This window comes from Delphinapterus leucas, chromosome 12, assembly GCF_059928025.1.
Source record: "Delphinapterus leucas isolate spDelLeu-1000000601 "Yukka" chromosome 12, BTC_Dleu_Yukka2, whole genome shotgun sequence".
Taxonomy (NCBI): Eukaryota; Metazoa; Chordata; class Mammalia; order Artiodactyla; family Monodontidae; genus Delphinapterus; species Delphinapterus leucas.
Genome location: NC_143140.1, coordinates 20,714,622 through 20,858,800, shown reverse-complemented (window position 1 = coordinate 20,858,800; position 144,179 = coordinate 20,714,622). Strand labels below are relative to the sequence as shown.

General features: G+C 39.7%; 1 protein-coding gene across 4 annotated transcripts; it reads left to right on the top strand.

Moving 5' to 3' along the window:
- Positions 1 to 73,145: 73,145 nt before the first annotated feature.
- Positions 73,146 to 142,569, top strand: HMGN3 (high mobility group nucleosomal binding domain 3). 4 transcript variants are annotated; one of them, XR_016395127.1, is made up of 7 exons: positions 73,247 to 73,319; positions 93,056 to 93,106; positions 99,108 to 99,137; positions 102,255 to 102,305; positions 103,588 to 103,701; positions 104,239 to 106,090; positions 106,228 to 106,315. XR_016395127.1 is itself a non-coding variant. In XM_089921760.1 (6 exons), the coding sequence occupies exons 1-6, from the start codon at positions 73,305 to 73,307 to the stop codon at positions 106,420 to 106,422; spliced, it is 456 nt and encodes a 151-aa protein (XP_089777886.1). In that variant the 5' UTR covers positions 73,146 to 73,304; the 3' UTR covers positions 106,423 to 142,569. The 4 variants fall into 4 exon arrangements, 2 of the variants coding, with proteins under 2 accessions (XP_089777886.1, XP_022446046.1); XR_016395128.1 differs by having other exon boundaries at positions 104,239 to 105,424; positions 106,228 to 106,314; XM_089921760.1 differs by lacking the exon at positions 104,239 to 106,090 and having other exon boundaries at positions 73,146 to 73,319; positions 106,228 to 142,569.
- The last annotated feature ends 1,610 nt before the right edge of the window (positions 142,570 to 144,179 follow it).

The window sequence follows — 144,179 nt, the reverse complement described above, 5'->3', positions numbered from 1 at the left end:
CTCAGTGGACAAGGTATAAAAAGGAATTTCTTTAACCTAAGCAAGAGTACATATAGAAATATTATAGAAACCTTACAGTCAACGGTGAACCATTAGTTATTCCCAATGTAACTATTTCTATTCAACATTGGATTAGATATAATAATCTGTGCAATAAGAAAAAGAAAAGCTATAAGGATTGGAAGAAAAGTAAATTGCTATTATCCAGAGATAACACGGTTGTCCACAAAATGGAAGACCCAAAGGAATCTACCTAAATTATTATAATTAATCATAGATTTTAGAAAAGTTAGCAGATACAAGATCAATAACCAAAAGTCAGTGGCATTTTTGTATATCAGCAACAAAGAGCTAGAAAATGAAAATTTAAGAATATACCATTTATAACAGTAAAAAAATTTAAAGTACCCAGGAAAATATTCTAAAGTATGTAAAAAACATATTTTTGTTTCTTGTTTTGATCATTTGAGGTTTATTCCTTAAACCAAACAAAAACCTAAGCTGTCATTTAAGTGGGGTTTCCGAAGGGCGAGGAGGTAAGTACTTCTTAAATAGACTGTCAACGATTCCTTGTTTAGACCCATCTGTATCTCACATCCAGAACCGTGAGGGTCATGAAGCCTTGAACCTTTGCTGATTCTGCAATGCAAATTACTGTGCTTCTAGCCTTTCCCATTGATGGTTTATTATTCAGCTTTCTTGGATCTGCGAAATCAGTTGCCACACATCCAGCTACCATCCAGATTCCGCTAGCTTCTCCTGTTTTGTTCTTTGTCCTGGAGGGTTTATACTCCCTCCCCACCCAACCCCATCCCTAAATCCCTTTACTGTGGTTTGAGAGAAGTTCCAGAAGAACACTGAGGTGAGGGTGTGGGTACTCAATTCACCATTTTTTTTTTTTTTTAACCAGAGGCCCACTCTAACTTTCTATAAGCGTATCCCTAGGGGAAATAGGTAGTCACTTGGAAATCAGATAAATCGAATACTCATTTGGTAACTGAGGAAAGAACATGCTCTGTTTTTGCAGCAGAGCAGATGTCCCTAGAAACTCTAACCAGTGGACAGCAATCCCAATTACTGGCTTGGTCGATAGGCCAAAGTTATTTAACATAGGTTGAAGGTATTACCAGTGACTGAGTGGGATCAGTTCTAACAAATGGGCTGTAGGGGGTACCACAGTGTTGCTCTTTGGGGCCTGGTTAAGTGTGACCTTCACTGTCTCGGGGGTACAGTGAAAGAAACCAAGGCACTCTACCAATAACCTCAAAAAGAAGGTTGACCAGTACCTCTCGATGCTTCTGTAAGGCACGTCAATAAGGGCTGACGCGGTGATTTGCCACTTCCTTTTCCCCCCCGAGTCTGAGAAGGTATAATGCAATGACATGCCTTTGAGATTTCCCTCTTTGCAACTGATGTCTAATATGCACTGTTTGCTGTTTTTTTCGGCTTTTTCCTATTAACATATGTAACTAACGGTGACTGCTCACAATTAACACAGTTTTAGAAATACTTTTTAATGATGATTTTAAAAGATAATAGTTATAAGTACTTTACTAATTTAGGTTGTGGTTGCTTATCTAGAGCTGCACAAAATTACACTCAAATTTCCTCCAAAACTTGTAATTCAGCACAGAATCAAATCTTTCCTTTCATCTTCAGATCCTCTGCCTAGTTTCTAAATCCCCTGATATCAATCTAATCCATTAAGATTTTCTTCCCTTTAACTCCTTCCTTCTCAGGATCTCAAATCATGAACCTTTTTCTCAGAACCTGTCGGTGAAGGGCCCGCAACAAAACCTGGGCAACATTTTAACTGTTAAGCAACTGATCTAATGACCACTGATCTGGGAGGTTAGGTGTTTGTTTCTAAATTTATCACAACGTGCCCTGTGTCCTTGGAAAATACCTTAACCCCAGTTTTTCTTCTCTTGTAAATGAAAAGAATAGTATTTATAATCAGTACCCTTTTCTTTGCAAATAAGGTGTATGTGGAAAAATATAAAGATACCAGTATGTATTATTGGTCCCACTTCTTGATACCTGAGTACTGAAATATTATGAAAAAGAATAGGATAAACATGAAAGGGGAAAAAAGACAGATCAATGTGAATTATATAAAAGAATATAAATTTGACTCTTCTACAGGAAAATGTAGAGACTTTTTCAAGAAGTTTCTATCCAAATAAGTGCTGTAGGAAAAGTCGTCATGAACTACACAAAATAGGCTTAACAGAAAGACGAACAAAACAGAAAATAACAGTCGGAGGAAGGCATTCTTATCTCAGGTGGAGAAATAAGAGTTGGAAAGTTTTTTCATAAACAAAATTATTTTAAACATGCTTAATAAAAGATCTTTTTCAATGTTCAGGGGAAAAAAAGAAATGTCATGCTGCTGTATTGTACCTTTAGAAACCATCTGCTTGAAAATTTTTACTGAACTTGCACTTGTCTCAAACATCATACCCTCTTTGATGCCTTTCCCAGCTTCTAAAACAAAATTAATTATTCTCCCCTTAAGGTCTCAGAGGACTTGGAACTTAATTTTCTTGTAGCATTTACAGTTAATGTTTTTGGTGTTGTTCTTTCCGCCCTAGGCTGGGAGCTTCTCTGGGAAAAAAAAAATTGTGACTTATTCTTTTAACCTTGGTGCCAAAATACATAATATGAATAAAAGAATATTTTCCTTTTTATCCTTTTCCATTAGTCATTGGCTTTTTAAGGTAAACATTTAGCTGGACATTTAACTTGTGTAATTTATAATGTCTATTCACCTTCATTTAAAAGTGTATTTATCACTTCTTTCATTTAATTAAGATATAATCTCTTTCTAAAATTCTAGCTCTATTGCACCAAGGGCCATAAAATAACATGGCAATGATACCTATTTTCATTTACTGAACTTCCTCATAAACAGAGACTTTTTCATTAGTATATTGCCACAGCAAAGCTAAATGTCCCAGTGTAATAATTCAAAAGTCACCTCTACCTTACTACAAATTGCTTCCACATAGGACTTAGCCAATGACAATGGCCTGTTTCATTGTCAGTTTTCTAAATTTGAGGTGTATCTGGTCAGAAAGCATCAGAGAAAAATCTATGCCAAACTTTCAAGACACAGTTGACTCTTATACCTCAAAAATTGTCTAAATGGGGGAGTAAGAATAGTAATAGTTTTTCTTTTTTTAAACTGCCTTCTATTCAAGAGAAAGAAGAAAGCGGGTAACATATAACTCCATTAACCCAGTGTTAGACTATTGATCTAAAAGTTTCCAGTCTGGTTCCAGTTTCAACACCTCTGGCATTAACTGTGTGCGTTTATTCATGACATTTTAATCTCTCTTAGACCAAAAAAAAAAAAGATGTAGGACTAGACGACTGCCAACTTAGATTTCCAATACTTCTGCAGGGTTGCTACCTTGAAACAAAGCCTTTTCCTATTTCTGTAAACGAAGTGCTTTGGATGGGGTTCAGTCCTTCCCCACCCCATGTAGAATTCCAGTCTACACCACATATAGGTGTAGTATTATAGGGAAGGTTGATCGAGCCTGCATACATAACCACACTCCATGGCCACGGGGTTGCAAACGCAGTTATATCTGACGCTATAAAGCCACTTCCAGCTGGTGATAGGTTAACATTAAAAGGATTAAGACTTGCTTTGACAAGGGCTGACATCCAAAAGTTAGATTTAACGTTAACAGCTGGAATGCTCAAGAAAATAAAAAGTTAAGGGAGACATAAATGGAGTTAAATTAAAGCAAGTGGGTGTTAAAGGTATGTTGGAGTTATTTTCATCTCAGTTTAGAAATGTTTCATTCAATGGCTAAAAAAAGGCACAGTTGGCATAAATTCTCCTCTATGATTACAAAACACAGAAAAAATGCTTTAGGTGGAAACGTTCATCTTTCAAGGTAAGTATTGTGCCACTGGAAACTTTTTTTTAGAGAAATGACTAATCCTGGAGTTTTTTTTTTCTCCTCTCTTTAGCACATTTCAACTTCTCAGCACTTGAAAAACATGCTAATACTTAAAAATCAAGACCTGTTAAGTCTCAGGAGGCAGGTTTATTTTTCTCTCAGCATATTTGCCAGAAAATTAACTTATAGGTCTGAGCAGCACAGGTTAAGGCTGGTTAAATAGCTTTTTGATGGCTGACAGGGGGTGCACCTCAAGGTATATTCAGTGAGCTGCCGGTAGTTGATAAGGACCCGGATAGAAGTATCCACCGAGTATGCATGAATTTCTTTCCACTCTCATCTCTGTGCTCTGAGGACCACCTATGCTGGAGTCCTGATGGGGTTGGGAGTTGGGGGTAGGGCTTATTGAAAATGCAAATTTCTGGCCCCCCACTCCAGACCTACTGAAGCAGGAAGTTGGTGAGCCTGGTGCCCACGAACAAGCACCCAGTGATTCTTATGCTTACCGCCGTTTGAGAAGTGCTGACCCAATTCTCATTATTCTCTAGACTAGCTCACTCGTTGTTACTGAAAAAATGCTTGCTAAACACTATCCTACACTCATTTGGGTGGTAGGTATTACCAGAGCTTGAGGTCTTCACTCTGGAAGAGCTCATAGGTAAAACAAACATGAAAACAAATGCAGGTGTGCTCGTGTTCACTCCGCTTGAAATGCCTCTGTTACCCCCTCACTGTGTAGCCCTGCTAAATTCCTTTCTTTTCATTCTCAAGACCAACTTGCCATATCTTCTCCTCCTAAGCCCCCTTTGAGTTAATTGTATCCTCCTTTGGGCCAGTATTTGGACCCGTTATTAAATATAGAACCTGTAGAAGTGTTGTTACAGCACGACTGAAACTGTCTCCCCTCTAAGACTGCTCACTTGAGATGGCCAGGAGAAGTCCTTATCATTTTATCCCCTCTTCCTAGTAGGGTGCCTGGCACGGAGTAAATGCTCAATAATTCCCGTGTGCTCATAGAGGTTTGGTGAGGTGGTGAAATTTTGAAAACAACATGAACTGCGAAGAAATAATGAAATTAAAACACAAATATGATATCATTCCAAAGTTACAAAGACCCACTTCGCCTAGAGCAGTCACAGCACTAGATGCACTGGTAAATCTGTCCCTTCTATGACGTATTAAAGGGTGAACCTAGGAAACTCAAGAACTATAACAGATAGAGGCTTGACTTCCTTCTTTTTAGTGGTTCTGAGGGCTCAGTAAAGGCAGCTAAATATCAGCTAGTTAACTCAATGCCTTTAAGAATGTTTACTTTCATTTTTAGTCATTATCATCTTGAAACCTCGATAATTATAAGTATAAAGATTGTGAATTTCCTTAATAATCCTCTGGTGCACATTAGCTATGTGCAAACATAAACCTATTTCCTGTTGTCCAGATTTGAAAGACTCTACTATCTTTAATTCTGGAATCTAAATCCCTAGTTTTACATATAGGGAGGTTTTACAATCTATAGCTTATATTTTACAGTAGTAATTGTCATTCAAAATTCTGCTAAATTATATTTGAATGGTTCTAAGATGCACATTTCCCACCTCCATTTTCACATGGCAGAAATTCAGGATTATCTTAAAACTGATGTTTTATTTTTAATGAAATATAGTAGCTTTATTCTTATCAGTAGTAACCCCTAAACAATTACAAAGGATCTCAAAAACTCTAAAGCTTACCAAATATATATCAAAATATATATTTAGCACACAAAGCATTTGCTTGTAAGAGAGATGGAGAAAAAATTCAACAAATTTCTGTATTTGAATCTACCATGGACACTATAGGAAATACAGTTTATTTCATAAGTGATTCTATGAAACAGATCACAAAGTTTAATGTATATCTTTATCTTTTCCCCTCATACCTGAAGCTATGACTTTGTGAATTGTATATTTTCAGAAATTAAAGAATTACTGGAAGTTTTTTTCCAAATTACATACAGAGGCAACGTCTCTTTGGGCCAAGGAATGTGGCCCATGTTATAAGTACTTGAAAGAGACAGGGGTCACCAAGAACTAGGAAATGAGATGAGCCTTGTTAGTTAAACTAGTTTAAATTAACACATAATGAATGAAAGTCATCTGTTGAAGTCACCCATACTAAGAGATGGTTGAACTCATCCTGGCTGGAAAATTCTGGCAATAAACAAATTCAATCAAGGTGACTATGGAATAATCACACAGAGGTAGGACCAGAGTAGAGATGGTCAAAACCAAAGGTTTCCATAACTGGAGGTGAGATGAGAGGATTCTAGAATAGGGAGGCCCCAAAGGCAAAAATTTGGAGAGTTTATTTCTCATGAAATTGACACTCTGAGTCTAGGAGACTCAAATATTTCAATCCTGAAAATGTTATCCCCTTTTTGGGGGCAGGAATAATTCACAAGGCTTTACCATATTCTACAAAACTCACTGTGCTCTGATTTTATTCTCACCAAGAAAATTGATATCATTACCATGTTTTTTAAAAAAAAATCAATAAGACATTCTATCAGTTTAATCATGGGTTTTCAGGAAAAAATAATGTACACATCAATGTTAGTACAATGCATCTGATTTAAGAAGCATTGAAATGTGAAAGAGACAACTAGAGTGAGAGAGAAATGGTGAGCAGAGATTGCTACCTGCTTTCTGCAGCATCCATTTTCCCCCTTCTGCTTAGTAGCAAAATACTGATATAATTCAGGACAGTAATGCATGCATGCATTTAAAGATTAAAAATTTAAGACTCTTGCACCAGTTATGATCATAAATTTTAGTAAGTGTGATATAAGTGAAATCCAGTGAAGATTTGTTTCTCTTTTGCTCTCCTTCCTCTCCCTTTTGTGTGCCCTGGAATATGGAAGTAACGGCTAGAGTTTTAGCATCTTGGGATTTCAAACGATTTTGAAGTTGGGAGCTACATACAAAAGAGGAGGTCCCTGATGACCCTACAGGCCATACCAGTGCTGGACTATGTTCTCAGATTTCTTTACTGTGAGAGAAACATAAATTCCTATCTTGTTAAAGCCACTGTTAACTGCTATATGCCCCCAAACCCATCCTAACTGGTGATGGTTTTACTTCCCTCGTACCAGGAAGGGGTATCTAAGAAAGTGGACATATGTATTACAGTTACTAGAAGGGAGTATCTCTCACAGTAGAAAAAGAAATTGTTCTCTGGTTTGTGCATTAGTTTCTTCTGAGTCCGTTATGGTGTATCAGTTCCTAAGAGACTCATCAATTCTTAGGTGCCCTGAAAAAATAGATTTGGGAGTTCTGCAAAACTGAGGGGACCTACGAGGTCTTGCCTAATCGGTTAACTGGCCTCTCTTTCTCTTTCATCTTTGTATTACCAAACTCTCTAAACTTGCATAGCTGCTATTATATTCATATGTAGAATTCTATATATGTTCAATATGTAAATTCTTATTCTTAAAGACTGAAACAGCTTATAACTTATTTTTTACCATACGAAGCCCAAAACCTACAGAATTCTAAAATAAGAGGTCATCCACTTATTAAAAGAGTGCTTGGCACATAGGTTGAATCAGTTTATGCTGTGTAACAATCCATACTCAAACTCAGTGGCTTTCAAAAACAAGTGTTTATTTCTTCATGCATTGGTGGGTTGGCTGGGTGTCAGTTGATTTCAGCTGTGCTTGGCTCAAAGCTGCAGGTTGGGTCTAGGTCTGCTCTGAGTGCCTCTCATCCTTGGATCAAACACTAATACTGAACTGTTTTTACTCACACTTCTGACACCAAATGTGTGGGATTTTTCTACATCAACTACCAGTTCTCCAACTCTCCAACTGGGCATCCTACAATTCAGTTCAATTCTGACAGTAACCACCTACAGTTAGCACAGAACCCACAAGTTAAGGGCTCAGCCCCATAAGACTGTCCCCACCTCAGACATCAGTCTCAAGTCTAAGGTGGCCACATGTATGACTGAGCAACAGGCAATAAATGGGAGGTTCCCACAACTCCATCTTCAGGTTTACTAGTTGTCTAGAATAGCTCACAAAACTCAGGGAACCACTTTACTTACTTGGGGGATACAAGTTGTATCTTGAGGATACAACTCAAGAAGAACCAAATGGAAGAGTTGAATAGGGTATAGGGCAAGGTATGGGGGGCAGTGTGGAGCTTCCATGTCCTCTCCAAGTGTGACACCTTTCCAGCACCTCAGTGTATTCATCAACTCAAAAGCTCACTGAACCCCATCATTTGGGGGTTTCATGGAGGTTTCATTAGTCATTGATTAAATCATTGGTCACTGATGATTAACTCAATCTCTAGCCCCTCTTCCCTCCCTAGTGGTCAAGGGGTAAGGCTGAAAGTTTCAACTTTCTAATCATGCCTTGCTTTGTTCTTTAGCCCCCATTCTAGAGATATCTGACTCTTAGACTCAGCTAAGCATCACCTTATTATAATGCGTAAACTCATGATGGTGGAAAGGAGATTGTTATGAACAATAAAAGATGTTCCTATCACTCAGGAAATTCCAAGGATTTAGAAGCTCTGTGTCAGGAACTGGGGACAAAGACCAAATGGATATTTATGACACCACCCAAAGCAGTTTTCTCCTAACAAAGTCAGGAATAGAAGCCCATATCAGGTGTTTGTTTGTGTCACATCTACCATTGGTTAAAGCAAGTCATATGGCCAAGCCCACAATCACGAAGCAGGAAGTACAGCACACTCTGCCCACCCCAGCCCACACCAAGCATGTGGATGTGCAATACTAGTACAGGAGGTGAAGAACTGAGCAGAATTATTCAATCCACCACAGTTCTCAATAAAAATGTGTTAGACAAATGGATGAATATGGTGGCAATTATAGTTGAAGTGTGCAGTAGCAGTCCAACTGAATCAGGCATTGCAAATGCCAGAGAAATCCCAGGCAATGGGTATGAAAATTCTGAGAACTGTAAATGTGGAGTTTATCCAAACAGCCAGCCATGTTCAGGTATTTATGGGGTATAAACCAGGACCCAGCAGGAATGATGAGGTGAGCAACTGGAGCCAAAGACATCCTAGAATCAACAGGGTACTACAAAGAAAAAGTATATCACCACCTCAAGACAGTAACTAAGGAATGATGTGTTGGTCCCAAATGAACCTGGGACCACCTCCCTCTTATCAAAACTTTATCATTACTTCTTGAGAAATATTTTTCCTTAGGTAAACACATCTCTGATTTTTATGATACTCAAAAACTTGATTCACTTTATGGAAATTCACGTTGACAGAAAGCATCTACTTCCCTTTGAAACAGTTAAAAATGAACCAGACAGAAAACTGAGTCTCCCCAAGTGGCTTAAGTAACATCCAGCTCTAAGAATAATCACCACTTGCAGAGAGGAAATATAGCATTGTGATGGAGAACACAGACCCTGGACCATTTATCTTGGGTTCAAGTCCCAGCCCAATCATTTTACAAATAAGAGCGTGATAATACCTACTTCATAAGCTGTTAATGAGAACTTGATAAATTACATGGAAGGGGATTAGAAATAATAAGCACTTAATGAACATTAGCTATTATGATAAGCAGGCGGGTCTATCTTCTCAGCCTTTGGTAGACCAGAGGAGCAGGTAACACTTAAGAATCAATGTCTCATACAGAGAAAGACAAATACCCAATGTTATCACTTACATGTGGAACCTAAAAAATAACCCAAACAAATGTATATAACAAAACAGCAACAGACTCACAGATATAGAGAACAAACTAGTGGTTACAGTGGGGAAGGGGTAAAGAAGATAGGGGTAGGGGATTAAGAGATACTAACTATTATGTAGAAAATAAAAAAGCAACAAGGATATATTGTACAGCACAGGGAAATATAGCCATTATTTTGTAATAACTTTAAATGATGTATAATCTATAAAAATATTGAATCACTGTGCTGTACACTTGAAACTAAGATTGTAAATCAACTCTATTTCAATTAAAAAAAATTAATGCCTCATATTGGTTGAAATGCTTCTCTAGTGGCGAGGTCAGCTTTGGCAAAGATGCATGTGTAAACACACACACACACACACACACACATATACACACACAATATACATATAATACAACTATACACATATATGTCTATCTGTATAACTGTCTAGAAATATTTTCAGAATGAACAAAAATATACATCTTAAAATACTTCTGGTTTTCTCTTTTGGGAAGGAACATTCCAAAGGTAATCAACTTGGCAGTTTTACAAAGTAACTTAGAAAATAATTCTTTGTTCCTCTTGATTGGGTACATTTAAAAACTGATATTGATGAAGTGGTATGAAAGCAAGTAAATGGGAAAAAAAAAAAACACTGAGAGTATCAGCATACCTTTTTACTGTGATTTCTATAAAATAGACTGTATTTTACCTCTAAGAAGCCCTTCCAAATTTTTCTAAATAAATTAACTTTGTTCTCCCTCATAATTCCTGTAAAATTTGGCTGTACACTCATTCTAGCCTTCTCAGTATTAATTTTTTAGAAACCTATACCCCCCATTAGATTATGAGTTGTGGGACATAGGACATCTGTTTAATAATATTATAACTGACGTTTAAATATTCTTGTATTGTTTACAAACAGCCCCTACATACATTTTCTCATTTTTTCTTTTTTCTCTCACAAAATCCCTGTTATAGCTTTGCGGTTTTGTCAGCACCACAGAGTATAATACTTTGCATATAATAGGCTTTCAAAAATATTTGGGGGTTTTGTTAAAATTAAAACTGGATTGCATGGGTTAAATTAAAATATTGCCATTTCCCAGAACGTTTACTTCCTCTAAAGCAATTAAGAGAGGGAAAGATTTTGAATGCTTTCACTTTTTCACTTTTGTACAACCGATACATTCCTAAGATAAAAAAGTAAGAAAGTATTGATTCGACCATTAAAATTGTATACAATGACAACACCTAAACGAAGCAGGATTGATTGATTCATTCATTGATTCATTGATTTCGTCAGAACATCTCTCCTTTTCCCTGCTCCTTTTTGATTGCTTACTCGAGTCCTGGTCAGCACTGCATAAGCTCCACATCCCATGGGTACATTAGGAAAGAAATGAAGAATTAACCAGGCTTCAAGAAAATAATTCTGCAGTAACCCAGGACCAGGTCAGTTTTCCCCATTCAATACTTTTTCTCTTAGAAGACACAGCCTCCTACAGCCCTTTGGGGCCCTTTTGAATTCAGACATTTCTCTATTGGAAAATGAACTAAAGCTATTAACCCGCATTTCACTACACAGATATTCTTCAGTCACTAGTAAGGACAGCTGAATTATAATCTCATAAGACAACTATCCCACACGACAAACGTTCTCTCACCCATTATCCCCTTGCTCGAAGTCATCTGGTCTCCCTGCCAAGACTCTTCTATTTTCATGAGCAATTTAAAAATCACAACTCAGAAAATAGCATACCTCTTATTTAGTTCTTGAAGTCAGCTGTAAGCAGATTCCATGCTATGTCAAAAACCATTTCTTACTTTCACCGGACTCGAATTACCGGTGCCTCTCTGGACATGAAAACCGTTCAGAATGGGATGGAATGACAGGGAGGCTAATATCCAGAGTTCAATTTTTTTTTCTTATTAAAAACAAAATTTGAGAAGAAGAGCCCTAGAAGCTAAGTGTTAGAAGGAGAGGCAAGAGTTCTGGAAACAGAATATAGAGTTGAGTAGCAGAAAGGGAAGCAATGAATTAAGAAATGAGGCACGGTGTTTGCATGTAGAGTACACGCAAGAAGAAAAAGAAAAGAAGTGGTCTTGGAATTCCATTTGCAGCTCAGACTTTTTTCCTGTGGGCTCTGAGGATATATTAAAGAAAAGTCAAACTCTGCCAAGAGTAGTGGCTGTGTTCCCAGAGGCCCCTGAAGGGCCAGACCCCGGGTTCAAGGATGAAGATATAACGATGAAAGGACACAGTCGTGCTCACAGCCTATGGTGGGGACAAGTGTATACATGACACAGTGTTATAGAAACCAGAATGACAGAAATGCTCACACTGAGGAAATAGAAACATTTGCTAAACGTTAAAGTGCCATGGGAACACAGAAGTGGGAACGATTCCTTGAAATTAGAGGGGATTTGGAAAACCATCACATAAGAGGTAAAATTACATTTGGGCCTTGAAATGAGTAGGAATTCATTTGGTAGAAACAGGAGGGAAAGTGCATCCCAGTCTGAGGGAACGGTAAGGAGGCATGAAAATGAGAGCACATTCAGGAAGCAGGTGGCCGCACATGGCTGGGAAGGGTGGCCAGGAGAAGGGTGGGCGATGATACCGAAGAGGAGGTCGGGTTGAACCAGCAAAAGTTCCTGTGCAGATAGGGACACGATCATATCTGTGTTCTAGAAATGCCTAGTCCAGCAGCGTTGTTGAGGAGAGGAAGGCACTGAGGCAGGGATTGAGGCCACTGCTATATTCTGGAGTCTAACAGTGACACTGGGATACAAGGAGGCATACACACTACTATATACAAAATAGATAATTAACAAGGACCTACGGTACAGCACAGGGAACTCTACTCAGTACTCTGTAATAACCTAAATGGAAAAAGAACTTGCAAAAGAATAGGTATATGTACATGCAGAGCTGAATCACTTTGCTGTACACCTGAAACGAACACAACATTGTAAATCAACTATACTCCAATATAAAATAAAAATGTTTTTTAAAAAAAAGGAAAAAAGAAAAGATGTTAGCAGATAAATTCAGCAGGGGCTTAATAACTCCTGGGCTATGGGAGGTAAAGAGGAAGGAGAAAGTGGAGCTAGGAAGATAGTTTAGACTTTTCCAGAGCCCTTGGATGGACAGTAGAGTCGCTATTACAGTCATTCATTGGGAAATGGGAAAATAGGAAGAAAGGAACACCTTGAAAAGAAGAGCACAGTAGATAGGGCTGACTCCCATGCACTCACTGGAAAATGTCACATCATTAGCACAAAGGCAACAGGTGAAATCACAAGAGTGACCCTAACGTATTAGAAAGGGTAGCATTTTAAAACTTGGCGGAGGCGCATTTATACTAATAGATTACTGTTACAATAGTTTAAGTGATTTCCATTATTCATGAAGTACCTTGTTTACTGCAGAGGACTGAGAGGGAAGATATCATGCACAGGTGTGTCCTGCTTTACCAGTTTAGAGCACAGGAAACTTCTAATATTCAAAATAATATGAGTGAGCACGTCCCACCCTCCTTGGGACACCAGCTCCAGCATTTTCTCATCCAGAAGGTTTTTTCAGAGTCCCCGCAGTTCTTACTGCCAACTGGTCTTAGGCTCTAGTGCCCAGTAATCAGATATGTCATGGTGACTTTGAGGCTCAGAGTGTCGGGGTCTCCTTCCCACTGCTCTCAAAAGGCTCCTTGGCCACTATGCAAATTTGACCAACTCCTTTTTCCTCAGAAACCTTCAAGCATAACATTTTTATTTTATTTTATTTATTTATGGCTGCGTTGGGTCTTCCTGGCTGCGCACAGGCTTTCTCTAGTTGCGGTGAGCGGGGGCTACTCTTGGTTGCGGTGCACGGGCTTCTCCTTGCAGTGGCTTCTCTTGTTGCAGAGCAGGGGCTCCAGGCGTGCGGGCTTCAGTAGTCGCAGCACATAGGCTCAGTAGTCGTGGTACACGGGCTTAGTTGCTCTGCAGCATGTGGGATCTTCCCGGACCAGGGCTCGAACCCATGTCCCCTGCACTGGCAGGTGGATTCTTACCCACTATGCCACCAGGGAAGTCAGCATAACAGTTTTGAAGGGCAGACAGCCAGAAGCTCTCTGCCTTCAGCGCTAAAGTTCCATGCCTTACACGCCTAAGGAGGAGAATCATCTACTTATGCCTCTCCTTCATGAAAATCGATGGCTGTTCATCTTACAACAACATGATGAAATGGGCCATTAAAATGTCTTTTCTTCCCCCTGAACAAAGGCAGGGAGCTTTAATAATATATCTTCCTAGAAACAAGTACATATGTTACAACCTTTCAACAGCCTGATCTCATTCCTTCTTCCTATTTCCCTCTTACACACACTCACACCTTGCACCATTAAAATTCTTCACTGGAGGGACCTTCCTGGTGGTCCAGTGATTAAGACTCCGCACTTGCAATGCAGGGGGCGTGGGTTCGATCCCTGGTCGGGGAACTAAGATCCCGAGTGGCGTGGCCATAATTCTTCACTGGATTCCTTTCAAAATGATTACAGGGACATTAGTAAATTTAACAGAAACTTCATCTGATACAAACTAGGGCTACCCACTACCAAGGGCAAGCCTAGATGGTGCTGGGGCCTGAACTTCCCAGATACTGCCCTGATTTTACCAGAGCGGAAACCAATTGTGACTACCCTGGACAGAGCCCTTTTGTCACTGCCATGCACCTAATTCAACCTTAACTTGAACCTGAACGGGAAGTGACCACCTGGATTCAAACTTTAGGAGAAACGTGAGGCATTAAGGATTTTCCTTTATTTCAGAAGGATAAAGATCTCACATGTTAACTTGCCTTCAAATTCAATGAACACAAATGATGTAAGAGGTCATATTTCAGTGAAATATGATTTTTTTCACTCTTTTGATTTTTCTGGAAAAAATCCAAAATCTTACAACAGTTGATTTTTAAAAAAATGTTTCCAGGAGCAATTTTGCCTTCTCTTTTTCACTTAAAAAGCCAAGTTGGGGCTTCCCTGGTGGCGCAGTGGTTAAGAATCCACCTGCCAATGCAGGGGACACGGGTTCAAGCCCTGGTCCGAGAAGATCCCACATGCCGCGGAGCAACTAAGCCCGTGCACCACAACTACTGAGACCGCGCTCTAGAGCCCATGAGCCACAACTACTGAGCCTGCGCTCTAGAGCCCGCGAGCCACAACTACTGAGCCCATGTGCCACAACTACTGAAGCCCACATACCTAGAGCCCGTGCTCCGCAATGAGAAGCCTCCGCAATGAGAAGCCCGCGCACTGCAACAAAGAGTAGCCCCCGCTCACCACAACTAGAGAAAGCCTGCGTGCAGCAACAAAGACCCAATGCAGCCAAAAATAAATAAATAGAATAAATTTATTTTTTTTAAAAAAGCCAAGTTGGAATTGACTTTATGCACTATTTTTAAAATTGGGGGGATAAGGAAACTCTTAAATAAGGTATGGAAATGACAAAGAGCAAAAATCTCTAAGAAAGTTTTAAAAATGAGTGGTGAGGGGGAGACTAACTCCACAAACCATTAAGCATGTTATAAGGTTAAAGTAAACAAATCAGTGTGGCACTGATAAAAAATATCATTAATTAAATACTTTTAGCTACTATGGCCAATGATAACGTTATGTCAGGGACTCTCCACGCCCACCCGTCTGCCGCGACGCAGCCGTTAGTAACTTGAGGTTTCTGAGTCCCCTGAGTCAGCACCTGTGCTTTTAGCCAAGAGCAGAAGTTGAACGGCTGGTCCTGAGTCAGGTCTGCAGCTCAATCTCCATAGGCTGGTCATCCTGCCAGTCTACTGCCGCTGGTAGAGATTATCCTGCAGTTTTCCGGGGGAAATTCTCTTTTTGGAGGACCCCCTCTGGCCTCTCTAGCAGTCCCTCAGCTCTGTGGTCTCATGACTGATCTGTTTGCCTCTGCCTTACGTGTCCTAGAGACTCTTGCTGCCCTGGCCTTCTGATGAGGTTCTCCTGGATTTCCAGAGTTGCTATGTATTTTCTTTTTAAAATACAGACTGTCCTTTCAGTGGGATCTAGGATGAAGGAGAGGCTTTAAAATGTGGATTCAGTCCACTATTTTTTTTTAAGAGCTCTCTTATATTATGGAGTCAAATCAAACTGTTAATTGGAGAGTGGAAATGGGAGGAAATCAGAGGGGAGAGAAGAATTTCCCTGGAGAATAATCTCAAGCCCAGAGGCATCGTGAACTAAGGGATGCAGCAGCCTATAGAGATGGTTGGCAGAAGAAGGGCTGGGATCAGCTGACTCCAGCATTTGACTCCAGACTCAAACATAAAACCATAAGCACACATGTTCCCAAATTGAATATTACTACAAAACAATAGCTAACATGCATTGAAATCTTACTATACGTCAGGAACCATTTTAAGAGCTTTAAATGTACTGACATTTAATCCTCATAACAACTCTAGAAGGTAGGTACCACTCTTTTCACAATGTTAGAAAGAGGGAACCTAAGGCACAGAGCAGTTAGGTAAATTTTCCAAAGTCACACAGCTGTCCATGGCAGAGCCAGGATTTGTCCCCAGATGGTCTGGTATTAGAGCCCAGCCTTAACACCTGTGCTCTACTGCACAGCCTAGAAGACCATCTCCCCAGCCTGCAGCCTCTCTTCCACCTTTCTTACAACCACCAGCACTCTTGAAAGCAGAACTTTTATTCTAATAGTAAAAATGAAAAGTCTTGCTTCGAGGGGAAAAACCCATCCAAAACGTTTAGGTACTATGTTGTCTAAACATTCATCTAAAAGTATAATCTGAAAATGACTCATCAAATATATGAGAAAAACCTACAGCAGAGAAAGCATAAACTCCAACTAAAAGAAGGATTAACTCCCAAGAGTTAATATAGAAAATAAAATAAAATATTAAAATGCAGTATTATTAACTACCCTCTTTATTGCCCTAGTGCTCTGTCTGGTTCTTGGTATTTGTTCTTTCTATTTTTGGACTTTCAGTGGCTCTTGTCTCTGTGTTTTTTTCCATGTATATATTTCGGATTTCCTCAATCTAATCCATTCAAGCCCATTGATTTCTTTCTTCTGGGTGTGTCTTGCAATTTCAGGTCTGGTGGTGACTTTTCTTGCTTGCCAGTGCTGATATGACTATACTTACATTCTGTAAATTTAAGGGCTTTGGGATGGGTGTTTAGATAGACACTGAGTTCAGTCTCCCAGTTTATCTTCCTTGAGGCCATTTAAACTAATCAATGGCTGGGATAGTTTTAATCTCTTGCTTCAAGCCACAGTGTTATTGGCCTGCTCTGAAAATGACCTTTTTAATATATTTTAAACTGTATTTACATTTTAATTAACCAGTTAACATATGAATTTCTTGTTGTAAAAATCCAGCTAATACTAGCAATACAAAGTCCTTCTTGACCTCCCACTCCAATCCTGGAGATAATCACTATTATCGGCTTTCAGTGTTTGCTTGCAGAACTTTTTCTATATATTTGTAAAGCTATATAAGATCACATAGAAACACTCAGTTTTAAAACATAAGTGGCATCATAATGTTAATTTTGTTTTGCAATTGCTTTTTTAAAAAAAATAATGTCTTAGAGCTTTACCTATGATAAGTATATATATCTACCTTATTCCTTTTAATTGCTACATAGTTTGGACTATATTTAACCTTAAGTATTAGTTTTACTATTGTAACAGTGCTGCAACAAATATTCTTGGACACTTCTACTTGAACATATATGTGAGTATTTAACTGGTCAAGAATGGACATCGTGGGCTTCCCTGGCGGCGCAGTGGTTGAGAGTCTGCCTGCCGATGCAGGGGACACGGGTTCGTGCCCCGGTCCAGGAAGATCCCACATGCAGCGGAGCGGCTGAGCCCGTGAGCCATGGCCGCTGAGCCTGCGCGTCCGGAGCCTGTGCTCCGCAGCGGGAGGGGCCGCAAAAGTGAGAGGCCCGTGTACCGCAAAAAAAGAATGAACATCGCTGGTTATACGGGCACGCATATTGGGTAAAATGGGTGAGGTTTTTTTTAGTTTAATTGAATAATTTAGGAAAAAATAAAGAAATGTAAACTATAAAAACTAGAAAATATTAAATGATAGATGAAGCGGGAATGACAAGTGGTTGAACTAAGTGGTGCTGAGCTATAAAGACTAAATTTATTCTGAGCATCCAAGCATTTCATTACTTTCTCTATATTTAGTAAAAAATGATTTGGGATGTTAAAAAAAAAACATCCCCACACAGATTTTTAGATCTACAGGAGAAGTTTATCTTTGAAGGAGAAATAATTATAGTCTCATAGATGTAAAAGTCTTTCAGGAGGATACATAAATATGATACCATTTTAATTTAGTATAAAAATATATAAAATACTATGTATGTTTGGGGGGACCATATATAATATCGCATTCAAAAATAAGAACAATGGTCATCTCTGAGGGGGGAAAGAAGGGGATGGAATAAGGAGGGATTTATGGGAGCTATGATCTATGTTTATTTTCTCACGGTGGTGGGTAGGTTTGTGGGTTTTCTCTATACTTTTTGTCATCAAAATAAAACTAAACACAAGTAGGTTGATTAGATTTGTTCTACTTCATTCCAGTGTGGAAAGACTGGGGATCCCCATCAGCCTAGAAAATACCCAATGAGGGCGGAAGACTCAGGAGGAGATAAAAAGTTTGACAAAAACTGGAAACTTGTTACAGTATAGGCACCTTCATAAGTCACATAAGAAGTCAGTAGATGATCCCTATTGAGGGAGCTATGATATTTCCCAGAGAACACAGCATTGCCCTACGTTCTATTTGCCACGTGTAATTAATAACCCGCTGATGTCAAAGTCCATGATGTCCAACTTGTTACACTCTAAGAACAAAGGTGTCCTTACCACGAGACTGAATATTTTAGCTTTTCCTGGTAGCACTTTGGGTCCACAGACTCTTGAGTCAGCAATCGCTGTTTCTTCAACGTTATAGCCTTCAACCTACTAAACGAACGCCTACCACCCGCTGACTGCATTTCTTATTTTAACTTTTGGAAAGACCCATCCTGGTAGAAAAGGGTCTTTTGCTTAACAGACAAAAGCTCCACTTTCTGCCCAGTGGAGCTTATTCTACTAGTCAGTTCTTAAAAGAGGAACTGACTGGAACAGTAGTAGCACAAATGCCCCAGAGCTCAAAGGCCTCCCCAGCAGAGAGAAGGCTGACATCACTTCGGGATTGCCCTCTGGCTTCAATTTCACAGCCATGGGATACTTCAGGGAGTTTTACAGGATGCACAGGAGAACTGCATCCCTCAACATTTGACCTCAGAGGCTCATATTGTGACATATTATATACATTTTTCTAATATGTGTACTAGAAGTAAAAAAAAAATCTCAAAAAGGAAATGTGGGAACTTGCTGGTGTTACCCAAACAGAAAAACTGTGGTAGGTCCTGGTATGGAATTGAGTAATAAAGAAATTGCCTCTTCCAAGTTTCAGAGAAGTGATGGCATTTTTATGTGGGTGATTTTTAAGTACCAGCAAATCACTAACTTAGAAGACTGGACACCCAAATGCCCAATCTTAAGAATATATTAGGAGTATAATTTTAAGATTAAAATGTAAGTCCACAGATAGGTAGCTAAGAACACGAGCTTCTAAGGTGAGACAAGAGAAAAAAATGACTGAGGTTTGACTCAGCTAGCTATTCTTTCTGACAGGAGATTAAAGCCGCCTGTGAGATTTCTTTGACTGTGGCTCGCTTAATTCATTTCGACACTGCCAGCAGGGCAAGCTACAACAAAGCAGATCCATCTTAACAAGCTCAGTCCCGGCTGCTCTAATAAAGAAAAATAATTGAATTGCTGATTTTGATTTTTTTTAATGCACTCAGCATTTGCGTATTTGGCTTCACACACGAAATAAACAGAAATATTTATTACATCACCTGCTTCCCCATAGTGAACGGGGGGGGAATAAAACCCCACAGAATCAGTGCTAGGTACCTTTTAGGGCAGGGTAACACTGGGGGATCTTCCCTGTGTTTAGTTGATTAGAATTGCCCTTTTAAAATAACATCTTCGTGTCTTCTTTGGAGCCAGCCCCGGTTCAGAGCACACAGATCTACACGAATAAGTGAATACGCTGATGTTATCACATACGCAGTCCAAGGATTTCTCAAGAGGCAACTGCCGCAGCCAAGAGTGAGTCCCCATCAAAGTGGGCGGCGTGGGGAGCTGAGGCAGCAAACTGGCAGCCACAGACATGTTTTATTCAACCCAAACACTGTTTTTATTTTTGTTGTTGTTTTGTTTTTTAAATGAACCAACATTTTAAAAACAAGAGATTCCACATAAAAAAATCAGACTTGCAATTCCCTTGAAAATGTCTAAGAACTAGCGACAGGGAGCCGCATCCCAGGTCTGCGGGAGCTGAGTGGCTGCTGCCTCCTCCATCTGTCTCCACGCGTGGATTCACCAAGAGAGCCTCCTTTCAATTCCCTGCCCGATCCCTGTAACACTTGAGTAGGGGACCACTAATTCAGAGAGTGAAGCAGAAAATTTAGGATTAGAAGACATATACTCATCCCACAGTTGGCACCAAGACGATCTTTGTTTAGATAAACCGATTAGCTAGATCACACCCAAATCTACTGATAGGACAGGCTGTGTATCCTCCATTAAATGGCAGCTCTACACAGCTATGTCCAATGCTTAGTAAACTTGTTTAGGTAATGAATTATCCTTGACTACAGAGTGGATGGTCCCTGTATCTTGACCAGGCTGGAGTGGAGGGAGAAGGTTATCATTAAAGCTGTACCTATGACTTGGAACTTTAAATAGTATCTAATCTGAACCTCATAGTAAGGTCCGGAGGTAGATATTTTACAGATTAGGAAAGAAAAGTTGAGGGAACTAAAGCAACTGAATGTTAAACAATCGCTAAGTGGTAGTAATTCAAAGCCAAGTCTTTGTGACCAAAAAAAAAGCTCTATTTTATCAATGTCATCACATTTTCTTAAAGACATATCCCCCCCTCTCTACAAAATGAGAAAAAGATTATTACTCATTTGGCTCTCAGAGGTATGCACTAAACTAATGATATTTTTATAATCTTCGTGATTCTATGGGAGAATATTGGCTCATCATACAAATATTTCAGGCTTTAAAATGCAGAACTTTAAGCAGAGCGTTTTTTTTTTTTTTTTTTTTAACCAACCTCCCAGTGAGCAGTCATCCTGCCTGGTATTAGTTTGGCGACAGCTGTAGCACAGACCCAAATTAACAGTGGTTCAAACACATTAGAAATGTATTTCTCTTCACATAATAGTCTAGGAATAAGTCTACAGCTGGTGTTGTGGTCCAAGTGGTCAGGTCCCGGGCTCTTTTTATCTCGTCCCACTGCCCTCGAGTGATGCTTTCATCCCCATAGTGTAAGACGGTTTGCAGCCACTGCTACAATCCAGGCAGAGGAGGGGAAGGGAGGAAGGAAAACTTACCCTTCCCTTGAAGGCTATGATCCTAAAGTAGCACTCATGATTTTTCACTCATATCTCATTAAAAAGCACACCAAATAGGCACGCCTAGGTGTAAGGGAGTCTAGGGGGCCATGTGGCCAGCTAGATTGTTTTCAGGAAAGGAGGAGGAAACCTATACTGTGAGACGAATATGCATATCAGGCACCTCCGATGAAACCTACATAAGGTACCACCACACTGCATTTCTCCCTTCTGAGGTGGACATACCTCGGCTTCTTAGGCCCTGACTTTGCCTGTCCTTCCATTTTTGTTTCACTGTCAATGTCGTGGACCTATTGAAAAGTCCCCCCTAGGTTAGATCTTATGTCCACACTTACCCACATGAAATTTCTTACCATTCTCTTTTTCAGTGTTTCCCTCTCCCAACTCTGTATATTTTCCTATATTGCTCTCACTTGGGAATTACTATTCTTCCCCTACGGTCCACAAGTGTCAATCTTCCTCCAGATGAATCCAAAGTACAAATTTCTAATACACTTGTGTGGAGGTAGGCTAATAATCTTAGGCGCATTTTTTTTATATTCAGTGGTGTATACTTTTGACTGAAAAAAGGCAAGACGGTACAGGTTTACATTTCTTGGTTAGCATCAGATACATGGATATATTTTAAGCATTCAGTGACAGCAGTGATCTTCACACTTCAATAGAATCATTGGGCATCCGTTAGGCAGGCATCACCAACAATTAATACTCATTTTGCAGATTCATCTGTAGAATCAATGCAGTCCTGATCAAAATCTCAGCTGCCTTTTTGTAGACAGGGACAAGCTGATTGTAAAATTCCTGTGGAAATGCAAAGGACCCGTAATAGCCAAGACAAAATGAAAAAGAAGAGCCAAGTCGAAGGACAACAACTCCCTGATGTCAAGTCTCATTATCAAGCTACAGTAATCAAGACAGCATGGTGTCAAAAGAGACAAATGCAACCCTGGAACTGAATAGAGAATCCAGAAATAGACCCACACATATATGGACAACTGATTTTTGACAAAGGTGTAAAGGCAATTGAGTGGAGAAAGGATAGTCTTTTAATAAGTGGTGCTAAAACCTATTCAGGAAAGTGAACTTTGATCAATCCCTCACAGCATATAAAAAATTAACTCAAAATGGATTATAGACCTAAATGATCAAAAGCACCATTCATAAAAGGACAAATTGCCTAACTGAACTTCATCAAAATTAAAAATTTTCTGCTCTTCGAAAGACACTGTTAAAAGAATGAAGAGACAAGGCAGATTGAGAGAAAATATTTGCAAATTGTATATCTGGTAAAGCACTTACATCCAGAATGTATAAAGAATCCTCAAAACTCAATAACAACCCAATTTAAAAGGGCGGGGGGGAGGTTTAAAAAAGATTTGAACAGACGCCTCATCAACCAAGATGGTAAACTAGCAAGTGAAAAATTACTCAACACCATTAGATATTAGGGACATGCAAATTAAAAACATGATGTGATATCATCATAAACTGATGAGAATGGTGAGAATTTGAAAGACTGGCCATGCTAAGTCTTAGTGACGGTGTGGAGTAAGCACATTTTATGTAGGCATGTCAAATGGTGCAGCCACTTTGGCAATAGCTGGTCAATTTCTTTAAAAGTTAAACATACACCTCCCATATGATCCAGCCTTTCCGCTCTTCTTTTCCGAAAGAAGTAAAAGCATATATCCATAGGAAGTCTTATACATAAGTGTTCATAGCAGCTTTATTCATAATAACCCCAAACTGCAAACAACTCAAATGTCCTTCAACAGATGAGTAAACAAATCGTAGTATATCCATACAATGGAAAACTGCTCAGCAATAAAAAAGAATGAGCTATCGATACATGCAACAACTTTGATGAATTTCAAAATAATTATGCTGAGTTAAGGCAGCCAGACCAAAAGAGCACATATTATGAATCCATTTATATAAAACCCTAGAAAATGCAAACTCATTCATAGTGATAGAAATCAGGTCAGTGGCTGCCTGGGGTGGAGTCATGGGGAGGGGCTTCAGGCAGAAAAGACAGGGCCATGCCCAAGGATAGCGTCCTCATGCATAGGCATTAGGGAGAGGGCAAAGCCACCTCCTTGTTTTGCACTTAATGAGGCCATGACGCACAGAGGAATGGCATGTAAGGCAGAAACTTTGTAGCATGGAAGCAGGAAACTCTGACCATGAAAACCGTGGAGCATGCGCTTTGAGGTAGGAGATAAGACAGGCTTTGGGTTGACCCGCTGCAACTGGTTTCATGCTGACCCTCTGAAATAAACTACTATCAGGATGATGAGCCTTAATTGGGTGAAAGATGAAGCAACCCACCACAGTCCCCTCGTTTTTGTGGTCCAGAGGGTTTCCCACACATGCACAGAAGGGGTCTCAACTTGTCCTCTGACACATGCACAGAACAGGTCTCAACTTGTCCTCTAGTAACCTTGGCCGCATTGTAATATCATTATAATATCATTTGTATTGTGGTTTTGATTCTCCCCACCCCCTGTGGGTTTTGCTTAGGTGCTCACGGGAAAGATTCAAAATGGTACCTGGTGGAAGCTCAAATAAGGAATTGCAGGTGACATGATCATAGGGGAGGGAAAGGGGAGTCACCCTCATCTAAACTATGTAAGGTTAACCCCATAGTAACAACCTAAGCTGCCCCTGTTGTGCCCAACTCACTCTGCAAGGTTGCCCATGTGCTCTCCCACCTGTACTGTGCTTCTAATAAACGCTGTGCCTGTTTTAGTCTTGGTTTCTCTGTGGAATTCTTTTTTCAAAAAAGACAAGAACTGAGGTTCTGTCACTCGCTGAAAACAGGCTGACTACACAGGGACAATAAGACGAAATTTTTTGGAGTGGTGGAACCGTTCCGTATCTTGATCATTGTGGGGATATCACATACTGTATTTGTCAAAACTCACAGAACTGGATTGCCTCTATGATAGTACGGCTTACAATAAGTTTTCAATAAATGAATTGATAGCCCCTCTGTATATACCAGAAATGAAAATCAATTTTTAATGAAAAAAATCTAAAATATCAATTTTCCTCACTTTTTTTCAATGCTGGCCTATAACATGATACCAAAGTATAATTCAGGAGAGGTGAAATTCAGGAGTTAAAAAAGATGAGATTCAAGGATAATGATAATCCTACTTGTTCTAAAGAGAATTTCTAACACCTAAAATAATGAGTAGACTCCTTATCCCTAGCCAATTCCTCAACAAATACTATTTCTTACAACAATGCGTGTGATAAGCATTAAACAGCTGAGAGTTCAATGCAAGCATCTAGAAGGCAGATTGTATATATGACCTTATGCAAGGTAAGAAGCCTAACCAGGACACATCCAATCTCCAACAGAGTTTCCTCAGAACATAATGGTCTACACCAAAAAACAAATGGATGAGCAAGTTCTATCTTATAGAACAGTAGTTTTGAAACTCTTAGCAAATTCTCCTCATGATGGGCTTCCCTGGTGGTGCAGTGGTTGAGAGTCCGCCTTCCGATGCAGGAGACACGGGTTCGTGCCCCGGTCCGGGAGGATCCCACATGCCGCGGAGCAGCTGGGCCCGTGAGCCGTGGCTGCTGAGCCTGCGCGTCTGGAGCCTGTGCTCCGCAACGGGAGAGGCCACAGCAGTGAGAGGCCCGCGTACCGCAAAAAAAAAAAAAAAAATTATCCCCATGATGAAATATCAATAAACAAACAGATAAAAATGATGGATAGGTGCTTTGGTTAAGTTTAAATTGTCACATTTTAGTAGAATATGTATATTATTGCTTATATTTGAGTTACCATCTGGGCTCTAGGATTCAGAAAAAGCTGGAGAAAACATTCACTGAAAACAGCTTGTGTCAAGCATTATGATAAATTATAAAGTTACATCAGTGAGCAAGAGAGTTTCACACCTTCATGTGGTTTACCCGTAGCGTAGAGTTTCTGTCAAAAAGCAAGGCCACAGTGATTTTAGCCTTGAAAATTTTCAAGGCAAGAATAACCAATTAGCAGTCTTCATCTCTCTCTCACACACAATCTCTATTTACATATATATGTATAATACTTTGGGGTTAACAGATAAAATACAGGACTTCTACTGCAATTTAAATTTTAGATAAACGATGAATAAAATTTCAGTATAAGTATGTTTACTGCCTGGGACATACCGATACTAAAATTTTAATTTATTGTTTATCTGAAATTCAATTTTAACTGAATGTCTTGGTTGTTTTTGCTGCTTTGGGCTAACTCTGGCAATCCCAATGTATATATTAGGGTTACCAGATATATCTACATCTATAGCTAAGATGTATGTCATGTCTTTTTTTGAGCAATTTAACTTCTTGGAGAAATTTCCAAAATGAACCGTGTGTAAACTATTATCCTAGGTAATTAAACATAATGATCATCGATTTCAAGTTATTTTACTACTCACCTTTTTTTTTTTTTTTTTTTTTCCGGTACGCGGGCCTCTCACTGTTGTGGCCTCTCCCGTTGCGGAGCACAGGCTCCAGACGCGCAGGCCCAGCGGCCACGGCTCATGGGCCCAGCCGCTCCACGGCATGTGGGATCTTCCCGGACTGGGACACGAACCCGTGTCCCCTGCATCGGCAGGCGGACTCTCAACCACTGCGCCACCAGGGAAGCCCCTCAAGTTATTTTATATAAACCAATTAAGTGCTGTAGGCCAACTACCAAAAACGAGGAATTTCATTTCAAGTAGTTAAATTAAACCATTATGATTGGAAATGGTGGGCTATCAGATTGGTTTTCTCTGGGGCCACTGATAGTTCCAGAAAATAGAACGTCATTTGCATTTGTCACAGAGGGGTTCATACAAAAGTGGATAAAATCACTAAGCTACTGGGTAAAAAAGAGGAGGGATTAGCAGAGAAATATTTCTGTTTATCCTGCTATAATATATGTCTTTTATACCAAGAGAAGATTCTAGGAAATGATTACTGCTACCACTTCTCTACTCCCAAATCCAGCCTAGATGCCTATTTTGATCATGGGCTTAGACCAATGCAGAGTTGGATGTTAGCATGGCTTTGGGCCCTGAGGGCATCCAGGTGAGAGACCCTTCGTGAGGCGCTCCCTGGGTCTGGGCGACAGCGTCAGACCTGCATCAGACTGCCCTGGACTAGAATCAGAGCAGAAATTTTGGAAAGCTCTTGTTTCCCCAAATATGCCCCACATCAAGGTGTCAGATCCTGTCCCCTAAGTAAGCCAAGCAAGTGCTGAATGGGTGTGTTATGTCCTCCCACTCCCGAGGGTGCAGGTGAGGAAAGACTGGGAGCCAACCTGGAGACTGGCAACCCGCTGGCCGCTGCATCGCCAGCCTACGCAGGACGGCCACCACCCATCATCCACCACACCGCCATAACGCGGGCTGTCTGATCAACCAGCCCAGAAAAAGCCAGTGACGTAAAAACCCAGCGAGGACCTAGCAGCCAGAAAGAGGAAGATCAGGCAGGACAAATACACATTATTCCTTGTGAAACAGAACCGCTGTGAGAGAAAGACGACGGAAAGACATTCAAAAGAGTCAAAGGAAGCACACAGTCATCTGCACACACAAATTTTTCTGGAGCGAAAGCAAAAGCCACAATTTCCCTATGAAACAAGTCAGCACACGAACTGAAGAGGATGATCGTTAAAGAGGCCAGAAAGAACGGACCAGGAGGCAAAGAAACTACGAAGGATTCAGTAAAAGAAAAGCTAAAATGAATAAGCTAGAAAACAAAAACAAAAACCCAAATAAAGCAGAACGGATAAATAAATCCAAAAGTTAAAAATATTTACGATCAACAAAGCAGATCAACACTCTGTGGATTTGATTAGAGCAGAGCGTGCACGTGGCAAAGCACACACATAAGTGGAATCTGGGAAAAATGCACAGGATTAAAGACGAGGAGGCAAACCACAGTTACAGGAGTGATTAAAAGAATTGTAAGACATGACTGCTCGCAATCCTAGGGCTACAAATTTGAAAACGCGGAGGAAGTGAATGATTTCCTAACAAAATATAAATTACTTTAATTGCCAATCACTGTAGAAGATGTTGGGCTGGTGATTAAGAATCTATCATGAAAAAAGGCACAAAGACCAGATGGGTTTAATCTTTAAATACCAGATGACTCCAATGTTGTTTAAACATTTCCAGGCCAGGGAAAAAAGGAAAAAAAATTCTAATACTTTTTATGAAGCCAGATTAATTTTAATTCCGAAGCCTGATACTATATATATTTTTTAATGCCAGACTCATCTTACTTAAAATTGCAGATACAAACATTTTTAACGAACATATTAGCAAATAAAATGCAACTTGCTTCTGCCGTAGGTCAGGTTCCCTGGGTAGACTCTGAGGTGGAAATATGCATACCAAAGGTTTTGGGGGGAGAACACTCAGGAACAACATCTTTAAGAACATGAGAGGCGGGGATTGGGGCAGGGAGAGAGACTGAGCTGCAATTCAGTTACAACAGAGAGGTGAACCATCCATGGGAGGTGGGCTGCTCGCTGAGAAACTCAGCTGTAAGCCATCAGCCTCCACAACACGCAGTACAACTGGGGGAATAAGTACCACCTGCCGATGGCGGCATCAGAGAAGCACACCACCGCATCCATTAGACCCAAAGGGGTTCAAAGGGTACAATATGAACACAGAATTTATTCCTGATTGCAAGTGAGAGACCAAGATATCTATCTTTATAATTCTTTGCATCAACAAACTTTTAAAAAGTAAGAACGCATAGTTGTTGGATGCTAAAGAGGCATTCGGAAAAGTTGTTAATTTATCAGCCATTTCTGACACATCTTTAGTTTTACATATTGCGGGTGTATGGATATATCATTCTGATTTGTGTGCGTGTGTAGTCTTTTTTTTTTCCTGTCTTGGCTTTCCCTCTACCTCTCCACCCGTATCGACCCCAGTACAGTACACAGAAAAGAAATAACTATAATGTATAGGCTCTGATGGATAGAGATTGAAATGTGTCCCAGATTTGTTTCAGGAACAAGCATTCTGCACTACCAGGTTCCATAGACATGTGTTGGAGAATTTTTAGTTTAATTAAATACATCTATCTCCAGAGCCATTCTCTAGCTCTCCATCAAGCACACCACAAATATTCCCTGGAGATAATTAACACTGCCAGGATATAAATAAAAATAAGTAAAAGCTAGAAAAATCTTCAAACTGTGGCCATATGTCCAAACAGAAAGCACACATCTTAGTAGGAGAACTATAGGTGTAGAGATAAAGCATCACCTATTTGTCAGGGAATTGAATCAGATCCATTTAGAAATTGCCAGCCAGTCCACCTTAATTAATGGCAAACATTCCTCCAGCGAACATCCCCTCCCCTGCCATTAATAAGACACAAAAGTGTAAAATCTGAAATCTGAAAAACATGTATAGAATCTAGGTCTCTTGCAGATATACAACACACATCAGAAATTAATGGGGATCCCTACCTTTGCAGATTCAATCTGGTGGCTTCAGGGATGGAGAATCTCAGTCACTGGGAGGGCTTATAAGACTGAAAAGCCTCCAAGGTTGCTGAAAACATGGCTCATCATCCATAGGATTCACCAACAACTCTGGTGACTCACCCACTCCGGGGGCATCTCAGAGGCACAGCCTCCGAAAGAGACTGAACGGCCAGGGTAGAGTTCGGTATCTGGCTTCCTGAAACCTGTTTGCGCATGCCTGGCCCAGGTGTGGCTCTTTAGGACCACCGCTTGCAGGTAGAGAGTGGAATTGACTTCACCTTTTTTCCTACGTACAAGCCACGGCCAACCTCAAACCGAAAGAATTTCTAGAGGCTGCTCTCTCCCAGAGTAAGGTTTTAGATAGGACTCCGATTATAAGCGTTTTATGGTCTGTCCAAGGCAAAGTTACTTTCTCTTTGTAGGCAGAGCTTCATGAAAATCCAAATGATAATAAAAGTTTTTCTGATAAGTATTGAATCAGGAACCAATTGAACTTCAAGTCTAATGTCTGCAAGCTCTGTCATCCTGATACATTGATCTCAAAATAGATACGCGATGCTCAATGTGATCTGAATACTTTAGGTCTGGTGAACTAACGCTGCCTTTCCACTGGATGGTGGCTGAATGAGCACCGCTAAGATTATCATCTTTCACAATTTTCCTTTTTCAGTGCTTTTAATTCTAACTAATCCCCCTTTAAATCGGCCATTCTTTTTTTATACATGTAAAGCTAAATTAATACCTGTTGGGAAAATGTTAGTGCATTGCTGATTACTCGATCGTTTTCTTAGTATTGTTATTACGTGAAATAAGAAAAAAAAAAAAAACAGACTTAAAGCCGAGTCTGAAATATGTAACATTTGGGATAAACTTTTCTTCGAAGAAATTTTAAGAATCAAGATAAAAACAGATCTTCCTTTTTTGTTTGGTTGTCTGCTTTTACATAAAAGAAAGACCTAGCAAAAGTAGATGGTAACCACTGATTTCAAGCAGTTGGAGCAGCCATCTGATTGGACACAGAGGACTGGACCGGATGAGCTCTTTGGACACTTTCCCAGCTCTATACTACAAGGCTCACGTGACAAGATTCTTCTTTACATTGTTCTTCCACTGACAGTGAGAATATTTCTGAAAAAAAAAAAAGTAAATAACTCTGAAGTTCAACAGATCTCCAGTTCTTTATAAGAAACAGATTTTTTTGGCACTGAGATAATTAATTTCACATTTTCTATCCATTTGGTGCTACTTTCCAAAGCCTTTATTTCTTCTCATTTTCATTCTCCACAAATTCTTCTGCTGGAAAACTGCAATTACATTTAACTACAGAGAAGTAGTTAGCCAGTGCGTGCATAAATTTTATGTTTTAATGATTCTTTCATTCCTTTGTTAAATTAGAGTAATACATCTCTATTCAACTGGTCTAATAACTAAGGTCAATTTAGTTAAGTTGTAATGTTAAAACAACCCAAAGTACATTATATTTAGTACTTCTTGCTAGCAACATGACTGCCTTTTGTCTTTATTCCTTTAAAAAAAAAGGCCTCACATTGCCAATTAGAATCATGTTAAGTGGCACTGAATTAAGGGAGAAGAATCTACAGGGAGGTTTAGCAATAGGGATCTGCAAGCTTCTCAAATGCAATTTAGCACTAAAGAGAAGCATTAGTATCTGTACTGGCTTCACCTGCAGTCCTGCCCTGGAAGGGATTCTGTGGCTCTACCTGCAAAAACCACAGTGAACCAGGGACTGGGACCATTTTACCAGTCCTGGTCACTCCAAACTCACCACAGGTTGAGCTTTATTTCTTTGCCCCAATTGACTACTTTTCTTTACACTTGTGCAGACGTTTGTTCTTTTCACTGAACACACTGCTTTCACTTACCCTGTAAGTATTGAGGATTTTTTCTCCTCGGCAGCACTAGAATTTGTAAATAGGAGGAATTTACAGAAGTCTGCTTGGAACTGGGAGTGGGGCAAGGCAAGCACGCTGTTTGACTTAGTTGTATGTTAACTGGGGGTGGTTTTGTGGGAGTGCTTGAGATTATAGCGGAGGTGCTGAAATAAGAGAGGCCTTACCCAGACTAATAGATGAGCCAGAAGTCAAGATTCTTAGTAAGGAATCATGTCACACCTGAAGTGAGACAACCAGGGTAGAATAGAACTAAAGTCCAGGGTCATAACCAAGTAAAGGAAAAAGGAGCACATGGAGTGTTGTTGATGGGAACCACAGGCTTCCATTAAATACCTTTGAGAAAGGTGCATCCCTTTGGCAAATACTGATTGCCACTAATGCTACAGCTGAGTACCACACAGGGGCACTGTCATAAATAAGGAGTCCTACCCACACACCTACGGTCACCTAATGTATGACAAAGAAGGCAGGAATATACAGTGGAGAAAAGACAGTCTATTCAATAAGTGGTGCTGGGAAAACTGGACAGCTACATACATGTAAAAGAATGAAATTAGAACACTCCCTAACTCCATACACAAAAATAAACTCAAAGTGGATTAACAACCTAAATGTAAGGCCGGATACTATAAAACTCTTAGAGGAAAACATAGGCAGAACACTCTATGACATAAATCACAGCAAGATCTTTTTTGACCCACCTAGAGCAATGAAAATAAAAACAAAAATAAACAAATGGGGCCTAATTAAATTCAAAAGCTTTTGCACAGCAAAGGAAACCATAAACAAAACGAAAAGACAACACACAGAATGGGAGAAAATATTTGCAAACAATGTGACCGACAAGGGATTAATCTCCAAAATATACAAACAGCTCGTGCAGCTCAATAAACAAAAAAACAAACAACCCCATGAAAAAACGGGTGGTAGATCTAAATAGACATTTCTCCAAAGAAGACATTCAGATGGCCAGGAAGCACATGAAAAGATGCTCAACATCACTAATTATTAGAGAAACGCACATCAAAACTAAAATGAACTATCACCTCACACCAGTCAGAATGGCCATCATCAAAAAATCTACAAACAATAAATGCTAGAGAGGGTGTGGAGAAAAGGGAACCTTCCTACACTGTTGGTGGGAATGTAAACTGGTACAGGCACTATGGAGAACAATATGGAGGTTCCTTAAAAAACTAAAAATAAAGCTACCATATGACTCTGCAATCCCACTCCTGGGCATATATCCAGAGGAAAACATGGTCCAAAAGGATACATGCACCCCAGTGTTCATCACAGCACTGTTTACAATAGCCAAGACATGGAAGCAACCTAAATGTCCATACATATATACACACACACACACATATTTTATATATATATATAAAATGGACTATTACTCAGCCATAAAAAAAATGAAATAATGTCATTTGCAGCAACATGGATGGGTGGGCCTAGAGACTGTCATACTGAGTGAAGTAAATCAGACAGAGAAGGACAAATATTGTACGATATCACTTACATATAGAATCTAAAAAAATGTTACAAATGAACTTATTTACAAAACAGAAATAGAGTTACAGATGTAGAAAACAATCTTACAGTTACCAGAGGGGAAGGGTGGGGAGGGATAAATTGGGAGATTGGGATTGACACGTACACACAACCATATATAAAATAGATATCTAATAAGGACCTACAGTACAGCACAGGGAACTCTACTCAATACACTGTAATGACCTATAAGGGGAAAGAATCTAAAAAAGAGTGGATATACGTATATGTATAACTGATTCACTTTTCTGTACAGCAGAAAGTAATACAACATTGTAAATCAAGTGTACTCCAATAAAAATTTTTAAAAATATTCATAAATAAATAAATAAATGAGTCTTAAGTCTCAATAGTGAGAAATATACCCACCTTAGTTTCTCTGTAACATAATCCAGAGGATCTGTTATGAAACTAATGTTTTATAGGGTCCTTCCCCCATTTCTAGTTATGACATACTTTGTATGGTTTCTAACGTGCCTTCTCCCAGGTCAAGTCACTTAATTGGCAATACGATAGAAAGCTTCCAATGGAAGAGAGAAACGAAGCTAAAACATGCCCTTCTGTGTCCCTTTTTTATATGGTTTTCCTTCAAGATGATGACTCCACTATTAAGATGCTTCCCTTTACTTTGCTGGAAGATTTCTCTTGCAATGTGTTCACAGCCGTGTCCTGGAAAGTGTGTTATGTTTTCCTACCTGCCTTTCCCTGCCTTTTATGGGGCAACATAATATAGGGGACCACGTCCATGGACTGAAAATCAGAACTAATTACTAGTCCTAGTTCTATTATTTTTTTAAATGTGTAACTTCAAACAAGTTTACCACTCTAAGTTCCATGTATAAAATGCAAGTGTTACTAATTCTCTGGTTTTCCACTTTTTTAGTACTAGAATCCTTATTTGCAAGTAGAATTTTATTCAAAAGCCCCAACATATAAAACAGATAAAAGCGGTATCCTTTAATTTGAAGTGGGGAAACAGCGGGTGGAGGTGGAGCCTCATCCATTTGATTTCACCTGAGTTACTTCACTCAGGAGACTGAGAAGTCATCTTAAAAAGCCCAAATCTAGATGAGCCTTTCCAGATGTAAATCTATGATTTAATAAATTACCTCATTCTTCTCCACTCGGATGCAGAATGTTGGCTGAATTTCAATTTGTGTGTAGAATGTCAGAGAAAGGGAAAGTCAAGAAGTGAAAACCTTGCAAAATACAAAAAAAGAAAGACTTTTTTTCCTAACAGACAGCAGAAAATAGACTTCAAATCTCCATAGGAAGTTTTGTTAAATAGCCTTCATTTCCACTGTGACATCTGCTGGTTTCACTTTCCAGGTCTGGCTTCCTGAGGCTAGCTTTATGGACTGTTGGATCTCCCTCAATGCTGATGACAAGGATGACCTCAATCCCCAAGCCCTCCTCAATGGAGGAGGCACCCAGACCCATAAACATAGCCTCACCCCGACCTGCCACTCCATCATGCAGCACCAGGAACTGTCACCCAAGAATCCAGTGACCCAGCCAACTCTGCAGCGCCCCTACATCTCCATAGGTCCTCTCGATGGCCAAATAAAGGGCCAGGAGGAGTATAAGAAAGATCTGGTGCAAAGAATATAATTTAAAAAATAATAATTCACAGGGAGCTCTACCTAACGCACTGTGGTAACCTAAACGGGAGGGAAGTCCAAAAGGGAGGGGATCCCCATATGTGTATGGCTGATTCATCTAACACAACATTGTAAAGCAACCATACTCCAATAAAAATTAACAATCAAAGAAAAATTATGAACTGACTCCAAAAAATAATAATTATAATTACTCTCATTCTGTGAGTATTAACTATACGCCGGGTATTATGCTAAGAGCTATTACTATGCATATAGAGGCAACAATCCTGCAAGGCAGGTTTTACTATTCCCTCCTCACAGGGGAAGAAACTGAGACTCAGAGTTTTTCAAGACATAAAGACAATACCTGGCACACCAGCCACGAGCCCAAGTACCTGCAGAGTCTCCTTTCCCGGCTTCCAATGGAGTATACTTAGCTAGGACCCAGAGATCCTGACAGACCCTTGCAGCCCTGGATGACTGGTCTTCTGATCGCTTCCTTTGGTGCAGCTGACGAATTGGTCACAGGGAGACCATCAACCAAATACAAGCCATTTAAAATACCGCTAGATGTTTAGAAAATATTTTAAATCACTGACTATGGTGGAAAGTAATTTACATTATGGAAGCAATCATTTAATCACTGCAATTAGCCAAATTATTACCTATTTAGCTAATTATCTTTTAATTACGTAATTAAAAAATTAAACATTACATTATTCTGGCCAATGCCAAATTCTTTTTCCATAATTTCCCCGTGAAAAGTGTAATTTACTATACAGTGCAACATAATTTTCTACAGAAATTAAGTTTCATTTTATTCCTAATTACAGGATAACTCTTCCCACAACTACCATGACCTGTACATAACCAATGAGAGAACTTGGCCTTTTAGGAAAATGTAGTTGTAGAGGCTAGAACAAAGGCAGTCAGTTAGGTTTTTTTCAGAAATGTTAAGTGCTGATTTTCCATACAAAAAGATGATGCCATCAACACAGCAGCGGTTCTCAACTAGCTACATATTAGAATTCCTGTGGAGCTTAAAAAAAGAAAAACCTCATGTGGAGTGGTCACCCCCTAGGGATTCTGATTTAATTGGTTTGAGGTGGGAACCATCATGCTTTTACAATCTCTCCAGGTGACTATATTTCCTATGCTGTACAATATATCCTTGTAACTTATTTATTTTATACCTCTTCATCCTCTACCTCTATCTTGCCCCTCCCCCCTTCCCTCTTCCCTCTGGTAAACACTAGTTTGCTCTCTATATCCGTGAGTCTGTTTCTTTTTTGTTATAGTCACTAGTTTGTTGTATTTTTTAGGTTCCACATATAAGTGCTCTCACACTCTAAAAGGAGTATAATTTTTAAAAATTGTGAATCACTATGTTGTACACCTGAAACATATAGTATTGTACATCAATTATACCTGAATAAAAAAAATTTTTTTTTTAAAGTAGGAGAGGGTGGGGTAGGAGGAATCTTCAAATTTGTCAATTAAAGGGAATACCCTGGTGGTCCAATGGTTAGGACTCCACGCCTTCACTGCTGGGGGCCTGGGTTTGATCCCTTGTTGGGAAACTAAGATCCCACAAGCCCGCATGGCATGGTCAAAAAATAATAATAATGAAATAAAATAAAATAGAGGTGATACAAAGATCATGCCTCATTTAAAAAATTTCATCAATTTAAGGTATCTCTCTCTCTTAAAAAAGTCTCTTCAGATGATCCTGATGGGCAACCAGAGTTAAGGACCACTGAGAAGGTAATTTTAGTCTGTTCTGCCTTTAGTCGTGTTTTGTTTGTTTTGGTAGGAGTTACTGGTGGACAGAGTCAAAAACCATCATGCTGGGGCTGTGGGAGCAGTGATGCAGGGTTACAAAGATTGATGCGAAAGATCCAGACAACCAACCTGACCATAGGTTCATAACCTAGGGAGTTAGGAGTTTGCAGTTATAGGAAGGTGGGACAGACTGTAGACCAAGATTCTAGATTGTCATGCTCAGTTGCCAAATACTCCAGTATCATTGTCAAGGACTTGCAAAAAGTCAGGAATTTGAGTAGATAATTTATCTGCTATGGGACTGTGCCCCTTGGATCCAAAAGCAAAAGTTACCTGAGTTAACAAGCTTCTTATAAAATTCTGGGCCAAAGTATACCTAGGAGTAGATGCAATAACCATAGTTAAGAACACCGTGATTCCACACAGTTCCTTTCAGTTTTCAAATACATACTTGACACCAGGCCCAGGGTAAGATGCTTCGATGATGCCAAACTTGAATGACAGGTGGTTTCTGCCCCCGAATTTATTCTCATGGAGCAGCCTTGGCTGTACTGGCTCCTGAGTGAGAGAGCAAGCATGGTTGGGAGGCTGTCTTCAGCCCCTGAAGATGTTTCCGTGAGGGACGCTCACTGATCACGGTTTTTCCACATGCTGATCAGAGAACAAACCCCAGCAGCCCCCAAAGCGTGTGTGTATAAAACCTGGGCACGGAGATCAAAGGAGGCATACATGAGTTTGTTCTTTTTTTAAAACAATTTTACTGAGGCGTGATTTGGTTGACTCACATATCTGAAGTGTACAATTTGATAAGTTTGATACTCTTGTGAAACCATCACCACATTCAAGATAATGAACATATCCATCATCCTCCCCCCAATTTTTTCCTGTGCCTTTGTAATCCCTCCCCCTCCCCCTCCCCCTCTCCATTCTGAAACAATCACTTATCTGCTTTTTATCACTATAGATTAGTTTGTACTTTTTAGAATTTCATGTAAATGGAATCATACAGTATATACACCTTTTTTGTCTGGGATTTTCAGTTAGCATAATTATTTTGAGATTTACCAACCTTGATGGGTGGATCAGTAGTTCCTTTTTATTGCTGAATAGTAGTTCATTGTCTACATAGACCATGATTTGTTTATCCATTCATCTACTGATGGATACTTTGGATATTATAAATAAATCTACTATGAACATTCATGTACACATCTTTGTACGGACATATGCTTTCTTTTATCTTGGATAAGTAAGAGAAAAATGACTAGATCAGTGGGAGGTATGAGTTTAACTTTTCAAGGAACTGCTAAACTGTTTTCCGAAGTGGTTATACGTTTTGCATTCCCATCTGTAGTCTATGAGAGTTCCAGTTTCTCTACACTGGATATGATCAGTCTTTTTAGCTTTAGCCATCTTAATAGGTGTGTAGTATTTCACTGTGGTTTTAATGAGCATTTCCCTAATGACTAATGATGTTGAGTATTTTTTCAAGCCCTTAGTAGCCATCACCTATCTTCTTCGATGGAATGTCTATTCAAATCTTTCACCCATTTTTTATTACGTTGTTGTTTGCTTATTATTGAGTTTTGAGAGTTCTACATATATAATCTGGACACAAGTCCTTTATCAGGAATATGATTTACAAAGATTTTCTCCCAGCTTGTGGATTATCTTCTCATTTTCTTCATGGTGTATTTTGAAGAGCAAGAGTTTTTTACTTTGATGAAGCCTAATTTAACAATTTTTTATTTCAATGGATCATTATTTTGGTGTCCCATCACAGTTTTGATTATGTGGCTTTAGAATAAGTTGTAATCAGGTAGTATTAATCCTCCACCTTTGCTCTTTTTAAAAAAAAACACTGTTTTGGCAATTCTAGATCCTTAACATTGATTTGAGACCTTTCTTCTTTTTAACATAGATGTTTAGTTCTATAAATTTTCCCCTTACATATTGCTTTAAAGGCATCCCACAGATTTTGACGTGTTGTGTTTTCATTTTCAATCAGTTCAAAATAGTTTCTCCTGTCCCTTTTGATTTCTTCAACCGATGGATGATTGATGTCAGGCAAATGTCTACAGATATTTCACACATCTTCCTGTTGATTTCTAATTTAATTCCATTGTGGTCAGACAGCATCCTTTATGTCAGGGGTCCCCCAACGGCCTGTACCGGACCACGGCCTGTTAGGAACCGGGCCGCACAGCAGGAGGTGAGCTACGGGCGAGCGAGTGAAGCTTCACCTGCCGCTGCCCATCGCTCGCATCACCGCCTGAGCCATCTGCCCTCCCCCAACTCCCCAGTCCATGGAAAAACTGTCTTCCATGAAACCAGTCCTCGCTGCTTTACGTGACCTGAATACTTTAAAATTTGAGACATTTTTATTACCCAGAATATGGTCTACCATGGTAAATGTTCTGTGTGCAACTTAAAAACAATATGTATTCTGCTTTTGTTGGATGCAGTGATCTAAAAATTTCCCTGCGTAAGGTTTTTTTCCTTTTTTTTGGTTTTTTTTTGCGCCACCAGGGAAGCCCAATCTATAGCGTTTTTAAAGAGAGGCAGCCAGAACAAACTCAGGACATTAGGTGTGGTCTGAGCAGGACAGAGGAGAGTTAGTCTAGACCCATGTTCTCAACTCAGGTGGAGCTGGGTGGTACATTAGAACTCCAACCCCAAAGGCTTATCAGAACCTTAGGAAGAAGAGGGTCTGTCACATGTATTTTGAAAAAAACACCACCCCCAGGTGATTCTAATGTCTCCTGCTCCCAGGTAAAAACCATTATTCTATTTTCTGTTCTCAAGTCTATCCACTTGTTCTCAAATTTGGCTTGCCTTTGGAATCCCCTGGGGAGTTTTAAAAAAAATACTGACGCCTACACCCCGCCCCCTCCCAGAGATTCTGATTTAATTGGTACCTAGTGTAGCTTGAGCTCAAGGCGTTGTAAAGGTTCCCCAGCTGACTCTCATGGGTACTAAAGTTTGAGAACCACTGTTTTAGACGCTATGCTCCAATTCCATTGGTCGGACTCATCTTACCTCTTCTTGACAGTTACTTCATGCTCTTGATTCATACTGAGTTAATTATCAACTAGTTCCTATAAGTTTTTTCTTTCTACAATCAATTGCTAAGTCACATTTTCCCATCCTGTACTTTGCTACTGAACCTTTAATCCTTTTGAAATTTTATTTTATTAGATGGGGCCTGTGGTTCTAGTCAGTCAAGATTTTCTCACATCCTAATTCTTTTATCGAATATATATTTTATTCCCTCGGCTTACCATAGTCTAGACATTTAAGGAGGTGTCTTCTGTCTAAGACGTTGATTGAAATGCTGACTCTAATAGTCTCGCTTCTCTGTACTAAGGTCCTCTATCTAGGCTGACATTGGGCATGAATCAGTGCATTGAGACATAGTTTCAATTTGCCTGATTTTACTGTTATACAGAGCATATTTATCCATTTTTCGTAAGTTATTTATGGAAAATGAGCCCCCTTCCTGACTTTCAACAGTTCCTTCTTGGTCTCTTGTATAGGTTACTCCTGCTCTGCTTGTCACTCAAAAACAGATTTCTTGATGATTCCACTTGGATCCATGCTTTTCTAATCTACCTGCTCTTCTACTATATTTTAAGCCACTACGTGAACACTGATGGCTGGCTGGCCCCATCTTCCCTCTAAGTTTCAGGATCACATATACAACTGCTTGCTGCAAATCTCCAAATAGATAACTTTCAAGTTCATCACATCAACGTGTTCAGAGCCAAACTCATCATCTCTCACATGCCCAGACCTGATTCTCCATCTGATTCCCCATATCAGCTACCATCATTTATCTAGGCACCATGCTGGAAATCTATGAGTTAGTCTTGATTTATCACACTCTTCCTTTACCAAATTAAATGCCCTACATTATGCCTGTCTTACATCCTATATTTCTCAAATCTGTTCCTGCTTTCAACCCACACCATCACTACCCTAGTCCAGTCACTAACCTCTTCTTGATTTGTTTCTATCAATAACACCTAAGCCAGGCTCCGGGATTCCTGCTTTGACTCACATCATTGCCAAAGGGGCTCATCTAATTTGCAAATCTGACAGTTTTCCTCCAGCAATGAAAACACTTCAGTCGTGTTTTGTTTGCTGCTATAATAAAGTTGAAGTTCATCAACTTGGCAAAACATTTCTTCTCTGAACCTGGTCTCATCCTGCATCTCCTGCCATTTGCCACTTTGCACTTTCTAACAATATCACACTGAGTTTTATTCGCCCACTAAACATGCTACCCCATGCCCTGCACAACTGCTGAAGCAGATGTCTCTGTTTGGAATACCCTGCTTCATCAAGGGCCCAATTCCAGCTCATTCTTCCATACTCAACTTTCACCTTATCTTCTTCAGGTGGGTAAACTCCCCCTCAGAACTCTCTCACCATTCTGGACATATTCCTCTCATAGCAGGTACTACTCTATTTAAAATTGTCCCTTTCTGTATGTGTCTCCTCTACCAGACAATTATCCATCTTCACATTCCTAGTGATTGGTTGGCATATAGTAAATACTTTAGAAATGATGGTCGAATTTTTAGTGAAGACCGTGGGCTCAGTGTGAATAACATTTCCCTGACCTATGTATCTATTAAACCTGACATATACATACATAAAATATATGTATCTATATAATATATATGTATCTATATACATAGGTGTATGTGTGTGTGTGTGTGTGTGTGTGTGTGTGTATTGTTTCATTGGATGTACCTGTTCTTAGCAAACTCAAGTCCTAGTTCCCAATGCTTCTTTCTTAGAACAGGGGTCAGCATAGTAAATACGGTTTTACACTTAGTAAATTTTACACTTAGTAAAAGTAGGCTTTTGCAGGCCATATGGTCTCTGTTGCAACTTCTCCAAAATGCTGCCATATCACAAAAGCAGTCATAAACAAATGGGCATGGCTACATTGCAATAAAACTTTATTTACAAAAATAAGCAACAGGCCAGATTTGACCCATGGATCACAGTTTGTCTGCTCCTGACCTAGAGGCTTCCAAACAAACTCTTTAAAAATACAACATCTGTCTTCCAGAGGAGGCCTACATACCACCACCATATCCCTAGTGATCCCCGAGAAGTTCCAGCTCGTTTTGTGAGTTCTCAACACCAACACTCTTGGGCTGCAGAAAACAGCCTTTGCCATCACTGCCAGGAAGGCGGTGGGGCAACAGTATACTCACTTGGTGCTGAGGAAAATAAACATTGACTCCCAAAGAGAGGTCCCTGAGGATGAAGTGGAACTTGTGATCACCATCATGCAAAATCCAGGCCAACACAAGATCACAGACTGGTTCTGGAACAGACAGAAGGACGTGAAGGATGGGAATCACATCCAGGTTCTGGCCAGTGATCTGGATGACAAGCTCCATAAAGAGTAGGAAAACCCAAGAAGGATTCAGGTGCTACTTCTGGTGCCTTTATTCCAAGGCCACACCGTGGGTGTGACCAAGAAGAAACAAGTCTACAGGCCTGTTTATACACCTAAATAGTTTATACACATGAAACGAATCTAACCTCAAGCCACTGGTCTTTATTATGTAAAATTTCCCTTCTCACACTTTGTGAAACTAGGGGCAGTACTTACCCGTCTCTGGCAAACTGGCACTTCCACCATTCTGTATAATTCTACTTCTTTATAAACTGGATCTGCCATATGAGTTGCACCTTTTTCATAGCACGTTGGGATGCCATTTATTAGAGCTGGGAGACTGTTCACAGTAACTGGGTCCTCCCACCTTGGGCTTCTCTTTCTCTTGCTGGCGTGCCTCTCCTCCCCTCCCCTCCTTACTCTCCTCCGGAAGAAGACAGAAGTAAACTTGAGCTTCAATCGCATCCTCTTTCCTAACTAGATCACAGCCAACTCGACTCTACCCAATGGGCCTGCTGCTTCTTTGTTCCTCTTTTTAAGTCACACTTTAGAAGTTGTGTTTATTGTCCCCTGTGTATTTGCCAACCTAACTCCTTTTGACCTCCGGATTTATGCTGCTTCTATGTACTTGCTCGTGGACAGGTGCCCTTTCTTCATATAACACTTTTATCTTATAAGAGGAGGGTTCACTGCAGTGGGACAGCAGACTGTAGAGAACTGGGGGCTGGAAAAGGATGTTCAGGTATAGGGAAAGTATTCAGCTGTGGCAGATGAGGCAGGAACCCAGTTGAGCAGGCTTTGATATCTATTAGAATACTCCATGAAGACAGGGTTTGTTGTTTTGTTTTGTTTTCTATTTTGTTCACTATTATATTTCCAGGTCCTAGAAGAATGCCTGGCACTCAATAAATATTTGTTGAACGGATGAACATGGTTATCAATGGACAGTGCAGCATTCAGGTGAAAGATCAGCCAAGCAGAGTATTCAGAACCATATAACCAGGGATCCTAATCGGTAGGTAGACCCTGATTACAGATGATCCAGGACAGGTGACTTGAGCAAAAAGCACCAGGCAAGTCTGCTGGCCGGTAGCAGAGCTTCAGCACTGCCAAGGCATTAGGGAGAGAAACACAGACTGGGAAAGAAACATCCTACAAAGTAAGGGAGGGCTCTTGTCTTACAAGCACACTGCACCCAGCATTTTATTCACCATGGGCTTCAGGCCCACGGGCAGTGGCAAACTTAAGTTTTATATATGAGCCACATCACTGGGAATAGCAGCAAAGCTGTCTTGATGCTGATTTCCAGTTAGGGCTTCTTAAATTCCCCCTGTCTAACCTAGCTCCTGATTCTAACCTAAAAATTTGAAATAAGATCTCCTAAAAATCTATTAGTCAGATTTTTTGTTTAGAATCAAAAGCAGAAGTAAAGGCTCTTTGAGAATGTGCCCTGTAATCCCCCTGGCACCCAAAGAGAGCACCCATACTGTAGGGTGCCAAACTGGATTCAAAGATGGAGCTAGCAGCTATGGTATCTATCCCTGTGGAGTGACCCACAGCCAGTGATATTTTAGAAGCTTGGGGAGCAGGCAAGTTGGGACTTGATGATTCTTGAGAGTGAAATTCTAACTTATCTATATTTCTTAAGTTTTACATTTGCTAAGTGAATTTCTTTTAAGTGAGGATGTATAAAATATAAATATAAAAAACAAAGAAGGAGTTTTACAGGTAAAATAACTAGGCAGGTGTCATTTTTTTTTTTTTTTTTTTTTGCAATTGGCCAGGACCGTGTCTAGGCTATGTCTCTAGTTCCTAACTCAATGTCTGCTGGGAGCCAATAAAAATTTGTTGAATAAACGAATATGTGAATAAAGGAATGAAAATAGCCAACTGATTAAAATCATTTCACCTTATTTTGTTTATTTCAATGTATTTGTGTCAGGATTGACAATTTTGATGTAATTCCAGGTCTTAATTGAGCAGTGTCTCAGTGCTCATTCGAGTCAAGGGGACATAAATTAGGGCTCCCTGCCTAAGGCACATCAGGATGTGTTAAAAGAGCAGGTAAAAGTGTGATGTACTACCAACTTACAAAGGCATTTTTCTCTATTTTTTAAAGGCTTTGAGCAAGATTCTTGAAAAAAGCTCTTAAAAAATACTGTATCATGTACCAAGCACATGATACTTGAGGCAGTTTCAGTGTAGAAAAATAATGAAAAGACAAAAATAACACAAATCTATAAATTATAAAATACTTTGAAGTCTGTAATTTTTCAATAAAAACACATATAGATATTTGTAAAAAAGTAATTACACATATTTAAGAGACATACTTACATCATGATTAAGACCATACATAAACTTTGAGATTAAATGGCCTGGATTTGAGTATATTTATCCACTTGCTAGCTTTGTGATCTTGAGCAATTTTTTCCCTCTCTCTGAGGCTGAGTTTCCTCACCTGTAACATGGGGGTGATCATTAAACCTACCTCATAGCATTTTTGTGAGAATTAAATGAGATACTGTATGCAATGGGCACACTGCAAGATATATAGCACAATAACAATATTATTTATTCAGCTTACAGACATACTTGATGTAGATATTGAGTCACACATTCTCGCAGTAATTCAATGGCTTCTCAGAAATATGAAGGCAACAGGTTGGAGACTAAGAGTAAGCAGGAACTTCCCACCAAGAAAGCTAAAGGCCAGAAACTTGATGAGGATTCAAGTCAATTTAGAGGTTTGATCTAGAATCTGGTCCTTTCATCATTCATCTACAGTGGATACCAGAGTTTCCTTTCCAAATGCTCAGTAAAAATAGTAATGTTGCTGTTGCTCATTTTTATTCCTTTTATGTGCATCCATGGCATCCCTTTAATTATAATTGCACCTTAGCAATAACTAATGAGAACATACTAAGTGATGTTAAATAATATAAATTTTTTTCCCAAGACTGGTAACAAGATATCCCAATTCAAATCCCACTTCTGCCACCATATAGCTTTTCTCTGAGGCTCAGTTTTGTCATCTGAAAATGAGGCAGTAGAGCAGAGGTTTTCAAGGCCATTTCTAGCTCTAACACTCTGACTACACCATGCTATGAAAAGATCACAGGTGTGGAAGCCGGGGCTAGCCCTCCCTGTTTTTCCTTTTATGACTTTGGAATCTCTTCTCTTTCATCTCATTGTGTTTCCTCCATGACATATTTTAACTAACAGTGCCCATCACCAGAGGTCTGATTAAAGTGCCTTGGGCAGTTCACAATTCATGATAGTTTCTTATTTTAAAAACTACGCTGTAGGGCTTCCTTGGTGGCGCAGTGGTTGAGAGTCCACCTGCCGATGCAATGGACACGGGTTCGTGCCCCGGTCCAGGAAGATCCCACATGCCGCGGAGCGGCTGGGCCCGTGAGCCATGGCCACTGAGCCTGCGCGTCCAGAGCCTGTGCTCCGCAACGAGAGAGGCCACAACAGTGAGAGGTCCGCGTACCGCAAAAAAAAATAAAATAAAATAAAAATAAAAACTGTGCTATAAAATTTCAGCTTCTTAGATATGTCCCCTCTAAATGATAAAAAAAAAAAGCTTTAAACAGGTTACTCAGTTAATCTATACCATTAAAATTAGTGTGTCTCCTAGACATTAAAATAGTAGACTGACCTTCCTAATATGTAAATAACATAAAATTTGAAATAGAACTAAAATATACAAAACTGTACAAACATTAAATGAAAGCACCAAGAGTCAATATTCTCATCAATTCCTCCATGAAGCACAAGGGATCACCAAAAGCCTATGTGGAATTTTTGACAGTTAATTTTTCCGACCTCCAAACATGGCAGTTTCACATGGTCCAACCTGATACAAAATGGAAATATGAGCAGCAGGTGAATGATTTCAACTAGCTGCTCAGAGTACATTTTTCCAGTTGGAAGAGAATCATCATAGGATTGGACACAGCTTCTAGATGCATGAGTTTTTCAGTTTATGACCAAAAGAGAAAAAAAAATAGAGTTTGAAAGAAATGATGGTTTGAGGATCCCCTGGGATGGGCAGAAGAAGGATCAGCTAAGTGATGAGAGCTGAGCCGGAACAGCTGGCCACTCTGATGTGGACAGTAATCCTAGGATACAGTTTTCAGGAGAAGGAGGGATAGACCCTAAAAGCAGTGTTCAGGTAAATCATGACGGCCAATGGTCGAAAGCTTTTCAAAATCATAAGCAAGAGAAATGAAAGGTCTTCCTAAGGCTATAAAATCAAAGCAAAGTGATAATAGTTGAGATTAGTAAAATTGCTACTTAACTTACACCTCACTTTTGTCAGTACTTCAAATCTTAAGCCCAAATAATAAGTTATTAAACGATTTTTGTAGGAATTAAATGAAATCGTGTGTATAAAGGACTTTGCACCTGATAACTGCTGGAGAGTGTCAGTTCACTTGGCCTCTCTCCTGGCTTCTCAGGGTTTGATCACGGATCTTGCTAATGAGGGGAAAGTCTTGAAATAGAGCCTAGAATGATTACCCGAATAGCCGCTGGCAAGTGTGTGTCAGAGGGCGCTACGTCAACGCAAAGGTTGCTACATTTTTCTTTATAATACCAGGAAAATACTTATGTTTGCTCTCCCTCCTTCCTCAGCCTGAATGGCTTCTCAGCGATGGCAACTTGGCTTCCTCGGGCACTGTTCTAAGCTGATTTGATGAATGTCAACAATGGCCCCCTTGGTTCCAGTTCAACACAGACTCTGAGTGCCGTGCTGCACTGGATACTTATTGATGCTTTCTCTTCCCTCCCTGCCTATGGCTTCTCTTTCCTGGTTTACCTCTACTTCCTTGCATCTATTCTTCTCTGGTTCCCTTTTTAAGTGTCAGTGCTCTATGCAGCTCTTCACTCATTTTCAAGTGTTTCTCCACGACTTTCTCCAAACCCATGACTTCCTCTACCACCTATATAGGCTCCTATACCTGTATCACCATTCACATTGTCTGCTCCAGTCTCTGGCCTGTAAATCCAACTACCAAACGCATAGATCCACTTGAGTGTCCCCAGAACATCTCAGATTAAACACAACTCTAAACTCCCCAAGCCTCTGATCTCTCATGATTTTTTGCTGACGATTTATACTAGCATGTATCACACTATACAGCTGGGGGTTTAAATATATATTATCATTTTTTTTTGAAGACAGGGATTGTTTCCTATTCAACTTAGAATTGGACAATTCTGGCAAAGCACCGGCACACAGTAGGCATCCACTAAATATGAGTGAGAAAGTAAGTACAAGTCTTGTGACGCTGCTGACTTGAATCTGACACAGAGCATCTCTGCTCTGCCTAAGGGTTTCCTTCTTCCCTTAGTATGTCTGGGTTATGTTTTGGTTACGGGGTTGCTTTGTTTTCAACTTTTTGATTGTTACTGGGTGATTCCCTTGCAACTCTCTCCTTGCTATGCTTCAAAGACTCTGAGATTTCCATTTGTAGTTAAATGGTCACATTTTTATCAGTCTCTGGAATGGAACAGGGTCTCGGAGAAGTTCAATTGCAACCACATTCATATTTGTGGACTGTAACAGGCAGGGAAGGAATTTGGCAGGAGTCTCCTTATCTCTTCCCAGAGTCATCCCTCGTGTCTTATTCATCGTCTGCTTCCTCCAAAAGGACCTTGTTTTCTCACTATTCCACACTCCAGTTTGAATGTTTATTCTATTGGTAATGGATCTACAAACCTTAAAAATGAGGGGGTTTATTACCCTTGAAATAAAAATGAGAGGGTTGAAGATTATTTTTCTTTTAGCTCTTGTGGGATGTCTTTTTGTTATTGTTTTCCTTTCAAACTTTAAAACAGATACTCTAAATGCAGTAAGAGAATGATAATATATTTGCAATTCCCATGCTATGTTATTAGGTCAAAATTTGGCCTTTCTTTTCTTTATTCCATGTCTGTGTCTGCCTGAATGTAGAATGACCAAATAAAAATTAAAAAGTAAAAATAAGAAAATAAATTATAAACACTAAAAAAAAATTCCAGATACTCTATAACTGTTTTTTTATTAATGGAAGTCTTCTACTAAAATCAGGATTTGGGAGAGAAATACAAATTATTTGCCTTTTACAACCACGTTATAATAAACTTCCTTTATCTAGAAATGTTGGGAACTGAGACATTCTGATTAATTGAACATTCTAGTTAATCAATCCAAAAATATTTCTTAAATGCTTTCTGAACACTGTCCTTGACATTGAGAATAAATCAGAATAATTTTACTGTACAACTGAGGGTAAGGAGAAGTTTAAGACACATGCAAAAATGTATGAACAACTTAAGACCATAGTAGCAAACCGGATAAATCCTTAAATAGGCCCCTGAAACTGACAAAAATCCTCCTATAGCCCTCTGGTCAATTTATTCTCCCATCCTCCAAAATGAGTAGTCAAGCCTTCTCCACTCTCCTCAAGCTTCTGATTCAATATGGTGGCTGCCACGGCCACAACCACTGACTTCAGGTATACTCCTGGCACCTCTCCCACTCTGTGTGACCTTGACTCCTACCTCATAAGACAGAAGAACACATAGAAGCCCTCAGGAACTTCCTCATCCTCCTGATGCCGAATGTATTAACCCACCCCCATCCCTTTCACTCCACTCTGATATAATAAAAGATCTACCCCTTCTATGTAAGACCAATCCTTCCATGGTATGATGGGCTCCTCCCACACCCTTCCTTCTCAGAATTCTTAAATAGAGATGCTTATTCTTTCTCACTTCTTTCACCTTTTTATCACTCCCTCCATTCAGAATCTCCCATCAGAATAAAAAGATGTTTTTAAACAATTAAAAGTTTTAAACATTTAAAAACTTCTCTCAATGCAAATCAAAACTACAATGAGGTATCACCTCACACCAGTCAGAATGATCATTAAAACGTCTACAAATTACAAATGCTGGAAAGGGTGTAGAGCAAAGGGAACCCTCCTACACTGTTGGTGGGAATGCAAACTGGTGCAGCCACTATGGAGAACAGTATGGAGGTTCCTTAAAAAACTAAAAATAGACTTGCCATACGATCCTGCAATCCCACTTCTGGGCATATATCCAGACAAAACTATAATTCAGAAAGGTACATGCACCCCTCTGTTCATAGCAGCACTATATACAATAGGCAAGACATGGAAGCAACCTACGTGTCTGTCGACAGATGAATGGATAAAGAAGATGTGGTATGTATTTCAATGGAATATTATTCAGCCATAAAATAGAATGAAATAATGCCATCTGCAGAAACATGGATGGACCTAGAGATTATCATTCTAAGTGAAATAAGTCAGAAAGAGAAAGATGAATACCATATGGTATCACTTATATGTGGAACCTACGAAACAGAAACAGACTCACAGACATACAGAACAGACTTGTGGTTGCCAAGGGGGAGGGGGGTGCGGGAGGGATGAAGTGGAAGTTTGGGGTTAGCAGATGCAAACTATTATGTATAGAATGGATAAACAGCAAGGTCCTACTGTACAGCACAGGGAGGATTCAATGTTCTATGATAAACTATAATGGAAAAGAATATGAAAAAGAACGTATGTATATGTATAACTGAATCACTGTGCTGTATAGCAGAAACTAACACAACATTGTAAATCAACTATACTTCAATAAAATTAATGTTTTTGAAAAACTACTTCTCTCAACTCCCACTGCCCCCCGCGGAGACCGTGCTGTCCTCTCCCCCTTCACCGGCACGTTTTGTAAAAGAGTAGTCTACACCTGCAGTCTCTACTTCCTCGACTCTCATTCACTCATCAACCCAATTTGGCTTCTGCTCCATCATTCCTCCAGAAGAGCTCTTGCAAATGTGACCAATGTGCTCCGTGTTGATAAATTCGATGGGTGTTTTCAGAGAGCTTCAATGATCACTTACATGATACTAATTCATAGACCTATCTGTGAGAGGTGACCCCAACCCTGAGGCCAAATCATAGCTCTGCCATTTAATGCTTCTATACCCCAGAGAAGTTACTGAACCTCTTGATGCCATGATTTCCTCATATAAAAAATGTAGCTAAGTAATAACTAAACTCAAAGGCCCGTAGGAATTAAATGCATTAATCCTCTCACACACATATATAAACTAGTCAGATTAGAGCCTAGAAATCATCTTTCTTCTGAACCCTGGACTCACATATTGAACTGCATCCTGGACATTTCCACTCGGATGTCTCAAAGGTACTACATCAGTCTTCTATTTTTGCTGTAATAAAGTACCACAAACAGTGGTTTAAAACAAATTTATTATCCTATACTTCTGAAGGTTAGAAGTTTGACATGGGTCTCTATAGGCTAAAATCAAGGTGAAGGTAGGGCTTCCTTTCTGGAAGCTCAAGAGGGGATTCTGTCTCCTGCCTTTTCCATCTTCTAGAGGCCACCTGCATTTCTCGGGTCAAGGTCTCCTCTCCATCTGCAAAGCCAGCAACATTGTATCTCTTTCTCTGACTCTCTTCTGCCTCCCTCTTCACTTTAAAAAAAAATTGAGATGTTACTCACACACCATAAAATTCACTATTTTAAAGTATAAAATTCAGTGGTTGTTAGTATATTTACAAAGTTGTATAAGTATCACCACTAATTCCTGAATTTCTCCATCACCCCAAAAAGACATCCTACACCTCTTAGCAGTGACTCCACATTCCTCTCCTCCCCAACCGCTGACAACCACTAATCTACTTTGTGTCTCTATGGGTTGCCTATTATAAATGCTTTGTATGCATGGAAAAATGTCAATACAATACATGGCTTTTTGTTTCTGGCTTCCTTCACTTAGTTCATCCATGCGGTGGCACGTATCAGTACTTTATCTTTTTATGGCTGAAAATACTCCATTGTAGAGGTATACCACATATTGTTTACCCATTCATTAGTTGATGGATATTTGGGTCGTTTCTACCTTTTGGCTTTATGAATAATGCTGTTATGAACACGCATGTACAAGTTTTTGTGTGAACATGTGTTTTCAATTGTCTTGGGTATAGATCTAGGAGTAGAATCATATTGTAACACTATATTTAACCTTTACGGGAACTGCCAAACTGTTTTCCAAAGTGGCCGAGCCACTTCACATTCCCATCAGCAGTGTACAAGGAGTCCGATTTCTCCAAATCCTCACTAACGCTTGTTATTTTTTTTCCTTTTCTTTTCTTTTTTTAAAAAAAAATGTCTATAGCCATCCTATTGACTATGAAATGGTATCTCATTGTGGTTTTGATTTGCATTTTCCTAATGACTAATGATGTTGAATATCTTTGTATATGCTTATTGGCCATTTATGTATCTTCTTTGGAGAAATGTCTAATGAAATCTTTTGCCTCTTTCTAATTGAGTTTTCATCTTTCTATCATTGAGTTGTAAAAGTTCTTTCTATAATCTGGATACCAGACTCTTCTTCTCAGATATATGATATGAAACAACTTTCTCCCATGCTGTGGGTTGTCTCCTCACTTTTTTGATACTATGCTCTGATGCATGGAAGTTTTTAATTTTGATGAAGTCCAATATATTTATTTTTTCTTTGGTTGCGTGTGCTTTTGGTATTATATCTAAGAAGACATTGCCTAGTCAAATGTAATGAAGATTTACACCTATGTTTTCTTCTGTTTTACAGTTTTAGCTCTTACATTTAGGTCTTTGATCCATTTTGTTAATTTTTGTATATCATGTGAGGAAAAGATCCAAATTCTTTCTTTTGCATGTGGATATCAAATTGTCCTGGCACTGTATGTTGAAAAGACTACTTTTCCCCCCCATTGAATGGTCTTGGCACGCTTTCAAAAATCGACTGACCATAAATATACGAGTTAATTTCTGGACTCCGATTTGTATTCCACTAATTTATATATTTATGCTTATGCCAGTGCCACGCATCTTTGACTACTGTTTCTTTGAAGTAGGGTAATTTAAGAACAGAAAGTGTGAGTCCTCTAACTTTGTTCTTTTTCAAGATTGTTTTGACTATTTGGGGTGCCTTGTAATTCTAAATGAATTTTAGGATCAGCTTGTCCATTTCTGTTAAAAAGGCATTTGGAATTTTGATAGGGATTACATTGTATCTGTAGATTAATTTGGGTGTTATTGACATCTTAATAGTAAGTCTTCCAATTCAAGAACACAGAATGTCTCTCCATTTATACAGGCATTCTTTAATTTCTTTCAGCAATGTCTTGTATTTTTCAGTGTATAAGTCATATGCCTCCTTGGTTAAATTTATTCCTATTTTGCATATTAATCTTGTATCCTGCAAATTTGCTGAACTAATTAATCATAATAGCTTTTTCATGGATTTTTTAGGGGTTTCCCTATATAAGATCATGTCATCTGGAAATAGAGATAGTTTTACTTTTTCCTCTTCAATCTGGATTCCCCCCCCCACCCCCGTTGAATAGAAGTGGTAAAAACTGACATCATTTGCTTGTTCCTGATCTTAGGGGAAAATCTTTAAGTCTTTTACGATTAAGTATAATATTAGCTGTGGCTTTTTCATAGATGCCTTTTACTAGTTTGAGGAAATTCCTTTCTGCCCCTAGTTTGTTTTGTATTTTTTCCATGAAAAAGTATTTTGGTCAAATGGGGTGTTTTTGGGCTTCTATTGAAATGATAATGTGGAAGTTTTGTTCTTTTCTTCTATGTACATTTCATTGATTCATTTTTGTACATTGAAACAACCTTGGATTCCTGGAATAAACCCCCCTGGGTCATGGTATATATTCCTTTGTATATGTTGTTGGCTTGGTTTACTAGTATTTTGTTGAAGATTCATAAGGAATATTGGTCTGTAATTTTCTTATGATGTTCTTATTTGGCTTTGGTATCAAGGTAATATTGGTCTCATAGAATGAGTTAGAAAGTGTTCCTCTCTCTTCTGTTTTTGGGAAAGATTTGTGAAGGATTGGCGCTAATTATTCTTAAATACTTGGTAGAATTCACTAGTGAAGCCATCTGGTCCTGGGCTTTTCTTTGATGGAAGCTTTACTGATTCAATCTCCTTACTTGTTATAAATCAATACATATTTTCTATTTCTTATTGAGTCATTTTTGGTAATTTGCGCCTTCATTTGTGTCTTCATTTCACACAATGAAATGTATCCATTTCATCTAGGTAATCAAATTTGTGTCATATTGTTATTTATAGTATTTCATCATAAGTCTTTTTATTTCTATAAGGTTGGTAGTAATGTCCCCTTTTTCATTCCTGATGTTAGTAATTGAATCTTCTTTCTTTTTATCATGGTCAACCTATACTTAAAAGTCTGTCAATTTTTTTTTTTAACGTCTTTATTGGAGTGTAATTGCTTTACAATGGTGTGTTAGTTTCTGCTTTATAACAAAGTGAGTCAGCTATACATATACATATATCCCCATATCTCCTCCCTCTTGCGTCTTCCTCCCACCCTCCCTAGGTGGTCACAAAGCACCGAGCTGATCTCCCTGTGATATGCCGCTGCTTGCCATCCCACTAGCTATCTATTTTACATTTGGTAGTATCTATAAGTCCATGCCACTCTCTCAAAAATTCTGTCAATTTTGTTGATCTCTTCAAAGAACCAATTTTTGGTCTGTTTCATTTCCTGTATTATTTTTCTATTCTCTATTTTGTTTATTTCAGCTGTAAGCTTTATTACTTCCACCCTTCTGATTGCTTTGGGTTTAGTTTGCTCTTTTTTTTATTTTCTTTTATATCTCAAAGTAGAAGTTTAGGTTATTGATTTGAGATATTCCTTCTTTTGTCAATGTAGATACTTACAGCTATAAATTTCCCTCTGATCGCTACGTTTTTCTGTATCCCATAAGTTTTGGTATGTTGTGTTTTCACTTTTATTCATCTCAAAGTATTTTCTAATTTCCTTTGTGCTTTCTTCTTTGAATCATTGGTTCTTCAGATGTGTGTTGTTTAATTCCCTGATATGTGTGAATTTTCAAATTTTCCTTTTGTTTTTTATTTCCTTCCATTGTGGTGGAAATGACATATTTTATATGACTTCAGTCCTTTTAAATTTATTGAGACTTGTCTAATGGCTTAACATATGGTCTCTCCTGGTGAACATTTCGTGAGTACTTGAGAAGAATGTGTATTCTGCTGTTTTCGGGTGGAGTGCTCCACAACTGTCTCTTAGGTCTAACTGGTTTATAGTGTCATTGAAATCTATTTCCTTGCTGACCTTCTGCCTACTTACCTATTCATTACGGCAAGTGGGACACTAAAGTCTTATTATTAAAGTGTTATTAAATTATGAAAGTATTATTGTGTTGGCTATTTCTCTGTTAAACCTTGTCAGCTTTTGCTTCATAGGTACTGGGTTTCTGTTAGGTACATATATGTCTATATTTACTGTATCTTCCTGGTTGATTGACTTCTTATCACTGTAAGATATCCATCTTTGTATCTAGTAATAATTTTTGTCTTTGAGTCTATTTTGTCTAGTATTAGTCTCTGTTGGTTACTGTTTGCAGGTATCTCTTGTCTACCCTTTTACTTTCGACCTATTTGAGTCTTTGGATCTAAACATTGTTGCATCATGTCTTTTAAAAATTTATCTACCAACCTCTGTCTTTTAACTAAAGTATTTAATTCATTTATATTAATGTAAGTATTGATAAGATAGAATTTATCTGTAGATATCTATTATTCTATACATAGTAAAATCTATTCTCTTCTGCTATTTTGTTATTTGTTTTCTATATGTCTTATGTCTTTTGTGTTCCTCAGTTCCTCCATTACTGCCTTCTTTTGTATTAAATAGATATTTTCTAGTGTAGCATTTCAACTCCCTTGTAGTATTTATCTTTTACTATATATTTCTGAGTTATTTGCTTAGTGGTTTCCCTGGGGATTACCATTACTATCTCAAGGTCAACTAATTAACAACCTTAATTCTACCTGTAACCTTAATTCCTCTTTGCCATGTAATATAATTTACTCACAGGTTCCAGAGATTTGGATGTGGAAATTTTGAGAGGACCATTATTCTGTCTACCACAAGTACCTAAAAGTCAGTATGTCCAAGACCTTTTCATTAAATGTGTGCCCACAAACACACACATTAATAGACTCCACAAAATAAACAAGCAGATGACAAATTCCTGGTGCTCTGCCAGTACTTCCCAGTCTCAGCAGCTAGCTGAATCATCTATGCTGTTGTGTATACTAGACCTAGGAGTAATCTCTAAAACCTTCTCCCCCTCTCTCTCTCTAAATCCCATTTATCATTAAATGCTAGTGATTTACCTCCCCCAAAATTTCTGTATTTCTACTTCCATCACCCTAATCTAAACCACTTTTATTAACCTTTTTTTTTCATTATTATGCCCCCAGGAAGACCTTTTAGACATTTTTTCCTAATTGCCCCACCCATGAAATATAAATACCACAAATATACTTGAGAGCTGTGATTTACATATAAGAAGAGTAATTATAAAGCTTACTCTTTTTGTTCAATAGAGGATTAAGAATGGCTAAGTAAAATTTCCAAGTTAAAAGGTCAGAATGGCCACCATCAAAAAGTCAATAAATCAAAAATCTACAAATAATAAATGCTGAAGAAGGTGTGAAGAAAAGGGAACCCTCCTATGCTACTGGTGGGAATGTAAACTAGTACAGCTACTATGGAGAAAAGTATAAGGTTCCTTAAAAAACTAAAAATAGGGTTACCATATGATCCTGCAACCCCACTCTTGGGCATATATCTGGAAAAGATGAAAACTTTAATTTGAAAAGATACATGCACCCCAGTGTTCATAGTAGCACTATTTACAATAGCCAAGACACGGAAGCAACCTAAATATCCATCGACAGATGAATGGATAAAGAAGATGTGGTACATATATACACTGGAATATTACTCAGCCATAAAAAAGAATGAAATAATGCCATTTGCAGCAACATGGACAGACCTAGAGATTATCATACTAAGTGAAGTCAGACAGAGAAAGACAAAATATCCTATGATATCACTTATATGTGGAATCTAAAAAAGTGAGACAAAATGAACTTATTTACAAAACAGAAATAAACTCACAGACACAGAAAACAAACTTATGGTTGCCAAAGGGGAAAGGGATAAATTGGGAATTTTGGATTAACAGATACACACTACTATATATAAAACAGGTAAACAACAAGGACCTATTGCATAGCACAGGGAACTATAGTCAATATCTTGTAATAACCTATAATGTAATAAACTATATATATATATATATATACATAAAACAGAATCACTTGGCTGTACACTTGAAACATTGTAAATCAACTATACTTCAATAAAATAAAAAACAAAAAAAAGTTTTAAAACGCTGTTAGAAAGCTATCAACACTTAACTTTAAAACTCTGTACGCTGAGTAACTTTTAATGTAATTTCTAGGCTTATATAAATTGTAATGTATCAAAAATATGCATATAAGCAAATGAGCAATTTATATAAATACATAATAATAGCCATGGAATCAAGTTCTTAAAATCATTAAATTGTAATTTCCAGCAAAAGTAAAATTATTAAAGAACTAATTTCTTAAAAATTATTTTTAGTGAACTTAACTTTTGACTTTTGCTTGATATGAGAAAATAATTTTTTTGTGTGTGTGTGCGGTATGCAGGCCTCTCACTGTCGTGGCCTCTCCCGTTGCGGAGCACAGGCTCCAGACGCACAGGCCCAGTGGCCGCGGCTCACGGTCCCAGCTGCTCCGCGGCATGCGAGATCCTCCCGGACCGGGGCACGAACCCGTGTCCCCTGCATCGGCAGGTGGACTCTCAACCACTGCGCCACCAGGGAAGCCATAGAAAATAAATTTTAACTTAATTAGCTGCTAGATAGCCATTCAGATATTGCTGCCATTTTTTCTCTTTAGCATTTGATAAATGAATGATCAGTCCATTAACTTGTCAAATTAAATATCAGTAAATATAAACTATATTCATTTAATTCTCAAAGCTCAACTCACACACAAAAGCATGATCAAACATAGACAACATCTACAAGGTGGCCAATAGCAGCCCATACCCATCCTCAGGCCATCTCTTGCAATATGAATTCAAGATTGAATAATCACGCAAGAGAATGTCCTTCGTCACAGCTACGGATTTCCCATAGTTGCGGAGCACTGATCTCGTGTACATTTTGTGTATCTTCCATGAATTCAACACCAGTGCTGCTCATGCGATACCTCAACACAACACCAAAACTCAATAAGAGAAATTAAATACTAAGGAATAAGATTTTATCTGCTAGGCTTGGGCTTTGGAAGTTAACAAACCATTGTAATAGCTAAGAATTTTTGCTCTCAATGTACCAATTTTGTCCTGTTGAGGAAGATATCACCCCTGTTGAGAGTTCATGGTCTAAGCAATCATCACATAATATTTGTATTCCTAAACTAATTTCCTAGTAGACCTCAATTCAGTAGTCCCTTATTTGGGATTTCACTTTCTATGTTTTTAGTTACCCACAGTCTGAAAATTTTAAATGGAAAATTCTAGAAATAAACAATTCATAAGTTTTAAATTGCTCATCATTCTGAGTAGCGTGATGAAATTTCATGCCATCCTGCTCTGTCCAGTCCAGGCCATGAATCATCCCACCGTATCTCTCCCATTAGTCCCTTAGTAATCCTCTCGGTTATTGGCTGTCCCTGGTGTTGCAGTGCTTGTGTTCAAGTCAAACTTATTTTACTTAATACCAAAGCACAAGAGTAGTGATGCTGACAATTCAGATACACCAAAGAGAAGCAATAAACTGCTTCCTCTAAGTGAAAAGGTGAAAGTTCTCAACGTATTAAGAAAAAAATTGTATGCTGAGGTTGCTAAGATCTACCATAATAAGAACGAATCTTCTACCCATAAAATTGTGAAGAAAAAGAAATGCGTGCTAGTTTTGCTGTGGTACCTCCAACTGCAAAAGTTATAGCCACAGTGTGTGGTAAGTGCTTAGCTAAGATAGAAAAGGCATCAAATTTGTACAGTAAGACATTCTGAGAGAGACAGACCACATTCACATAACTTTTACTACAGTATATTGTTATAATTGTTCTATTTTAATATTAGTTATTGATCATCTCTTACTGTGCCTAATTTATAAATTAAACTTTATCATAGGTATGTATGTATAGGGAAAAACTTAGTATATATAGGGCTCAGTACTATCTGAGATTTCAGGCATCCACTGGGGGTCTTGGAAGGTAGTCCCCATTCATAAGGGGGGGGTGTCTACCTCCTTCTTGCCTCTCTGATCTGTTCCTCACAATGCTGTCAGAATGATTTTCTAAAACATAAATCTTGATCACCCCACCTCGTTCAATGCTTTCAACAGCCCTCAGAATAAAGCCCAAATGCCTAACACTGTCTACAAATCATTCATGACCTGGTCCTAGTTGCCATCACCTCAAATAACAACTTTCAACTCTGTCTGCACTTCAGCAATACTGGCCTTCATGTCACTGACCCACCCTCTCATCACAGGGACTTTGCACATGCCGTTCTGCCTGGAAGCCTCTTCTCTGCCTCTTTGCTTGTTTAAATGCTATTTCTTCAGACTTTTGTTTAGTCATTCCTTCCTCAAAGAATCCTTTTCTGTTATCCCCAATTTCATTACATCTGCCTTTACTAAACTGTGATCTCACCATACCCTCCCTTCAATGGCACTCATCACAGTGGTAATTTTATATTTATTTGTGCTATAAGTTCTATAGTCTCTAAGCTTTATGTCTATTTTTTCACCAGTGTCTCCCAAGTACCTAGTATAAATCTGGCCCATAGTAAGCGCTCAATGAACATATTAAATGAATGCATAATTGATGAATTAATTATTTTAAAGAACTCAAAAGATAGAGTAGTTCAAAGAAGTAAAAAAAAAAAATCAGTGAGAGCCATACCATAATAGTGGGCAAAGGCTTGATGAGGCAAAATTATAAGACTCCTATAACAAGTATAAACTATAAAAACAATCATTATGACTCAAGACCTTGAGTTTTCTATTAAATTGTATTCCAGTGATCTTATTATAAAGTCCAATTAAACAACGGTGTTTGCTTCAGAGTTGCCATATTGTGGCTTTAGAGTGCTATCATGTGTAGTAAGTGCCACAACTGTTCCAACTATAGTAACACTTCGGTACTATGCATTGCATCCTAGGGACCTGCAGTGCCTTGGGGACATCATTGCGAACCACAATCATCACAGCACAACTCAGCGATCACGGACATGAGCTTGCTTTCAGGGATCTGTGAAAAACGTTGCAGCAGTATTTTGCCTCCCAGCCTTCTGCTGTGTCTGGGCTGACGACAGAGCCCTGTCGTACAAGCAGGCATGCAGAAGTAGCTCTCACAAGCCTTAGGGGGTGAAGGCAGCCACTAACCTCCACCCACATAAAACGGCTTTCGCGGCACTTACAGCACAAGCGTTTAACGCTGTCCACTCTGAGGTCAGCACTAATGTCATGAAAAGCATGACAGGTTTTAGTCAGAAGTTTGAGACTTCATCGTGTCTCTGTCATTAACCAGTTGCATGACCTTGGAAAATGAATTTGACCTCTTTAGACCTCTGTAGAATGTTAAACGAGATAAGTAGTTGAACAATTTTCACTACTAAGCTCTCCTGCTAATAATTTTTAACCATGGACCTTGTGCTCCAAAATATTCTGTCTAGAAAAATCATTTAGTGAGCAATAATTAAGCATTTCATTGTTTTGTTTTTTTAAACATTCCGACAAACCTCTAAAGGGGATTAGAAACTGTGGTAACACAAATGCATGAAGGAGTGGAAGGCAGAGGGCAAGGTAGGTGATTGGGCTAGAAGGACACATCAGTTTCATCAGATAGTTAAGCGACAATTTGATGCCCTGTTTTCATGGAACAAAGACCTATAAAACTGTGTACATTAGCAGGAAAAAAGCCCAGCAAGAGTATGATTTCGTCCAGGTAGTTTGAAGTATTGAAAATAGCTCATGACACCCATAACTACTTTTCTAATTATTTAAAAATCCCAGGCTGGACCTCACTGCACAGGGTGATCTCTGAAGTCCCTAGGAAAAGTGTGCTTCAAAATGAATTTTTACTAAATGAGATTTGGGATCGCTGACTTCTGTAATCAACTTAGGGAAATTTTTTTTAGAGGGGGACATTTATCCCTTGTACATATACTATTACATATAAGAAGTCAAAATATTTTAAATCATACAGTTCAAGGGGAAGTATGTCTTTCTTGCAAATATTCATTTTATAAATATTTTCTATCAGCGGTGTAAATTCGTTTACATTATGCATTCTCAGTGGGAGCACTATTGCACCAAACAGGACAAAACTCGTTCCTTGGGGAATATTAAAAAAAAATCTTAATATTAAAATGGCATGTGGCCCTCCAAAGCTCAGTCCTACCTAACAAAACCTTATTCTTAGTATTTAATTCCTCTTGTTGCGTTTTTGGTTTTTAGGAGTATCACATAAGCAGCATTGACATTGAACTCATGGAAGGTATACAAAATGTATGATGGATCAGTGCTACAAAACTATGGCTAACAGAAGGCTGTGAATGGAGGACTTTCTCTTGTTCCGCTGTTCAGTCTCACATTATGAGAGGCGGTCTCTGCATGACCATGGGCTGCTGATGGCATGGTGAATGTCATTTACGTTTGTTCCTCATGGTTTTGTATGCGAGTTGGACTTTGAGAATTAAATAAAAATAGTCTCTCTTTTATTATTTAACTTGACAAAAATTATATGATACACTTTTAGTTATGTCAAGTGCTAGAAAGAAAAATATGAACAATATTGGATGAATATCTAACAGCTAAAATTAAAAGTTATATTCTCTTATCAATCGTCTGAAGTTAATTTTACACAGCACAAGAAAGATAGCCAGTATTTTATAATAACTTTGAATGGAGTATAATCTATAAAAATGTTGGATCACTATGTTATACACCTGAAATTAATACAATATTGTAAATCAACTATACTACCATTTAAAAAACCTTAAATATAAAAAAATATAAAGTTTACTAGATAAGAAATTAATTTTTTCCATAGTTTTACCTCTGCTGGAAAATAACACTTTTGAGTGATTTTTTAAAATATTCAGCTACATTGTTATTATTATATATATAATATATTATGTATATATATTTATTTATATACTTAAGTAAAATTTTTATATTTATTTATCTATTTATATACATATTTAGGATTTGCCCCCTCTCTGGAATTTAGTTCCTTTAGACGTCTTTGCACTCAGCAACCATTTGTCTTTTTAAAATGATTTTCTTGGCTTATCTAATTTTTTTCTATTTAAAGATGGAAGTGATTGTCACAACTTTCTACATCCTCTCTGGAGCAGAATGCCATTTATTTTAATTTTGCCATTTTGATAAAGGGAAAGAACCAATAGTATCCAGGGATTTTATGTTCGCTTTAAACCTTTAAGGCAGGAGGGGCATGCCAGCATCTGACATGACGATTACTTCTCCAGCCTAAAGATGGAGACACACTAGTCAGGTTACTCTGAAGGGGGTCTCAGGACATGGAAGTAGCCAAAATAAATGCTTAGAAATGGGTCACAACACTGGGGACAATGCTAGTGCTCAGACTGTGGACCAAAAGCTCTTCAAATCCTTCTTATGTAAAGTCACTTGATCCTCACCTTCTAACTAAAATTTCTCATGGTTTCCTTTAAGGGTCAAAAGCAGATGTGAAGCCTCTTTAGAGCCTTTTCTCTTTGGTCTAGCAAGAGATGTTAATCAAAATAGTATAAAATGCCACACTAGATTAAAGATCTAGAAAGGGGTTTCTAATGTCCTTGTAGGGAGGCCCCGTGTAGAGCACAGGTAATAAAGGCCCAGATTTAGAGGAGTTATCTTTCTGAAGTTGTGGGTTCTGATATGTGATCATTTACCTGAAGTGAGGAGTTCTTGTACAAGTAAAGAAAGTGACAAGTTAGCCAAAAACTGAGTTAAAAAAATCTGAATAGAAAAAAATATGTAATAATTTTGCCATATAAATAAGATTTGATTTATTTATAACCTCATTCATCCTAACTCTTTAAAATACTTCTTTGGAAACCACTGATCATTGCTCAAAGCTTCCCTTCAAGTACAAAAGCATAAGTAAATCTCTCTAAGCTCCTTTCCCTTGTCTTTTGGGAAACAGAAGCCAAATGAAACACAATTTGTTCAGGGTCTGAAATACAAAAAGTGTTTCTGAACTTAACCAAAATGTTCAAGGCTTTCCCCATCATTAAGAGAAGCCTAAAAGCTTGTTTTACTGTATCTAGTATTATATGGTTGGACCTGAGATTAAGGAACTGTCCTGGCATCTTGTCCCCCGACAGCCAAAGTGATGTATTGTGTGTGACAGCTGGCCATGGTGAAGGTCACTCTGGCTCTGGTACCTCAGTTTTGCAGAACTTTGTAAATTAGGATGCACACTATCCAGTTTTCATGAGGTAGACAGTTAAAGCAAAACCCATTGGGGTCTTTGGGAAGCTGCCAGGCATAGCCCAACACCTCTATGTTTCAATTTGCCCATTAATTAATAATCTCAAGGCTTAACGAATACTCTTAAGGCTTAATAATTATATCTAGACAACATCTGGCTATTGTTAATTGCCAATGGAATTAACTGAAAGTAAATAAATGGGAAGCCTACCAAGCATTTGGGAGAAGTATGTTGTCAAAGAAACTGCAAACTGTTTAATCTCCAAAGCAATCCTTGGGCACTCCAACCCATACCAGGAAGAAGCGGGATATCAAAGTTTAGCAGCTTCCAAACAGTATGAACTCTTCAGTGCCACTTCATACTGGCCCTGGAGGACGTAGCACAAGGAAGACCATTCCAGAGGGCAGAGTACGGGAGTAGCTGGGGAAAGTGGGCATGGGAGATCGTTCTGGAGGAGACCCTGCTATCCAGGCTGCCAGATGAGCCCATCAAGGAACTTAGTGCTAGAGAATGAGTCTTGTCTACACAGTCTCAGTATATCAGGTTTTTGGGGAGCAGGTAACTTGGCTACATCAGGACCTGATGGAGAGGACTGAATAGCTCCTGGAGGTCCTGGACTTTCAGCTGGACAATGTAAATGGAAGAGGTGGATGGGATTTGAGAAGTTTCTCCCTTGGCCAGAAGGTGAATCTGTTCTATGTATGAAAAAAAAGATTGGGCATGGATATTTGGGTGGCCAAAGGAGGGCACTGTGGCTGAGAAGCCAGTGTATTAGCTTTCTTTTTTTATTAATTTTTATTGGAATATAGTTGCTTTACAATATTGTGTTAGTTTCTGCTGTACAGCAAAGTGAATCAGTTACATGTATACATATATCTACTCTTTTTTAGATTTCCTTCCCATTTGGGTCACCACAGATCATTGAGTAGAGTTCCCTGTGTTATACAGTAGTTTCTCATTAGTTATCTATTTTATACATAGTAGTGTATATATGTCAATCCCAATCTACCAATTCGTCCCACCCTGCCCCCCTCCCCCCCTACTACCCTTGGTAACCATACGTTTGTTTTCTACATCTGTGACTCAATTTCTGGTTTGCCAATAAGTTCATCTGTACCATTTTTCTAGATTCCACGTATAAACAACATTATATATTTGTTTTTCTCCTTCTGACTTACTTCACTCTGTATGACAATCTCTAGGTCCATCCGCATCTCTGCAAATGGCACTATTTCGTTCCTTTTTATGGCTGCTGTAACAAATTACCATAAGTTTGGGGGCTTAAGACAACAGGAAATTATGATCTTATATTTCTACAGGTCAGAAGTTGAACATGTCTCGCTACTGGGCTAAGGTGTTCCTTTCTGGAGGCTCTGGGGGAGAATCTGTCCCCTTGCCTTTTCCAGTTTCTAGAAGCCAACTGCATTCCTTGGTTCATGGTACCCTTCTTCTTCAAAGCCAGAAGTGGTGGGTTGAGTCTTTTTTTATATGGAATCCCTCTGACCTGCCTTCTGACCACAGCCAGGAAAAGTCCTCTGCTTTTAAGAGTCAATGTGATTAGATTGGGCCCACTTGGATACTCCAGGAGAATCTCCCCAACTCAAGGTTCTTACTGCAAAGTCTTTTTTCCATGAAGAATAACATATGCACAGGAAGACTCAGAGTTAGGACGTGCATATGTCTGGGGGACAATTATCCTGCCTGCCTCAGTATCTGTCTTCCACTTCTTCAGAAGCAGGACCTCCATGTTATTTACTGAAAGCAGGGGACACCAGTGGCCAGAATGAAGACCACGCCGCCCAGTTTCCTCTGATATGTTTGATGTGACTGAATCTACCATGGGATGGAAGTGGAAGTGGTATATGTTGCTTCCTGCAGTTGTCATAAAGAAAGAGGGCATGTCTTTCCCTTTCTCTTTTTCCTTCCTGCTGGGCAAAATGCACACATGAGGAGTGAAGCTGGATCAGGTATCTTGAAACGTGACAGAGAAGCTGCATAATGAGGATGACAGAGTCATGGGGTAGGAGACTGTGTCCCCAGGGGTCATAAGCTACCATATCAACCCTGTGCTATTAATGCAAGGGGGAAATTAACTTCTATCTTCTTAGCTTCTGTTATCAGGGGGTTTGGATGCTGGGTCAAGCCTGCTCCTAACAAATAAACAGTGTGTAAAGACATTGCCAATCCAAAGTATAGAAAACAAGATAAATGGATAGGAAATGAGAAGAAGGGGTTTGAAATTTCTCCAGGTTCTGGCCAGCTAAAGAAGAAGTCATGAGTATGACAAAAACAAAGCAAAACAAAACCTCAAGAAAAAAGTGTAACTAAAGGAACACAACAGAAGTACAGGGTTCAAATGCAGCTACACTGTGGGAGTCTCTGATCAGTGTCTTTCTCTGCAAACTTTGAAAGAGTTAAATTTTAGCTTTAAAAGTTAAAACCTTACCAGTTTTCACTGGGGGATAAAAGGACCCCCAAATCTCAATGGTTTAAAACAACAAAGGCTTATTTCTCACTCACTGTACATGTTCAATGTGGGACAGCAGGAAGCACCACTCATTTTAATAATTCAGGGACTCAGGCTGAGAGAGACTCATCTTAACATGTGCTTCTTTGCTTGTGGCAGCAGGAAAAAGGGAGTATGGTGAACCATATACTGGTTCTTAAAAATGGTGCTCAGCAAAGCAGCACTATTCACGGTAGCCAGGAGGTGGAAGCAACCTGAATGTCCATTGATGGATGAATGAATAACAAAATGTAGGATACTCAGAGGGTGGAATACTCTTCAGCCTCTTAAAGGAAGGCTATCCTATTACATGCTACAACGTGGATGAACCTTGAGGACATTATGCTAAGTAAAAGAGGCAGTCACAAAAGACAGATACTGTAGGCTGGATTCCACTTCCATGAGTTAGCTAGAGAAGTCAAATTTATAGAGACAGAAAGTAGAATGGTGGTTGCCAGGGGTTGGGGGGAGGGGAGGATGAGGGGTTGCTGTTTAATGTGTAGAGTTTCAGTTCCGCAAGATGAAAAAGTTCTGGAGACCTGTTTCACAGACACATTCATGTGAATATGCTTAACTCTATAGAATTAATTGTACACTTAAAAATGGCTACAATGGGGCTTCCCTGGTGGCACTGTGGTTGAGAGTCCGCCTGCCGATGCAGGGGACGCGGGTTCGTGTCCCGGTCCGGGAAGATCCCACATGCCGCAGACCAGCTGGGCCCGTGAGCCATGGCCGCTGAGCCTGCGCATCCGGAGCCTGTGCTCCGCAACGGGAGAGGCAACAATGGTGAGAGGCCCATGTACGGCAAAAAAAAAAAAAGAAAAAATGGCTACAGTGGTAAATTGTATGCTATGTGGGTTTTGCCACAATTAAAACAATGGTGCTTAGGAAAGATAAATGTCACTTCTGTTCACATTTAATTAGCAAAGTAAGTTACAGTAGCTCAGCCTGACTTTAAAAGTGTGGGGAGGGGAGGTATAATCCTTGCATGGGTCCATTAGCAGTAAAGCAAATCTGTTTGGTGAACAGTATTAAGTATTATCACAATCTCTTCCCCCTGGCCATGAAATATTTCTTTCACCCTCCTTCCTGCATATAAAATGCATTCATTCATTCCCTTTCCAGGAAAGACAACTCAGAAGTCCCAGAGATAGCATCAAGCTCAAAGCCCAGGATCCCTGGGGGCTGCACGGTAGTCTTTATATCAGAAGGGAACGTGCAAGCGGCCTCTCCCACAGGTCCAAGTGCACTTCCTCTTGATCCAGAGACCCACCCCTCCTCCAACACACACACACACGCACGCACACTGTCCAGTGGTAGAGCAGCATCAGGATAACTTAAATAAATGCTCACATTAAAAATAAGAATGGGAAACACAAGGTAGTCACTGGCCTATTACAATTCTGTTATTAGCCTAGGCTGAAGGTTTAGGCCCCCCCACCCCAAGGGTGAGGAATTTTCCCTGAAGAGGCTCCATCTGGGTTTCCTAGGAGGGGGGTCTCCATGGGCCTTGGATTTTCCCTTTAGGAGACTCCTTTTCCGTTATTATCCTTCTTGGCCTTGTCTGAAGTAGGCACTGAAAAATACAGAGTCAGCCTTCCGTATCTGTGGCTTCCACATCCGTGGATATGGACAACCATAGGTCCTACACCATTTAATACAAGGGACTTGAGCATCCGTGGAGTTCGATGCCTGTGGAGGTCCTGGAACCAATCACCCAGTGGATACCCAGGAAAGATCTTACCTGCCTTAGAGGTTGAGCCACCTTCTCAGCTTATTTCTTGCTCATCTCTGGTAGGGAATCCAAGGGTCATTTTAAGTCTCAAATAGCCAGGATCACATTTAATCCAAGTTGGTGCCTCTTTTAACCGTAAAACAGTTTTTAAACTTAAACTTGTTTGACTTCTTACCTACACCCATGTTTCCTTTCTAGACATATTTCTCTGCCATATTTCTCTGCTCTGTTGCCCCAGTGCCTGTCTCTCTCTCTCTTTCCCTGCCCCCCTCCCTAATTGTAGTTTCCTTGATCCTAGCAGTGAGAGCAACGTCTCTTCACCTGAATGGTGTTTAAGTCATTTTGAGCCATTTGGTCCAATTGAAGGGAATTTCAGGCCACCACACCCTAATCCATGTTCAGTGATCTGATCTTCACTGCAAAGCTGGGTTTTTAATAGGCTTCGTTGCTCAAAGTATCGATTTTATCTTTTTTTATTTTTTAAATTTTTGGCTGCATTGGGTCTTCGTTGCTGTGCGCAGGCTTTCTCTAGTTGTGGCGGGCGGGGGCTACTCTTCATTGTGGAGCACAGGCTCTAGGCACACGGGCGTCAGTAGTTGTGGCTCACAGGCTCTAGAGCTGCCAGGCTCAGTAGTTGTGGCACATGTGCTTAGCTGCTCCACGGCATGTGGGATCTTCCTGGACCAGGGCTCAAACCCATGTCCCCTGCATTGGCAGGTGGATTCTTAACCACTGCGCCACCAGGGAAGTCCCCAAAGTATCAGTTTTATCTTTTATTGTTTGGGTTGAGAAGCAGTTGCCTTTCCAACCTTGTAAGTCCCTGAATTTGTAAACTTTCTCATCTCTTTTACTCATCCTTACCAACTGAGCAATCTTCTCCCAACATATCTCTTTCTTGTAATATCTTGCCAAATAGCAACCAAGTAAACAGTAATAATAATAATTTGTTTTCAATCTCTTCCCTAAAGTTAGGTGTGCCTCTTACCTTCCAGCTTACTGTCAGCAACACTTTCAAATGTTTCCCCACTAGAAAACATGGATTTCCAGTCCTCCCATCTTCAGGAATAGTTTCCTTGACTCCCTCTGACCAGCTGTTAAGCCAGTGCCACATATTTTGGGGTTTATTTTATTATTAAAGCAGCGGCTCACGCTTAGGGTCCAAGTTCTGTGTCATTTCAGGATAAGATAGATAATCTTGTGGTGACAAAATTTCCCCCAAATATCAACAGCTTGAATAAGAGGTTTCTTTTCTCTTGTACCCCGTGTCCATTGGAAGGGTCTTCAGATGACTTTGTTAACAGTGCTAACTCTGGGACACACATGGCCAGTCTCTGTCTCAACATCTGTTGCCATAAGCAGAGCTCCAGGGGGAAGAGAAGGTGCCTCTCAGAGCTGGAAATATTTGGTTAGAAGCAAGAATAGAAGCTCTATAGCTCTGAGTTCAAATGCAAGGAACAGAGCCCACTGATCTAATTTAAGGAGAAAGAGAGAGATTCAATGATTCAATGGCTCATGGATAGTCGGGAGGACTAAAGAAATAGACTGTAGGTTGAACTTCCAGAAAACCCTCCCAAAGTCTCACCCCAGAACCGGCTCATCAAAGGAGCTGTGCTTCTCCTGCAATCAGGGATCCACTAGCGTTAGGACCCCTGGAGAATGAAAACTCTCTCTCAATCAGGAAGCCACCACTGCCACCAGTTCCAGACCAGGCTACACCTGCCACAGTCTATGTCCACAGGATGGATGCAGGGAAGCCTGCCCCTCAAAACCCACAAAGCTGGTGCCTGGCATCTCTGCTGATATTGTCACAGGAAAACGAAAAGCAGCAGACATGACAGACAGAGCTAAGTGTGGCCTTCTCCTAGTCTCCACTTTCTAAATCTCTTGCTAGTGCATCTGATTGGCCAAATCCAAATCCCACCCGGAACCCAGGCTGCAGTGGGCTCTAGGTATGGTTTTCAGACTCTAGCATCTACAGTCCAGGGAGCCACACCACAGCAAAGACGAAGCTGAGCAACAAGACAACACATCCATCCCTTAACACACGGCAGCAAGCCACAGTGTAGGGTGGCACATGCCACACCAACAATAAAACTTGTTTATAATTTTTACCCCTGCCTACTTTAAAGTTATGTTAAGAGGTTTACACTAAACATCCAAAATCAGGCCCCTAGGGATTCAGGAAAAGTTAAATTTTTTCTGTGCTCTCCTTTACAATCCATGGGGGAAGATATATACTTTCAACAAACAAAATATGTTAAGGACTGTGCTTCAGGCTTTTGTGCATCCCCATAGTTCATTGTCTCCAGTTCTCACACCAATTCTTTCAGGTCGTGTATCAGTGAGGGACTGTATCCAGCTTCATGTCACAGACACCCAGCTCCAGTGGCTTGAACAAGCAAGGTGCTTATTTTCCATATGTAATAAGCAGTCTGGGAGGGAGCAATCCAGGGCCAGGACAGGGACCTGGATGTCTGTCTCTCTGCTCTTCTGTCCTAAACTTGTGGCCTTCAACCTCACAGACATAAGATAGCTGTCTTACTTCCAGACATTACCAGCAACTTCCAGAATGGAAAGGGGAGGAACGAAGGCAGAAGGCAGCTGCGGGGCTGGGTCCACCCTGTTATAGGTGAAGTTTACACTACAACCTCATGACTCCCGCACACATCTCGTTTCCAAAACAGTGTCACGTGGCTACCTCTCCCTCTGCCAGGGAACTGGAGGATGAAAGGTTCTGTTTTGTTTTGGCCAGAGCTATTACCACAATCAGAATTCTGTTAATAGGGAAGAAAACCAGAGTGAATATTAGGCAGGTAACTAGCAGCGTCTGCCTCAGATAAACATTATTCTCTTCGTTGTACAACAAGGAAACCAGGGTTCAAAGAGGCTGAGTAATGTGATCATAGCTTGGGATTTGAATTCAGGCCTTATGATTGCAAAATCAGGGCTTTTTGATAAGAATTTATTTATGGGGGGCAGGAATTTTTTATGGGAGCACAGTTGATTTACAATATTGTGTTAGTTTCAAGTGTACAGCAAAGTGATTCAGTTATACATATGTATATATATGTACACACACACTTTTTCAGGTTCTTTTCCATTATAGGTTATTACAAGATATTGAGTATAGTTCCCTGCGCTATTCAGTAGGTCCTTGTTGGTTTTCTATTCTATATATAATACTATGTATCTATTAATACCAAACTCCTGACTTATCTCTCCCCTCCCCCATCTCCCCTTTTGTAACCATAAGTTTGTTTTCTGTGTCTGTGAAAGAATTTATTTTTAAACTAGTTAAAACAACAAAAAATTTTGACCTCTTACCTTTATTCAGAAAACAAACAAACAAACAGAAACCATTTGCTAAAGATTCTGGACAGCAGAAGTGGGAGTAGGAATCAGAAGGGGGGAAAGGACGAGATTTTCTGTGGGAACAGCACAATCTCATGCTTAAACAATGACAAAAAAAACCCCTCCATGCTTGAAAGCAGTCTTAAAGGTTATGGAACATTTTCAGGCTAGTTTCCCACTGCTGGGTAAAAATTCATTGCCTTGTGGTTAGAATTCATTCTGACCTGGCAAAGTCATTTTATTGCTTCTATTAACTCTTACCTAGTGCTTGAGAATTAAAGCAGCTCTTAACAAACCTAATCTGAAAATCATCTCCAATTGCTATATGGTGTTTTCCAGAATGATTCATTTGATTCTCATTTCCCTAAACCTGGCTAGTTTTGCTGTTGTTGTTGTTGTTTGGTGTTTTTTTGCTATCATTGAGAAAAGGAAATGGTTTGATCTGCCCTGAAAGGCAGGTCCCCTGTGAATAGTGACAGGGATGGGGCTATGGGATATTTCCTACCAGCTCCCAGGGATTCTGAGGTTTGAAGGAAATGCAGAAGACATCAGACATGGGTGCCAAGATCCCAGCTGAGAGGGGAGGGGTGGGCCTGCTTGACAGTGCATCGCCCTGGCCGTAGTGTGCAAGAACGTACAACCCCAACTGGTCTTGGGAACCTGACAGCCTGTGGCTTTTCCCTTAAGGGGATGGGGTGTGTCCTTACTTTGCTGTGTCCTTGCCTTGAACCTTGGGGATTCCCCTCCCTTAACTTTCACCACCTTGAACCTAGTTGGCTCTTGGTGCTGGACATGCGGACAATCTGGCCAAAAAGCATGGCCGAACAAATGTAGCCCAATCCCTGGTTCTAGCTACTGAGCATGGCTAATTCCCGCCCAAATAGTCATCTGGCAACTACAAAGAGCAAATTAATTACACTCCTGTGAGTTTAAGCAGCAGCAACAAGAAGAAGGTGAAGTAAATAACACAGAGATTGGGTCTGAAAAGGACCAGGGGTGGGAAAACTGTGTAAAACACACTTGGGGTAAAGAATCTGCACACAGATTAGATGTGATTGAAGGCTGGGAAAAACAAAAAGGGGGTTCCTGTTGGAAGATCACAGAACGCCCTGGCCCTCCTTGCTAATGCAGTTACAAGGTGTGCTTGTCCAATCACTGAAATAATAGAGCCTTCAAAGGATGTGGCTTGTGGGGTTTTGCTCAGCTTGGGTTCCCTTTGAGGATGGGGGGGCCAGGGAATTCTTGCCAAGGGCTGAGGAGCTGTCTAGCGCTGCCTGGGAAGCTGGGAGGAGGTGCTTTTCTAAGGATCTTGGGGTGGGACGTTTTTAATCTTGCAACTAGTGAAGAAGGTGGGTAGTGCCTGGCAAAACTGGAATTGGGGAAAGAAGGAGCCCAAGCAAATTCTAGTATAAAAATCACATGAGAAGCTTGTTTGAAACGCAGATTCCCAAGGCCAGCCATAAAAGATTCTGATTCAGTAAGTTGGGGTTAGGATCTGGGAATCACAGGCAGTGTCTATGATTTGGGACCAGCGGCTCTCTGTCCCAGTTACTTTGCAAAAACTAAATGTGGTCTCTTCAAAAGTTAGCACTCAATCCAATTAGAGACTTGACTGATAAAAATACAAAAAAAAAAAAAAGACTATTCTTTTGCCACCTCTCGTTCATTCACCTTTGGAGTTCTTTGGCCTGTTCACTGAAGAATAGTAACTTACCAGGAATTACAGAACTATCAGAGGCAACAAAATATAATTCTAGTATCGATTTCTCCACAACTGCCATTACTTAGAGCAAAAGCCTGCCTTTGCCTGCCTGAAAGAGGGAAGGAGGGACAGATCAAGAAGGAGGTGATCCCTTCCTTTCAAGATTTCCTTTCGAGATCTGAAGACTAAACACCTTTCTTCCAGAGGAAGAAAGTGCTGGGACCCCCAGAGACCCACAAGATTCATTAGGGCTGTGCAGTAGCTTTAAGGTTTTTTCACCAAGACCCATCCTAAAAATACTTTTCAAGACACAACCTACGACACACACACACACTCCACATACATGTACCTATGTGTGGTATGTGTTTACGTGGACACGTATGGGAAATGGAAACGCTTTATAAAACACGACTTGCCTTTACCGTGTGAAATGCACTCATATTTTCTATGCTCTGCCCTTTTTCCTTTTCCCTTCTCCCTCCCCCATCTTCCTTAATGATAGTCATGGTACCATAAAATGGTTTCATCTTGCTGTTTGAAAAGTGCTGGGGTCAGTGTAAGATTCCAACTGTTCTGAGTAGGAAAGAAGGGGAGAGGAGCTGGAATTGGAAAAGAGGTTTGTTTACTCACTTTTTCCTTCTTCCTTCTTCAGGAAGTAACTCTCTTCATTTATCCATTGTCTAAATTGGCTAAGACAGCATCCACATCCTGCAGAGAAGACTTTACAGTTTTAGAGGTTGGTACATCAAAACAAGAGAAACGCTCCTCAGAATTTACTGATAAACAAAGAAGTCTTTTGGAGCAATATGAGTATCAAAAAAAGTAATAATGGCAATAGATTGAAGCATGCCAAATATATAAACATCCGTGAGTTCCTAAAGATATTACAAAAAAGAAAGTCATTGACCACTTCTGGAGTTTTCTAGGATACTAATTCATTACTCTGAAAATTAATAAAGAAAAATGTCAAGCATTAAAATTAATTACCTGATAATGTTATTTAATACCTATTTGTAGCCTCTGCGTGACCAAAGTGGATTTGGCCATATTTGTAGCATAAGGTTTCATTAGTGTTTTCCTATAATGTGAACTTTTGCCTTCTAATATGATTATAAAACTAACATGCCTAATTTTGCTTTTTTAAAAAAATAATTTCATATGAGTGGAATTATTCAGTATGGTCTTTTGTATTTGCCTTCTTTCACATAGCATTTTGTTTTTGACATTCATCCATTCAGGAATATTTTATTCCTCTTTATTAAGCTGAGTAGTATTCTACTGTATGTAGTTACCATAATTTGCTTAACCATTCACTAGTGCTTTTCCTGTATCTATTGAACTGATGGGTTTTTTTTTTCCCTTTATTCCAGCAATACGGTGATTTACATCGACAGATTTTCAGGTTAAACCAATTTTGCATTCCCAGGATAAACTTAACTGGTCATTCTCTTAAATGTTGTTGGATTTGATTTACTAAAAAGAACTTTTTTAATTGAAGTATACCTGATGTACAATATTATATAGATTCCAGGTATACAACATAGAGGAGATTCACAATTTTTAAAAGTTATATTTCATTTATAGCTACTTGATTTACTAAAATTTTGTTCAAGGTTTTTGTGTCTATGTTTATGAGGGATATTGGTCTGTAGCTCTCTTTACTTTTGTGGTTTTTCACTGGTTTTGGTATCAGGGTAAGCATGATTTCATAAATTCAGAAGTGTTTGCAATGCCTGTTAAATGCCTTGCAGAACTTTGAGAAACATTAAATTATGCATATTTAAATTGTCATTTAAATATGTTTCAAAAATAAAATAATCTGTTCTGACCTTCTTCAGTCTTCTCTAATTTCCATAACAAATATGGAAGGTGAACTCTGTTCACCTTCAAGCCTGGTTTGAAGGTGGCTGAATTAGTGAGTGATTTGTAATCAGATTTCAGGAAACTATTCCTAAGTAATTTTAGGGATTATTGTCACTAGAAACCTAGAAGGGGAAACCGAGACCCTTAAAGGTTGACAGACTCTTCCAGATCAGAGTACCTTCCCACTTTCACAGCGCTCCATCACACAGCATTCATTACAAGCTTTTACAGGAAACTATATAAAGTGCCTGCTGTGTATACATTTACCTTATAAAATTAATGTGTCCATCCTTACTCTTTTTCTTCCTTATGAAGGCCTACACTTCCTACTGACACAATCCAAAAAGGGAGCGGCAAAACAATGAAACTACAGGATCCTGTGGCTTGGGGGTTACTAGTTGAACTGGGCATGCTCAGTCGCCAGGCAGATTTTTTTTTTTTTTTTCGGTGAAGTGGAAACTACAACAGAGCGTACCGTGCGCACGGAGGTGGGCGTGCCCTCGTGGAGTTTAGAACGTTGCCGCAGCCAATGGGGCCTCGCGGCCGGCTGCCGGGGCTCCTCATTGGAGGAGCGGGGAGGCAAGCGAGTAGAGGGCCCCTGGAGGGAGCCGCGGAGGTTCAGGTCCCGGAGGCCGGGCTACGCCGAGGCTTGCGCGTGAACAGCTGCGGCGGGGGCAGCCTCCAGCGGCGGTGCCAGCATCCAGCGGCGGTGCCAGCAGTTCCAGCCCGTTGCTTTACTTTTTAGCTCCACCAACGTCATTATGCCGAAGAGAAAGGTAAGTCTTACCAAAAAACATTTCAAAGGCCTTCAAATTGTGGTAACAGCAAATCTTGTCATTGCAATGGATGGCGTGCAGTGCACTCGGTAGTAACTCGGGGGTTGCGAGTCTCTTTGCTTCTTCAGTGCTTGTTTTCAGTTGCCTGTTGCAGACATTGCGCCCTCCCTCTGTCCCCATCGATCTCTGAATGTTACTTTCTTTCCGGCGACCCGGCTTCCCTTCTTTTTGAACTCATTCTAGCCGGAATGGTTTCCACCTCGAACAAGAAGCAAAAGCGCTTTTCACCCCCGCTTCCAGGAGGGGAGTTTCCTCTTTACAAACTGCTAGGTTGCGGTTACTGTGGAGGAAAAGCAGCACGGGGTGGGGAACAAGTCCACGCATAGGGAGATAGAAAATGAATCCAATAAGTCGGGCAGATGTCGGGGTTATTCCCATGTGGGCCGTGCCCACGCCGGTGCGCAGCGATGGCTCTGAGGCTACAGGAGAGGGAAAGCCATGTTTAAAATAGCGCTCACTCCCCTGCTCGCCTGCGCTGCAGACCCGTATGTACCAACTCCAGTGTCAGGCAGGGCTGGGGACGGCGCAGGCGGGGCCGGGGTGGCTGGACTTGCCCGCAGTTGGCGGCGGCAGCCGCGGAGTTGGCCACACGCAGGACGGGACGCCGCCGGGGGCGCGCGCACCGTGGCTGCAAAGGGCAGGGGCCACCGGGTCCGATGCGAGGACCCAAACTCACACTCGGTCCCGGAAGGCGGGGTCCGCGTGCTCCCGGGCCCCTGGGTGTGTAGGGGGCACTGGGGTCACTCCTGGCGGACTATTATGTCCCCTTCCGCACAGGCCCCGGACACCAAGTAACTCGCATGGGGACGCACGTTTCCCTCGGAGTCCGGCTGCGACTTGTCATTGTCCCAGGGAGGAAGGGAAGGCTTTCCTCCCACCCCGAGGCAAAACCGCTGTGTAGCGGCTGTGTCTAAGAAAATGCCTTGCTCTCGTGTTTCCAACGCTGTTAACCAGTGAGGGTGTTAAATCTGAAGCAAAAGGGCAAATAATATTCTGCTTTATCCGTTAAAGATGGTGGAATGATTTGTGTGTGTGTAAATGACTGAATTATTTTTAAAATATTGAAGCTTTAAAAATACAGAAGCTTTTGCCATTTTATCTGTCTTTACTAAGAATTTGGTGGAAACTTGTCTCCTCCATTTTTAAAAAAACATTATTATTAAAAGTTTAAAAAAAATCTTAGAGTTTATTGTGCGCATACTATGTGCCTCATAGTGTGGGCAGAGTTTGATTTAACATCTAGTTTAATCCTCTCGTTTAACCTTGACAGGGGTATTCCATGGAACTGGGGCTTAGAGACAGGAATTACCCAAGGGTCTCAACAACCAATGGCTAGTACCAGAGATTTAATTAGATGCTGCAGGTCTAGAGGCTTTATTTTCAGACATTATTTACTCATTCTCTTCATTTAGTGGTGGGTGTGTCAAGAGGAGTTTGAAATGCAAAGAGACTCCCAGCCTAAGAAGATGGATGGCATATTGAGTACTAATAAATTAGGTTCATTATTTAAACTGAATTTTTATGAAAGTATTGTTTTTGCATTACTAGAACGAGGATATTAGAATGAGACCACAATTTTCAGCATTTTATCTTTGGTTTAATGACGAGGCTGGGAATTCTAGTAGAGTCACCAAGAAATGGGTTGCTGAGTGAGTTGATGCCATCTCCTTTCTTGGGGATTATTAACAAATTTAGACAAATAGTAGGTTAGAGGTGCACAAATTCTTTATTATAGTGGACCCTGATGTGCCGGAATCCTTGTTGTCCAAGGGTCAGAGTTGGTGAAACCATTACTCTTACTTTTCCTCATTGCCCACCTCTCTTAGGGAAATAGAAGGGAAGAAAAGAAGAGCAGTAGAGGAACTGGCGTTTTAACTATTGTTTTATTTCCCTAGAAGGCAGGGAAGAAGCTAGCCATAAAGAAGCTAGCCAGGCATCCTGGGACTAGGGGAAGACCTGTGTGCAGGCACCTGTGTGGCATCCTAGGGACATCAGAGTGTTTTCAGAGGTGGGAAAGCTCTCCTTGATTAATAGAAATGCTCTTCATTTATACCCATGGCCAAAAGACCTGGACTGGTACCTGGACAGGAGCAGCCACACATTAAACATGGCTTCCATGGCCATCCCATCTACAAGGCAAACCTTGGAGCTGCCTCACGGAACCCTGGAGTTCACGGAAACTTACATAGGAACCAATAGTCATTAGGTAAAGGCTGCCTAGACGCAAAGAAGAGAACTGGAGACAATCTGTGTGTTGCTCTGCAGGATCTGTGAAGCTGGGGTATCATGTACATATTGCTCCACGATATTTTTCTTGGCTGCAGCACTGCCTGTTGTACATTATAAGTTTCGAAAGTGTCCCCACAATGTTTTTTTTCTTTTTTTAACCGTCTTGGCCCCTTGTTTTCAACTTTTCCCAGAAATCAAGAAAGGTTATTTAATGAGCACTGTTGAGGCTGCAGAGTAAGAAACAGCACTAATAAAGTCAGTAGAAACATCTGGAATCCTAGCACTGCTTGCGTGCCATAGGGATATAAAGTTTACCCTCATGGAGCTTCTGTTTAATTCAATGAGGTGATACGGGTAGTGGCCACAAAACAGTTGAATAATATTAAGCCTGTATATATGTCCCAGAATACATAGTATAGATTCTATAAGCTGTAAGATAGATAAAGAAAGAAGGTTGAACTGGGGCCAGTCTTGAAAGTGTGTGTTGGCGGGGGGCGGTTTCAAATATACAAAGAGAAAAGCAGGCATTTTCTATTTTCAGGCATTTAGATGCCTCTTCTGATTGTATCTCAACATGACCAGGCCTCAGGTATATACTGTACCTCGAAGGCCACAGTATCCACGTTAATATAAAACATTCTTATGAAATTTCTTTTCTTTAAATATATATATATATATATATATTTTTTTTTTTTTCCGGTACGCAGGCCTCTCACTGTTGTGGCCTCCCCCATTGCGGAGCACAGGCTCCGGACGCGCAGGCTCAGCGGCCATGGCTCACGGACCCAGTCGCTCCGTGGCACGTGGGACCTTCCCGGACCGGGGCACAAACCCATGTCCCTTGCATAGGCAGGCAGACTCAACCACTGCGCCACCAGGGAAGCCCTATACAATTTTTAAAGGTTACTTTCCATTTACAGTTATTACAAAAAAAAATTGGCTATATTCTCCATGTTGTACAATACATCCTTGAGTCTGTCTTACCTTTGTGAGTTTTATCTATATCTTCGTGTGTGATAGTCATAACTACACGAAACCAAATGGTTTTTATAACTGCGGGAGTATTTTTTGAAGCAGTATAGCCCTCAGTGGTGACGAGTTCTTCAGTTAGCGTTCCATCCTTTCCCAAGTTGGTGAGATTTAAATAAAGTTGAGTTTCCTCTATTCATTACCTAATGGGTGGTGGGTCACCACCCACTAATTCCTAGACTCAGGTGGTGGTGGGACAGTGAATGACTGAGTTCTAGACTGTTCTGGTCAGACATCCACGAATGCTTAACAGTGATCACGCTGTTATGTGATGACCTGATGGTCTACACAGAGACCTCAGCCAGCAAGTCCTAGAGCCATGGTCCTGGCATGAGTAGCAAACACATTTTCACATCCTTCTTTTTATTTTTCCAGTTCTTCATCACTGGAACTATTGGAAATGTCTAGTGTATCACATCAGAAATTTTCTCTAATGAGGCAGTTTTCCAGGAATTTGCGATGTAAACACTAGTCTCTCTTTACAGTTAAAATAAAGGTTTAGGGAAGAAAAGTCTGTCTGCCTCTAGCTTTGAGATTTGAAATTACGTTTTATCTCTTTTCATAAAGTAGAAAGGCCCTGGGCTTGGCACGTGGGATGCTTAACTAACAATACTTAAGGTTTCTGATTAATCTTTCAAAGGAGTATCACATATTATAACACCAGAGACAGATTCTGTAAATGAAAATAGAGATAACTTTGACTACATAAAAATGAATATGTCAGTATGGCAAAGAAAAGAAAACTCTGTTAACAAAATTTTAAAATTTATGAACAACTGGGGAAAAAGTATTTGTACCACGTATCACTGAAAAAAGTGTGCTATTTTAGAAAGATAAGGAGGCTCACATGTCCTTATGGAAAAGATGTATATCCTTATAAGAAAATAACAGACTCAATAGATGAAAATGTTTAGTTTTACTAAAAGTCAGAGAATAGTATATTATTAAGAATAATGAGATGTGAGTTTTTAAAACCAGTCTGGTTTAAAGAAAAGATTGGAAGTGTTACTGCCCAGTGCTTAGTGACACTGACACTTCAGCAACTCTCAAGCAATGTGGATGGGGGTATAATTTCGTTAAAAAAAAAAAAAAGCTTTATTGAGGTGTGATGTACTTACCATAAAATCTGTTCATCTATTCAAAGTATACAAATCAGTGATTTTTAATAAATTTATAGAGTTGTGTATCATTACTATAATCCAGTTTTAAACCACTTCTATCACTCCAGAAAGGTCTCTCCCATTGTTGGCAGACAGTCCCTACTCCTACCCCAGTCCTAGACAACCACTAACCTACTGTCTCTATAGATTTGCTTTTTCTGGAAATTTTATGTAAAAGGAATCACACGGTATGTAGTCCGTTACGTCTGGTTTCTTTCACTCAGCGTAGTGTTTTTGAGGTCCACTCATGGGGTAGCATGTATCTGTACCTCATTCCTTTATAGTGCCCAATAATAGTCCACTGTGTGGGTATTCGACTTTTTGTTTATCCTTTCACAAGTTGGTGGACATTTGGATTGTTTCAATTTGGGGTTATTATAAATAATGCTGTTGTGAATATTTGTATGTAAGTCTTTGCACGGACATATTTTCATTCCTCTTGGGAAGTTTCCTAAGGGTGGAACTGGTGGGTGGTATGAAAGTCTGTCTTTAAGAAACTTCCAAACTGTTTTCCAAAGTAATTGTATCATCAGTGAATGAGGGTTCCAGTTTTTCCACATCTGTGCTCATAGCTGGTGTTGTCAGGGTTTTTTGCTTATAGCCTTCTAATTAGTCTAATTTACCATAATAAGTAATGATGATGAGCATCTTTTCATGTGTTTACTAGCATAATGGATATCCTAGGTGAAACATCTATTCAAATATTTTGCCCATTTTGAAATTGGATTGTTCATCTTATTATTGAGTTGTAAGTGTTCTTTATATATTCTGGACACAAGTCCTTTATCAGATATATGATTTATAGATCTTTTCCTTCAGTCTGTGGCTTTTAAAGAAATTTTGTCTTAATGTCTTGCAAAGAACAGAAGCTTTTTAATTTTGATGGAATCCATGTAGTGTCCTGTCTAATACATCTTTGCCTAATCTAAGGCCACAGATACTTACTTTTAGAAGTTTTATAATTTTAGCTCTTATATTTAGGCTTATGATCCATTTTGAATTAAATTTGTGTATAGTATGAGATAAGGGTTTCAATTCTTTTGTGTGTGTGTGTGTGCACGTGCGTGCGCAATGTGGATACCTACCTGTCTCAGCACCAACTGTTAAAAAGACCATCTTTTTTCCACTGAATTGCCTAGGCACCTTCGTTGAAAATCAATTCATCATAATGTAAGTCGATTTCTATCCTCTGAGTTGTGTTGCATTATCTATAGATTTGTCCATATGTCAATACCACATTATCTTGATTACTGTGGTTTTATAGTAAGATTTGGTACTGGTAATGTCAGTTCCTCACTTTGTTCTTCCTTTTCAAAATTGTTTTGGCTATTACATCCTTTGCACTTCCATATAAATTTTCAAATCAACTTGTAAATTTCTACAATATGCCTGCCATGATTTTGATAGGGATCGGATTGAATCTGTAAGTCAGTTTGGAGGGAACTGCCTTCTTAGCCATATTGAGTTACCCAGTCTGAATGTGAAAGGGCCTGATATGTAGTATGCCATCCATAAATACTTGCTGAATTTAATTGCGCCAATATTGATATGAAACCTGTATTTGAGTAAAGGCTCCAAAATGCCAGGGTTATACATCTTATTCATTCCTTCACTCACTTCATGTTAAATAAACATTTATCAAGCATCACCTTTATGCAAAGTACCATCACCTTGGGAAAGTAAGCGAATTATTGTTTTTTTCCAACCCTTTTGGAAGTGAATGAGTAAAGGCCCTTATTTTTAAGGATCTTTCAGTCTTACAGGGTACGTAATATACATATGTCAGTGTTCATAATTCAGGGCAAGAAGTGATAATGAGCCACAAGAAAAACTATGAGCTCTGAGCATTCAAAAGTTTGGTCAGACTCTGTGTCCAAAGAAAAAACACTGGCAGAAAGTTGTTTGGTTAAAAGGGTTGGGGAGGGCTTCCCTGGCGGCGCAGTGGTTGAGAGTCCGCCTGCCGATGCAGGGGACACGGGTTCGTGCCCCGGTCCGGGAAGATCCCACATACCGCGGAGCAGCTGGGCCCCTGAGCCATGGCCGCTGGGCCTGCGCATCTGGAGCCTGTGCTCCACAACGGGAGAGGCCACAACAGTGAGAGGCCCGCGTACCGCAAAAAAAAAAAGGGTTGGAGATTATACCTTCTTTTTTTAAAATCACAAGAGGATCAGCGCTAGTTTGTTAATAAAGGTGATCTCTGAAGTCTTGCTTTCTTTGAAGTAGAAGGAAGTTAAATTCAAGGCCGGTTACAACATTTGGGGTTAGATTGTGTACGGTAGCTACCCTCACTCATTAGTAAAGATTCAATGATTTCTTGGTCCCTATGCTTTTCTGTAACCAACCTCTTATGTTTAAAAGGTGGTTGTCTGGGACCATGTTTCTAAGTTGACACATGTTATTTGATTGATTACCTAATTTTGAATTAACTTTGTAATCCTTCTAATTCCACTTGACCACGAAGTCTTGGGTGGCTCTGGTCTTTTTTTAATCCCCCTACATCTCCTCGCACAGGTACTGTAACTGTTTGCTGAACGAGTGCATGAATGAATTGTTTTCAAGGGAAGAAGGTAGTAACTTTAATTATTTCATATCCTTGTTGGGGAGATAGTCCAATATAGCCTGGCTTTACTGTTTACTAGCTGTGTAATTTAGGGCAGGTTACTTAACTCCTCCCTAAGCTTCTGAGTTCCTAATTTTCTGAGACTCGGTTTTCTCATCTGCAAAACTGGGCTAAAAATATGTTCTACCTCGTTGGGTCGTTGGAGGCATTAAATGAGATGGTGAATGCACAGTTCTTAGCACAGGGCCTGGTGTGTGTGAGACGGTCAATGGATGCTCATTATTGTGGTGCTGATATATTTTTAATTATTAAGAGAACTACAGTGAAATGACAGGCTTCTGATAAGCCAAGCTTCCATTTTGTAGGACCAGTGGTGCACAGATCTCACCCTGTATGGCCAGTTAACTGCAATTATAGGAGTAGGTAGTGTTTTTGAAAGAACGTAAGCTTTCATCTGGTGCATTTTTACATGGTTGATTTTTCTCAGAGAAAAAATTATGCTTAAGAATATTGCCACATAACATTAAAATTCCCTTGGCAAATCAGTTATCAAGTGATCCTCTTTTCCTATATTTTTTCCCCTAAAGCACTGCCTTTGTTTACACCAAAGTTAAATAGATTCCACTTTCCTGCAGGGTACAATTTGGAAATGGCGACTGAAGTAAACACCGTTTAATCTGTCTGCTTTCACAGTACCTAGTATGTTGAAATACGATGTTAGTCTCCTGAGTAATTTAAAAATCAGTGTTGATGATAACGAACCAAATCAAAATGTTGAATATTTTCTCCCACTGGCTGCTTATTTATTGTACATTTAACTGCATTCTTGGAAGAGTTCAGCGGAATCATGTGTGGGTTCCTGGTCAAGGTATTTATTGAGTCCAGTATTTTTACATCTTGTGAGCATGTCCAGAAACAGGGCCATTTATATATGCCCAAGGCAAATGCATGTTCAGTCCCAGTAAGTAAATGATATGCATAATCAGAAGTAGGGAGATATAGAAAAAGGTTTTAAATCTCAAAATTGGTTCCAAAATTTAATATTTTAAGAAGAACTTATATCCGTAACAATATATACACATATTTATTCCCATTAAAATTTAAATAGCTACCACTTATTGAATACCTGGCTGTACCGGACGTGAGCTTTGTGCTTTATAGTCGTTAGAATAAAATAAAAATATGTGAAGTTGTTAGAAATAAACCTGTGTGGCAAGTATTATGGTGCAATTTCATATTATTTCATTCTATTCTCCCCGCAGTCCTGCGAGGCTGTTGTCATCTCACAGTAAATAACATGTAGGTGGCTTTCTGTGACTCAGTCACTGTCCCCAACACTTTGCGTTAATGAGCTGAATCGTCCAACCACCCGGTCAGGTGTGTGCTCTCCACACTGACATCTTCAGAGGTAGCGGGTGGCCGAGCCGGGAGTGCAGTCCTGGCTGTCTGGCTCCAGAGCCTGTGCTCTGAGCCACCGAGCCCTGTGGCCGGTCCCATCCACATCCACAGTGAGAAGACTGGGATTTAGTGCAATGAAGGCATTTCCCCTGGGTCACACAGCTGGGAAGGGACAGAGCCAGGAATTCTACCCCAGCCCTCTTTTACTCAAGCTTTTTCTCCTAACCATGACACCACAGTACTTCCCGTAAATATTTGTTTCTATTGGCCTCGTGTATTTTTATTTAAATCAAGGTGCCCAACGAATGAAACAGGGAAGATTCAGGAGTTATGTAAATATGTGAGTGTCCATCTGTTTAAAATGTTGTCTTTATTAAGATATAGGCTGATGCCGTTGTTTCTAGGTACCAGTCATAGGAAGGTACCCCACAAGTCATTATTATCTGTGATCATGCCCTAAGGCTGCGCTCAGGGTCCAGGCCTCTGGCTTCTGAAAGATGTACATTATCATGAAGCCTTCTGGGTGTTTCAGGATCCAATGGACTGTAGGGTCATATACAAGGTATATATATGATGTTTCCTCATCCAAGCCTTGGTATCTGAGTATTGAGGGTCTAAAACTTCATATTTTCTCAAATTCTACCATGAAACTGCTGGATTTACTATTTCTAAGATGTATTGTCTTCGTTAATTTGTTATATTTCAAATAATAGGGATATTCCCCTGTGACCAGAAACATGTAAATACACTTGCATATTATACAATATATTGAGAGGTTATAATGTAAATGTTAAGCCACCATTGCTTACGCACTGGATTTTAAAAATGAGCAGGTGTTTTGTTTTAGCAGGTGCTAAAAGCCTCATAGTTTAGCAAAGCTTTTGGACCTAGAACTGGATGGATTTTTATTTCACAGTCCTGGATTACCAAATGATCATGTTTAATTACAAAAGTTATTTTTAAAAGATATAAAGTGATATTATTTCAAAATTATATCTTTATTATTCTGACCCCATACAAAGGTAAATACAAAGTTTACCCCAAGAGATTTTATTTTTTTCTTTCTTTCTCTCTCTTTGTTTTTTCTTAATTGGGTACAAGCTATGGCTTTTTACAGTACAGTACTGGACAGAATTTGTTAAATTCTACTTCGCGGGAAGTTGTGAGTCTTGGGCCTGGTGTATGTAGGAGGTAAACATACCAAAGGCTTGAGGTGATCAACGTGTGAAGCTTTGAAGACTTCTTCTGAAGTTACATATATATGCCACATGATACAGTTTTTAACTGTATCTTTTCTATCCACTTCTCATTGCTTTCCTTTATCGCTTCTCTTAATTAAAATTTTTAATTTTACTGTTCCCCCTTTGAGTGGTCATATGTCCATCACATCAGAGCTAGCTGATTCATTTTGCAAAAATATAAGAAACATCATAACTGTGTTTATCATTTAGTAGAAATAAACTCATGTCTGAGCAAATAGGAAAATAAAGTAACTATCTGATAACATCCCTTTAAAATCCCTGGTGTAAAAGTTGGAAGACTGGGGTCTAGTGTGGTCTCCACAACTCTTTATTGGGGGAAAGTCACTTGACCTCTTCGAGTCTCTATTCTTCATCTGTAAAATGGGAATATTAAGACAGTCCCTGTGTATCTCAGTGCTACTGAGAGGATCAAATACAGCAACAAGGTGAAAGTATACAGAGAAATGTAAAGTACTGTTAAAAATGATAGAACTGATTTGGTGTGTTGCCTTTACTTTTTTTTTTTTCTGTGGTACGCGGGCCTCTCACTGTTGCGGCCTCTCCCGTTGCGCCGCTTCGCGGCATGTGGGATCTTCCCGGACCGGGGCACGAACCCGTGTCCCCCGCATCGGCAGGTGGACTCTCCACCACTGCGCCACCAGGGAAGCCCCTGCCTTTACTTTTAATAGATAAAAATACTTGTGTCTGTGTGTGTGACCATTTAAAAACCCAGAACAGTACATTTATGTGCATCTCAACATGTAATTTTTTTCCTTTTTTTGTCAACATGCAATATTATTTATTTTATTTTTTAACTTTTTTTAGAATTATCTGACAAAAATTTATTTTTCTAAGTTTAATCTTTTCTTATTTTTATTTTATATTGGAGTATAGCTGATTTACAATGTTGTGTTAGTTTCAGGTATGTACAGCAAGGTGATTCAGTTATACATATATCTATTCTTTTTCAGATTCTTTTCCCATATAGGTTATTACAGAATATTGAGTAGAGTTCCCTATTCTGTACCGTAGGTCCTTGTGGATTATCTGTTTTATACATAGTAATGTGTATATGGTAATCCCAAGCTCCTAATTTATCTACCCCCTCACCTTCCCCCTTTGGTAACTGTAAGTTTGTTTTCTAAGTTTATGAGTCTGTTTCTGTTTTGTAAATAAGTTCATATGTATCATTTTTTTAGATTCTGTATTATAAGTGATATCATATGATATTTGTCTTTCTCTGACTTACTTCACTTAGTATGATAATCTCTAGGTCCATCCATGTTGCTGCAAGTAGCATTATTTCATTCTTTTTTATAGCTGAGTAATATTCCATTGTATATATGTACCACATCTTCTTTATCCATTCATCTGTCGATGGACATTTAGTTCCTTAAGAAACTAAAAGTAGACCTACCATATGATCCAGCAATCCCACTCCTGGGCATATACCCAGAGAAAATCATAATTCAAAAAGATACATGCACCCCACTGTTCATTGCAGCACTATTTACAATAGCCAGGACATGGAAGCAATCAACATGTAATATTTTTAATGGGAAATTGTGTCTTGCTATTCCAAGAGGCTCACAAATGAGGGGGAGTAGGAAACACTCCATTACATATTATGTGTTGCTTGGCTGGGTCTACAGGTTAAGATATTTCCCACCCTGGAAGCACTTTGCTCTCCTAGCATCCCAGATCTGCACACAGTTTTGAAATTGGGAAAGCCAGCAGAAACGACTTAGAGTGGTGTAGTGGATGAGTCGTGAACCTGAGCCAGCCTCCCTGGCTCTGAAGCACAGCTCTCCCACTGACCAGCAAGATTACCAGCTGGGTCATCTTGGGCAAGATGCTAGGTTAGCTTGCAAGATGCAAGATTACCTAACCTCTCTGGCTTCAATTCCGCATTTATACAATAGACATGATACTGTTTACCAACCTCACAGGATTGTAATGAGGAGATTAACTCATTCAGATCATTGCCTTGCACATGAATGCAGTACAGAATCCATGTTTACTGAGATTATGGTTGTTCCTTTGGGTCTGTTCTCGTGTCCTTTTCTAAGACTCCCATACCTGGCATCTCTGTCCTAGACACTTACATAATGTGATTAGTATGTACACGAGCATCTCACAAAGTCAGGCAAGTGAGAGCTTCGGGTCTATCCTCTTCGTTCTCCTCATGAAGAAACTCAGGCCCAGGGACATAAGATACAAGCCAGACTGGGGTCAGGCTTCGGACCTCAGCTGGGACCTTCGCCCACGATGCCATTCACACAACAGGGAGGAAGAGATAGCTCTCATGAAAGAGGCAGCTCAGACCAAAGAGACGTGTGAAATATTTTAAATTATTTCATATTAATGATATAATTCCATTATTAAATTATGTGTATTTATACTAAGAAAAGTTCACTGAACATACTTGAAGAGGGCTTTTTCTTTGCTTCCAGTTATCTTTTGTAATGGAGTACAGTGTGAGATAGTTTCCCTAAAAGTATCTCTCAGAAAAGAAGAGTTGCTGTTTACATCGGTTCAGCCAAAGTCTTCTAAAGCAGAGTTCTTACTCAACTACTTTTATCTTGAACAACAAAATTTTATTTGGGGAAGACATACTAGCCTCATGGCCTTAATAAGCTCTTTGGGTTTATAAAAGTTGATGAAATTAATAGGCATAAGCAAGGAAGGAGGTAAGAATGAAATTTGACATCAGTTTGATTATTAATCCTTTGCATGTGATCTCTCAATCCTAAATGCTGGATTTTTAAGGGTTATTTTAAAGAAAGCAAGGCAGTATTGGAGGGTCCCAAACATATACTTACAGCATGAATGAAAAGCAGCCATGCTGATGTTAAACAATGGTCCTTGTGGCTTTGAATAAAATTTTCAGTGTCTGTTTCATATGTCAAATTCAAATATGTGAATATTTGAGTTTAAGGGAAGTACCTGTTATTTGGAAAACTTCATAAGAATTTCCTGGACAGTGCCCCCATTTGTGGAGGGGAATTAATCAAGTAGTTGTGTTTATGTGTTAACTTTAGCAGAAAAGTAAAGAGTTAGTTATGGACACATTTCAGTCTTTCTCGGGGTGGGTTGTTTGGATTTTCGTCCTAGAATGGTTTCTCCTCGTCTAACCAGCTTACTAGTGGACTGCCTTCTTTTCTCCAGCCTTAGGTTTATAACAGAAAATGTAAATTGATTTTAAAAGAAAATGTAAAGAAAAATAATAATAATTTAAACATATTGACCAGCAAGTTAGAGAAAAGTCCCCTCAAAGTAATACATTCCCCAGGTGAAAAGAAGTGGTTGTTGGTTGTTTTGCAGGGTTACGTCTGCTCCCAGCTTTCGTGCATCAGCATGGATAACCCAGGAGTTGAGACTGGATTTGTTCTATGGCTGCTGGTAGATGGTTACTTGAATTTCATAGATACTCTAGGCTCTCAACAAATTCACTTAAGGTATAAGCAGTAGCCCTTGTCACTTAAAATCTTAGAAGGAAAACTCTGAGAGCCTACACTTCAGTAAAGACTATTTGGAACTTTAATACAAGGTCCAGTACTCTTTGCTGAGAACCCTGAGCCCTCCTCTTTCTCCTGTGGCTGAGAAATATGGCACCAGGAGGTACTAGCCTTTTGTTCCTAGCTTCCTGCCACACCCTCAATGTTTTTCTCTGTAGTGACAAATTTGGAGGCTAAGGCCATGTAGTGCTTGCTGTTCCCAAGCAACTGTTGAAGGCTATAAGGATTTTCTCATCTTCTCTGATACCTTCCTGAGTTTGGAGCGAGAAAACTGGGTTCACGACCCCCACAAGAGCCCCTGTGTAAGGTGGTAACCACTGTTACCAGGGGAAGGAGAAGCAGGAGAAGCTCAACCGTTGGCAATTTGTCCTGTTGGTTCCTGTGGATGGTCTACAGAATGAAAATTCCAATTTTCTTTTCTTGGTTGCCTGAGAAGGGCTGCTGCTACAGTTATCTTAAGGAAACACCGTTGTGTCCCCTTCAGTGCATTTTCGTGTCTTCGGATGCAGGACCCAGGCATCTTTGTGCGATGGGAGAATGGAGACGGTGCAGTTGGTCAGCTGCTGAAGGAAGCCGGGCTCCCTCTGCCCGGCTCTCATCCTACACTCAGCCAAGAGGGACAGTTCTGAATTCGCGTTTGTAATGCTCTTGGCTTCCTGTTTTACCCAGCTCCAGATTCCTTCATATCAGCACAAATGAAATGACTATGAATTGTATGTCTTGAACAGAAAAGGAAGAGGCAGTGTGTGGGCCAGACTTACAAGCCATTTAAGAAATACAGAAAACACTGGGACTCTCTGGCGGTCCAGTGGTTAAGGCTCCACACTTCCATTGCAGAGGGCATGGATTTGATCCCTGGTTGGGGAACTAAGATCCTGCATGCCGCATGGCTTAGCCAAAAAATATAATAAAAATAAAAATAAATAAAATAACTGTTTTAAAAAAAAGGAATACAGAAAGCACTAATAGTCATGGAATTTGTGTTGGGAGTAGATGTGGCACTGCCGACTGGGCTTTGCTTCCACTCCCCTACCCCCTTAATATTGGTAATCTTTTTAGGGGGTTTTAAGTACAGAAAAATTCAGGAAATAATATAACATACCTATTGACCCATCACTCAGAATTCACACATTTGAACCTTTTTTATCCTATTTGCTTCAGATCTTTCTAAAAATAAAATGTTACAGATAAAGTTCAAGTTCGGAACACCCCCTTGGTTCCCTTCCCTTGTCAGCCTCCCTGGAGAGAAGCATGATCATGAATTTGGTGTGTATCCTTCCAGTCCATGATTTTATACGTTTATGATGTATATGTCACATATAAATCCATAATATTGATTGGTTTTAAAATTTGTAAAAGTGGAATCATATACCTGTATTGTTCTATGTCTTCTGTTACTTGACATTATAATGAATTCATACAATTTCTTTAGGTATATTATGATAACTAATATATTTGGACTTTTTTAATGACTTATTTTGTGGTTTCTATTTATTATGTGTTTCCCTTTGGTTTGCTCTTTTCTCCCCTGCCTTTGATTGTAAAATTTGCCTTATTCCACTTCTCCTGATTTTTAAGTTTATAGATCTTCTTTATTTTCTTAAAATGTTTAATGCCTGTCTTTAAATTTTGTTTTAACAGAGTCTAAAATGACTCTGTGTCAGTATCATTCTCCAGAACAAAAGCAGGGCCCTCCCACGCTGGGGGTGAGGATGATCTGTTCCCCCTCCTCTCATCTTTTGCAGTTGTTATTGTCTAGAATTGTGCCATCCAATATGGCAGCCATTAACTGCATGAGTCTATTAGCCAATGAGAAAGAATGAGCTGAATTTTTAAAATTTTAGTTTTAATCAATTTAAATTTAAGAACTGGTATTAGATTCAGTTATGGAAAATTTTAAATATGTTTGCAACAACCTGGATATGTGAAACTACTATAAACTTTATGATCTCTAACATATTTAGAGGGTCAGGTACTCCTGGTGAAAACTTAACATTTGAATGGAGGTGTGCTGTAAGTGTAAAATACATGCCAGGTTTTGAAGATTTAGTGCCAAGAAGATTTGTGAAATATCTCATTAATAATTTGGATATTGATAACATGTTGAAATGATAAAACTTTAGATATGTTCAGTCAAATAAAATATATTATTACAATTAATTTCACCCATGCCTTTTAACTTTCTTCATGTGGCTGTTAGAAAATCTAAAATTACGTGTTATAATTCTATAGGGCAGCACTAATCTAGGATTTCTACTGAAATATTTTTAAACACACAAAAAATACATATTAGTATCTACAGGTAATAATTAGATTTGCCAATATCTTTTATACATTTTTTCTTACATATTTTCCTTCCATCTTAATTCACTTTTCTTATCGCTGAATTTGATTATTTAGTTCTGGATCCTTGTTGAAAGAAAGGCTCTGTTGGTAGTAAACTCTCTTAGTATTTGTATTCTGACATGTCTTGATTTTGCCTTCACTCTAGAATGATAGCTGGGTGCAGGATTCTAGGCTGACAGTTTTCCTCAACTCCTTGAACATTGCTCCTCAACTCCTTGAACATTGCTTTGTAGTTTCTTATAATTTATAGATGCTTGAGAAGTAATTCTTTGAAACTAATTCATCTTTTAATTCTGATAACTTTTAAAGATTTTTCTCATTTTCCTTGACCTTCTGTAGTTTTATTATGTCTCATTGTATTTGTTTGCTTTGTTTTGTTTCCAGTTTGTTCCTTGGTGTGAGTTTTCCATCTGGAGACTCATGACTTCAGTTTAGGAAAGCTCTCACCCATTATGCCTTTGTTAGTATCTCTGCTCTCTGCTTCTGAATGTCTATGAGATACGGGTGGAACCTCGCAGTTAGCCACCATGTCTCCTGACCTCTCTTTCATATTATCTCTTTATTGCTCTTTCTTACATTCTGGGCTAATTCCTCAGCAGTCCGTGACAATTCATTATGTCTTCTACTGTCCCTGGTCTAGAGTTTATGTTTTGAGGTTTTTTATTTCAATGAGCCTACTTTAATTTTCAGAACTTGTTATTTTAAAAAGTTCAACTACCTGTTGATTTTGGCCAAATTTCATGCTCTTGGCTGATTTGGGGTCTCCACTGGGTCACCAGGTGTTCAGTGATCCACCTGCCTGCCAACTTGCCCTCATATCATCTCTCAGTGGTGCTTCTGACTCCCCCAGAATCCCTGCTCTGCCTTCCATCAGGCCACCACGTGTGTCCCCCACCCCTTGCTGGCTCTCAGCTCGGTCCCCATCTACTTGGGTGCTGAAGGAGCCTCAGATATGTGAATGAGATCTTTTTGTTAGACCATGGTTCTCTGCCCTTTTGACCATTGTGGGTTCCAACTGGATTAGCATAAGCCTACCCTGTCTGGGGGAGTGGGGCAAGACCCCTCTGCCTTGGAATTCCCCACATCCCGTCTAACTCACTTACCTTCCCGTCAGCCCACAAGGTGGTTGAAGTACATCTGAGATCATCTATGTACACCCCCAAGCCTCATTTCTCCCTTTTCTTTGTTTTTATTCCTCAAGATCCCTTGGGACAAAACCTTCGGGCTTCTCTTTTAATCCCTTCATACCATGATCTCCTGCTCTCTCCAGCCTCATGGCTAAGTGTTAACGGTGGACAGAGTGTGTGATAAGACAGCCGGAAACGGTAGGTCTTTCCGAAATCGTGTACCTGTTACTTTGTGTAACAAAAACAGACGACAAGGTTGCAGGGACTCTGGTTGTAAGGAAATGTGCTCAACCTCAAGGCCCTGTTCAATATGATATATCATATTTGATAATTCAGGAGACTTATATATTTTGTTGTATAACATCTGTATAGAGATTCAGTCTGAAATGCTCTCCCCAACATCTGGCTTGAACGTAAACATGACCCTCTGAGTTAGATGTCATTATCATCTATCAGATGAAGAGACTGAGCCACAGTGATGAACTCACTGCCCCAGATCACACATCTCCTAGGTAGAGAGCCACGACTGAAGCCAGTGTCTTGACCTGCATGTGTGCCACAGTACCCCACTGATCCCAGGGTGAAGGTCACTTGGGTCGTTCCTGACTTGCAATTTTCTATGTGCCTGTTCATAGAATGCTCTTATGGAGAGGTTGAGCTTTGCTGGAGTTGTATCTCTTCCCCTCTCCAGTCTTAGGTTCATTCGTTCATGCATCTGAAAGTATTAACATTTTCAGTTACACCTGCTTTTTTGGTGGGGTCTTTCCAAGTTTCTCTTTCTCAATAATTTGCATCCAATACAAACACTGTTAGGTCAGTGTTTAGAGAGTGATCTTTCAGTCATATTGCTGTCACAAATCCACTGCCTAGAAGAATATTGAACATAATGTCACTAGCATCAGTTTAAGCAAATTTTTAATGTCATGTAACATCAGTAGTAGCTGTGCGGTGCTTCTTTAAAAGCCTATCAGTTACAGCTGGAGGGTACCCCAGATTGAATCTACTGAGTGGCCTGATAAGTGAGAATGAGAGCCCAGCACTTTAGACAACAGAGGATCTGGTTTGTGGCCAGAAGGGTCAAGTTTGTAACCGTGGAAATGAGCAAAGCCAAATGGCTCACCTAGGGATTCGATTTTCTAAGATTTTTCTGTCTCTAACTCAGCTGGCTGATATAGCATGAGATCTGTGAGCCAGACATTCTTTGCAAGAGAGTGGGGACAGAAAAGAGAAGTTCTGGGACTCCACCCCGTGCCCCCCCCCCACACCCCACACCAGTCCAGTGGTTAAGACTCTGAGCTTCCACTGCAGGGGGCATGGGTTTGATCTCTGGCTGGGGAACTAGGATCCTGCATGCCACGCAGCATGGCCAAAAAATAATAAATAAATAAATAGAAATTTGCACCAAGAATTTAACACAATTAAAAAAAAAAAAGAAAGAAAAGAGAAGCTTTGTTTTCCTTGATTATAGAGAAGATTCCATGGATGAAGGAAAAATAATTGGTTGATTTGGGAAACAGGAGAGAGCTCCATGGATCTGGGAGGTTCTGAAGAGAGATGAATCGGTAGACGGTGGGTAACAGTGGGTAACAGGCAGCCCCAGGGAAGGAGAGAAGGTTTACTTTGTCTTGAAGAAAAGCTTTTGTCTTTCTCAAAGTCTTTATCTACTTCTGACCTATGTTTTACATATTACTTTATAATCTAAGTGTTTATTTTCTTTGGCTGTGCTGTGTGACTTGTGGGATCTTAGTTCCCTGACCAGGGATCGAACCCGGGCCCTTGGCAGTGAAAGCACAGAGTCCTAACCACTGGACCACCAGGGATTTACCTATAATCTAAGTGTTTAAATTTAACCTTAACTTTATGTGGACTTTCCATGTATTCACATAGCCTAACTATTTTTAATCGCATTGCGTTAGTAATTACATCATTTATTTAAATATTTCTCTGTTATTTACTGATCATGTGAGTTGTTTCTAGTTATTTCATATTAGAAACAGTACAAACAAAACCGTATTTTTACGAAGTCTCTTTCTTTGAGTCTTCGTGCCAAAATTGGAATTACTGGGTCATTATATGATTAGTCCTAAGTGTCTTTTTCATATTGCCAGGATGTTCTCTGAAAATATTATATTAATTTACAGTGTCACCAACCCCAGCAAACAGTGGGTTTTAGGAGCTTTGAATGTTTCTCTCATTTTATCAGATGAGGCGTTACAGCATAGCTGCTTTATTTTCCTAAGCCAAACATTTGTGCCAAATGTCATTTGCTCTTTGTATGTTTTCACCCTGGGAACTCCGTTCCTATCTTGTGTTAAATAGTTTTAATTTTCTAATTAGTTGAATAGTTTTTATGTTATTTATTGTCTTTATCCAATAAAAATATATTGGGATAATTGATATGTCTCATAAATGTAAGTGTATTTCCCCCGTTGGGAGTCAGGTTTGAGCTGTCGCGAGAGTGGGAGGGTGCCTTCCCGCCCCCCCCCCCCCCCGCCCCCCGCCCGGGGCGGGGATGGATCAAAATCAGGAAAGAAATCGGCTGGCGTGGCCGGGCGCTGGGCCATCCTACCAAGGCTGGGAGTGTGGGAGAGAGCCTGGAGCTGACGATGGAAAAATAGGAACTCACGATAAATGTATCAAGTCGTATCAAGAAATGGACTAGAAATCAAAGCTAGGCGAGTATGGGGTGAAAGTACGCTTTTGCGCTTGGCTTAGGTTTTCCCTGCTCTCACCTTAGGGAAACAAAGTGACTGGAACATGTGTTGGGTCCCAGGCACCCCTGCTGCCGACTACTGGGTCGCTGTTCTTTACCGGGCAGCAAGAGATCAATGAAAATTCCTTAGAGTGAATGTGCATTGAGAACAGGGGCTCAGATCAGTTCTTGCAATACTTCCTGGTATAATCTTAGAGCAGTTATGCAGATAAATGCAGTGTGTGTGTGTGTGTGTGTGTGTGAAACATATCCTCTTACAAACTTATTTTTCCCTGCAGAATATCATTGGCTTATGTGGTCTTTTAATATGCATTTTCCAATTTAAATACAATTCACCGAAATTCTTTCTTTCTAGTCTCCAGAAAATCCAGAGGGCAAGGATGGTTCCAAAGTAACTAAACAGGAGGTAAGTGTATCTTTGACATCCTGTATTTAATTATTAACTGGAATTTTTAATATCGTTATGATGGTCTACATCTGAATGAATACCCTTCGAAACCAGATTGTTGAGACGACATAAACCGGAGATAAAAGTGTGGCTGTGTAGCCTCCCTTAGCCTGGATAGATTTCAGTTAGGGGCACTCATGAGGCATTTTCCACTTGCTATGTTGTTTATGTTTCTACCTGTTGGCGCTGCTGTCTGTTAAAAGGGATACTGAGAATTCCTTCTGGGCAAGGAGCGAGATAATAGGTAAATTCATCAAGGAGAACAAAGTCGGCCTTTCACAGCAAGGAAATGAAAGACTTGATTTAGTAAATTCTCTGCTCCGGTGAGTGAACTATAGATTACTTTTTGGGTTCTGAATATTTGCCTAAAAGGAGTCATCTCTAAAGTCAAAAATTATGAAGGATACATAAAATGTCAAAATATTAAATTTTTTTTTTTAATCAGGAAAATTCTTAGGGTTTGGGATAGTTAGACAATAAGTCAAAGAAGCTCTGTATAAAATACAGAAATCTCCAGAAAGCTAGGAAGAGATGCTTGCATTTGACCTTCCGTGGTCCTATCATGAACTTCTAAAAGGAGATGAGCTAAAAAAGCAGCCAGTGAGATGGTAACTGTGATGACAGCCATTCCCTTTTGCACAGAGCTTTACAGTGTGTGGAATCCTTGAACTTATAACCTAAAAGAGGTCATGGGAGAGACAAAAACAATATCTAGTTACGGATTCTTTGATTGGGTGACTCATACTGTGTTAATAATTCAGAGGTTGTCATGATAACAAAACCCCTACACACTATTTGTACAAGGAAGTTCGTTCTGCCGAATGGAAAATCTTTAACGGAATCTGTAAAGAAATCATTTAAAAGCAAAACAAACAGAACTGCTGATAGCCAAGTCCCCACCATCCATTTACCCAGTATTCAGTGTCTAACATAGAGTTTGGGAGGTGAAGTTGGTGATCCAAAGTCAGGTCACTAAACAAATGCTTAGAACCAACTGAAAAATGTTATCATACCAAAGTTCAAGTGCTTGAACTTTCTTGAAAATGGCAAAATACAATTTGTAGGACAGTTGGCTAAGTGTAATACCCCCTTAATGTTTTTAGATTTGGGCACAGAATGCATTTGGGTTTCTCCTCGGGGACCGCTATTTAAGTTGATTTGACAGTCAGAAAACCTAGAAACCATTACACACAGCAGGTCTTGGGTAGTGAAAACAGCCTTTCCCTCCCTTCCACACTAAAAACCATCAAGCTGGTTGGAATATATGTAAAAGATTTTTGCTTACACACCTGTCTTATGCATATTCTTTTACCCCAGAATTTTTATTACTTATATTTTTACATTATTACTTCTAATATTTTATCTGATTCCATGTATTACCTTATTGCTAACAAAAGTCTTTCCTAGAAAAGACTCTTTTCCTGTCCGTTAAGCCAACACCAGATTAAAACTTGTGATTTGCCTTCAGGACACCAAGGCAAATTTGTTTGAAAAGGGAAGAGGTCAGTTAGTTGGTGGTGCTTTGGGGTAAGAACTGTCTGACCGTATATTGATTGATTTTTTTCCCCCCAGTGAATTGACTGAATTTTCTAGTTATGTCATGAGTGTGCACAGCCTAGGCTACAGCCAATAGATAGCAGTTACAAAGGGGGATCCCCTTTTGAAAATCATCTTCCACTCCATGATATTTGAAGGGCATAGTGCAGAGTATAATATCCAGACGATAAATGACCAAAACAGTATGCTACAGTCATTACGCTGGGCAGCTTTCAAAGCCCTTTCACCTCCATTGTTTGATCTGATCCTTAAAATCACCCTGGAATGAGGGCAGAGAGCCTTTCAGCATTTTCAGAGAGACATTCCAACCAAAGCAAACAAAAAATGCAGGGAGCGCTTGAATGCACCTGGCTGCACAGATTCCACAGTGAGCAAAAGGAGCAAAAATCTCTGCCTTCATGGAGCTTCCATTGTAGTAGGGGGAAAGAGACAGTAAATAAAAAGTAACTGAAAATTTGCTATGAAGGAAAAGAAAGCAATGAGAGGGAGTAATTTATGTCAGAGAAGCGCTGTTTTGGTCAACACATGGGAGTTATTATCCCCATTTGAAGAGAGCAAACAAGGTACGCAGAGAAATACGTGATTTTCCCCAGGTGTCACAACTTGTAAATTGCAGAATCAGGAAAGACGTCTGCGTCTTCTGACTCAAAATCCCCTATCCTCAAGCCCCTTTTGGGGTCATCATAAAAAGCTGGTCATGGGACTTCCCTGGCGTTCCAGTGGTTAAGACTCCGCACTCCCGATGCAGGGGGCATGAGTTCAATCCCTGGTCGGGGAAGTAAGATCCCGCGTGCCGCGGGACACAGCCAAAAAAAAAAAAAAAAAAAAAATCTGATCATCCAGTGCCTTTTCTCTGTCTTCATTCTCCAGCCAAGGCCCTGATACACATCTTGCCTCACTTCCCAGTTTTGCAAAGAAGGGAAATTCTAATTAGCTCTTCATTTGTTTTTGAAAGTTAAAAGCAACTTGACTTGTGGGCTTTGCTTGGTACATGGTGAAGATCAGAAGCATTAAGAAATCTCATAAAAATAAATATGCTTCTGAATTCCAGTGGAATGGCCCATATGTTTCAAGCAGTATTCAGCAAAGTCCAGTGACTCTACTTGGATCTAGCTCTCCCAGGGAATTTTGTCTTATTGAGATTAGACTTCTATGTTGCTTTTGCAACCAGGACATTAAAGTGAAAGACTTCACGTCTTTCATAGTAGCCTTCACTGTACTTTTCTCCAACCCGGGGAATTACCAGGTAATCAATAAATGCTTACTGAATAATACCATAGTGCCCAGCACCTGTGTACCACAGTGACAAACCCTCACATTGTTTCTGTAACTTTTAGTGATCTGTCATTCTAAAAACCTTCCTCTTTTCCCTTAGAACTGCTCTTTTGGCCACTTTTCCTGAGGACTCACAGTCAACAGATGGAGAGAAATTCTCTCTTTTTTTTTAAAAAATTGAAGCATAGTTGATTTACAGTATTGTGTTAGTTTCAGGTGCATACAAAGTGATTCGGTTATACACATATATGTATATATCTGTATTCTTTTTTGAAATTCATTTCCATTGTAGTTTATTACAAAATATTGAATATAGTTCCCTGTGCGCTACAGTAAATCCTTGTTGTTTCTCAGGAGAAATTCTTCTTATCTTTTTTTTCATAGTAGTTCTGCCCCACAGCCTGAGTCTTAAATGAATACTTTGAATTCTAGTGTTTGAAAGAGGGAAAGAGAGCAGTCTGGTCTGTTTTATATCTGGTATATATGGGCCAATCATTTATAGAATTGAAGGCTTGTGAAAGCTGATGAAATGTCCCAGGAAGGTGTATACACTTGGTGCATAATCAGTACTGCTGACTGTGAGTGAAGGTTCGTTTCAGCCTCCTGTGTCTGCAGTGAAAAAGAAAATCTCTTAGGATGGTTCCCGAAAAGGAACGTTTAAGAGAAGTCTCTTTTTTTTTAGCATAGAAAGAAGAGCTGGTAAATTTTAGCAGGAAGTCATAAAATCATTTTACAGTAAAACGTGGTTTTTAGAGACCGCTTGGTTTAGACAGCCTAGAAAGGCAAACTCTGTTTTTGCATTAATTTCCTAGACTTTTTATTTTGAAACTCTTGTACTCGACCTGAATTATGAAAAGGTAGCGAGTCTTTTGGATCGGAACAGCTTGCAGGCCCTGCAGAGCAGGGCTTGGTTGGAAGTCTCTCTGGAAATCCCCGGGAGGGGAGGGGGAGGATGGGGGATGGAGACCGGGGTTGGGGGCGGGAGATTTTTCAGAGGATTTGGCTTCGCTTCAATGAGATCTTATTCAGGACAGCTCGTTGGTGGATAGGGAAGCCCTTGTAAGTAATGGTTAACCTGTTGGCCGCTTTTTCGGCTCCAAACTGGATGGTAAGTGAGGAGTGGTCTTGGCATTGCACCCTACAGGCTCACACTTGCATGTCTGGCGTGTCTTACCACTCCATTCACCTCCACGTTTTACTGAGGGCTCCCGCTACAGAAGTGCAAGAGAAGGGGGTTCTGTGCAGATGGGGTACAGACAGGAGACAGGGGAGGGAAGGCCAACCGGGCACACACAGCGCGACACCAAGTGGGGGCGGGGGGATTCAGACAAGACCTGTTGAACCCCCTTTAGCAGAGAGGCCGCCGATTTTCCTCTCAGAGGGCATCTTTCTGAGCCCTCCTCTGCCGGCTGCACTTTCCTCTTGAGGCAGTGTGGGCGGTTCTTGAAGCCACACAGAAGCGTTAAGCTGAGCTCTGGTTGGTAATTGGAGGATGCTCTCCAGCATGCCCGGAAAGCATACTGAAGAAGCACAGGTTACCCACTTGCTGCCCGGTTTAAGTGATAATGCTGCCTCTTCTTCGGGGATACCCAGCACCTGCAATGAACCAGCCTGGGAAAGGCACTACAGGATTTGGGTTCTGGTTCCCAGCATGGTTATTGCTTCCAATCATCCCATGATAATCCAGCAGATGCCGCGGTGATTCCCATGGAGCATCTAGTCCAGGCCCCGCCTCCCATACTGTGCACCCCTTACCCCTGCAGTGACGCGTCACAGCCGACACGTAGCCTGCACAGTCTCCCCGACTCGGCACGTTCTGCCTACCAGCCTGAAGTCCAGCTCAGCTTTGCACACGACCCCAAGGTTAAAATTATTCCAGAGGGCTCTGGCCCTTCATTTCCTTCTGTAGTTTAAAGAAAGATGACTTTAGCTTCCTCTAGCTATTTTCAGCGAGAAAGTTCTTCGATGTGGAGATGGCAAGAAGCATTTCTTTGACTTTGGCCTTGACCAGCTGACCTAGACTGACAAGAGAATTCCATGATTCCTTGCAATCCTGAGCCAGGCTCCTGCTGACCCCCTTAAAAGATTATTTGAGACATTTCAGCTATTGTAATGAGGCAAAGTCTGCCTAAGGCAGCAAATTAGGGAAAAGCTTGAGTTTATTTTTTTCAGCCAGTATTCTTGCATATCCACTGTATGTTAGGTGGTACACTATTCTACTGGAGATAGAGCAGTGAACAAAACAGACAAAGTGTGGAGTATTTGCTTCCGGAACACTTTTAAAGAAAGGCAGTTGTACTTTTAGAAAGTGAAATCCCTCGGGGAGCCATCTTTTGCTTGTGGGAAGTAGAATATCAATTCTATACGCGTGTTTCTGAAATGCCTAGAACGGTTCTGCTCTTAGAAATTTTCTTTGCCATGTCGTTTGCTGTTAACTTGCACCATCCTTGAAGAAAAGATTTCCTTGAAAAATACCAACCTCAACGCAATTTCTCTAAATTTGTAAACTTCTAAATGAAAAGATGAGATTATTAAAATGATTATTTACATCTTTCAACGTGTGCATTTCGTAGATAAATAAATGTGTTTATTTTGTTACAGGTAAAAGGAAGTCTTGCTTGTTAACTGCCTAAGATTTGGAGTCATTCTCTTTTCTAATGTAGTAACCAGGGAGGGGACTCCTGCTATTTCGGTTTCTGCACAATTATATAAGTCTCGTTTAGTATTAATTTATAAGCTTTAGTTCCATTTGTAAGGAACAAGAGTCAGACTGGACTGGTTCTTAAATAGCACCTCTGTGCTCCTTGCCAGTTTTATCACAAAAGTTTGGGTCGGAGCCTAAATGTGTCTTCTTTGCCTTTTCCTTGTCCACCCCACCCTCTACTGCAAAAGGCCATTTCTTTGAACCGTGAGCCTACACCTCTTTAGGAACACGTCCTCTGGAATATTCCAGTGCCCAGGGCACTTGGGGGTATGTTTCACTGTGCTCACCTGGGGAGGGTAACGGGACTCCTGCATTCTATTCTTTCAACAAAGTAAGACAGTAAGAATGAATTTTTAAAACTCAACTTGGTTGTGTATAATCACCAAAACATATGGTTTTTTTTTGTTTTCGTTTCCTTTGTAGCCCACCAGACGGTCTGCCAGGTTGTCAGCGGTGAGTACTTTGGACCCCTTTGTTGTTAGCTCTTATGAATACACGTTCCCTCGGTCCAGAGCAAAGCAGCAAAAGGAAGATGAAGGTGGTGTTTCCCTTGAGCTTTTTTTATTTCCTTTTTAGAAATAACCTGGGTCAGAATTTCTAGCAACTTTGACCGGTGTTGCCAGCAGCTCACTTGATCAGACACGTTGGTGAAAAACAGTGGCCAGTCCGTTTAGCAAGCGTTCAAAGCCCAGGAAGCTGTTTGATATCACTGGATCCCTGAGATGGAGAATTAGGCTAGCAAAGTCCTAGCCTTCCATTCTACACCTGATCTGCTAAAGGAGTCAAGAATTCCAGTTCTCCCTCCATGACTCATACCTTAGTCAGGACGTTCTGAAGGTTGTCTGAATCCATAGGCCCTAGCCTCACTTCAGAACTAGAGAATCTGAAAAAGTAACGATTTCTACTCTGCCACCTGGGGTCTCCCTCTGTGGGCCAGGCCCAGGGAAAGGACAAGGGTTAAGATCGTTAAAGCTGGGACCGGCTGGTGTGAGCGAGCCTTGGCCAGGAGTGTGCCTCAGCCCTTGTCACCATGCTGTGCTCCCGACTGGCTCCAGTACTCATCCCTGCCACCCTGCTCATGCACCAGTACTCCTTCTGCCAAGACAGGGCAGCCTGCCTCTCTGGTGGAGGACTTGGGTTACTTTATGTGCACTGCCCACTGACACACAGAGGGAAAGGCATTGACCTCTTGGCTGACGGCACGTATCCCGATACTAGATAGCCCGGGAGCTGCAAGCTACTGTGACCTTCAGGGAAGCATGGATTCCCTCCTCAGCCCACACCTGTGCCTGGCACAGTGTAGGGAATCCAAGCGGAAATGGATATTGGAAACTTGTTTCTGAATTTCAAAAAAAATACTAGTTTCTGGCTTTTCTTCTCAATATATTTTTGCTAAACTTGTTTCACAAATTAAAATATATATATAGCAGTTTCTGGCTTTTCTTCTCAATATATTTTTGCTAAACTTGTTTCACACATTGAAAGAAAAAAAAAAAAAAGAAGCAGGTATTGGGACCATTCACAAGTTCAGAAGTATAGCCAGGTTTGGGTTGGCTGAGCCAGTGTTTCACATGAGTCCCAACGTAGGAAGAAATGTCAGAGTTACCAGGAAGGTTAAGACGTGGGAGGTGTGGTCGTGTGTGTACCCAGTTAATCCAGATTCTGCCAGAACCCCTCAAAGGTGGTATGCTTGTCCAGTGGTATAATTTTCACTGTGGTTGAGAAGTTAAGTTTTAACTCTTTCACTGTAGATTATACTGAAAGCCATTGTATTCCATGGATATCTAGCCTTTCAAGGGGGTAGATCATGTAAGTCAAAAGCCAAATTTTAAAATAAGGCGTTTCCTGAGCACCAGGGACCAGCAATATAATACCTTCCACTGACATCGTTGCCCATGGTGCTGACGCAGAGCCTCCTTGGAAGCCAGTGGGATTACAGACTACAAAACCTCATCATTTCCTGTCCCATCAAAACACGAATGCTGAGTTTGGGGGAAAGGTCTGTCTTAACAGAAAATAATATGAAAGGACATCATTTGCTGTAAATTGAGAAAACAAGGGCATGTTAATACACTATATCAAAGCCCAAAATAAAATTTTTTTAATCCTGAAAACTTAGGAGCCATGCAAGCTGATAGATGTGGGGAGCAAGGTACAAATATACAGTGGTCAGAAGGTTAAGGAAAATAGTCCCTACTTTTCAAGCTCCACTTTCTTTTTTTTTTTTTGCGGTACGCGGGCCTCTCACTGTTGTGGCCTCTCCCGTTCGGAGCACAGGCTCCGGATGCGCAGGCTCAGCCGCCATGGCTCACGGGCCCAGCCGCTCCGCGGCATGTGGGATCTTCCCGGACCGGGGCACGAACCCGTGTCCCCTGCATCGGCAGGCAGACTCTCAGCCACTGAGCCACCAGGGAAGCCCTCCACTTTCTTATTTTATTTGAGAGGTCGTGTCCAATGGTCAATCTTCCAGAACTGAACTGACTACAATTTCAGTTTATGCCCTTGGTGGAAAGGGCCAGGTTCTGTATGATCCTGAACATCTGGAGGTATTGGGGAGGAACATGTGTTTTTTCTCCACGGTGGGTCAGAGAGGGACTCTGGGCAGTGTTCTCTATTAAAAAACCATTCTCCCTGGTGCCAGGAAAGAAGTGTAATTTTTTCCTAACTCAACAAGAGAAATATTTGCCCTAAGGTAGCTGTAGAAAACCAGAGGTTTACACTTCCGCAGTATCTCCATGTGCCCATCTCAGACCCCTAGGAAGCAGCCAGGCTGAAGCCCTGCGTGAAGGGGCCTGGGGCCACGGGACAGGTGGGCAGTGCTCCCAGGAGTGGGGAGAGCCACACGAGGCAAGAGAAAAAGAGTTGCCCGCTTGGCTTTTTGGCTAATAGGGCCTGTGAAAGATCTTGAACTTTGGGAGCTAACAGTGGACATTGTATCATTATAATTGTGTTCTTAATAACAAGCTCTAGGGACAAATGAGCCCAGGGTCTGGATGGGCAGGAGAGTCTCCTCACCTTGAGCTGGCCTTGGAAGAGGAAAGTAGGAAGAAGCTCAACCTTCAACAAGCGCTTGAAACCTGCATCGGAGGTGGGAGGATTTGAAACTGGCTTTGGAACACTTCACGGGCAGCTCTCTTATTCCCAATGGGCTTTTGCCTGTGATGGTGCTAGGATTTCTAGACTGTTCGGGAGGCCGGTGTCACTGAATTCACCGAGTCATTTGGCCAAGGGCCTGAGTCGTTCCTCTTGCTGCTGTGTTGTGATAAAAGGAAGTACAGAGACATGGGACACAGAAGCTTAAATCTGTTCCCAGAGAGCTGTTCTGGCCCGGGGAATAGTGAGTTGGCCTTCAGATCTCACCTGCCATTCACTTGAGAACCCAGGATGAAAATAGTTATGAAATGCGGAGGTCTTTTTGCTGCTACCTGATGCTGAAAATAGGATGACATATTTTTTTTGAAATGAACATCATAGTCAAAATGGACTGTCTTTAGCAGTCTTGTCGCTGTTCCTTTTGGTGCTGAGGGTTGTCTTTTTTCAGTATTTGTGTAACTTAATTTGTCTTTGCAGAAACCAGCTCCACCAAAACCTGAACCTAAACCAAGAAAAACATCTGCTAAGGTAAGAGGTGGTCCCCCGCCCCGCTTTGGCTTTTTCAGCAGTGAATAAATTATAATCCCATATCCCAGAGTCATCCGAGGCACGATCACATTTTATGATCCAAGCTCAATGTACAGACTGGAAAACTTCCCCCAGCTACAGACAGGCTTTCTCCGAAGGCAGAGAGCACAACTTTATGTTTCACTGGGAGTGGTGTGTTTTCCGTTTGGTCTGTAAAGCCAAGGAGGTCAGAGCGTGTTGGTGTGAGAAGCCTCATGTCCAAGGCGGGGTTTGGTAGCTGCCTCGAGAACACGCCGTTCAGATGGGGCTCAGAAGGGGTGAGCCCGGGCCGGGGCGACACTGCTGCCAACAGCTGGAGGCGTGGGGAGGGGCTTCAGACTTCACGTAACTGATCTGAGGAGGTCAGTCTGAGGACTAATAATAATCCTATAATAGTTAATACCAGCAAATAATTAATACCGGCAAACAGTTACATGGTGCTTATCCTATGCATAGATCCTTACGTCGGCCCTACTGAGGTAGGTACACGTATCCCGTTTGGCAGATGAGGAAACTGCGGCACAGGACTATTAAGAAATTTACCCCCAAATGGCTTTTCTGTACCCTGCCCTTCAGAGCGTCATCCCTTGCTGTGAATTTTTTGAAACGATGTGTATGTATCATGGTATGAGTAGGCAGTTCGGAAGCGGAACTCATTTCTGTGGCTTGGTTATTTTTATTTTTTTACTTTTTGGCCGCGCCGCACAGCTTGTGGGATCTTAGTTCCCCGACCAGGGATCGAACCCGTGCCCCCTGCAGTGGAAGCGCAGAGCCTTAACCACTGGACCGCCAGGGAAGTCCCAGCTTGGTCTTAAAATCAGGAATTTTTCTTCCTCTGGGCCTTCCTTTTAAGCGCTTTCTCAGCTTTCTTGTCACTTAAGCCCCAGGTCCCCACACGCAGTGTTCCTCTTGCTGGGTCTGCCCTGGCTTCACCACGTCCCCCCTGCTGCTACTTCCCCACGGCAGAGCCACTTCTCACTTTAGCAAGAGGCGGTGCTCTCCAAAGACACACACGAGGGGAAATCAAAGTCCAGTGGATTTTCTAAGCTGCCTGTTACATGTTCGTGGAGCCTCAGTGGAACTCACTCAAAGCTCAGGGGAACCGGGTTTCCATTTTCCCCTGAAAGCCACCACATTGGCCTTGCTTGTGTTTCCCCCTGTGCTTGGACGGAAGCTGGCTGAGTTTACACAACGTCACACCGTGTCTAACACACTGTTTCCCTGTGCTTTGATCCCCTGTTAGAAAGAACTGGCGACAAAGGTTAACAAAGGTGCGAAAGGGGAGAAGGAGGAAAAGCAAGAAGCTGGAAAGGAAGGTACTGCACCATCTGAAAACGGTGACACTAAAGCTGAAGAGGTACTTTCCCGCAATACCTCCCGCTGATTGAATCAGTGTCTTGAAAGCAATTGCTCGATCCTTCAGCCGGCGACCGCATGTTCATAACGTCTCTCTTTATTGCCTGTAATGTTATTGCAGATCCACATCTCTCGCTCAACTGTTAATGTCTCAGCCTCCAGAGGTACCCCACCCAGCACACTGTCAGTAAAGGGGCAGATTGAAACAGTGAGAGTTAAGGGTACAGTAGAAAATTCCGCACGTTTGCAGTGACTAGCATCAGATAGTGTGGTGTTCTTTTTATCGTGAACCGAGGGAGCTCACAGGTAAAGCTTCCGTGGTCGTTTGCAAGGCAGAAAGCAATAAAGGCAGCCAAGTGTTTGTGTCCTATTTTCCTGCCTTGTCTGTAATACACCCAGAGTTGAAGTCGGTTTTGCAGTAGAGCTGCTAAAAAACAGATGTGCCGAAGTGTGTGTGTCGGTGGGGTAGAATCTTCTTTGGCTTATAGTTGTTTTAATAGTAACTCTGTCTTTTTTGTCTTCCGTTCTTTTTCCACAGGCACAGAAAACTGAATCTGTAAACGAGGGAGAATGAATTGTCATGAAAATTGGGGTTGATTTTATGTACCTCTTGGGACAACTTTTAAAAGCTATTTTTACCGAGTATTTTGTAAATGCTAATTTTTTAGGACTCTACTAGTGGGCATACAAAAATATATAAGGATGGACATTTTACCTTCTCGTAGTCATGCTTTTTGGAAATTTCCATCATCCTTGAGTAAAATAAATACCAATTTAATATGGGAAGCTGTCTGTAAAATTGATTCAGCATTCCATGCACTTGCTTTAAAAATTTAGTCCTGTGCGTACTGTGGTGTTTTTACTGTGCGTATTTGAATTTTTTCATGCAGTTTTTCTAGAGCAATAATCAGTGGTGCTTTTGTACCTAGGTTTTATGTGATTTTAATGAAACATGGATAGTTGTGGCCACCTGCTGACTATTTGTGGTTTAAAATAAAAGGTTTTCCTGCCTGCAAAATACCTGCCTCTTAGTAGTGTCTTTGCTAAATTTAGGCAGTGTTTCATTTTATTATTGCAGAAGATGTAAAGAATTTCTACAGTCTGTTCTGTGATGGTCTCTCTAATAAGTCAAATGGGATTGTTTCTTAATTTTCTGCCCTTTAAAAATGTGATTTTAATAAAATCGTCTATGAGTGCCGGCGTAGAAGAATTACGTCTAATATCCTTTATACCAGAAGTGGCCCGCAGCGGTCACCATATAATAAAACTTAATACAACCCTATTTTATTGAAGTCCTTATCAATAGGATAGCATTCTGCTAAACCGGAACAGTGGAAAACCATAAACTTGGACTCATCCTTGAAAATGTTCCCACCTTCAAAATAATACGAAGTTACACATTCGTATTAAAATATTTTCCCATTGGTTGAGGACTTCACAGTTTTGAAAGCACTTTATACCCATGTGACCACATTTCAGCCTTGTGTCAACATAGGAAAGGACTTGGCCTAGGTATTGTCAGAAAGAAATAGGAGAGTATGTGACTTACTTCAGGCCCACAGGAAAGAGAAAAATCGGGACTTGAACCTGGTCTCGTGAATAGCGTTCCTTAAGTCTGTTTGGGCTGCTATAAACACCAGGCTGGGCATCTTATAAACAGCAGAAATTTCTTGCTCACGGTTCTGGAGGCTGGGAGTCTTGAGATCAGGCGTCAACATAGTCAGGTGAGGACCCTCTTCAGGTCTCAGACTTCTCCCTGTGTCCTCGCGTCGGGGAAGGGGCTGGGGATCTCTGTCTTTTATAAGAGCACTAATGCCATTCATGAGGCTCCAGCCTCATGACTTAAGCTCTTCCCAGAGGCCTCACCTCCTACTACCATCATCGCAGTGTCCTTCTGTTTCTGGAAGGACAGTGGAGCATAGGAGCTGTTTATTAAATGTAATTTTGTTTGTCTGTTCGCATTCCTGAAGAAGTTGGGTAACTGCATGAACACCCCAGAAAAGCTGAAATCTGCAGATTCCTCTTAGATGAAGATTTGAATCTTTTAAAATGGAGACTAGTAACTGCCTGTGCTGCTCAGGGACTCTTGCAAAAAGGCTGTCGTTTCTCGGGGCTTCCATGCATTTCTCTTGTTATCAACAAAAACAAGTTCCCTCCTCCAGTGTATATTTTGGGGCTCAGAACTTGCGTCAGTGTCCCAAGTTTGTCGTTAATCTACTGCAGATATCAACCATGTTATATACAGAATAATCTCGTTTATAGTTTCTTTGGCTTCTGATTATGAAATGTACCTTAACTCACGGGTGTTAGATATGCCAAAAACCACTTTTGCCCCAAAGAAAAATAGCTGGTATCCTGTGAACACTTTACAAAAATATTTTCAATGTGCAGTAAGTACACAGTTGAAGTACATTGCTGGCTAGCTTCCAGTTCAGAAGTGGAATATAAACTTAATAGGTTTACTTTATAAAAAGTTACAAAAGTGCTACAGGTGATTTTTTGGTTTTTTTTGTTTTTTTTTTTGCAGTACGCGGACCTCTCACTGCTGTGGCCTCCCCCATTGCGGAGCACAGGCTCCGGACGCGCAGGCTCAGCGGCCATGGCTTACAGGCCCAGCCGCTCCGCGGCATGTGGGATCTTCCCGGACAGGGGCACGAACCCGCGTCCCCTGCATCGGCAGGCGGACTCTCAACCACTGCGCCACCAGGGAAGCCTGAGGTGATTTTTTTTTTTTAAAACATCAGACATTACAATGGTATATAAAGTGAAAGTCAGAATCCTTCTTTCCCCCATTCCTATCTCCCAGAAGTAATCACTGCCCACCATTTTCTCTATTTTACTATGTATATATGCGTGTATATGTGCATATACATGCACTTGTATGCACACGTGTATATATGCGCATATCATTTTTAAATACTATACATTCAATTTTGAATTTAATTCAACCAATAAATTGTATTTGGAGATAAAGATTATCTCTAATATTGCAATGCTGCCAACGATACTGCAGTAAACATTCTTATACACAAAGCTTTGTCTACTTACATCTTTCTACTCAATTAAATAATTTCCTAAAAGTGGTATGTCTGAATCAAAGGGAATGTACATTTGATGTTTTAAGTATTGCCCAAAAAAGTGATGCCCATCCACTTCCATCAACAGCATATGAATGCCAACTCTTCCTGCCTTTGTCAGCACCCTTATTTTGGTCAGTCTCACAAATGAAAAATAATGCCTTACTGTTTTAATTTTCAATTTATTTTATTACTAGTAAAATTGAGCTTTTCATAGTTTAATGTCATTTGAATTTCGTCTGTAAATTGTGATATTTTTCTCTTTTTCTATTGGGGAATCAGTGTGTTTTAAATCATTATTATTTACAGTGACCACTGATGCCATTACTTTTAATTCAGACACACAAAGACCAGTGGTCTGTAGGCCATTGGTAGATGTCTCTTAAAGCTTATGGGTATTATCACTGCCACATTGACAAAGCAAGGGAATACTCTAGAGCAGACAGCTACCAAAATAGCCAGAAGGCCCACATTGGTTCCCGAGAACTTGAAGACCTGAAGGGTACACTGCCAAGGGTATAGATACACTACCTGCAAATGCATAGAAGGTTTGGGAATCCCATCCACTGCCACACTGCCTACCCCTTTGGTGGATGTATTCAAGTTAGAAAAATAGGTGTTCTCCAAAATACCTGTCTGCTAACCTGCTATGAATCTACAGTGACTTTGAGTCAAATGCCTGGTAGCTGAGCAATGCACTGCTTGTCCAGTCATAAGTGGTAGTCCTAAAATTCTCCCTGAGGCTGGCCCATGGATCGTGGTGGAAGAAGAGTGGGCTTTGACGACCTTAGGGTTACCAGTGGGAAAGGGGTGGGTGGGGGACAGATAGATTGGGAGTTTGGGATTGACATGTACACACTATTTAAAATAGATAACCAGGGCTCCCTGGTGGTGCAGTGGTTAAGAATCCTCCTGCCAATGCAGGGGACACGGATTCGAGCCCGAGTCCAGGATGATCCCACATGCCGCGGAGCAACTAAGCCCGTGCGCTACAACTACTGAGCCTGCGCTCTAGAGCCCGCGAGCCACAACTTCTGAGCCCACATGCCACAACTACTGAAGCCCACGCGCCTAGAGCCTGTGCTCCTCAATAAGAGAAGCCACCGCAATGAGAAGCCCACGCGCCTCAACAAAGAGTTAGCCCCCGCTCGCCACAAGTAAAGAAAGCCTGCATGCAGCAATGAAGACCCAATGCAGCCAAATATAAATAAAGAAATTTTTAAAAAATCTCAACAAAAAAATAAATAATAAAAATAAAATAAAATGATAACCAACAAGGACCTACTGTATAACACAGGGAGCTTGGCTCAATATTCTGTAATAACCTAAATGGGAAAAGAATTGGAGAAAGAATGGATACTTGTACGGTATCCAATACTGAATCACTTTGCTGTATACCTGTAACTAACACATCATTGTTAATCAACTCTACTCCAATATAAAATAAAAATTAAAAAAAAGAAAAGAGTGGGCTTTGAGAAGCAAGTGATTCTGAAATTCTCACTTTTACGTTCTGTGAAAAGATAGCGTGAAATAAAGTCAAGATACATTGGCCCAACGGTAGGTGAACTGTTTCATAAAGTCTTGAATGTACATTTACATAATTAAGGAGTTTGAAACAAGGTTATGAAACGATTTTTTTCCCTGTCCCCAAATTTTAGGAGACGTTACTCTTAGCTAGAGGTACAAGTATTGTCCCTCAGGTTGCCAATCCCAGCAGGCACAGGGAGGCCACCTCAACATTTAGCTGTCACCTATGCTAACGTCTCTCTTCTTTGAACGCTTCTCTCTTAATCGTGAGTTCTAAACTTCCATTATTATTTTCTATTGTTTTTTTCAGAACATTGATATAAATATCTTGCAATAATTATAATGATTAAGATAATAAATAGGCACAATTTATTTAATGTCGCTTTTCATAAATTAATTTGGGAGAAAATTTGTGAATTCTGTAATTATTTTAATCTAATGTTCCTATGCCTCGGTAAAAATAAGCCTGTTTTTCCAATGCCAAATAGAGGGTCAGGCTCTTTTAAAACTGCAAAGGGAACTTGTGATTGTATATCTCTCCCTTGTGAGAGAGAAGAAAGTGAAAGCCCAGTTTTAGAACTTCATGACCTTGAATTAGGCAGTGGTTTCTTAGGTGTGACACCAAAAGCGCAAGCAACCAAATAAAAAATAGATAAATTGGACATCAGATTAAAAACTTCAAGAAAGTAAAGGGACAGTCCGCAGAATGGGGGAAAATACTTGCAAAATCTGCTAAGGGCCTAGTATCCAGAACATATAAGGAACTCTTACAATCCAACAATAAACAATTAGAAATTTTAAATGGGCAAAGGATTTGAATAGACTTTTCTCCAGAAACATATATCAATAGTCAACATACAAATGAAAGGATGCTGCAAATTATTAGTCATTAGGGAAATGCAAATCCAACCCATAAAGAGACAACACTTTACACTCATTACGATGACTATTTTAAAAAAATGGAAAATAAGTGTTGGAGAGGACATGGAGAAGTGGAAGCCTTCACTTATTGCTGGTGAGAAAATGGTGCAGCATCTTTGGAGAACAGTTTGGAAACTCCTCAAAAAGTTAAACAGAGTTACCAAATGAACCAGCAATTCTACTCCTAGGTATATACCCAAGAGAATTGAAAACGTATTCACTCAAAAACTTGTGCATGAATGTTTACAGCAGTGTTTTTTATTTTCCCAAAAGTGGAAACAGTCCAGATGTCCATTCACTGATGAATGGATAAACAAAATGTAGTACATCACAGTGGAATATTATTCAGACATAAAAAAGAATGAAGTACTGACACATAGGATGAACATACCTATGTATATTCATACCACAAGGATGAACCTTGAAGTAAAAGAAGGCAGTCACAAAAACCACTTATTATATGATTACATGCATAGATAATGTCCAAAATTGGCAAATTCATAATGGCAGAAAGTAGATTCATGGTGGCCAGTAGGTAGGGGGAGGGGAGAGTGGGAAGTGACTGTTACTGGGAACTGAGTTTCTTCTGGGGGGATAATGAAAAGGTTCTGGAATTATTGGTGATGGTTGTACATCCTTGTGACTATACTAAAAACCACTGACTTGTACACTTTTAAAAATGACATTTACAAAGCTACTGAAAGCACAGGACTTAGAATCAGGAGGCCTGGGTTTACATCTCAGCCCCATTTGTCACTAATTGTGTGAACCCAGTAAGGTCATTTAACTTCTGCCTCTGTTTCTCATCATTAAAACAGAGATAATATCTGTTTGACAAAGCTGTTAGGGTTGAATGAGATAGTCACTGTGGAATCACGTAGTGTCGTGCCTAAAGTGCAGTAGGTTTTCCATAAATGCCAGGTGAATTGAAATTGGATGAATACAAACAGGCCTTGTAGGCCTTGCGTATAGATCATGTATGTCTGTCATAGGCAGTCAGTCTTGGGTCAGTGAGTCTCCTTTGTGCAAAAGAAAGATTGTGCTTCATGTCAAAGGCAATATAATGGTTAAGCTTGTAAACTGAAACCATGCTGCCTAGGTTCAAATCCTTTCTTTGTTTCTTACTGGCTGTATGACCATGGACAGATTACTTAGCCTATACTCTGCATATCTTAGAGTTCTCATCTATAAATGAGAATAAAAACAGTACTACTTTATGGGGTGTTAAAAGTGTTAAACGGTGCAAAATAAGCGTTCAGGAAGTATTGAGTCAAACCATGGAGCAGGTGAGATGTTAGCCCCCAGAGGGCAGTGAGCATTGTCGCATTCACCTTTGTGATACATAGTAGAGACACAATAAATATTTGTTGAACTGAGTATGGTCTTCAATAAACAGGGAAGAACCAAGCTCAGGGCTATACCATTGCTCTATTTGTCTCCAAATTAAGCTAATTGGACAGTGTAACCCAAACAAATAAATCGCAATTCACGCTCGTATTCCTTGGAATTAATGCAAAAATTAAACCATCTTTATTTTGTTTAGTTTGTATTTAAAGCTAAAGCCTTTTAAAACACCAATACCATAATTTTAAGAACATCTTTCTGTTGGTTGTGGTACTATTCTTAGGACAATACTAGTTCGACCCATGTACTCAAGTATTTACTTTTAATTTAGACCCAACTTCACTTTTCTAGAAAAATTACACCTTGTTCTATAATACCTTTCTTTCTAGATCACAAATTACTTAATAATTGAACAGGGAATATTCATTTAGAGATAAATACACCTGGACCTAGGTTGACGGGTCTCACTGAGTTCCTTGAAGCCAAGTCATCAACTCTGAAGATGGAAGAACCCCTAAGGTCATCTTGTTGCCCTCAGAGGGAGTTTAGATTCCCCTTTACAACAGGACAAACAGTTTCTCAGACTTATTGAATTCCTCCAGTCATGAAGTTATCACCCAAACAGCCCTGAGAGTTACAAAGTACTTTCTTATTTTTGAGCTGAGAACTGTATCCTTGTAGCTGCCAACTATTGACGCCAGGTCTCCTGGGATCGGGCACATATAGAACTGATTCTTCATCTAGTGATCCTTCAAACGTTTGAAGACATCTGTCACATCCCCTTGGAAACACCTTGGTTTCTCAAACTCATCTATAAAGATAAGACATAGATCTCTTTTAAAAATGTAATGTATTTAAATTAGTCTCATAAATTCAGACTGGTTGAGAAATGAGAGAAGAGTTTCAAAGCAGTCACATTACGCTGAGCTATGTGAAATGCCTATCTTATTTTCTCTTTGGACCTTCAAAAACAGCAGTTTCACATGGTTCAACCAATCCTTATCCTTAGTTTTTCCCCCTTGTGAACATTTGATTAGTGTATCTTCTGTGTGTTCATCCTGACCCGTAATAACTATGTTTGCAGGGCAAAGAACACTTCAGGATTGCACCAAAGTCTGTCTTCCACATTCATGTATTCATCAAAAATATCCTGAACGTCTAAATGCTGGGCATTTTGCAAGGCATTGGGGATGCAGTGGTGAGAAGGTCAGTGTCCTGCTCTTACGGAGCTTAGAGTCTAGCGGGGAAGCCAACATTATTAGTTACTTAGTAACACAAATAAATGTGTATTTATAAGAGCCATTACCAAACCCTAACATTTTCCACAATAAAACCTGCATATAATTACTCTAATGGATTTCATGTTGAGAACAGATTTTAGCCACAAACACATAAAACTAAGTAAGTTAACTTATTGAATAGCATTTTTTAAATATTATTTACCTGGTTGCTGTAGAGTGCCTGTGAAAAATGACTCTTTGGGCTTGGCATAAATGTTTAGTTGTACTTCCAGGAAATAATTGGTCTTGAGTACTTCCTGTGGCTCTTCCACTGATGTCTTTTAGGACTAGAAGACTCCAGTCTGTCACACAAATGACCTGTGGAATTGGAGTGACTTGAAAGGTAAAACAGAATTTGGGGAGAGTGGAGGATGGGAGGAAGGAAGCCTCAGAGACGGGACTGACCTTTATAGGTATCTTATGTAGTTTTGTTCTTAGAGCCAAGTCTCCTTTGAATTCCAGAAGAATTGCTTTTTTTTTTCCTGTGAAATTTTTAAGGTCTTCTCGTAGTAGGATCTAAATCAGGATAAGGTAAAATTTTACAATGTGCATTCATTCTTTTTGTTCTGTTTTGTTTGTTTTTTAAATTTTTTCTTTGTTGCTGCTATTAAGTACATTGATCTTTTTAATTTAATTTTTTTTTTTTTTGGCTGCATTGGGTCTTCGTTGCTCGTATGGGCTTTCTCTAGTTGCAGTGAGCAGGGGCTATTCTTCGTTGTGGTGTGCGGGCTTCTCATTGTGGTGGCTTCTCTTGTTGCAGAGCACGGGCTCTAGGCACGCGGGCTTCAGTAGTTGTGGCACTCGGGCTTAGTAGTTGTGGCTCGTGGGCTCTAGAGCGCAGGCTCAGTAGTTGTGGCACACAGGCTTAGTTGCTCCGCGGCATGTGGGATCTTCCCGGACCAGGGCTCGAGCCCATGCCCCCTGCGTTGGAAGGCAGATTCTTAACCACTGCATCACCAAGGAAGTCCCTGCATTCATTCTTTCTGGTGGAACTCAACTTGAGTAATTGATAATGAACGATACTCTTAAAAACTGGTTTACTTAGCATATACAAAGCCCCCATGAACTGCATTTAACCAGTGACTGTTGAGCAGCTACTGTGTTCTAGTACTTTGCTAAAGAATTGATAACAATCCCAAGAAGAGATGTAATTTGGGGCTTCATTCTTATGGTTCCAGACAGGCCTTTGGCCATATGAACTTCTAGGTTGTTCTTTTTCGTTTTTGGTTTTGTTTTTTTTTTACAGTGAATTGAATACTGATTCATCAAATTGTATAAAATCCTCAGTTAATCAATAGCTAGTGAGTGGCTATACTGTACCCATGATGGAGAGAAACAAATGGACATTTGACTGATCTTTTCTGTCACAATGAGTTGCTTTGCCTCTTGCATTCTTAGAGCACCTTCTTGACCTGTATTTTATACTGATTCCATTCTGTCTGGTACTGTAATATCATGTTCCCTTGTCTGTTTCTTCAAGTAGAATTTGAGCCTCTAGAGGCAAGTCCTTCATCTATTCTCCAAAGCGTTCTTATATTCTTGTGCCTGGTGCATAGGAGTTACTCAGTGAATGTTTATTACATGTTTAGGTGAACTAAATTAAAAGTCCAAGTTGTTTAGCCAACTCTGTGAAAGTACTACTGACTTTGAAGGGAAGCAAAACTAAAATGCATAAAAGAAGAGACTCCAGAGTAAAAAATCAAGTATTAAACGTGTGCAGTTCAGTCTAAAAAGGCTCTAGGAGACCAGAGCAGGGAACCATTTTGAGCATCTGTGGAAGGATTATAGTGGAGAAAGCACATATGCTCCCAATGTTTGAAGGAGGTCTGGATGAGTCCAAGAGTAGCAGGAGGACTTGTCAGACAGGGAACAATCTTTTTAAAGGCCGGAGGGAAGTATGTGTGGTCAGATATACCTGGAGTAGATTCATCTCCCAAAACCATGTTTTGGATACCTGAGCAAATAGATTCACTGTCTCCTGCTTCCATTTCTTCTGTAAAATGATAGGTCAGATTTGATTAATGGCTTTTTAAACCATTTTTCAAAGCAATAGGATACCAAGAATTCTTTTTTGACGGTGGTGGAGGCAACTGCAAGAGAGGTATGACCCACCCTCGTGGCCATCACCTCACCTCTTTGGGCAGCTCCTAAGGCTCGTTGGCTGAACCCATGGGACACAATTTGAAGACTAGTGCACCAAGGGACTTCTAAAGGCCTCGGTGAGAGGTTGGCTCCTCTCAGCTATCAATGTACGCAGTATGTGTGGGAAGATGGGAAGACGCCATGACTGGAGAGGAGGGTTGCTGGTGGGAAGCAGCGGGAACTGGGCGGGGCCTGGTACACAGTAGGCACTCGGGAAACGTTATGTCAGTGTTTGTGGGAATGTGCTATTGTAGGCTGGGAACGTGACGTCCACACCGTCAGAGAGGCCTTGCATGGTGGTCACCAGTGCTTAGCCTTGAAACATAGAGCCACCGGAGAGTCTTCCACAGGGGCAAGACAGAATGAGAGTGCAGTTCAGGGAAAAAGCGCCTGACGACTAACTGGATTCCTCACCTCACTCATATTTTCCCTTTAAGTAGAATGTAGGCTGGATGTTGCAGAGGGAACTATAGTTAGTTTTCTAAGGTGAAATATGGTATTGCAGTTACTCTTAGAAAATGTGTACTAAAGTTTTTCTTTAGGGATGAAGGTTTGTAAGAGCTACAACTTATTTTCAAACAATTCAGATCTAGAAATAGATCCAGATCTAGATCTGAATTGTTGGAAAATAAGTATTATATATAGTGTATCTATTATACATATAATGTATATGTATACGTAATAATGTATATTTAACATATATGATGTATATATCATACATGTATATACATCCATTTGTACACATATATTTATCTACACAGATACTACAAATATGGCGAAATGTTAATTATTGGATCTAGTGGTGGGAATACAGGTGTTCCTTATATTGTAATAATAATCATACATATTCAGAGAGTACTTAACTCCCTGCCAGACTATGCAGTAAAGAATTTGGCCTTTGTCTCCAGCTCCTGAGGGGGAACCTTTAAACCCTTGAAATTTCCCAAGTGGTAGGAGTATCTTTGTTATTCAGGGTGGGCCCCTGGGCCATGTGGTTTCAGTCCAAATTGGGGGTGGGGAGACTGGAGACCAAGTTCCAGCACACGGGCAATCAATCCATCAAACATGCCTATATAATGAAGCCCCAATAAGAACTCTGTACACCAAAGCCCTGGTGAACACCTCAGGCTAGTAATACTCCCTGTGTATTGTCAGACATCAGTACCGGGACTTCAATGCTTCCTGAGAACAATGAAAGCTTTGCCTTTGGAACCCTCCTAGACTCTTCCATATGTGGCTTTTCCTTTAGCAGGTTCTAATTTGTAACCCTTTCCTGTCATAAACTGTAACCATGAGTATAATTGACTTAAGTGAAGTCTGTCCCATTACCAAACCTGGGGTTGGCTTTGAGAACCCCCTGAACCCGCAGTTGTTCGGAGGTGAGGTTGGTGTCGGAAGTGAAGATAGTCCTGGGGACCGTGCCCTTAGACTTTGCAGTTTGGCTACCTAGGGCACAGGCATTCTCCTTTGTATTTTTGTGTGAATATTTATTACTCCTAACATGAGCATTAATGAGTTGTGATAGGCACAACCATTTGCCTATTTTATAGATTAGAAAAACTTAGGAACAGATAACTCTCTTGCCCAAGGTTACACAGTGAGTAAATGGTGAAACTAAGCATTTAATCCTTGCCAGGCTGCACCAGAGTTTGTGCATCTTGCTGATAAGGAAACAAGCTTATTATCTCAGGGATATAATTCCAGAATTCTGAAAAGAATTCTCAAGTCGGTAGGTCCAAGTTGGGTCCTGTCTCCTCCATTCTCTAACTGCAGTTCTGTACAATAATAATGGACCTTCAGAATGAAGACCCTGAGGCAAAACAAGACACCAACCCCTGAAAGAAAGATTCAGTCGTGTTTGATACTACACACTTTGTTTTCTAAGGTCATTAAGTGGACTAATTAATTTTGTAAAGAGTTCTAACAGAATGGGCTTTCTCATAAACTTTTCCGTTGTCCAAGTAACAAGACCTCCACATTCTCTAACCATCCCAGTTAATAGGAGGCTTGCTATAAAATGTCAGTGGCATGGAAAAAATGCTTTAAAAGAGAGAGCAGTCCCGCACCTCTCTCTACTAATTGCTGGTTGACAATAATCCAAATCAAAATGGCATGTGCTTCAGAATTCAAAAATCAGGATGGTAAAAATTTCAATAACCTAAAGAAATTATATGAGGGAAGAAGATCTATCCAACAAGCTCTGAATACTCTTCTTTTGCAGAATTCAAAACACTTCAATAGGAAAGGTTTAATTTTAACAGGCCACAAATGTCAAGACTTTGCAAGCATGTTGATAATCTTGTAAACCAACTAGCTGAATGTGCATTAATTTTAATCAAATCATCACGAAAGCTTCCAGATAGATGGTACTATATAGATGCAAGCAAAAAGTGTGAATGACCCTCTGCAGTAGTCATGAAGTTGGGCATTTGCTCTTTGAATATGTGCGTTGATGTGTGAGCAATGCCCTGACACAGGTTGTGACGGTGCTATTCTTCCCTGGCCATCCCCCCAAAAAGCCTGGAGGTAAGTGATTCACTAGTGGGAGGAAAATTGGGCAATGCCAAGAGCACATAAAAACAAGAGAAATCCAAGAGATTAAACCTCTGGTGCTGCTTTATTCTGCTAACGTGAGCCTAGTGGCCGAAAGAATCTCTGAGACGTTTTAGTTTGGGCTCTTCTGTGGAATTCCTTACGTGGCTTATATTTCACCTAAAAAAACAGAGGAAAACCAAAACAAAACACCCCCACAACTTCAAACATTGTGTTTTGAGATAATGCTTTGCTCTGATCTGTACTATCCTCATTTTCCAATTTTTCTCAATGATTAAAAAAAATTGGTTCCAGAACATAATTAGGCATAGTCCTAAAACCTTATGTAGGATAAAGAAGAAACCACCCCCCCCCACAAAAAGAAAGAAAGAAAGAAAAAACAACCGCCAAAGGAAAATAGGAAATGGTGTATACAGGTTTCCTCATCTATATAATAAGAATAATAAAAGTGTCAATCTCATTGGGCTGCTATGAGGATTAAATTAATTAATATCTTTAAAGCGCTTAGAACAGTGCCAGGCACGTAGTAAGCTATATAACTTCATTTAATAAAAAATTTTAAACACAAGAAACTTTGCAGGCGCAAGTGGAATAAAGTGAGTGACCATCAGAAAAGCTGCCTTTGTCTTTCAAGTAATTAGGTGCCATGAGGCAGTTCTGTAGGCAGAGAGAATTGAGGTACAGTGAGAGAAATGTGTTTCCAGCAAGTCTTAGCTAAGTGTGTTATCCCTGGGTTTATTTTCATTATATGAGTTTTTGATTCCTGCATACTTTGAAGTTCGCCTCAAGGGAAAAAGTTGAATTGGGACTCTTTGTGACTAGAATCTTTGGCCTGGAAGGTTGGCGCCTTCAACTGTTTCTCATGCCAAGGCCTGTGAGATTCTGTTCCCGTTCCAAAAGCTGACAGGAGCTTCCTTGCAAATTTTTCTGAAAGAAATGAATGAGACTAAAACTCCACCAGATTTCTGCCTTTATGGACCCTTAACTAGCCTAATTAGCTTGGTGAATTAGCAGTGCGAAGGGCAGAATGCACAGTGCAGCCGGCCCAGCTCTGGGGGTGGAGACACATGAGGCCCCCCAGATCACGAAGCAGGAACCCTCCCGCAGCTGGTCAGGGACACTCAAGACAGGCTGCAGTGAAAAGACTGAAGAAAATCTGCTGCCATCTTTTGGCTGATTCCACAGGAATGTGGATTTTGAACTTTGAGCCATGTGAAATTATATTTATACCCAAAAAGCCTTTGTAATGCCAAACCTAGTGAGCATAAGATATTACATCATTTACACTTTGGGACATAAAAAAAGAAAGAAAATTTTAAGGTCGTTTTCAGGAGTTCTTTTCCAGCTCCAAAGGGAGAGGAAAGAAGACTGAAAACGGAAAATGGCATTAAGCCGTGGCAGGAGGGACCCAGGTCTAACACAAAGAACTTTCAGGCCTTCAGTTGAATAGTTGTATTCAACCCTATCAGACCCACCCACTTTGTATAACAAATATTTTTTAACATTCCTTTTACCAAACTAAAGCTCCTAGACAATATAACATGCCTACAGGCATTCAAAGCTTAACATCGTTGGTGGGAATGTAAATTGGTGCAGCCACTATGGAGAACAGTATGGAGGTTCCTCAAAAAATTAAAAATTGAGGGCTTCCCTGGTGACGCAGTGGTTGGGAGTCTGCCTGCCGATGCAGGGGACGCGGGTTCGTGCCCCGGTCCGGGAGGATCCCACGTGCCGCGGAGCGGCTGGGCCCGTGGGCCATGGCCGCTGGGACTGCGTGTCCGGAGCCTGTGCTCCCCGATGGGAGAGGCCACAACAGCGAGAGGCCCGCGTACCGCAAAAAAAAAAAAAAAAAAATTAAAAATTGAACTACCATGTGTTCCCGCATTTCTACTTCTAGGTATTTATCTGAAGGAAACAAAAACAATATCTTGAAAAGATACATGCATCATTATCATGTTCATTGCAGCATTATTTACAATAGCCAAGATAAGTGTCCATTGATGGATGAATGGATAAAGAAGATGTGGTATATTGGAATGGAATACTAGTCAGCCATAAAAAGAATGAAATCTTGCCATTTGTGACAGCGTGGATGGACTTGGAGGGTATTATGCTAAGTGAAATAAGTCAGACAGAGAAAGACGGATACCATATGATCTCACTTATATGTGGAATCTAAAAAACAAGCAACAACAAGAAGAAAAACCAAGGTCATAGATACAGAGAACAGAACAGATTGGTGGTTGCAGTGTGTGTGTGTGTGTGTGTGTGTGTGTGTGGATGGGCCAAGGGGTCAAAATGTACAGTCTTCCAGCCAGCTATTAAAAAAGTAAATCATGGGAATATTGTGTACAGTATTGTGACTATAGTTAATTATAGTATATTGCATATTTGAAAGTTTCGAAGAGGGTAGATCTTAAAAGTCCTCATCACGAGAAAAAAAAAAATGTCCGTGACTGTGTATATGGTGAAGGGCATTAACTAGACTTATTGTGGTGACCATGTCACAATGAATACAAATATAGAATTGTTATGTTGTGCACCTGAAACTAATACTGTATGTTAATTATACCTCAGTTTTAAAAAACCTCAATAGACTGCTCTAACCATAAAATAAAGAATTTAAATCAAAGCAATTTATAATAAACTATGTATTTCAGTATGTAAATGTTTGGGAGTGACTTCACAAGAAGACAGGTAGATGCATAAAATAAGTTCAGGTCTAAGAAACGTAAGACATATTCAGTGAGTTAACATATTTCCTTTACATTTGAGACTTTAAAATGGGAGATAAATATGTTTATATGCGAGCATGGAACCACAGTGAGGCAACAGCTGCATTTGCATTGGAGACTCAGACACTATAAATGGCGTTGCTGTTGGCCATGTGATTTCCTGAAATGGCGCACAATGCTTGTTAAAGTTTCAAGCTAAGGACAGTGTTTAAAATCGTGCAAAAAGTATTCAGAATACTCATTGTGCATATGTTAAAACAGAGTTAGATTCTAGGCTTAGAACTTATAAACAGGATTTTTTTTTTTAATCTACATGAACGTCCAGGCGGACATGTGCACATCGTGAGAGATGCGGGACGATGCTATGTTGTACGGGACTGTCACACATTGCAGGATGTCTGTCATCCCTGGTTCCTGCCCAGGAAATGCCAGTCATCCCTCTGGACCGCCCCCCTCCCCCACTCTGGTCATTGTGACAACTAATAATGACTCCATACCCTCTGAGAGCAGAGTACAGCCAACACTGAGAAATACCATGCTAGGGCCTCGGTCACCGCCCCTGTGAAGGTCAGGGTGGGAGTCTGGGTGTGAGGTCAGGCCCCAAGGGATGGAGTCTGTGTTCTTCTTTGGGGTTAGGATGGAATGGCAGGCTTGAGATCACAGATAAACTTCCTTCTCTATGTTTCTCCACTCTAACTTTTAAATTTTAATTTACTTTATTGTTTTTAATCAAATGTTTTAAAAGTCAAACAGTCGCTTTTTTTTTAAATAATAGATTTTTTTATTGAAGTATAATTTACAATGTTGTGTTAGTGTCAGGTGTACAGCGGAGTGATTCAGCTCTACATATATATGTATATGTTTATATATATATATAAACATATACATATTCTTTTTCAAATTCTTTTCCGTTATAAGTTATTACAAGATAGTGAGTTGAGTTCCCTGTGCTCTACAGCAGGTCCTTGTTGTTTATCTATTTTATATACAGTAGTGTGTATGTTAAGTCCAAACTCCTAATTTATCCCTCCCCATCCCCCTAACACCGATGTCCCCTTTGGTAAACACAAGTTTGTTTTCTACGTCTATGAGTCTATTTCTGTTTTGTAAATAAGTCCGTTTGTATCATTTTTTTAGATTCCATATAAAAGTGATATCATATATTTGTCTTTCTCTGTCTGAAAAGACGAGTAGTCTTAACAGTTCCGTGCTACACATTACCCAAAGCCCTCTCCCCAAAGGCATATAGTCTCAGGTATTTCCTCTCATATTTGCTTCCATAATTCTAAATAATGTGCTTTTCTCCCCCTGCAGTTTGATTTTTTAAATCATGATCCTCTTAATTACATACGGTATATAATAATATACATTGTAAATTATTAAAATCATTTGTAACCATAGCTATTATCTGTTGGCTTTCAAACAGGGAAAAGAAGCTTTCACACCATATGTACAGCAGGGGAATTCCCTAGTGGTCCAGTGGTTAAGACGCTGCGCTTCAAATGCAGGGGGTCTGGGTTCAATCCCTGGTCGGGGAACTAGGGTCCCATATGTGATTTTTGGTGCAGCCAAAAATCACACTTAAACAATTTCCATATAGTGTTTTAGAATTTACAAGTGAGTTTGCACAGGCATGGGTTCATATGATCCTTGCAGAAGTTTTGAGAGGGATGTCATTAGGGTCATTCTCATTTAAAAGATAGGAAATTGGAACACAGATAAGTGACATGCCCAAGATCACATGACTGTAAAATACCATAGACAGGCCTAGAACCCAGAATGTTTGCTCTTATTAGGCTGCTGTTTTTAAATTTGCTTCGATAGCTGAGGGGACTGTTCTGCTTAGATCCCCTTCTGGCAAAAACTCCTTTAAGGCCCCATTCCCACGGCGCGTTCTTCCTGAAACCTTTGCTAACCCTCCCAGGCAGGTCTTTTCTCTGAGCTTCCCCGGGAGTTCGTTGGTGCCTCCATCTTGGCACTCAACACAGTGACCCATTAGTTGTCCTTTTCACACTGCCCTAGGCAGCTTCTCCCTCCTCTTTCTGTCCCCAGACCCCAGCAGGTCATCAGGTGGAAGGTGTGGCATCTCTGTACCGGCACCTGTGCTAAGCGCCCGGGTACACAGACGACCAGGACAGAACACATCCCCTGGCTTCCAAGCCTCGGGTTTGGTAAATTCGTGAATGTGTGATGCTACTCTCTGAAATGGACAGAGGAGCAACGATTTCAGGAGGATAGCTACACAGAGAGCAACGTCCTCTCAGATTTGGCTCCTTTGCACCTGAAAACTTAAAACATTAGCCAAGTCAGATTGCAAGAGACACACGTGCCAGACAAACTAAATTCACAAGATAATGAAGATCATGGGAGTGGAATTAACAAAAGAGGGGGCCGGTAAAGGTATGTTCTTATAAGAACAAAGACGGAAAATAATTTTTGGTGAATGGGAGTGATTTATAAGTAAGGCCAACTGGAGAAGTTTACATTAATCGAGGTGGGAAATGTTAAATGTATGGATGGTTATTTTATCTGGAAGAATATTGAGTAGCTTTAATAATGGAGAAAATATCGTTGGCTTTCTAGGTGGTCAAGGAGAAAGACGGAGAGGAACAATTAAACGCGATAAGCTTAGTGGCAATATGGTAAGAAAGAAGGAGTGAGATTTAGCAATAAATTAGTAATGGACATGAAATTAAAGGGAGTTGATGAAGTTTTCAAGTGCTATTGAGAAATTACGAAGAAAAAGAAAGGAGACGGTTTTGTGGGGGGTGAGTGATTCTTTCACTATCCAGTTGGGTAAGAAGTAATGGTGATGAACACCCAGCAGAAATTCTACTACATAACATACAGCTTATATCCATACCAGACAGGTTATATCCATAAATGCCACTGAAAGGTATTTGAATTGCCAGTCTTGCATTTCCTTTCTTTTTCAACCTAAGGAGGAAAACATCCTCATTAACTTTGATAAATAACCACAGCTATCAATAAATAACTGTGAAGAGGTAGCCTATTCCTGAAACCAAAGAATAGGTTCTTGGTTGTTTTTTTTTTTTTTTTTGTGGTACGCAGGCCCACAGGCTCAGCGGCCATGGCTCACGGGCCCAGCTGCTCCGCTGGGATCTTCGCGGACCGGGGCACGAACCCGCGTCCCCTACATCGGCAGGCGGACTCTCAACCACTGCACCACGAGGGAAGCCCTAGGTTCTTGGTTTTTATCACTTGCCACACAACCTTGTATGGGCCAAGACCGGTACCTCCTCCCAGCATCCCCTTCCCATGAAGAGACCAGATTTGATATCTATGGTTGGATTAAAAATTGAGGGAGAAATAAAACTGTCTTTAGTCACAGGCAACAGGATCCTCTATGTAGAAAATCCTAAGGGAAACAAACAAACACACACACAAAACTGTTAGAATAAACTCAATAAGATCTTAAGATGCAAGATCAATATATAAAAATCAATTGTAGTTCTATATACTAACAACGAACAATCCAAAATGTTCTAAAACTGGATTTTAGCAATGGTTACAAAACTTGGTAAATCAGCCCCCCAAAATCATTGTACACTTAAAATGAGTATATTTTATGGTATGTAAGTTACATCTCAATAGTTTTTTAAAAATTGGGGGATGTCAAAAAAGCAATAAAAGATCATTTTTTTCCATGAAAAGAGGATTTTACTCGTCATCTACTCTTAATTTCTGTGGTGTAATCTTTTGCGTCAGATACTCTAGCCTTGAGGGGTAGAGCCTGGGCTGGGATATTTCTAGGTCATACCCGAAGTTGAAGTTGCGAGATGCCAGCGTCATAAACCTCTGCACTGTCAGAAGGGGGCAGGACTTGTTTATTTGGCAGAGCATTGATGAGCCTGGTCACAATAAAAACAGACCAAGGACAGTTCTGAGGGGTTAGGATCCGTATTCCCTGAGGTTGGGTGGGTCGCATCCTAACAGGACAAGAGGCCCTGGTTGTTTGAAAGAAAACTACCTCCTTGACTTCCAAGACACAGTCAGCTGTTTGGACCAGAACAGGGGTCTTGGCTTTGATAACCAAAGTGACTAGCACACTCACAGCTCTCAGCACTTAACTCTTCACAGCTCCCAACGTCTTTGCAGACCAAGAAGAAAACACAGCCCTGAGCATCTACAAATGATTGTTGCACAAAATGTCAATGGCACAATTCCCACCAATGGCCCTCTGCCTTAGGCTTTGCAAAGCCCTAGACACTTATAATTCAAATCACATTTGTAAACATAAAACATTCCAGGAGAAACTGTAAGAATATTTAATACTTTTATGAAGAATTTGTATTTCCTGTCTAGAAACATCATGAAAACCATCAGTGGAGTAAATTTAGATTCTGGGCTCAGAAGCAAAGGATACAGATTTAATCTCCCGTGTTTTGGTGATTAAAATAGACAGGTGCTCAACCAAAAATTCTCTTTTTTTTTAATGCAACAATGCAATTCATGAACTGATTCTATGGCATTTAGGCCTATAGCCATTTTTATTTAAGCTTTGTTTTGTTCCCTTTTAATCTTTTGTAATTGAGAAACATTGAGAGACTTATGAGAAATACAGTAATCCTTTGTTATTTGTCATATTTTAGAAGTACTATGTTAGCCGAATACTCTGGTTCAAGGAAAGTTGACTATTTGCAAAGAATAATAGCTATATACATGTTCTACACCTGGTCCTAATATTGTGGAAAGAAGTTTTAGTGAGGAAACTAACACACCTTGTCGGTGGTCACACAGAGCAGCTTATAGATTTGCAGTGCCAGCCACTGTGCTAGGCACTTTGTATACATTCTGACCTTTAATCTTCATAATGAATCTAAGGAGAAGCCTGCTCTTGATTTTACAGATAAAGCAAAAGGAATTTAGGAATAATTCTTGCCCAAAGTTGTTAATAAAATTTGTGGAAAGAATCTCATCAGAGCCTACCTGGTTCTAAAATATATCCTTCCTCTCTTCTATGTGGCATCCTGCAACTCTTCTTTGATGAGAAAGGATGCAAGGTTGTCAACATGTCAAATTCAGCAAGGTTGTCAATGTGAAAATGAATGATTATAATGTCCAGAAAAAGCTAGCTGAATACACTCTATGAGAAAAGCAGCAGCATCATTATTATCGTCATTGATAACAAACAGTAGCCATTCCGCCAAAAAGTCACCCAACTTTTATTAATGACATTGAGTTGTGAAAATTCCTCAAACATGGCAAGTCAGTGACCACTTTGGATTCAAAATATGGGCTTAAGAAGAAGAACAGCAAAAGGAAACAACTCTTGTAGCTTTGATGCAAAGCATACATTAAAAAGTAATTTATTTAAAAAAAGAGGGGGCTACTGAATGAACTTCAGGATGAAATAATGAATGTTAAATTAGGCTTTTTAAATCTCAGAGGAAGTCGCAGAGTAATAAAACAACATACCATACTGTTTTATTTCAAATTTTCTTCTTTTATATTAGCATTAGTTTTAGAATAGTCAGTAATTCATCTTTAGCGGGCAACCAAAATAAAATAAATTGATTTTAAAAGAGAGAGTTTTAATAAATTACCTCTGTTCCTGATGCATTTGTATCTCCATCAACCATGTCCTTACAGAGTCCAAGAGCTAAAGAGTAATTTGGGAGTGTGCCCTTTTAGAACCAGGTGAAACAGTAATTATCAATGTAATGGGGTAAGTACTGGGCCAAATAGCTTTTCCTGAATTAGTGTGTAAAAGGGAATGTGGGAAATTAACTGTGTATAACTAAGTTCCACTTTATTTGCTGCTGGGTGACATATTGCTAGAGCAGGCAGAGGGCCTGAAGAGACATTTTTCCAAGGAAGACACAGACAGCCAACCGGCACAGGAAAAGGTGCTCAACATCATTAATCATCTGGGAAATGCAAATCAAAACCACAGTGAGATATCACCTCACACCTGTCAGAATGGCTGTTATCAAAAAGACGAGAAATAACAAGTGTTGGAGTGGCTGTGGAGAAAAGGGAACCCTTTTGCACTGTCGGTGGGAATGTAAATTGGTACAGCCACTGTGGAAATAATAGAGTATTTCCACATATAGAGATTCCTCAGAAATTAAAAATAAAACTACCATACAATCCAGCAATTTCACTTCTTGGTATTTACCCAAAGAAAACAAAACCACTAATTTGAGAAGATACATGCACCCCTATGTTCATTGCAGTATTATTTACAATGACCAAGCTGTTGAAGCAACCTAAGTGTCCATCAATAGATGAATGGATAAAGAAGATGTGATACACACACACGCACAATGGAATATTACTCAGCCATAAAAAGAATGAAATCTTTCCATTTGCAACAACATGGATGGATATATATGGTATTATGCTAAGTGAAATGAGTCAGACAGAGAAAGACAAACACCATATGACATGACTTACATGTCGAATCTAAAAATAACATAAACAAACAAGCAAAAGAAGATGAAAACAAGCTCATAGATATAGAGAACAAACTGGTGGTTGCCAGAGGGTGAGGGGCTGGGCAAAAGAGGTGAAGTGAATTGAGAGGTACAAACTTCCAGTTAGAAAATATATGTTATGAGATATTATACATCGTAAGAAATATCATCAGTGGTACTGTAGTAAATTTGTAGGGGAACACATGGTTACTAGACTTATGGTGATCATTTTGTAATATATTTAAATGTTGAATCACCATATTGTACACTTTAAGCTAACATAATATTGTAGGTCAACTATATTTCAATTTTAAAAAAAGATTAAAAATTTCCAACAAGGTAAATCAGGGAAGAGTGAGTCCCCTAGTAAAGTAGTGGATTCTTTCCACCTTTACAATATGAAATAAAATCCACTTAAACATGTATATCCAGAAAAGCTCTTGAATTTTACTTATTCAGAATCTCTATTGATTTGGGTACTGTTAGATGTTATTGAGATGATGTTTCAGCCTGCAGAACAAGGAATATCTAGGGATCCAACCTCAGATGAAGCCCCATTAATTACTAAATCCAAATCCAAATCTCAGAATTTACTACTAAAAGGTGATAAGGAACCTCTTCCAGAGACAATCAGAATCAGACCTCCAGAGAGCAATAGAAAATAACTTTCATCCACTTAGCCAAGAGCTGGTGTGGCAGAGACATTGCCAAGTCTTTACCAAGCCCATTTTACTTTCTTCCCTCTTTCTTTCTTCCTTTCTTCCCTCTTGGGCCCCTTTACAGTTAGGCTGGGGCCATGAAAGTTCTGGCCAATGGAAATTAAGAGGTAGTAATGTACAGTACTTGCAGGCCTGGCCACACCTTCTGCAATGACCAGGATATGTGTTGACAATGGTGGTGTCACAAGATAAAAGGAGCCTGAGCTCCTCCTGAATAATTACCAACCTCCTTATACTGGGTGATGGGAGCAAGCGATACATTTGTATCAGATTAAACCACTGAGGCATGGTACTGTTTGTTAGAGCAGTTAGGCTGACTAATACAGCAAGCTGAAACCTGCTGAAGATCTTCTTAACAAAGGCAAAGCCAGATCAAGGACACCTAGCCTGTGGACAGAAGCAGGCCAAATTGGATTTGTAGGGGAGTATGAAAAAGGGCATTACTCTTCGAATAGCTAAGTTTCATGACATTTTACCTTCCTTCTACTCATCAACATCAGACTCTTCTTTTCAAAAATTCATTCAAGGGTTGCCGTTCCCTTTGCTTTCTTCTGCTTCTCAGGCCAGGGCAGTGAAGCTGGACACAGTACTGGAGAAGGGCAAAAAAGGAGCTAAAAAGGAGTCAGAGAAAAAGGACTCTACCTGAAATTGCTGGACCTTTAAACTCCTTTGATAGTTCCATCCCTGGAAAAGTAGCCCCTTCCATGTGCTGAAATCGGATCACTGGAATCAGCCCTCCTCCGACTGCCTGGGGTGGAAGCAAGCAGTGTGGAAGGGCAGCATGGAAAGAGAGGATTCATGTTCACTGTTCTGGGGACCACTGACCATCACTGGGACAGACTGCACTGGTGAGGATTCTCTTCTGTGCACGAAAAAATATGAATAGGCTGAACCAGATTTCACCTCCCTAAGAAGAAAACTCTAAAGCCATTTAAAGCACCATTTATATACAGTTGCAAATATGTTTATTGTAGATCACTTTTAGCTGTTCATTAAACCAAATCCCCTGGGGACATTTTATGCCAATGCTTTGGAAATTAGACCTTGTTACTTTATGTAATTGAAAACAATAAAGCTAAGTGCCTGTTATACTCTTCTGTAATTTGAAACAGGGACTCCCAACCTCATGTCCTGTCTCCAGGCCCCTTGATGGCCTCAGAGATAATAATGGGAATCTGTGCATTATTTTCATTATATTCAAAAACCTTACAGAAATGGGAAATTTAACTTTAAGCTGTATGAGCTGTCTGAATTGTCAAGTTTCAGTCTCTTGACTGTGGCTACATCAGCTTAGTTCAATAATTGATTATCTCACGGGATGATTAATAATTATCTCATGCTATTTAGAAACTCTGAATAACAGTCATTTAATGTCTTTGATTAATATAAATGGGTTAATCACCCCATAAAACTTTCATAAAGAACAACTTTTAAGAAATAAGTTCCAAAAAAAAAAAAAAGAAAGAAAGAAGTTCCATGTAGGAAGAATTATTATCAGTTTAAGAATCTAGCCCCAAAATGGGTATAATCCAAATGTCCATGAATAATATATAAAATATGGTATAGATATACAATGGAATATTATTCAGCCATAAAAGGAATGAAATACTGATATATATATACTACAACATGAATGAACCTCAAACAAACATTATGCTTAGTGAAAGAAGCCAGTCACAAAAGACCATATAGTATATGATTCAGTTTATCTGAAATGTGCATCAGGCACAAATCTTTCAAGACAGAAAGTATATTAGTGGTTACCAGGGGCTGGGATGGAGGAGAATGGGGAGTGTCTGTTAACAGATATGAGACTTCTTTCTGGAGTGATGAAAGATTATGGTGATTGTTGCACAACTTTGTATAGTATGCATTAAAAGCACTTAAGTGTACACTTAAATGGGTGAATTTTATGGTATATAAGTTGTATCTCACTAAAGCTGTTAACATTTTTCAGAATCACAAATTGAACTTCATAATTTTCCATTTGACTTTACCCCAAATTTGTCTGAATTAATGGACTCTTACAGCCTGAGAGTAAAGTTGGGTTCTGGAGAAAGAAAAACAAAAGCAAACAATAACTGTGTGTCTTGCCTTGGGAGAAAATGCTAGAACCTCAGCCCTGTCTCCCCACTTGCATGAGGTCTTCTCTTGCACCCTGTTCCTTACTCATGGCAGGAGGGTATGAGACAAGAGTGTGGTCCAGGAGAAGCTGTTTCTCCTAATACTCCGTCCCCATAAAGGACCCAGGGCTTCATACATCCCTTCCATACAGAGTATAAGGCCTGTGGCCTTCAACCACACTGAAGCCAATCCTCCTCCTTGACAATTTCCCCTTTTCTCTCTGCAGCCAGTTTTACCTGGCACTAGATCTGCAAATGTGACCCTTTTTCATTTTCCCCCTTTGAGGCATTTAACAAATTTCTACCAAAGTCATCAAGATACACAACAGCATTCTCCTAATTATGTCATCAGTCAATTGTGAAAATTTCAGAAAATATATAAAAGCATAAAGAAAATACAACCATTACCTAGTACTAACCTTTTATAACATTTCGGCATGTTTCTCTCTGAAGTTATGTATATATAACTTTTATATATATAGATATGTATACATATCTATATATATCTATATAAAAATTTTTTTACCCAGTTGAGAGGACACTGTAAATTCATTTTTGTACATTATAGAAATCTTATAACTAGCAGCCTTGTAGGCAGTAACTGCTAAAAAGCCTAGCACCAAACATCTTACAACATTCATGTTGTAGACAAAACTCACTTCTAGATTAATTTTATGCTTTTCTATTCAGATTTCTTCTGTCCTAGTTTCCATGTTCTCTTATTTCTATATTTAATCTTGTTTTATTATATGCATTTCTATGAAACACTCTAAAGGCTTTCCAAAATAAATAGTTTTTCCAACATAACCATTTCAAGGGTACAGTTCACTAGTGTTAAATATATTCACATTGTAATCTGGCAAAACTGAAATTCTAGACCCATTGAATAACAACACCCATTCCCCCCTTCCTCTACCCCCTGGTAATCACCATTCTACTTTCTGTTTCTATGAATTTGACTACTCTAGATGCCTCATGTAAGTAGAGTGATACAATATTTGCCTTTTTGTGACTGTCTTATTCTGTTTAGCATAATGTCCTCAAAGTTCATCCATGTTGTAGCACATTGCAGAGTTTACTTCCTTTTTAAACCTGGATAGTGTTCATTACATGTATATGTCACATTTTGTTTGTCCATTCTTTTTTTTTTGGGGGGGCCATGCATCATGGCATGCAGTATCTTAGTTCCCCAACCAGGGATCAAACCCTTCCCCCCTGCAGTGGAAGCATGGAGTCTTAACCACTGGACTGTCAGGGAAGTCCCTGTCCATTCACTGTTGATGGACATTGGGTTGCTTCCACTTCTTGGCTATTGTGAATAAAGATGCTCTGAACATGGATGTGCAAATATCTCTGAGACTCTGCTTTCAACTCTTTTGGATATGTAGCCCGAAGTGGGATTGTTGGGTCATATGGTAGTTCTATTTTTAATTTTTGAAGAACCACCATACTGTTTTCCCTCGTGATTGCACCATTTTACAATCCCATTAGCAGTGTACAAGGGTTCTGATTTCTCCATATTCTCACCAACACACACTATTTTCTCATATATTTTGCAATAATGGATTTATTTCAGTGGTCAGGAACCAAATATTTTCAGATTTTTTGGGTAATAGCCATCCTAATGGGTATGAGGTGATATCTCATTGTGGTTTTGATTTGCATTTCTCTAATGATTAGTGACGTTGAGCACTTTTTCATATCCTTGTTGGCCATTTGTATACCCTTTTTAGAAAAATGACTATTCCAGCCCTTTGTCCATTTCTGGGGAGGGTTATTTGTTTTTTTGTTGTTGTTGAGCTATAGGAGTTCTGTATACATTCTGGATATTAACCCCTTATCAGATATTTGACTTGCAAATAATTTCTGTCATTTCATAAGTTGCCTTTTCACTCTGTTCATGTGTCCTCTGATGCACAGAAATTTTAACGTTTGGTGCAGTCCCACTTGTCTATTTTTGCTTTTGTTGCCTGTGGTTTTGGTGTCATATCCAAGAAATCACTGCCAAATCCAACGTTGTGAAGCTTTTCCCCTACATTTTCTTCTAGGAGTTTTACAGTTTGGGGTCTTATGTTTAGGCCTTTAATCCATTTTGAGTTATTTTTCATATATGGTGTAAGATACGGGTTTAACTTTATTATTTGCATGTGGATATCCAGTTTTCCCAGCACTATTTGTTGAAGAGAAAGAGTTTTCTGTCCCATTGAATGGTCTGGGCATCCTTGTCAGAGATTATTTATTTGACCGTGTACATGAGGGTTTATTTCTGGGCTCTCTATTCTATTCCTCTGGTTTATATGTTTGTCTTTAGGCCAGTACCACACTCTTTTGATTACTGTAGCTTTGTAATATGTTTTGGAATCAAGAAGTTTGAGACTTCCAACTTTGTTTTTCTTTTTCAAGATTGTTTTAGCCATTTGAAATCATTTGAGATTCCATATAAATTTTAGGATGGATTTTTTTTTTATTTCTGCAAAAAAATGTCATTGGGATTTTGATAGGGATTACATTGAATCTGTAGATTGCTTTGGGTGGTATTGACATCTTAACAATGTTAAGTCTTCCAATCCATGATTACAGGATGTCTTTTCAATTATTTATGTCTTCTTTCATTTCTTTCAGCCATGCTTTATTGTTTTCATTGTACAAGTCCTTCAACTCCTTGGTTAGGTCTATTCCTAAATATTATATTCTTTTCGATTCTATTGTAAGTGGAATTGCTTTCTTAATTCCTTTTCAGATTGTTCATTGCTTGTGTATAGAAATACAACTGATTTTTTGTGTGTTGATTTTTGTATCTGGAAACTTTGCTGAATTTGTTCACTATTCTAACTTTTTTTTTTTTTGGTGAACTCTTTAGGTTTTTCTACATATAAGGTCATGTCATTTGCAAACAGAGATAATTCTATTTCTTCTTTTCTGATTTGGAGGCAATAAACAATTTTTTAAATAGAATAAGTTTTCCTGTTTGAGATATAATTGACATACAAAATTGTATTTGTTTTAGGTGTACAATCTAATGATTTAAAACATGTATATATTGTGAAATAATTGCCACAACAAGTTCAGTTAACATCCATCCCCTCTCATAGTTACAAATTGTTTTCTTGTAATGAGAACTTTAAAGATCAACTGTCTTAGCAACCTTAAAACATACAATACAGTATTAACTATAGTCACCATGGTGTACAATACATCCCTACAAGATATTTATCTTATAACTGGAAGTTTTTACCTTTGACCACCTTCACCCATCTATCCCACTCCCCACCCCATGCCTCTGGCAACCACCAATCTATTCTCTGTATCTATGAGGTTTTTTTTCTTTTAGGCTTCACTTATAAGTGAGATCATACAGTATTAATCTTTGTGTGGCTTATTTCACTTAGCATAGTACTGTCTAGATTAATCCGTGTTGTCACAGATGGCAGGGTTTCCTTTTTATGGCTGCATAATATTCCATTGTTTATCTATACCACATTTTCTTTATTCATTCATCCATTGATGGACACATTTTTTCCATGTTGTAGCTATTGTAAATAATGCTTCAAAGAACATGTAGGTACAGATATCTTTTCAAAATAGTGATTTCATTTCATTCAGATATATACCTAGAAGTAGAATTGCTAGATCACATGGTAGTTCTTTTTTTTAATTTTGGGGAAATGTTCATACTGTTTTCCATAGTAGTTGCACCAATTTGCATTCCCACTGACAATGCAGTGTTCCCTCTTCTCCACATCCTCACCAGCATTTGTTATCTCTTAACTTTTTTATAATAGCCATTCCAACAGGTGTGATGTGAAATCTCACTGTGATTTTGATTTGCACTTCCCTGATGATTAGTGCTTTTCCCTTTCATGTATCTGTTTGTCATTTGTATTCCTTCTTTTTTTTTTTTTTTTTTTTGGTGGTACGCGGGCCTCTCACTGCTGTGGCCTCTCCCGTTGCGGAGCACAGGCTCCGGACGCGCAGGCTCAGCAGCCATGGCCCAGCCGCTCCGCGGCATGTGGGATCCTCCCAGACCAGGGCACGAACCCGTGTCCCCTGCATTGGCAGGCAGACTCTCAACCACTGTGCCACCAGGGAAGCCCTGTATGTCTACTTTGGAAAAAAATGTCTATTCAGTTCCTCTGCCTAGCAAATATTAAAACTATTTTATAAACATTATTTTTAATTGCTACACATGAGTCCGTCATCTAGATCTACCATAATTGACATGAATATTCTTCATTCCTCTGTTGTTGGACGTTTAGATTGTTTCAAATTTGTATTATGAAGAACAATATTCCAATGTATATTTCTGTGTATAGTTCTTTGGCCATATTTAATATTTTTTTTACTTATGATAGATTCCTAGGAGTGGCACCACTGAGTTAAAGATTATGAATAGTAAGACTTTTGTAATACTAATTTGTAAAAGTATAACTTAAAAAATATTAATTGAACGTGTAACATTTGGGATACATTGTATCTATCTTTTGAGAATTTACATTACATATCACATTTTTAGATGGCATGAAATATACCAAATACGTAGCTTTAAATACACAAGTATATGAATTATATTTTTTTATAAAGTTGAGCTCTTTTTTTTTTTTTTTTTTGCGGTACGCGGGCCTCTCACTGTTGTGGCCTCTCCCATTGCAGAGCACAGGCTCCGGACGCGCAGGCCCAGCCGCTCCGTGGCATGTGGGATCTTCCCGGACCGGGGCACGAACCCGCGTCCCCTGTATCAACAGGCGGACTCTCAACCACTGCGCCACCAGGGAAGCCCAAGCTGAGCTCTTTTGTTGACTCTTACATTCCTTTCCAATCCTGCTCCTCCTTGGTGGGGTGCCAGACAGCCAATACTAAAGGCTGGGTTCCGGGGGCCAGGTTGGGGTGGAGTAGCTTCCTCTACTTGTACCAAGTAGGGGGTTTTAGACAAAGGTCTTGGGGGCAAGGCTGCGAGTGATTTTTCTGAGGAGATGTAGAGCGAGTCTGAAGGGCCTGACTGGACTTCAAGTGTAGAGCTATGGCCTCAGTAAGGCTCGTGTAGCAGCTGGGGGGCAATTGGAAAGGGGGGGATATTTGGAGTTGTCACAATGATTGGGAGGGTACTGCTGGCATTTAGTGGGCAGGGGCAAGAAAGACTAGAGGCATCACATGGCTTGAGACTATTCTCTTAAAATAAATTTTTCAGCTCCTAACGTCTGTATCTCTCCCACTGCCACACACTGGGCTAGTTTTGCGTTGACATATCTAGACTCCAAGGGCCACCCTGTATTCTGTTCCTTTAACCATTAAGGACCATAGAATTGTGAACATTCAATAAGTGAATAACTTCAGCATCCCTAAATATAGACCACTGAATGTTGTATACGTTTTTAAAATGTACATTTCATTCTTTTTTATGGCCGGTAATATTCCACTGTATATATGTACCACATCTTCTTTATCCATTCCTCTCTTGATGGACATTTAGGTTGCTTCCATGCCCTGGCTATTGTAAATAGCACTGCAATGAACATAAGGGTGCATGTTTCTTTTCAAATTATCGTTTTCTCCAGATATATGCCCAGGAGTGGGATTGCTGGATCATATGGTAGCTCTTTGCTGTACAGCAGAAATTAACACAACATTGTAAATCAACTGTACTCCAATAAAAATTTTTTGAAAAATGTACATTTCAGTGATGAGGGGTTGAGAATAAAAGGAGAAAATTTATATTTATTAAAATCATATTAGGTACCACAAACTTTATGTATTAGTTTCCTATGGTTGCTGTAACAAATTACCACAAACTGGGTGGCTTAGAACAACCGAAATGTATCCTCTCACAGTTCTGGAGGCCAGACATCTGAAATTAAGGTGCCAACTTTTGGAGGGACTGCGTTCTCGCCACAAGCTCTAGGGGAGGATGCATCCCCTGCCTCCTTCAGCTGCTGGTAGCTCTCAGCCTGCCTTGATTTGGGCTGCTTTCCTCCAATCTCTGCCTCCAATGGCCTTCTCCTCTTCTGTCATCTCACTCTTTTATAAGGACACCTGTCATTGGATTTAGGGCCCACCTGGCCAAACCAGCATGATCTCCTTGTCTCAAAGTCCTTAACTAAATATCAAAGACCCTTTTTCCAAATAAGGTAACATTTACAGATTCTGGGGATTAGAACATGGATCCCTTTGGGGGGTGGAGAGTCACCATTCAGCCCACTATACTTTATTCCAGAATTGTGTTAATTTTCCAGCAATCTTGTGATGGGGACATCATTATCCCTCGTTTATACTTGAATAAATTGAAATTTAGAAAGAATAAGTACTTGGCCAAAATGTTCTGGCGCCTTCCAGAGCTAAGATTCACCCTGAAGCTCCTGCCGCCTGGATGCAGTGTTGATCAGCTGTGTCCTGTGCCTGGTCAGTTACAGAGCACTGTCCTCACTAATGCAAAAGTAGCCTCAGACAGGGACTTCCCTGGTGGTCCAGTGGCTGAGAATCTGCCTTCCAATGCAGGTGATACGGGTTCGATCCCTGATCGGGGAACTAAGCCCGCATGCTCTAGAGCCCACGTGCCACAACTAGAGAGCCTGTGTTCCACAACTACTGAGCCTGCACTCCACAACTAGAGAGAAGCCTGCATGCTGCAACTAAGACCCGACACAGCCAAGTAAATAACTATTAAAAAAAAAAAAAAAAGTAACCTCAGACAGCAGTGTTCACAGGTGACCTTGTACATGCCACTGGTCTTGGCCTAAAAGAAGTAAAAGTTCTCTTTGCTAAAAGAGCATTCCACTTAAGAAAAAATAGAGGCAACAAATTAAATGTATTCTATCACAATTCCAAATAGGTATCAAACTAACCTAAATTTATATATTCATGCAACGTTCCAAAAGTGCCTTTTTCCATTTTCTTATCCCCTGAAAAAAGACACATTTCTTCAGCTCAGTCTGATTTATTCTTTCAACATTTGTTGAGTACCTACTACAGTGTATGGTCCAACCTCCCTTGAAATCCTTCTTCCCATACTATGGACATTTTTATTTTAGTGTAAGAATACAATTGAACTCAGAAATAAAAGGCATAAAGATATTCTGGCAGTTTCTATATCCTGGATTATTTTTTAATCTACTTTATGGAGTATTAACTTTTTTTTACTCTTTTACTTTACTTAAATTTGGGATGTTTTAAATAGCATTAAGATTTTACATAACTGCAACTGGTTACTTCTAAAAATTTTTTTCTTTAAATAAAGCTTTTTTTTTTTTTACAATTTAGATTTAGGAGTGGTTTGAAACAGGTCTGGGGTACACATTCAATCAGGTCCATCGAAGCAATTGCGAAATAAAGAGAATATCATGGTGTTTTCAAAGATACCTTGTCCTTCTATCAAGGATGGGTTTTTCAACAGATATATATTACAATGCCTCAGGAGTGAAACAGCTCATGTATTCAAAAAGTTGGTAGTTTAGAATCATAGCATCTTTTAGGGAAGGGATGGATTTCTTGATAAGCTTGTGTGTTTAAGGAAATAACACATTTAATGAACTCACACACACAAATAACATCTGTTATCAGTGATTAGGGAAATTTAGTGGAAATGCAAAAATTGAAATGACATTAATGTGGCCACATTGGAGAGGATCTTCAGAAGAGATTTGTGTTTAGACGCTTTAAAATGTAAATAGTGCCCATCAGGGGCCATAGCTTCACTTCACATAAGGGGTTTTCAGATAAATGAGTGGGAGAAATTTGCACTAATTCTATAGGGGCATAATTAAAAATAATTAGAAAACAAACCTCACATATTTTATAAAATAACTTCAAGAAAACAGACAGAGATGGATTTTGCACTTTCAGAAAGCAGTGAGCATGTAGCACAGGCTTGAGATCTGAAGTCCCCAGTGATGAGAGCTTCCTTCCTTGTGCAAACCTGCCAATACACTTTTTAAGAAAGATAAGAAGAAAACATTTACAAAGGCGGTCTCCAAGGAAGAGAAGGTATGCGTTTAATGATTCAGTCCTTGGCAATCATCAATAAGTATGCTAGTGAAAGGCAACTAAAGAGTATAGTATACATGTTGCAAATCCAGGAAGATACTACTATGGCTGGCTGGCTAGGTAGGTAGATAGATAGGTAGATAGATAGATAGATAGATAGATAGATAAACATGGTGAAATGAAAAAGTAGGCAGAATGACCATCACTCTGGCTTTTGCTACAATAACAAATAATGGCCACATCTCAGTGCAACTACAAACATTTATATCTTGCTCACATATCATGAGGGCTGTAGGTCAACTGGACTTGTGCTGAACTTGGCTGTGCTCTATATGCCTTCTCATTCTCGGACCCAGGTAGAAGCAGCAGTCACTGTTGGGAGCACGCAATACTCATAGTTGAGAGATAGAGGCAAACCAAACCACACTAGGGCATCATAATTTTCTGCTGGGACATAGCATATTTCCCATCTGCTCACCTCCTATTGGCCAAAGCAAGTACAAAGTCAGCAGGGCAAGAAAGTATGTTGCATTACAAGGAAGCATGGCTAAAGTGGAGAGGAATGAAAAATTGTGAGCAAATAGTCTATCACACCTAAAATGTAGAAAACAGCAAAATAATATGACCAAATATATATATATTAAAGAAAACACTATGATTATTAAACACTTATGCAGTTCCAACAGAAAACTCCTCCAGTCAGTGGTGGATTCAAGTTTTATGGGGCTTAAACATATGCAATTTTTGTGATTCTCTTTAGGAAAATGTGATCAAATACTCCTATTTCATAATTAGAGCCCCTGAAGCTTAAGTTTAATTATCTTCAAGGTAAATTCGATTTTGCTTTCAGTTTATATATTGTAAAAACTCTAATTCCATTCATCAATAAAATGTAGCAAAATATATATATCCTCCACTTCAAAACTTGTACTGACACAGTTCTTTAAAAGTAAAATACTGTAATTTTTAATAGGCAAATGGTCATTTATTAATTTGGACTTAAGAACACAATAAAATAATCTCTGTCTTCCTGAGGTCACATAGGTCACAGACTTAAAGGGAGGTGGGAATTCCCTGGAGGTCTTTGTCTGAAGAAACCCATTTTTATTTATTCAAAGAATCCAAATTGGCTGCCATTGTTAAATATATTATGACCTATGATGACCCCGGAAGATAGCTGATGTGGAGACGGAAGATTTTCACTAAGAATTAATTGATGTATTTTTTCAGCCAACACAGAAAGTAATTTATTTCTTATAAATTTTCTGCACTCCCCGATATTTTTGAGAATAATGAAGGAATGGTATGGTTTTTCAAGCCAGGTGAGTTAAAACTAAACAATAAGAAGAGAATAAGGCTGGAATATATTGGAGTGTATAGTGGTAGTCCCAGATCCATCAGTACATTAGGACCTAAGGATAAGGTAAAAGATGAAAGCCAGAAAGACTGCACCCCAAGTCTTTATCATTCTACTCTTCACTTGGTACAGTAGGCAAGCTAGCGTACCCCCCAAAATCCATGTTCAAATCTCTAGAACCTGTGAATACGTAAGGTACTTTGCAAATATGGTTAAGGTTATAGACTTGGAAAGGAAGAAATTATCTGGAATATCCAGATGGGCCCCACCTAATGACAAGAATCCTTCCAAGCAGAAACCCTTTTCCATCTGTGGTCAGAGAAAAGTGATGTGATGACCAAAGGGTCAGTGAGACTTGTGAGTCAGACTCGACCTGCCGTGCTGACCTCTAAAAGCAAACACAGCCCTGCGGACACAGTGATTTTAGTCCAGTGAGATTCTTACTGGACTTTTGACCTACAGAACTGTAAGATAATACATTTGTGTTGCTTTAAGCCGTGAAATTTTTGGCAATTTGTTACTGTAGGAATAAAAAAGGAATACATTTGGTGAAGCAGGGAAGTGACTCATACAGATGGTGCCCTTCATTACCTGGTGGGAATGCTCCAGGAAGCTCTAACCCCCCCACCAAACCTCAGCACTCACGTTTCTGGGATCTCCCAGGTACATACACTGACCCTCTGCCATGGACCACCAGGCATTTTTTCCAACTCAGAAATCTCTTCTAGTTTATCTCTTCCAGTTTCCTCAGTTTGTGTCTGTGAAGTGACATTTCAGATCCTCTTAGTTTGATTATTCTGCATGAGATAAAGTGGGAAAATACACTTTGGCAGCCCCGTGGGTCACATTCTTCTGTGTGATCAAGCTGTTTGTAGTGGATCAGGGAAGTGATTTTGGAAGTACGTTCATTTTCTACTGGTACAGTGTTTGACGATTTGTTTTGTTCATATTGCTGAAACAGAGAGCAGAGAATGTGAAGTTCTTCTGTGGTGCTTGAAATATTTGAACTGTTAAACTGCATTCTGATTAAATCCGCTTAAACCTTGTGGCAACGCATTTCTGTATTTTTGTTTTGTGCTGGACGAACTGCTGTGCAAAACAAGTTATCTGTCTAGCTCCAAAGGGGATACACAGGAAGAAACCATAGAGGAAACTTTAATTAAAAACAAAGACAAAAGTGAGCCATTTGGGAGAGTTAAAAAAATATAGAGACTATATGCAAAGGCAAGGAATGGGCTGATTCTAAAACACGGTTTAAAATAGTTTGAATGAAAATGGTCATGGACTGGAGGTAAGAAACAGTCACACATAAGCTATTATGAATGGTTTTCTTTGCATATAAAATAGGCTGGAAAAAGGATTCAAGCAGCAGTGAACGTGTGTTAAATAAATGGGCTAACTATTGAGGAGGAACTGAAATCCCCCTGGAGAAAGACGCTGTGAAAGAATAAATCCATTTGCCAATTAATGGACCAGAATGATGAGCTTTGTATTCAATTGGCATTATAAAGTTATTATATAATATTTTAATATACCTTAATACATATTCTTTTTCAACATCAAAGGATCTAATAGTGCTGAGAAGAGTGTTTAGCATCCTCACAGAGCTTAATTTCTGGATTTCAGCTGTGCATCGCTGAACAAACAGAATGTAATATTAATGGAGCATTGCTTTGCCCAGAATATTGACTATTTATAATATTACAGTCATTAAAAAGAAGCACCAGTTTACTGATACAATTTAAATACTAGAGGTTGGAAAAAAGAGAATGTTATTTGGGTTCCTAAATTAGAGATATTTCTTCATGCCAACTTTCTTTCCACTGTAATGGAAGTGGAAGCAACAAGAACGTATTGTGTATTTCCCCTTGGGAAACAGCTAAGTGTAACACAGAACACTGGACCTGGTGCCAGAACACCTGGGTTCTAGTCCCCATTCCTCTGGTTCTGGCATTGACAATGCTTGGAGCCTTCCTAGGCCTGAAAAACAGAGATAATGTTACCTGTTTTTGTCTGATTCACAAAATGAGGTAACATGATACACCGCAATATGAAAGTGCTTTGTGCATTTTAAAGGGTCCTATACATTAGGGTCCTTACATTAGGCTTAAAATATATTAAATAGTAGATAAATCAGTGAAATACCAATTCAGCATAAATATATATTGTTATAACAATTGGCAGACTTTTACAAAAATTTAATCTAATGGTAGTTTCATGATCTGCGTCTTGTCATCAACTTAGGCTGTGTACATTTACAGTGATGTTCATTACACATGAATATTTGGAAAATAAAGATTGTCTTCTCCATAGTTTTGCCTAGAGCTAGCCTTTTCCCTTAGTTTCTGAGTTCTCTTATATTGGTTGTTGACAGCCAAATCGTGTGTCCATAAAGGTGCCAGAACATGCTAAATTCACTGACCTACTGACCAGCAAATATTAATCACATATTATGTGTGTAGCTCTATACAAGGTACTATTCAGTAAACTCAGCAAAATGAGCGGTTTGATTTTTTTTCCTCTTCTATATAAATTGACTAGCTCTTTGTCTGAATTAATCAAATCAACCAGTAGGTTTTTGGCTTCCTGTAGACACAGCTTAAATGTCACTCTCTATCTTCAAGCTGCTATTTTGAGAATTGGTGATGTGTAGGTGGAAAATACTTTACTATTTAGAAATAGAGTACTATACAGTAAGGCTTATTAGACAGTTGTTTTCACTTTGTAGGTTTTATTTCATTTAACTTTTTATTATGGAAAATTTTAAACATGTGCATAAGCATATGGTGTAAGAATCCCCATACACTTAACCCAGCTTCAACAATTAACAACTCATGGTCAACCATGCTTCGCCTCTACCCCCAACAAACCCTCACCTACCCTGTATCATTTCGGAGCAAGCCTCAAGAAATCATATAATTTAATCCTTAAATTTTCCAATATGTATCTCTAAAAGATAAGGATTTTGAAAAAAAAAATAACCACTATAGCATTATCACACCCAAAATAAAATTAACAGCAACTCCTTAATATCATCAAATATTCAGTGTATGTTCAAATTTCCAACTATTTTATAATATTATAATTTTTGCAGTTTGTTTCATTTAGTATTTCAAATAAGGGCCACACATTGCGATTTGTCCCAATGCCTCTTAACTCTTTTTTTTTTTTTTTTTTTTTTGCGGTACGCGGGCCTCTCACCGTTGTGGCCTCTCCCGTGGCAAAGCACAGGCTCCGGACGCGCAGGCTCAGCGGCCATGGCTCACGGGCCCAGCCGCTCCGCGGCATGTGGGATCTTCCCGGACTGGGGCACGAACCCGTGTCCGCTGCATTGGCAGGCGGGCTCTCAACCACTGCGCCACCAGGGAAGCCCTTAACTCTATTTTAATCTTCAACTCTCTCTTTTTTCTCCCCCTTGCAATTTATTTGCTGAAGAAACTGGGTCATTTGTCCTGAGCTTTTCTACAGCCTAGATTTCACTGAGTGTATCCTGTGGTATAGTTTAATATGTTCTTCAGTCCTATGTGTTTCCTGAATATTAGTAGTTGAAAATATGATATCCACATGTAACATCTTTTATTTTAAAATAAACTTTTTATTTTAAAATAAACTTTTTATTTTAAAATAAACTTTTTATTTTAAAATAAACTTTTTATTTTAAAATAGTTTGATATACAGAAAAATGTGAAGACAACACAGACAGTACACCCAGTCTCCCCTGTTATTAACATCTGAAATTAGTATGGTATACTTGTTATGATTAATAAATATTGATACACTGTGATTACCTAATATCCATACTTTATTCAGATGCCCTTAGTTCTTGCCTAATGTCTGTCTCTGTTCCAGGATCCCATTTAGTTGTCATATCCCATTAGCCTCCTTTTAGCTGTGACAGTTTATCAGACTTTCCTTGTTTTTGATGACCTTTACAATGTTGAGGCCAACCGGTGAGGTGTTCTGTAGAATGTCCCCCAATTGGGATTTGTCTGATGTCTTTCTCATGATTCAACTGGGGTCTGAGGGCTTTGGGGAGGAAGACCACAGAAGCAAAATGCCATGTTCATCAAAGATACATACTCTACACATGACTTCTCACCTTGGTTACCCAGCTGAGGTTGTGTTTGTTAGTCTTCTCTATTATAAACCTACTCTTTATTTTCCTCTTTCCCTACAGTACCCTTTGGAAGGAAGGCTCTATGCGAAGCCCCTATTCACAGAGCAGAGAATTATTCTCCATCTCCTTTAGGTGGAATAACTACATACATTATGGAAGATTCTTCTGTATTTTTTCTATGCGTGTATGTTTGTATTTATTTAATCATGTATATATCAGTATGGACTTCTGGTTATTTATTTTACACTTTGGGTTATAATCCAAAACTACATTATTTATTTTGTTGCTCAAAATGTTCCAGCTTTGGTGTTTGGGAGCTCTTTCAGTTGACTCCTATGTCTCTTTGTCAGAGACCCCTACATTGTGTGTGTGGAAGGGGGTGTATATTTTAAGCCCTCCCTTACTTTCTGGCACAGAAGATACCCCAGGCTCATTGTGTATATTCCCTGTCCCCTTTTTCTCCAAGGAGCACTGGTTTCTTTTATTGGAGAATAAAAGATCTGGGCACTAAATTTAATAAAATATTTTTAAAGCATTCTTTTGCTGTCATTTTGTCTGTTTTGGAAACTTTGAATTATTTTTGTTATAATTTGTTATTATAAAAGTTTGATGTTTTATAGTTTCAGTTTGCAAAATTCACTTTTAGTCTAACATTTCTGCCTATATTGAAATTAAGCCTTTTATTTTCAGCAAGAAATTTGCACAATTTTGTTTCTATATATCTTACTATTAAACTCAGAGTCTGAAAACTTGAGTTTTTCTACATTATGCCCATTCAGTCAGTTCAAGTGGCTATTTGGTTAAGTGATGCTAAGTATCTAGGACCTTTGACTGTTTTAAAAATATTTTTAGTGAATTGACTAAATATTTTGACATCTTATAATTAGAAAGTACCTAGAGAAAGTAGATAAAAAGGCAAATATAAGGAATGAATATGTTTAGTTCTGTGAAAATCATCTAGTAAAAATTCATGAAGGCAGATCCTTCTAAGGTGAACTTTTCTGCATAGCTAGGTAAACCAGTAGCTAAAATTTTCACTGTAAAATTTATGAAATGTTTCTTAAGAAAATAAACAATGGAAATTTTTGTATCCAATACTAGAAGAATAAAAGAAAACATTTTCAAGGAGCATCATTCCTATACAAAATACACTAATTACATTTTTTCCATTTATTGGTTAGAGGTCTCTTCATATAATTTATTTTTTAAAGATAGGTTTATAAAAGTTATCAGGAGTCCCAAAGCCAGGCTACACTAGCAAAACAACTTACCAACTATTCTACAGTGGGCAAGTCAATCTTTCTGTGTTGTTTCCTCCTCTGTAAAATTGGTTGTAAAGATAAATTGGTTCACATATGTAAAGTACTTAACATATATATCTACATGTATGTGTGACATACACGTATATCTACATATATAGGCATATATATGTTATATATATTTACGTGTATATACACAAAATATGTAAATCCCAGCCCATCCAAATGTTCAATAACAGTTGTCCCTTTCTTATCTTTAATAGTTTTTTCTTTTCTATCTACATACTTTAATATTACTTTTCTTTAGGAATAGTCAATAACTTAAAACATTTTGCTAATTCAGACTGACTTTACCATTCAGTCCAAGTTAGTGGAACTTTGCCGTACTTAATATGCTTTCTCCAAATCAATGCTGTAATGGAAATGTTTGTTTTGTTTTGTTTTGTTTTTTTGCGTTACGCGGGCCTCTCACTGCTGTGGCCTCTCCCGTTGCGGAGCACAGGCTCCGGATGCACAGGCTCAGCGGCCATGGCTCACAGGCCCAGCCGCTCCGCGGCATGTGGGATCTTCCCAGACCGGGGCACGAACCCGCGTCCCCTGCATCGGCAGGTGGACTCTCAACCACTGCGCCACCAGGGAAGCCCGGAAATGTTTTTATATATATTAATGAGCTTTTCTCTTTTGCATTTCTTAGTGTGTGACCTTTGCTCATTCTGTCCAAGGCATTAGGGTTATGTTATAGCTGGAATGCAAAAATAAAGAGGGTTTCAATATTCAGCTTTTCATATCCAAAGCAGGGGTTTTGAATTTGCAATAAGAAAATATTCCTAAAATCCAGGCTTTGTCAAAAGACTCCGCAATTTTGCAAATTGTTTTAGCCCCATGTTGACTTTGTCCACGGAAATTAT

Coding starts and splice junctions, on each gene's coding strand:
- HMGN3 (XM_089921760.1), top strand. Junction 102,306..103,587: donor CAAGAAAAACATCTGCTAAG/GTAAGAGGTGGT, acceptor ATCCCCTGTTAG/AAAGAACTGGCGACAAAGGT. Junction 103,702..106,227: donor GTGACACTAAAGCTGAAGAG/GTACTTTCCCGC, acceptor TTTTTTTTGCAG/TACGCGGACCTCTCACTGCT.